The 144,179-nt window shown below is 42.5% G+C and overlaps 1 protein-coding gene and 2 long non-coding RNA genes across 13 annotated transcripts; 1 reads left to right on the plus strand and 2 right to left on the minus strand.

Moving 5' to 3' along the window:
* Window positions 1-1,574: 1,574 nt before the first annotated feature.
* LOC122465012 lies at window positions 1,575-9,271 on the minus strand. The gene is made up of 2 exons (XR_006289522.1): window positions 8,827-9,271; window positions 1,575-1,878 (listed from the first exon to the last, which is right to left on the minus strand). It is a non-coding gene; the product is annotated as an uncharacterized LOC122465012 (long non-coding RNA).
* Window positions 9,272-14,034: 4,763 nt separating this feature from the next.
* On the minus strand, window positions 14,035-103,293 carry HACE1 (HECT domain and ankyrin repeat containing E3 ubiquitin protein ligase 1). Of its 11 annotated transcripts, XR_005224654.2 has the most exons (25): window positions 102,982-103,223; window positions 98,522-98,576; window positions 96,722-96,811; window positions 87,344-87,448; window positions 84,338-84,413; window positions 83,307-83,438; window positions 82,174-82,256; window positions 79,331-79,427; window positions 75,705-75,806; window positions 72,728-72,834; window positions 65,558-65,804; window positions 57,559-57,896; window positions 55,094-55,162; window positions 54,286-54,373; window positions 51,254-51,365; window positions 51,057-51,154; window positions 50,770-50,857; window positions 48,839-48,988; window positions 42,507-42,703; window positions 30,000-30,131; window positions 27,015-27,113; window positions 26,671-26,741; window positions 15,459-15,572; window positions 15,281-15,375; window positions 14,822-14,959 (listed from the first exon to the last, which is right to left on the minus strand). XR_005224654.2 is itself a non-coding variant. In XM_007067001.4 (24 exons), exons 1-24 carry the CDS (start codon window positions 103,055-103,057, stop codon window positions 14,857-14,859), a joined length of 2,733 nt encoding a protein of 910 aa, XP_007067063.1. In that variant the 5' UTR covers window positions 103,058-103,293; the 3' UTR covers window positions 14,035-14,856. The 11 variants fall into 11 exon arrangements, 10 of the variants coding, with proteins under 10 accessions (XP_007067063.1, XP_007067062.1, XP_037750461.1 ...); XM_007067001.4 differs by lacking the exon at window positions 15,281-15,375 and having other exon boundaries at window positions 14,035-14,959; window positions 65,654-65,804; window positions 102,982-103,293; XM_007067000.4 differs by lacking the exon at window positions 15,281-15,375 and having other exon boundaries at window positions 14,035-14,959; window positions 102,982-103,257.
* Window positions 103,294-110,442: 7,149 nt separating this feature from the next.
* Window positions 110,443-113,564, plus strand: LOC122464834. The gene is made up of 3 exons (XR_006289228.1): window positions 110,443-111,075; window positions 112,251-112,420; window positions 113,484-113,564. It is a non-coding gene; the product is annotated as an uncharacterized LOC122464834 (long non-coding RNA).
* Window positions 113,565-144,179: the final 30,615 nt, after the last annotated feature.

The raw sequence follows: 144,179 nt of genomic DNA on the forward strand, positions 1-144,179 counted from the left end.
CTAAAGTAATCCTACCCAGAATAACTCCAAGATGAGTGACCATATTTTGGAAAAAAAACAGTTGTCATGTATTGGATTGAGAATCACAGCCTGTAAGAAGGAAGGAAAGATCCCAGATTTTCTTAGGCAGAGACTGTGTAAGTAACAGACTGGATCTAAAAAGATCAGCTCTAGTTCAGCTACGAGGTGTTGGGCTCGATAGAGTTAAGGACTGGGTAAAATTCTATGGTCTGAGTTATTTATCCAGGTGGCCAGTCAAGATGATCACAATGGTCTCTTTTGGCCTTAAATTCTATGGCCGAGGACTTGGTTTATATAAGACATTGGACATAAAAATAGATTTAAAGGAAGGGTTGGATCAAAAAGTCGCCAGAAAGGAAAAGGGATTACAGAGTTAGCACTGATGCACTAGCCAAGTAATCAGTGTCCTTTTCTTTTGGATGGAAACTTCATGATTGCTATCGATCTTTCACCTCGACGTTGGATTAGTGCAGTATACTCCACATGGCACTAAGCCTTTCAGCCCTCTGAAGACTACAGACAGTAGAAATGCAGTTGCCCACCTATCAAGCAGTATTTCTGAAAGGAAACACACTACCCCATAATCTGAAGGTTAGGAACTCTGTTTTAACCTACAAAGTCCTAGATAGTTTGTGATCTACCTGCCTTATAAACTGCCTCTCACCTCCCGATTCCATGGCAGGTGTGTTTTTCTGATGTGCTGAAGGTAAAAAAACCCCAACTGCAAATGATGGGGTCTGCTGAGAGGATGGTCTTCTTAGGGCAATTTCTGAACTTGAATGTATTTCTTTCTTACCTTTCCCCATTGGCTCACCAGATCCAAAGGTGACTGTCTCCAAAGCAGACTGCAAGAACATCTGCTCTTCAGTGAAATGGGATGATTCATTAGCTACTGTGTTTTGCCACTAAAGGCATTGGGTTGTGGGAGGGAGAGGGTCAGCAACTGATGTCTGGGAAAATATTTTGTTGGCAGGGTGCCATTTTCTAGTGTTGATCAATGTATTAAACTATAGCTAGATTAATAAAATTCCTGGTTAATTTTTTTTTTGTATTACAGTAGCACATAGAGGCCCCATGGGCCCATTGAGATCCTTATTGTACAAACATAATAAGATAACCCCCTGCCTCAAAGAACTTGCAATATCGAAAGACCAAAACACACACACCCAAAAAACACTGTGGAAGAAAAACATGCACGAAGAGACAAAAGTGACTTGACCAGATCAGTAGCAAAGCCAGGAATAGAACTGCAGTGTCCTGAGGCCCAATGCACTACCTGCAATCACTGGACCATGCTGCTTCTCAAGCATAAAGACAGCTGAAAGAGGCTAAAAGCCCTTACTGCCTCTGTGGAGCAAGGCAGTCAAAACTTGTATAACTGGAGGCAAGTTAGTCACTTTCCTGACTGGGCTGATTTGAAGCAGAAGCAAGATCTGCAGCCTAACACTTCAAGGAAAGGCCAGGGATGTTTTCTGTGGAATGGGGTCTGCAATGAGAACAGGGTTACTTATTTTTATGCTACTGAAAAAAGTACACATAGCTAAGAGCTGTAATTCAATTAACGTAATGATCTCTTCAATAGTCTAAATCAAATCAAAATATTAATACAAATTATTGCAACGTATTGGAAAAGGATGACTTTTTACATTAAAGGGTTATCATAGTTTTTAATGCACTTTTTCATTACCTCAGCTCACTTTGCATTTGATAACACTATTATTAGAGTCACAGCAGATCATCATCAAATAGAAAAGAAACCTTAATGAATTTTAAAAAGGCTGTAAGTAGGCTTGTCCAGTCTTTTGAATATCATTCTTAAACCACCAGGACCTGTTCAAAGCAACACAGATTCCAGCTCTGTTCAAAAAAGTCATTTCCATCAAGAATGATAAACTTAATGCAAGAAAGAACCGTCTGTTTGAATTTCAACTAGCTTGAGTTTCAATCTTTGTATGGAAATTGCTTTAGAGTAAGGTCAGGAGAGATTCTCTCTTCTTAAAGGGAAGACAGACTACCACTGTTCTAAGTAGTTTTTAAACCACACACACACACAATTAATATTTCAAAGGCCTTTTCTAGACTAGGAAGGTAGGGTTGAAAATGTTTGAGCTAGGTAAGGCTCAAAGGTGTAGATGTGGTAATGAACCATTAAGTTCTCTGCCCGCAGAATTTATGTTCACAGGAGTTACCATAAATAACCTAGTCATTTTTAATTATAAAGGCTCCTAATAGTCAAAGAATGATGCACTCTAAGAAGGGGAGTTCTTTCATATTGGCAACCTGTGCCCCATCACTAGAAGCCCAATAGGCTACAGCAAACACTGTAGAAAAAAATGCATCTCACAGCAGGGTAGGAAAAACTCACGCTAAGCAAAAAACTCTCTGCTGAATTAGCAAAAGGCCCACTATAGACTGGAGTCAATTGTAAAGAAACAAACCCTGCCAAACCCCATTTATTGGTCTTTCCTTTCTCTCCAGGTGGCTCTCCCAGTCTCTGTGGTTGTGAACTTTTACACTCCAAACAGGGGGTGGGGAGAAGGGGAAAATCTCCAGACTCAAGAATTTCTTTACCTCAGGGAGACCTGGCCAGTCCTCCCACTCACCAGCTAGACCAGGGGTGACCAACCTGAGCCTGAGAAGGAGCCAGAATTTACCAATCTACATTGCCAAAGAGCCACAGTAATACGTCAGCAGTTCCCCATCAGCCCCCCCGGCCCGTGCCTTCCTTGCATTGGCAGCTCCACCAATCAGCGCCTCCCCCTCCCTCCCTGCACCTCCTGATCAGCTGTTTCGTGGTGTGCGGGAAGCTTGGAGGGGAAGGAGAGAGGGCAGAAAAGGGTGGAGTGGGGCAGGGCCTGTGGCAGAGCAGCGAGCACCCCTTGGCACATTGGAAAGTTGGCGCCTGTAGCTCCAGCCCCGGAGTCGGTGCCTATACAAGGAGCCGTACATTGACTTCTGAAGAGCCGCATGTGGCTCTGGACCACAGGTTGGCCACCCCTGAGCTAGAAGTATCTATGGCCGAAGTGTCCCCATCATGTCAGACAGTAATTCTCAGAGCCCTGAGACCTAATTTCTCACAGGCATCATTCTACCAGGGCAAACAACCCTTTGTAGTCTGCTTCCTGCCTTTAATTTCCTGTTTCTCCCCTGCTCATGCCATCCAGCTGGAGTGTTTCTGGCAGATTTTGCAAGGCAAAGCTCATTGCAGTGCCTATCTGTAGGTCAGATCATTAACCCAGTCCTGCGTGGGGTTTGTATATCCTATCATATATTGCCATTCTGCACTGCAATAGCACACAAATATTCAGAACAAGTCCAAATCCTAACAAAACCTGCATCTATTTACATTCCTAGCAGTATGGGGTATGCTTGGAAGCATTAGTCTTTAAATATTTGTATAGTAGACTCACAATATATAGTATATTTCTAGCATTAAATGCACAGACAAAGCACATTAGCCACTTGTGTATTTGTTGAAATCTTTGCACATCCACCCTACCCCCCCATATCACTCTTCAAATATGCAGAGTTTTCTTTCCACTTCACATAATTTGTAGACCAAGATGTTTTTTTATATTGGACAATGCTAGGGTTCAGTTTCCTGTCACCAAAGTGTTTAAATTTGACTTGACAGTAGCAATTGCTTTTTAATCTAAGCAAACTGATCTGTCAAAGGCAATCAGTACAGTGAAGTTATCCCTGGAGAATCCTAATAATCCAACAGTTGAACTCTTGGCATAGAATGTCACAAGCACTTAATGCAGTACGTATATACAGCTGCACAACATTCCTACACACAAACTACAGGCTCAGTTGTGCACCACTGAATAGTTCCGGCACTTCCTATGAAACAATATACCTGGTTTTGGCCTTTGTCTATTTCTAATTATATTAGTATGAAATTCTCAGGCAAAAATAAGGACACATTCAATGCCATGAAGATATTTATTACTAAGCTTCTAAATCAGTTAATATTCAAAAAGTGTTTGAGAGAGCTCTCCCTCGGGGCAGAGGGGTATTTTTGTTAGGAGTAAGAAGGTACAGTGTTTGGCAACTAATCTGATGGGAAGGAAGTCAAGGTGGCTAGAAAACTGGCCTTAGAGGAAACATCTCTTGATGGCTCATTACAGCCCCCCGACATTTAGGTCCCAATCCTGCAGACACTAAGGTATGCGTTGCACTCTAAATGCGTGAGAAGGTCATTGAAAAGGAATGTGTTCTACCCACATGACATGGCACAAAGGGAAAGATTAGAAATAATGGGCATCTATAACTTTCTTTGCAATCAAAATAGAATGGAAAATTTTTGACCTTCAAATCAAAGCTGTCATGGTCTCAAAATTACAAATTAAACATTTTACTCACTCGAGCCATCATCTTAACTCAGTGGTTTATGTCGAAGTTTTTATCTTACTTAAAATAGCTGAGCTATCTTTAAGTAAACTAAAAGAACTGCAAAATAAACGGCCGCATTATTTCCTAGCTTCCCCCCACCCCTCATTCTGTGGTCCCCCTTGTCTGTACACGATGCTTAGTCAGTAGAGAAGTTAGTTCCTGGATTTAAATTTTGCTGATCTTAGACAAACTGGAGTGGGTTTCTTGAATTGGTTTGTGTACTGTATACCTATAAAACAGATCACGGTCTCTACCCTATCGCTGTGTATTACCTCTGGTCATAAACCGATGTGTTGAACTGAAGAGAATACTTGTATTCTTACAGCCCAAGGACCCCTAAGGAACTTGAATTATTTTAATTTGAAGTTTAATTTTAACTTGACTCCTAATATCAATTTACAGCTGCAAGTGGCTAATTTTATGTTTTAACTGGACAAATAACTCTGTTGTGTGGCATGCTCAGAAGTTCATTGTACCATCTCATGTGTAAAAAAGTTACTCTGGGGTTTACTAAAGTGCCGGTGATTTCAAAAGGTTCACTGAAAAGTTATCCAGTTTCAAAACACTGTACAAGCTAATAAAGACATAAATTCAGTACAAAAATCTCTCGGTCCATGCTGAAAACAAAGCTTCCTTTTCTCTGCGCAAAAGTAGCTCAGTTACAAGTAATTAAAAAAAAAAAAACCAAGAAAGTTAGATTCCTCACAGCCTGGAAGAAATAATCAAATTTACAGTACTTTGCATTCTCTTTAATGTGTTTATTTCATTTTATAAACATAATTAAGAAAATAGTACAAGCTTGCTTGAAAAACACAAAGCAGATTTTTCCCTTGTGCAACTGTCTCCCCAATTCCCCATTCTCTGTCCCAAGGGCCTCAGATTAATTCAAAAAATACTTAGAAATGGGCCACAGGCCACCACACCTGTATAGCTTGGCACTGAGACAAAGCACATAGCTCCTTCTCCCTCAGTTCTTGTTTAGCAGCCTGTTGACTGACCTTGCAATCAGCCACACAGCTGGGTTTTTCAAACATTTTTCTGAAGCGGGAGGAAAGTTTTCTCTAAGACTGTGTCATCTCAGGAATAAGAAAAGGAAAACACAGAGGGAACTGAGCACTTAACAGTGGGAAACAGGAGATTCCAAAAACAACAGCCAGTTGCTAAATGACCACTTTAGGGCTGCCGATGCTTGGCTCTGTTAAATGTAAAGGGTCTGCCCCAGAAAGGTTCCCTGGGGAAAAGGTTCCTATTGGAGGACAACCCTGAAAACCTTGTGTAACTTGTCTACTGACAGCAGCCAGTGCCAGATTCTTCAGAGGGAATTAACAGAACAGAGAAGTTATCAAGTGATCCATCCCTGGCTGTCTAGTGCCAGCTTCTGGCAGTCAGTTGTTTAGGGACACCCAGATCATGGGGTTGTATCCCTGCCCATCCTGGCTAATAGCCATTGGTGGACCTAGCCTCCATGAGCTTATCTAATTCTTTTTTGAACCCAGTTATAGTTTTGGCCTTCACAACATCCCCAGGCAATGAGTTCCACAGATTGGTTCTGTGAAGAAATACTTCCTCGTGTTTATTTTAAACCTGCTGCCTATTAATTTCATTGTGTGACCCCTAATTCTTGTGTTATGTGAAAGGGTAAATAGCACTTCCCTATTCACTTTCTCCACATCATTCATAATTTTATAGACCTCTATCATAACCCCCTTTAATCATCTCTTTTCTAAGATGAATGGGCCTAGTTTTTTTAATATCACCTTGTATGGAAGCTGTTCTATATCACTAATTATTGTTGTTGCTCATCTCTGTACTTTTCCCAATTTCTAATATATCTTTCCTGAGATGGGACGATGCAGTATTCATTAATACATAGATTTCTATAGTGGCATTATGATTTTTTTTGTCATATTATCTATCCCTTTCCTTATAGTTCCTAACATTCTGTTAGCTTTTTTTTAAATGCCGCTGCACATTGAACAGATATTTTCAGAGAACTATCCCCAAAACTTCAAGATCTCTTTCTCGAGTGCTAATTTAGAACCCATCATTTTGTATGTATAATTGGGATTATGTTTTGCAATGTGCATTACTTTGCATTTATCATCATTGAATTCATCTGTCATTCTGTTGTCCAATCAGAGTTTTGAGAGATCCCTTTGTAACTCATCACAGTCAGCTTTGGACTTATCTTGAGAAATTTTGTATCCTCTGCAAATTTTTCCACCTCACACCCTTTCCCAGATCATTTATGAATATGTTGAACAATCCAGGTCCTACTACAGGTCCTTGAGGTGCCCACAATTTAGCTTCTTTCCATTTTGAAAGCTAACCATTTATGCCTACCCTTTGTTTCCCATCTTTTAACCAGTTACTGATCATGAGAAGACCTTCTCTTTTATTCCATGACTGCGTAGTTTGCTAAAGAGCCTTTGGGGAGGGATCTTGTCAAAGGCTTTCTGAAAGTCCAAGTACAATATATCCACTAGATTGCCCTTGTTCTCATGTTGACACCCTCAGAAATTCTAATAGATTGGTGAGGCATGATTTCCCTTTCTAAAAGCCATGTTGACTCTTCCCTAACATACTGTATAGGAAGCTGTAGCAAAGTGCAGCAGGGCCCCTCTGGCTCCTGCCTCTGCTAGGTCCACAAAGTCACTCTGAGACCTTGGGGTAGTCACCACTGATGCAGTTTGTTCACAGACTTCTTCCCACCACCGTTTCACCATGTACAGTTGGCCCTTCAGGCTAGAGGGAGGGAAGAGCTACTTCCCCACTTCCACTCCCTGCCTTTTCCCTTTCTTTCTGCTTCCCTTCCCTTTCTTTTCCCCTTGACTTCCTTCCCCTGAGGCTTTTATATAGCCCCAGGCTAATTAGGCAACAGCTGTCTCTGCTTCCCCAATTAGGGCCAGGTCATCTCCAGCCCGCTCTAATTTAGTTCCCTAAAAAGAAGCTGGCACAACAGAGGGCTGAATCAGCAACGTTTTGCCCAGCACCCTGTCACACACCTCCCCACCTTCTCCAACTGCCTGGTTCGCCCCTCCATGTCCTCCCCTTCCTCTACCGAGGGGGAGAGGGCTTTATGGGGGAGTCTCTTTCCCTCTTTCAGGTCAATTCCAGGGTTTGCAAACTACACTATGTGGGGTGGACGGCCCCACAGCTCTGCTGAAACCCACAGGTCCTTGTGCCATTCACAGAACCTGAGTGTTCCCCATTTTTCCCCCCTTCCCTTCTGTCATGGGTTTGTGGTTGGTCCCAGCCCTCTCTCAGACACTCAGGGCCTCCTGTCTCCAAAGCTTGTCCACTGCGGCCTGGGTCTCTTCCTTTAGGAGTCTGCTAATAAGGGCCTCTGCTGGGCCTTGCTCTCCAGTCAAAGACCCTGGGATGGACATTTCGTCCATACCTTTCCTCTCCCTTTTCAGGCTCTGTTGGCTTTTTTGCTTGGGGGTCTCTACCCCCATCCTCAGGGAATCTCCTCTTTTTCTTATCTTGGGCTCGAGGGGCACCTGGGGCATACGGTATTGCCTCCTATCCCCAGGGATGCATTCTATGTCCATCTTCTCACCAGGAATCCATCAGTGTGGCCTCACCAGCTTCCTTTGTACCAGAGAGCAGGCCAAGGCAGAGTCCACCAAGCATTGCTGGGGTTTCCTCCCCACCATTATTGTAATGGTGGACAGCTTCCGCCCCTTCCCCTGCCCTCCAACATTTGCCCAGCCATAATCCATGTCCGGGCAATCCCCCTTCTTGTGTCCCGGTCATCTGCACTGCCAGAGACAGCCAGTCTGAACCCCATGGGGGCCTCTTGGGAATCCTCCTGTTTCTTCTTTGGGCCCTTCCCGGGTGGGGGTTCTCTGGACCGTCTCCCAGTCTCCACTTCCCTGCTCGGCCATCCCTCCTTCCTGGTGATGTCGGCCTCCACATGCTCCTCCGTAAGCTTTACAGCAACCTCGACCATATTCGGCTGGTGCCTCCTTACCCACACCTGTATGTTCTCGGGGAGGCCCCATAAAAACTGCTCTAGGATGAGCTTATCCATGATCTCCCCCACTGTCTGGGCATCCGGCCTCAGCAGCAGATGGTCCAGTCCATTAACTTTTGGGCAAATGACCGAGGCCGCAACCCCCCCCCCCCCCCCACCTACCTACCTCACCAACCAGAACTTCTGGTGGTACTTCTCTGCGGACACAATCTAGGATGGCTGCCTTTACCGCTTCACAATTCCATGTAGGCTGCTTGGCCTTCGCCGGCTAGGTAGAGAACCAGTCGCAGGGCTCAGGTTGCCCTGTCCCATCCAGCCCCCATAGCTACTAGTTCAGATACGCCTAGGAAAGCATCGGGGTCATCGGTCAGGCCCATTTTACACAGTCCTAAGCCCAGTACCCGAACACCATCCCCTCCCATGAGACTCACCACTTTCTGCAAGAGCTGCTGTTGGATGCCGGCCTGCTCCCAAATGAAGTCCTGCAGGCTCTTCTGCTGTTCTGCCTTCCAGGTGAGCAAGGCCTGTCTCTCCAGCTGCTAGGCTTGCTGAAAACTCTGCATTGCCTTCTTCACCTCCTCTTGCTGCTTGACCAGCCATTGCAGGGTCTCCTCCATCTCCGGGCTACCAAACACTTGCTCTAGCATGGAATCCTGGACAAGCCCCCATTTGTAGCCGAGCATGGGAAGGCCCCTCAGGCTCCTGCTTCTGCTAAGTCCACAAAGTCACTCTGAGACTCTCGAGTTAGTCACCACTAGTGCAGTTTATTCATAAGCTTGTTCCCACCATGTAAAGTTGGCCCTTCACCATCTACAGATGGGAGGGAAGCGCTACCTCCCCTCTTCCACTCCCTGCCTTTTCTTTCTGCTCCCCCCCTTGGCTTCCTTCCCCTGAGGCTTTTATACAGCCCCAAGCTAATTAGGCAACAGCTGTCTCTGCTTCCCCAATTAGGGCCAGGTCATCTCCAGCCAGCTCTAATTTATTCCCCTAAATGACAGCTAGCATGACAGAGGGCTGAATCAGCAACCCTTTGCCCAGCACCCTCTAACAGAAGCCTCTATGCCTAACTCAGGCTTTGTAGGTTCCATTGGTGTTCTAGTGGTTTTATAAATCAGGCACTGCAAAGCTCAGCATCACAATGCCTAAGTCCCTTTGTGGATTCAGGCCTCAGTTAAAGCTGTAGTGACCTATGCTTTTAGCTTTGGAGATGACGGCTTCAACCCCCAGTCATGGCCAAGATGGCAGTCACCACCAAAGCAGGGACTGGTCCGGGAGGAGTTTCAAAATCTGTAATGTTTTGGCAACAGGCAAGATTTCCTAGCTGACCGCAAAAACTGAGAACAAGTCAACTATTAACAGAGGACTGCTGCTAGCCAGAAAGAGGCTAAATTTTCTGTTTGCTCATTAGGTAAATTAAACTGGTGGTCTCTGAGGCTCAAAAGGGGAGAGGGTGTAGAGAGAGAGAGTGTAGCTAGATGTGAGAAAACAGAAGTGTAAATGTTATTCTGAAATCCTACCTCATGATACAAATGCTACAAACGAAATTTTCATTCCATGAACATGCATTGCTATAGCAGCAGAAAGAGTTTGGAGAAGTCTATATTGGAAGAACATAGTGGTGGGCTTTACATTTTTTAAACAGACATTGTTATGTTTTTCAAATTGCTTACAATGATTTTATTAAATGTAAATATTTGTACAGTAAGCAATTGTTTGGTACTCTCTCTTTAATACGACCTGCAGTCAGGATTTTGACTACAATTGCCCTGGGATTTGACTAATCTTTCTGAGACAGAACTTTGGCCTGTGCTACATCAAAGAGAGTTAACCAGAGGTTCAGAAAGGGGAGTGTAAAAGTTTGCTCCTGCGGGAATCTGTGCCATTGCACACAGGCAGAATTCATGTCCCTTGCAGAATTTTTTTTCTCTGCAGAAAATGCATTCTGCCAGAGAGGCACTGCAGTCATGCCTTTCGCTCACCAGGGGCTGCTATGGTGCCAGAACAGAGAGCAGCTCCCACATGGGAGCAGCCCAGCTTTGGATAGGGAGAAGAGGCTACTTTCCTCCAGTGCCCTACCCCTGGGGCCAGGTGAGGAGGGATGGGTTATGGAGGGAAGGGACTACTTAGGGTACATGGGACTGCTACATGGTCCCACACTCGAGAAAGGCTCTGAAAACTGCCCAACATAAATACAACCACAAAGGATTTTTTTAAACATGAATTGCCAGATTTCTTAAGTGGAATTGGCATTAAATATTTTTAATAGTACAATCTTGGAATCCTCAGAAATTAGCCTACAGAAGATTTAGCTCAAAGAAGTTATTTCCCTCCTTCTTCCACTTTTAGCCCGTTTACTGTATATTCCATGTGAATTACAACAGTCGTAGTCATTAGGTTACTTCTCACAGTTTATGGTTTTAATGGTTTTTGCAACATTAGACGCACAACATTTTCAAGCATCAAAAACCAGCCTTTCCTATCTAACATTTTTATAAAGATAATAAAAGCTAATGAGCACTCGTGATCTATGATCTGACAAGACATCTGTTCTTTTCTTTCTGAGATGATAAAACACCTACTGTGTCTTGTTCTGGCACAGTGGGAGAGAACAAATATGATCCAATTAATCATTTTAAACTATAAGCTATATTAAGTTATAGTTTCTCAACAGGCTTGTCATACTTTGTTAATAGCTTGCAGGTGTTCTAAAATAGCCTTTGCAATATGATTATTAAATCTTGCTTTCATCATGTGGTCAGCTCCACCTAGTAATCCTGTTTATGTATATTAAATACAAAAAAAAATGGTTAATGCACATTTAAGGCTGAGCTTCAAAACCTGCAGAAGGATAGGGAATTCTACATATCATGGCAACAAAAGCTCTACTTCCTAACATGTATTTTGATAGAGTTTTTCATTACATACTCATAAAAAACTTGGCACCGATACACTAGCAGGCAAATATTCTATAAATATGTATGTAACAGAATAGAGCCCTTTACCCACACCCTATTGTAATAATTTTGTACAAGCATGTCTTGTGTCATTTGAAAACTCAGTTTGCTGGAATCATCCTGATAAAATATGTATGGCAACATATAATTTTACATACAAAGATTTCCCTGTATGATAACACATGTTCCCAATCCCACAGCTCTGACTAAACAGAAGTTGGTAAACAGGTCTGTCAAAAACAAAGGAACGTGTGTTCCGCTTAATTTGCATTTAAGCAATAAACAGCAAGTAGGGAGGGAAGACAACAAAAGTTCAAACAGGTGAGAAAAAAGCAACAGGGACCATCCTTTCACATAGACTTTTTGTCTCCAGGTGCCCAGCTAGAAATGTTTCTCAAGACAGGGACTGCAACTACAAAAAAGGAGGGACAAACACCCCCAGGCACTCCACTCTTCCCGCCCATTGCACTTACTGCACCTGAAGGGACAAAGGAAGCAGTCAGACTCTAGGGGAGGGGTCCAGACCTACAAGGTTTGGTCAGTAAGACTGCTGTGAAAGCATGTGGTGAGAAACTTTGCTTCAATCTGATATAGTTTGTTAAGTTAGGTAGTAGTAGGTGTCTTCTTTATTTTTCTTGTAACCATTTCTGTCTTTTATACCTCATTACTTGTAGTCACTTTAAAATCTCTTTTAATAAATAGTTAATAAACCTGTTTTACCTAATCCAGTGCGTTTAAACTGAAGTGTCTGAATAACTATTTGAGATAATCAACTGGCATATTATTCCCTTTAAGGAATAACAGACTTAAAATATTTTGTTCTGTCCAGGAGAGGGCTGGGCAGTACAGGACATACATTTTGGGAGGGAAATCGGAGACCGGGGTGTGTTGGGATCATCCTGCAGTATAACCAAGGCTGATGAGAGCCAGAGTGCAACCCAAGTGTGGCCGGAAGGCTGCATTACACACAGACATTCAGGGTGTAGCTTGCATGCTGGAAGGCTGTTTGTGAGCAGCCCCGGTGGGAACTACTTCAGCAAAGCATTGCAAGGCACTCAGGGTTGCAGGGCAGCTGCTCATTAGTCTGGATTGTACCCTGGTATGTCACAACAGGTTAATTAAGTGGAAGTACAGACATGTGAACAGTGAAATATTTTGTTTCTCACCATTTATCTGTGTCAGAAATGGTGTGATTGGTGACACTGTAGAAAATAACAGAAAACAGTTGCTCTTTGCAATTTATCATACATGTACACCACCCTCCAAATACTTTAGGAATATTTTTCTGAGAATAGCATTTATTTAGCTCAACTAGTATTTACACTGTTTCTGTTTAGTGTATTGTATGTAAACATCTGTGACCTTTTAAGAGAGAAGGGGCAGGGATGTCACCTTTGGAATTAGAATATAATAATTAGCTCCGATCTTTTTAAAGAAAGATATTTAAAAGGTAGTATCTCTCAACATAGGAGAAATATGGTAAAATATGCAAGCCTCTATCTTTCTGTAGAATAAAACTGCAACACGTTTGCTCGGCCACCTATAATTATACAAGAATCCATGTATAAATCAAGTTATTTTAAAACAATGTTTACTATTTGTTTGACAACACTATTATGCCAATAGTTAAAATCTCTTTAATACATTAACCTTGTATGTTTTGGTACAAAGTGGTTAGATTGTCCTATGGATCAAAGTATTTACTTCTTTGTAAGAAATTACTTTTAAAAATAGTGGATTACTTGTGTGAGCTTTGTCCTCCTTTTCCTATGTCAATTACTGTCCTTTTAACATCACTGCTTGCTGTCCAGGATCATTAAGAATATGTAGGGATTTAAAGACTCATTTGAAGATTTTTCAGACCTCCCTCCATATACATGATAATACTTCTGCATCAATGGACTGTTGCAAATCCATTAACAGAAAAGTACAAGACAAATATAAATACAACTTTGAAAATTGTGCATTCAGACTTATGCCATTTGATGTTTAGTGTTTTAGATATTTCTTTTTAGCAGGCAGAGTTTTATGCTCTTTGCAAACAGCTGTATTCCACAATGAAACAGAAAATGTGAGAAGTAAATGTTTGACAGAAATTGCTTAGTCATTACAAACCAAAAGCACTTGCAAGTTAAACCCCTGACATAAGCAAAAAAATCCCAGGTTAGCTAGAAAAGGCAAAAAGTACAATTTTGTAGGGAGTAATGCTTATTTTACAGAAGGAAAAGAAGATGGCAGTAACACTATTCAAAGTCTTATGGCGTAGGACTTCATGTACAACCAGGGAAAAAACTTTTATCAAGATGAATGAACTGAGCTTGTGTGTAGGTGGGTTGCCCTCTATACAAGCATCTCAGGGGAAAAAATCTCAAGACAGGAGAGTCCTCCAATAGTTTAAAGAAGCTTTTTTCAATGTAATGTGAAGTATTACTCAGGAGTGGCATATTTTCTTTGCTAATTCTCTATGAGATGTGGCATAGGATTCTTAATTATTACAGTCTCCTTGGTATCTCCACACATTCAAGCTTGTTCCTTTGTGTAATGTGAAAGCCTACTCAAAGCAATAGTCTTTGTCAACACAATGAAAGGTATATACTCATGCAAATGATGGTGCAATATGATTGTTCAGACCATTAATATATGAATTTGGTCCAGACAAAAAAACAAACACTGGACAGTCACAGATTCTGCTAAAATATTAAAATTTAATTATACCTTTTCCACAGAGGACGGGCATGAGTAAAGGTATTCTTCGAATAAAGAACAGATATACATCTAAAACAATATATATAAGTTCTAAACTGCAAATTGACAACGAAGTCACAAATACTTTAATATTTAGTACAATATAGTGTACATATTCATATAGAATATAAATTAGATCTTAATTCCATCCGCCGTTTACTTTTTCAGTGACAATGGTCTAAATTTTTACATTATATACATTAAAATACTAAAATGTTAAAAACCTTTTAATATAGGTACAATTAAATAACTGGGAAAATACATTAGATCTGTCATTTTGTACACTATCTAAATCAAACTTTCTATACAGTGTTCTCTGCAAAAATAAATGGCACTTTTACATGCAACAAGACACACAATACACGTGTGTGTGTTAATAGCATATTATGTGAGTAGGAGGGAAATTATAAAACTCATTCACTCACACAGTTGAGAATCAGAAATAAAATTGGTGGGAAACATTTTGACAAACCCTCTCTTCTTCATGTTATGTTAATGCTAATGAAAGTATACTGCTTTCAATACTAATCTAACATTAAAAAACAAAGATACAGTGTACTATGAAATTTAAGTCATGTAACAGTATCACAGACTTACTTAGACAACATAATGGACAGCAAACAGATCCTTTATTAATTTAAAAAAAAGTCAGCCTTGTCTCTGGGTCGCAGCATCTAGGCTGCTTTTGTGTTGACAGTTTCCAAAATTACTTCTGCCACTCTGAATTGTGCATCAGTAGTCAGATGAGTTTTCCAGACTTCATTATGCCATTGTGTAACCATAGCTTCCACAGTGTAATGCAACAAGAAGCCTGTTCTTAAGGGTTTCTTTGCTTGGGTATTCAGGTAACTTGAGCATGTTGATACTAAAATAAAAGCATCACCATTAAATAGGAGAAGTAGAAGTAAAAATTTGATTGTTTTGTACTAGGTAATTAACATGAAACTGTCGTCTCAAATATGTATTCAAATCAGAAAACCCTGAAGTTGTCATATTTATGAAAAAATGCACTGCTGCATTGCAGTACCCGTCAGCATTCAAATGTACTGCAAGAACATAAGTTCCTTGTGGTTTAAAGTAAAAAGCAATACAGTAATTTAGCTTGAAGCGTCCCTCAGTGATATTGTACTGCCTTCCATTAACTACATGGGAGTAGTTAAGGTTTCTCCTTCAAAAATATACCTACTTATGGCTTAACAACCAGTTTTATGTTGGATCGTGGGTATGCTCCAAACTGACCAAAGGTTTTCCTTTTAATTAGGTTGTACAAGAGGGTTGTACCTGAAGTGTAAAACAAATAATGAAAACAATGAAAGGATTCTGCTCAGTTTCTTAATGCATTTAAATGAAGCTATTTAACATACCATGTACTTGATGTTGGTAACAAATTTGGAGTGTATGGCACAGCTGCAATTGTGAAATTCTGCAATCCACTGCCACCCATTATATGGGCAAAGCCACCATGAGGAACCCTGGAACTGAAAGCATCCACCAATTATTAAAACATTAAAAGGGTACTTGGGATCTGAAAAACCAACACACTGTAGAAATCTTATATTGCCACGGCTAATGACCACCTGCTAAAAAATGGTTACCAAACTTTCCGCAACTATTGTTCTTCGAGATGTGTTGCACGTGTCCATTCCATTAGAGGTGCATGTACAACTCATATACAGTTCTCAGATAATGTTTTCCCCCTCAGCAGTACTCACTGGGGCAGCTCAAGCACCCTCTACAGCCAAGCGCCACTGCATGCCAGTAGAAGAGGACAGTCGCCCTCAATCCTCCTCAGCTCCTTCTTACTGGATAGATTCTGATAGAGAGAGGAAGGAGGGTGGGTTGTAGAATGGACTGGGCAACACATCTGAAGAACGACAGTTACAGAAAGGTAGGTAACAGCTTTTTCTTCAAGTGATTGCACATGTTCATTCCATTATAGGTGATTCACAAGCAGATTAACATGGAGGTGGACTTGGAGTCTACCCGATCCCTGTAAAACTGGCATTGTTCCTGGACTGATGGGAAACTGCATAATGCGCAGTAAAAATGAGTACTGATGACCAGGCTGCTGCTTTGCAAATATCTAAATAGGTACTTGCGCTAGAAAAGCTCCTGAAGTTGTATGTTCTCTACTCAAATGAGCCAACAATCTTGGCATGACATTAGCTAACTGGCAGCACAAACAAATACAAGAGAAAATCCTCTGAGTGGAAACTAGCATGCCTTTCACCCTGTCCACAAATCACAACAAATGACTGCATTGAAGTTCTAAAGGGTCTGGTGCTATCCAAGAACGCGGCTTTCCTCGCACCCAACAAATAAAGCTTCTCCTCATCTGTATGTATGGTGAGGCTTCAGGAAAAACATCAGGCAGTGTATTTGCTAATGTAGAAACTGGAAGCCACCTTGGTCAAGAATTTTCGGTGAGGGTAGAGGTAAATTTTATCCTCATGGAAAATTGTACAAGGATGTTCTGAAACCACGGCTCAAAATTCACCCATTCTCCTTGTTGATGTTATAGGAACCAGAGAAAACACTTTCACAGAGAGGTAGAGTAGGGAGAGCATGTCGCAAGAGGTGCAAAGGGAGGTCCCACTGATTTTGTTAGTACAGTTGAGATCCCATGGGGGAACAAGTCTTATACTCAAGGGTATAATCTGTTCAACTCTTAGAAATCTGGGCACTGCCTTGAGAGGTGGGCGGCTGGAGAGCAGTGGCTGTTGGCCGGGCATCAAGCTCTGAAGGCAGCGTCCTGCCAGCAGCAGTGCAGAAGTAAGGGTAGCAGTACTGCAACCCCGACTTCAATAAACTTGCAACTCCCCCCTCCCCTCCCCACAACTCCTTTTTGGGTTAGGACCTCTACAATTACAACAATGTGAAATTTCAGATTTAAATAGCTGAAATAATAAAATTTACAATTTTTAAAATCCTATGACTGTGAAATTGACCAAAATAGACTGCAAATTTGTCCAGACGTGGTGACCATTCATGGTGAGGGGAGAGAGACCTGTGTCGGTGATCTGCCAACTTGTTCTACTCTCCTGGAAGGCAAACAACTTTGAGGTGAATGGAGTTAGTTATGCAGACTTCCCGAAGTAGAACTGCCTCTGGCACAGTTGGGCGGAACATGATCCTTCTTGTCTGTTAAACACTGCTTTATGTAAATAGACAAGATATCAACTAACAGATTTTTTTTCCCAGAATACGTGGATTAAAGACAGAGAAGGCTAGACAACATGTAGTTTCCTGATGTTTATTCGAGTCCTCAGATTCCCAGTCTTCTCAGATAAGCAGCTACCCAGTGCCATTCACTTTGTAAAAAAAGCAAGGGGCTGCTGATATGGCAAATGGATGCTGTCAAGGTTCCTTCCCCACTCTGAACTCTAGGGTACAGATGTGGGGACCTGCATGAAAACCCCCCAAGCTTACTTTTACCAGCTTAGGTTAAAACTTCCCCAAGCTACAAACTATTTTACCTTTTGCCCTTGGACTTATCGCTGCCACCACCAAACGTCTAACAGGGATATAATTTGGAAAGAGTCCGTTTGGAAACGTCTTTCCCCCCCAAATCCTCCCAAACGTTACACCCCCTTTCCTGGGGAAGGTTTGATAAAAATCCTCACCAATTTGCATAGGTGACCACAGACCCAAACCCTTGGATCTTAAGAACAATGAAAAAAAATTCAGTTTCTTAAAAGAAGAATTTTAATAGAAGAAAAAGTAAAAAGAATCACCTCTGTAAAATCAGGATGGTAAATATCTTACAGGGTAACCAGATTCAAAACAGAGAATCCCTCTAGGCAAAACCTTAAGTTACAAAAAGACACAAAAACAGAAATATCCATTCCATTCAGCACAGCTTATTTTCTCAGCCATTTAAAGAAACCAGAATCTAACACATATCCAGCTAGATTACTTACTAAGTTCTAAGACTCCATTCCTGTTCTGTCCCTGGCAAAAACATCACACAGACAGAGAGAGAGCGAGCGCTTTGTTTCTCCCTCCCCCCAGCTTTTGAAAGTATCTTGTCTCCTCATTGGTCATTTTGGTCAGGTGCCAGCGAGGTTATCCTAGTTTCTTAACCCTTTACAGGTGAAAGGGTTTTTCCTTTGGCCAGGAGGGATTTTAAAGGTGTTTACCCTTCCCTTTATATTTATGACAGATGTACTGTGAATTGGTAATATGTTCCATTTGCTATGAACCCGAGGAACTTGTGGTTGTCTGGACAGATTGCTATATGAAAGTAAGCATCCTTTAAGATGAGAGCAGTGTAGCAATCACCCTTTTCCAGAGAAGGAAAAATGTAAATTGGGTGACCGTGCACAACTTTATTTTCTTCAAGTACTTGTTTAACTCTCAAATCTAAAATAGATCTGAGACAACCTTTTGCTTCAGGAATAAGAAAAGAGCAGGAATTAAAAATCCTGCCCTCTGAGGAATAGAGGAACTTCCGTTATTGCTCCCACTAGAAAGAGATTGGTCCTCCTGCTGAAGAACGATCTCATGAGAGTGGTCCGTGAAAAGAGGTGGGGATGTGGAGACAGGAATAAATTGAAGGAAATATCCCACATCCACCATGCGCAGGACCACTGACCCGATGTGAGTCCTAGCACACAGGAAGTGGGACAGAAGACTGGCAAAGGTATGGGTAGGAACAGATTCATCTGCAAGTACTGGTATGCTGCCCTCAACAAGCCCATCACAATGCATGTTTAGACTGGGCCACTGGTTGAGAGGAACCTGCTGTTGCAGATAACAAGAGGGGTGATGGTAGCTTCCTACAATTCCTGCCCCTTCTCTTGGCAGGTCTGGGGGACAAAGTATAAAGAGCTGATATCTGCAAGCTTGCTGGAGCCAGAATTGCATCCTGTGTTACCTCTGTGTGTAAATTCCAAGGGATTTTAGTGCTACCCTGCAATCTTTTAGTAATGCAGCCCAACATCCTGTCTTTTCAGAAAAGAGGGATAAACCCTCAAATGGCAAATCCTGGATGGCCTGCTGTACTTCAGGAGCAAGACTAGAACAGAGGTGGGCAAACTACAGCCCGCAGGACTCTCCTGCCCTGAGCTCCTGGCCCAGGAGACTACCCCTGGCTCCTCCCCCGCTGTTCCCCTCCCCCACAGCCTCAGCCCACTGCGCCACCAGTGCAATGCTCTGGGCAGCGGGACTGTGAGCTCCTGGGGCAGCGCAGCTGCAGAGCCCGGCCAGACCCGGTGCTCTGTGCTGCACAGCTGCCTGTCCTGGTGCAGCCGCGCCGCCAGCCACTGGTGCTCCAGGCAGCACAGTAAGGGGCGGGGAGGGGACTGGATAGAGGGCAAGGGAGTTCGGGGGGTGATCAGGGGCCGGACAGGGGTCGAGGCGGTCAGAGGGCGGGGAACAGGGGGGTTGAATGCAGTCAGGGGTCAGGGAGAAGGGGTGGTTGGATGGGGTAGGGGTGTTAGGGGGGCAGTCCCAGGTGGGCCCTCCATACAATTTCAAAAACCCGATGGGGCCCTCAGGCCAAAAAGTTTGCCCGTCCCTGGACTACAAAATTACAGCCACGAACACCTCTTCATAGAAATAGCAAATGCCATGAAATGAGTCTGGTGCATCCGAACTGTCACAAGCTTACCTTTCGCTACCATGAGAGTGAACTCCTGCCTGGAGTCCTCTGGTAGCCTGTTCTTAAACTTCATGATATTTTCCCACAGGGTGAAGTCATAGCACAGTGATAGACCTCAGTGGTACAACAGCCAAATTAGCATTCAACATTACCCAAAAGAGCCACAGGTAGCGTGAATTCATTTTTTCATTTACTACAGAACTACATATTCATATTTAAACAGTATAGCAGGGGAAATATTTAGTTTCTATTGGGGTGTCGAATAATCAGTTAACTCATGTGATTCACTCGTAAAAAGTAATCACGATTAAAAAAAGTAATAGCAATTAATCAGTTTTAATAGCACTGTTAAACAATACAATAGCAATTTAAATGTATTAAATATTTTGGATGTTTTTTCTACATTTTCAAATATATTAATTTCAATTACAACACAGTATACAAAGTAGAGAGAGTGCTCACTATATAGTATTTTTATTACAAATATCTGCACTGTAAAAACAAGAAATAGTATTTTTCAATTCACATCATACAAGTACCATAGTACAATCTCTTTATAGTGAAAGTGCAACTTACAAATGTAGATTTTTTTTTTGTTACATTCCTGCAGTCAAAAACAAAACAATGTAAAACTTTAGAGCCTACAAATCCGCTCAGTCCTACTTCTTGTTCAGCCAATCGCTAAGACAAACAAGTTTGCTCACATTTACGGGAGATAATGCTGCCCACTTCTTATTTACAATGTCACCTGAAAGTGAGAACAGGAGTTCTCATGGCACTTTTGTAGCTGGCACTGCAAGGTATTTACGTGCCAGATATGCTAAACATTTGTATGTCCCTTCATGCTTCAGCCACCACTCCAGAAGACATGCTTCCATGCAGATGATGTTCATTAAAAAAATAATGCATTAATTAAATTTGTGGCTGAACTCCTTGGGGGAGAACTGCATGTCTCCTCCTCTGTTTTACCCGCATTCTGCCATTTATTTCATGTTACAGCAGTCTTGCACGATGAGCCAGCACATGTTGTTTGCTTTAAAAACACTTTCACTGCAGATCTGACAAAACGCAAAGAAGATATCAATGTGAGGTTTCTAAAGATAGCTACAGCACTCAAACCAAGGTTTAAGAATCTGAAGGACCTTCCAAAATCCAAGTGGGACAAGATGTAGAGCATGCTTTCAGAAGTCTTAAAACAGCAACATTCCAATACAGAAACTACAAAACCTGAACCACCAAAAAAGAATATCAACCTTCTGCTGGTGGCATCTGATTCAGATGAAAATGAATATTGTCGGACCACACTGCTTTGGATTGTTATCGAGCAGATTATCATCATCAGCACGGACACGTCCTCTGGAATGGTTGTTGAAGCATGAAGGGACATATGAAACTTTAAGGCATCTAGCACACAAATATCTTGTGATGCCAGCTACAAAAATGCCATATGAATGCCTGTTCTCACTTTCAGGTGATATTGTAAACAAGAAGCAGGCGGCATTATCTCCGCAAAGGTAAACAAACTTGTTTGTCTAAGTCATTGGCTGAACAAGAAATAGAACTGAGTGGACTTATAGGCTCTAAAGTTTTATTTTTGAATGCAGTTATTTTTTGTACATAATTCTACATTTGTAAGTTCAACTTGCATGATAGAGATTGCACTACAGTACTTGTTTTAGGTGAATTGAAAAATATTACTACTTTTGTTTTTTACAGTGCAAATATTTGTAATAAAAAATATAAACTGAGCACTATACACTTTGTATTGGTGTTGTAATTGAATATTTTTGAAAATGTAGAAAATATCCCAAACTATTTAAATAAATAGTATTCTATTATTAACAGTATGATTAATCGCAATTATTTTTTTAATCGCTTGACAGACTAAGTTTTTATATATATTATTCTCACAACAAAATGATGAATCAAGTATTATTTTATCAAATACAACTGGCTAACAACACAGTAAAAGCTTCCTGATTGGTTAATAAGTTAGAATGGTTAATAATTAAATCACAGTGTTTTAATATGTGCTGCAAAGAGCCAAAGGAGAGACATTAAAGAGCCACAGTCGGAGCGTCACTGTCATAGCATCTTAGGAGAGCTTGCTGGTAAGCAATTCTTAGTTGTAGACCTCCTGTTGAATAAAGTTATTACTCATTCCTTGGCACTGATGCTTGGTGACCCTGCCTCTTGTGCTCATTAGCTGCTGTCACCACCAAAACCTAGTGGCAAGTGAGGGTTGAAGCCCTTAGAAGGGGTGGAATATCTCCCTTCTGCCCATTTTATCATAGGTGAGAGGAAAGAAGGGAATCTGCCAAAGCATTTTATCCAGTTCCAGAAGGGCTTCATTAAATCAGAAGTGCAACTCTGGAGGGTCCAGCAAACGGTAAAATGTCCAGTTTGCGGAATTTCTCATGGACCTCTTCCACGTGAAGGTCTAAAACAGAGGGCACCTTTTTAAGCAGTTCTTGGTGAGCCTTGTGATACTCTGGTGGCAGCGAATCACTCACCCATCTCTACAGCCTCATTTGGTGATGAGGAAGATGATGCACCAGGATGCAGACACAATGGCTGGTCTGCCTCTTGCAGGGGAGGAGCTCTCAGACTTTCTGTTGTTCAGTACCTGTACAGGTACTAGGCCTCCAAGACTGTTGCCTGTGCTGCCAATTATCTCAGTGCATCCTTGAGGAAGTCAACTCAGATAAGTGAGGAAAGGTCCTAGCAGAGGGAGGGACACCCCACGGTGTCCAGAGCGATCACTGGTATAGGGTGAGGGGGTGGATCCCATGGTTGACAGACCATTGTCACTTGCAACGTGCCTATTATTGAGACTGCCTTGACTTCCATGGATCCCAGGGCTCTGGTATGGGACACAAAAGATCCCACTTCCAAATCTGACAAAGATGACTCAGTCCTGCGATAAACGGTGGAGCAGAATCATTGTGCACTGGAGACAGTTAAGCTGAACCCAGAGATGGTGATACCGGGGATATTAATGGTGGCATGCCCCTGGAGTGTACCGGCCTCCTAGGTATCAGGAGCGGCACTGGCATCACAGACTCTTGCAGAGGTGGCACAGAGACCAGACATCAGGAGCAGCTGGAACACTTCCTACACTGCCAGGGACACCGGTACCAGAGGGTTAAGTAATTCTTTTGCAGCAACGTACACTTCCAGCATCCTCAGTACCGGGACTGGGTCTGAAACAAACTTCAGGGGTTGGCCTCGACAGACCTGACACTGGCTCTGGAGTTGATTAGCCTCGCTTTGCAGCAGTGGAGCACTCAGGGGAATGTTTGCCTTCAAAGTCCGTCCCACAAATCTTTCTTTTACCTGACCTCAGTACCAAGATCTTACTGGATAAGGTACCATGTCATTGACAGATGTGTCTCTCTCTTCTTCGGTACTGTCGATACAGAACATGGTGCCAAAGATGGCTTGGGAGGCACACACTGCACTGATGGTCTAAGAATGTTCTGAACCCAATGGCTCTGATGAAGGGTGAAGTGCCATCCTCATAAAGAGACAATTAAGTCTCGCTGCTCTGTCTTTTTGAGTAAGGCTTAAATTCTGAGCAAATGTGTTACTTGTCACTGACATGGGACTCCCCCAGACACTTTTGGCAGCTGGGGTGTGGGTCACTGACTGGCATCAGTCTGACACATGACCGGCAAGACTTGAACCCTGGAGAGCAAGGCATGACTTCAGTACCGAAAATCAAATTTGGTCCAAAAGGGACCTAACAACTGAAACCTAACTATGTATTATAGCTCACTAAGTACTAAATGGAAAAGACTATATTCAGAGAGTGAGGGAACTAAACTTGCGATAGTGAGACTGGAAGTGCTCCAACCACTGTCACTGGCTGTAAGGAGGAACTGAGGGTGGATGAGGGGCAGTTCCAGCCTCTTATATTGGCACGCAGCAGTAGAGGGTGCTCGAGCCACCCTAACAGGTACCTCTAAGGAGAAAAGTTCTCTGACAACGGTGCACAAGGCACACACATACCTACAGTGGAACGGACATGTGCAATCACTCAAGGAAGAATGGTAAAAAGAAAAGGAGTACTTGTGGCACCTTAGAGACTAACCAATTTATTTGAGCATAAGCTTTCGTGAGCTACAGCTCACTTCATCAGATGCATACTGTGGAAAGTATAGAAGATCTTATTATATACACACAAAAAGCATGAAAAAATACCTCCTCCCACCCCACTCTCCTGCTGGTAATAGCTTATCTCAAGTGACCACTCTCCTTACAATGTGTATGATAATCAAGGTGGGCCATTTCCAGCACAAATCCAGGTTCTCTCACCCCCGCCCCCCCCCCCCCCCCCCCCAACTCACTCTCCTGCTGGTAATAGCTTATCCAAAGTGACCACTCTCCTTACATTGTGTATGATAATCAAGGTGGGCCATTTCCAGCACAAATCCAGGGTTTAACAAGAACGTCGGGGGGGGAAACAAGGGGAAATAGGCTACCTTGCATAATGACTAGGCCACTCCCAGTCTCTATAGAAGCCTAAGTTAATTGTATCCAATTTGCAAATGAATTCCAATTCAGCAGTTTCTCGCTGGAGTCTGGATTTGAAGTTTTTTTGTTGTAAAATAGCGACTTTCATGTCTGTAATCGTGTGACCAGAGAGATCGAATGGTTGTTAGCAATAGGTCCCACTCTTCACCAATAGTGAAAATCTCTGCCTCATTCATGTTTTCTGTAATGCTGTTGAAAATGGGAGTGTCCCATTTATGATAGCTGTTAAATTGTTTAAACGCTAGATAAGAGGGGCAAGCATGTGTTTGAGGAACTCACCCATTGTTAGCACTTGATGATTTTCCTTTATATATTTTATATATATATATATATATATATATATATATATAAACCTGTTGTCTTTATAGTTGAAGAAACATCAGTTAAACTACCCTTCCATTATAAAAAGCAAGTTAATCTATCAAATATTCTTGACATGTCTTTTCCAGAGCTTTGGCTTTTTTTAAGAGACAAGACTTAACAGTGTGGTATTTCTCACAGTAAAGCCAGTATACTAAAGAAAAGTGACTTAATAGAGTAATTATCAATTGTAATATTGTGGAACACTAAGGAAAATATTAACCGAAGAAATACTGTAAGCTTGACTATAAATCCATTCTCACCCCGATAATGTGACTCACACTAACCTACAGTATGAGACTCAGCATAGTACCTATACCATTAGAGGCCATCTTTAAAATAGTGGTATAAAAACCTCTTCAATGGTGGGAGTGGGAGGGGTGTTTTGTTTTTTTGTTTTGTATAGTAGTGGTGTTTTCTCTCAGGAGACATGATCCCCCCTCCCATGGTATTCAAAAACAATTTAAAAAAAAAAAAAAAGACAACCAGATAGAGACATAACTCCAAAGGATCCCTCAACCCAAATTCTCAGTAATGAAAAGTCACAATAGTTTCGTAAAAGTGCAACCATTATTTGATATCAACTTAAATTCTTATGTATAAAGTGCACATAAATGTTAAAATATAAATGACATTACTGTGAGACCCTCACTTGGAATATTAAAATACTGTTCAGTAAGAGTTGTAGCTAGAATAAAATAATCTGATAAACACAAGGACATTCTTCTAAAGAATCTGAATATGACTTAAAATTCTGGATTTCAGGTACAGTTTTAAAAATATACTTGCAAAATAATGAAAAAACACTGAGTCTTTGCAAGGATTGAATGCAGAAGGAGAATGAAATACCTTCTCAATTCTAGGTGTCAATCTCTCTTTCAAACAGGGTTAAAGCTTACTGGGTGAAGTAGTGGAAATGGGGAGGGCTTGCATTGCCATGTACATTTTGTGACTAAATAAAGGATTTTATAGTCTAACAGTAATCCAATTAATGGTACTTCAAAAATATTTAGATGCTAAATATCAGTACTAGCTATCCATATCCAACAGATAACCAATATAAACTATTACCACAATGAGATTTAACAGACAACTTTCTTCTTCCAGTATTTATGGTCACCCATGGATGTATAGACTTGGGCTTACACCTTCTCAAACAGAACTGTGCTTAGAGCTACAATTCAGAATGGTTACAAGTAAAGATTATAAAAGTATCCACTTGTAATGTGCTTATGGTTGTATCTCTCTAACATGATTTTTCCTCCTGAGAATGATGATCTTTTGCTCTACGAACAGTTAGAGTTCCACATTCAAATACAAAATAAAACTCAGGCCTTCTCATTCATCCAGCTATTAGCTACTGATTCTATGGCTTAGCATCTCATGTCAGTAAGTCAAAATGATACAAAATAGCTAGCTAAGGATATTCTGAAAGACTAATTTGCTGCAGAATTGTGCTTCACAGTATAAACTTTCATTCTGAAAAAAGTTTTAGTCATTTTTATGAAAAAAACCTTTCAGATGTAAACCAAATATAAAGTGGTATTATGATATTAACCTCCTGAGTCTGCAGACTGTCTTCAGCAATAGCTCTCAGGGCATAAACTGTTTCCATTTATCTCAATGGAATCCAAACTTGAAGTTTAACAACAACTAAAATATAAACATTAAATATGTCCATCCTCATGATTAAGAGCAAACATATCCATCACTACTGGATGACCCTGAAGCATATTGGGGAAATTGTTGAGCTAAAGAACTACAAGCTAAAGTTCCTTCAAAAATTTCTACTCACCAGAAATCACAAGCCTGCTCCCACAAATGGAAGGAAAATGCATATCCTCCTCAGTGATAAAACATTAACTGACTCCTGGTGCAAAATCACTTTTCCTCCTATGACTTCCTCCATGCCAAAAGCCCCAAGTTACCTCCCACCCACAGCAAACAGTAGACTCCTAAGCGAGTATTCAGTTAAGAAAAAGCACAGTTCTTGGTCAGGAAATGTGTCTTTCCATTTGCAATCCAGTTGATTCAAGAGTACGAGTAACATATGAAATATAAACAGAAATATTTCTCACCTGCCAGTAACAAATTGTAATAGTAACACTCGCTCTTCCTGAGTTAGTTCTTCTACAACATCCCAGAACCACTAAATGAAAAATAAGTTTGTTTAATGGAAAATGAAAACTTTTTTTAATTTGGGAAAAAAAGATATAAACAAATAAGGGCACATTTATAAATTTATGGTTTAAATTATGGAAATTAGCTCCGAGCCAGATTCATACCTCATTTTATTATGTGACATTCCCATCTTAAGTGATTTATAGGAATACTTTGGTTAATGTAAGTTTTCATCCCAAAATAGCAAAAACTTTGAAGGATTAAAATACAATATTCTCCATCCATTCAGCTGGGACTTTACCTGAACAACAGGGTCTTCTCTTTCATAGCCACTTGTGTAGTCTGTATTTTTTATCCAATCACTCACATCAATTTCTGGCATACCAGACAGCAACAGCTCCTTCAGGGGAAAAAAAAAACAAATCTTGATTAGTCTTCTCGACAAACAATTAATTTTGAAGAGTGCAGTTGCCTTAATTAAAGAATAATCCTGAATGAAGCCAAGACGCCTTTTCTGTTCCAATTTGCTTTTAATACTTTATTCCTAATAATAAATAAGATATCAAATCTTATAATACAGGATCCTTGAGTCTCCTACATTTTAAAAAAGACAGGCAAACCTTTGTGTATTATTTAATTCCACCTGCAAGTCAACAGAAGTAGAAATTTAATTACAAGCAAGTGCAGTGTAAGCAAGGGAGCTAGTACAGTCCTGGTACCGGAGTTCCACTAGAGCCAAGCTATCCACCCGTCCTGCAGGCAAGGTGGATCTTTGCAGACTACTAGCCCTCCAATGAACAGAAATGGATTGGCTGAAAAACCTCTCTCCTTGGCTGGAAAAGTCTAGTGCCACAGCTGGAGGTAGTTTTTTCTTTGGCCTTCTCTCCTGGCAAGGGGAAAGCAACTTTCATCCTTTTTGGCAGAGATAATCCAAATCCATATCTGATCTACTGTGAGACAGAAGGAAGACTAACTTCTTTCTAAACAGGCTGTTCTCAGTAGAGGGATGCCAAAAATCCATTAGAGTTGGAGGATCAACCTACGCTGAGACAATGAGGAGGGGCACCATACTAATTCATTACTTCCAGACTAAGACAACTTAATATTTTAGATATGAAAGCAGAAGTCAAAGATACAGTGTCAAAGTAGGTAAAAGCATTCTCAGACACCAGGACCCCTTTTAATAAAACAGATTCTAAGGGGAATAGTTAAGTGTATGAGGGCTGCAAAGTTTGTCTGCACTGAACTACATATTCAACCTTACTATAAAATGCATCAGATCCCTTATATCAGAATGAGAAATCCTTTGTGTTTTATGGTTGCACAGACCTCTGATAATGGAAGAAATCCTCTTAAAAAGCATACTTGAATATTAAAAACCAAAACACTTGCATAACTGGAAGACTGTGTTGTTAATTTCATTTTGAAAGGTCTGAATCAGTTGCTATCTCTACAATAAAACCTGCTAAAGATTTTACAGGTTAAGAAATTTTAAGTCTGTAAGTGATCATCTGATATGACAGGTTTTTCTTTTTAATAATAATAAAACATTCTTTAAATTTTTAATATAATATTTTTGAATGCTATATTAAAATATCAATGTTGGTTTTAAGTTTAGAGAAGTACAGGTTAGTGGTTGTACCACAAACTACTATTCAGAAGGCCAAATTTGGAGCTTAAAGCTGTGTTTTGTTCCTTGCCCAGCAGGAGCTGAATGCATTGTGGAGAAGAAGAAAAGGGAGCAAAAGAGGCACAGTGTTCTTAACACTTGTCTGACACACCTTGCTGATATGAGGATTGAAGATCAGGTTCTAGACTGACACCCCCCCCCCACCTTAATCGAGGTGACAGTGACAGAACAGACATGAGGGGAGGAGATACCCAATGATCAAAAAAGCATCCCTGAGAGGGGACAGAAGAAAAAAAAATGCTTAATGAACAGCAGCAAAACTTTTGTGAAGGCCTCCAGTTAGAACTCAGTGGACTGGCAGAACAGCATAATCTACAATAGGGGGGGTGGGGCTGTAATTTCAACATTCTACAAAAAATAGCACACATGACGAATCACAGGGCAATATTTCAACTCCTTCAGATAGTGTGTCTAATGAACTGGTGTCCCTAACATGACAACTTGGAATTGTATTTGAGCTTGCATGTGTGTGCACATGTGTACTACGTACACCAGGATCTTAGATGTACATAGATAGGGGGCAGCAAGACAAAGGACAAAATGCTGAAGAAATTAAAGTCTGCATTTCTTTAAGAACAAGGGAAGCAAATTAATTTTCAGTGGCTTCTCTGTTCCCCCTCCAATGACACCCCAAATGTGTGTACAAATACACATACACTTTGCAGGAGAAAACATGAGAGCATTTTAGAAATTTGTAACATCAGCACATGCAAGTGTTGGTTTCACAAGTACAAATATTAGAACACATGCTGAACTTTTAAATATGTACACGTAGTGGAGGCTAGAACTCTAATTTACCCTTCGGAATAAAATAAATGGGGCAAGACTGCATAAGAAGGATTTTTTGTGGAATTTCTGCTCTGAATTTTCTGGTTTTAGTAAAAGATTTGGGTGTTAGTTTAACTACAAAACTCCAGTAGAAGTAAAATTTCCAATCTTAACTATTTTACATTAAATAATATTTAATGCTTGTAGTTTGATCTATATTTTTACATTCAGTGAGACTTGGGCTCCTAAATCATTATGAAAATTTTACACCAAGTGACTTTGTGGCTTAGGAAGAAGGAAAGAAGAGAAACATCCAGATAGGGAAACAAATCATGGAATATCATGGAAAACAGGCAGAAAAGGCCCAGACTGGTCATTTTCTCCAAGGTATTAAGTAGGTATATATGTAGTCAGAGATGAAAAATGCAGCAACTCCAAGAAGATTTTTTAGGAAAGTAAATTTGAATTTGATTCAGAGAGTAGGAAATAGGTGAAGATGATAAATAAACTAGGCAATAGGAGCGTTTCCTGAAGTTTACTGAAGGGAATTATGGACACCACAAGACACATGCACTTTCTATCTTGGGTATTACAAAGCAAGACTTTACTCTTATGAGTGATCAATACTACCATCTTTCAGGAGAATGCTCACCTAAGGTAATCAGAGTGAACACGGACAGACATTTCAGAGCAGGTGTACAGAAGTGAAAACCAAAGCATGGATATCAAATTATCATCTTTCAAAACACTGAGCTTTACTTCTACCTCATTACATTAGCGATGAAGTGCTGAATGCTGTCAGTTACAAATATAGGCACTGCTGCTTACCAGTTCATATTCATCAAAAAGCTGTATAAGAGAAGGTGGTATGAACATATGAAATCCTTGCAAAAAAGCATTTATCTGAGGTTGAATGGCTCTTGTCATTCGAAGTTCAGTAACAAGTTGGACATACTCAGCCTGCAAAGAAAGATACTGAACATTAAAACGAGATATTTTATGGTAAAAATACATGAACATACATATGCAGAAACAAAGTCCTGCCTACATTAAGATCATCATTAAAAGTAAATTCTAGCTGCGACTTTGAATGCATCCTTCACTCACCTAACTGAGACTGGCAACTGCAACACACATGGCCACATTTTCAAAAGGCCTCTTAAAAAGAGAGAGAGAGAGAGAGAGAGACCTACGAAGTTTAAGCAAGCACCCTTCTATTTCCTTTTTGCCCATACAAATGTATGTAGCACAGCCATATTTTGTGGGGCATGTTTTTGGAGACTACCTCTGGAATGACAGTGCAGCACAGTCCCAGCAGGGGTTTGGGTCTAGTCCAGGGGTTTGGATCTATACCAGGGGTGGCCTATCTGAGCCTGAGAAGGAGCCAGAATTTACAATGTACGTTGCCATAGAGCCATAGTAATTTGTCAGCAGCCCCCTACTGGCTCCCCCCTCACTCCCTGCGGCAGCCCCACCAATCAGCGCCTCCCCCTCCCTCCCCACACCTCCCAATCAGCTGTTTCATGGCATGCAGGAGGCGGGGGGGACGGGCAGGAAGAGGAGGAGCGAGGGCATGGCAGGCTTAGGGGAGGGGGTGGAGTCGGGGCAGGGCCTGTGAAAGAGCCAGGGGTTGAGCAGTGAGTACCCCCAGCACATTGGAAAGTTGGCGCCTGTAGCTTCAGCCCCGGAGTTGGTGCCTATACAAGGAGCTGTACATTAACTTCTGAAGAGCAACATGTGGCTCCAGAGCCACAGGTTGGCCACTCCAATCTAGACCAAGAATGTTAATGGAATTTTACCTTGTCATTTTCTGACTGAATGAACAATACAACCTCAACGTTCTTAAAATCAGTTTGGATGGAATTTCCTTTTCTTGTTTTTTAAAAAATAGGAGAAAAACAGAAGACTCACAATATGAAAATATTCAGTTGGACACCACTGAAATACTGTATCCCATACATTTTAAGCAATCTCAAGTGGAAACCTCTCACTCGCCACCTTCCAAGATACACACTAAATGAAACAAGGCCTTGGCTCACTCCCATTTTATCATTCAAAACTGCTAGTACTATGGAGCAGACAAAAAGGAAAAGGGACTTTCAGATGGGGGCAGAAAGACAGCCCCTTCAGCTTTACACTGCCTGGACCATGTACACAGCACCATGTGCTTGTGCACAGCTTGCCAGTCTATTCCAGCTCATCTTGATGCACAATATATAAGTCTTTAACACATTCTCTTTACTCAATGCAGACATCTTTCTACTTGGGAACCGAAAACTTATGCCAAGACTTCTCAAAACTAAGTTAAATCAACTTTGACTCCAAGTGATGTATGATTTCTAATTATTGGAAAAAAAACGGTATTTCCAGGCTTACCCACCAAACAGATTAACTGAGTTAGTGTCTGTGATGATTTGGGGAATCTATGTACAGTTTATAAATTCTGCTTGGATGCTATAAAGTTGCTATAAAAATTTAATCAGGGAATTCTTCTATGTGGACATGGAATCCATCATGTGCTAACATGGACTGTAGCACATTCCTACCAGACCAGGGTCAATGGAAAGTCATTAACTTTAACGTGTACTGGACTGAAAAACTGCTTTGCTAAAGAGGCTGACTGGAACTGGAAGATGCTCCTTCCTCCAACTTGTCTGAAAGGATGGAAAAAGTAGAGAGAAACTGGAAAATTCCCCAAACAGAACAAAGGGAGAGAGGTGACAGAGCAGGATTTAAAAAGGACTCCCAGGGAGAAGTCTTTTAGAGGGACAGAAAGCGTGGGACAGGCATAGAAGAGAGAAGTATGCTTTTGTAGCAGCGGTCTGTTTGAACTGTGGGACCAACCAAGGTCAGAGAAAGCAAGCTGAGCTGGAAAGATTCCACGTTTCTCAAGAAAAGTCATGAGTTGCAGGAAAAGGATCCTGGGCACCCCAAGAGACTCCGCCCAAGGGCAAAGAACTCTCAGAATGGTGAAGAACCCAAGACAGGGAAATTAATATAGGTTTATTTTGTACACATCTGTATATTTCTTGTGCTAAGTGGAGAGCAATGGTGTTTTTGGATCCTGTACAAAGTCTGTCTGTTGGCTTTCATTGTCACACACCTCTTAAGAGGTGAACTGTAAACCAGAAGGTTCACAGCTTTGGTAGGATTCTGGGGACTGTTCAAGAGCTGCTGGGGATGTTTGGGGGAGACTGCACTAATTTAAGGGCTTAGACAATGGAGTACCCACTCCCATGAGGGGCATCACACACTAAGTCTGCATCTTGAGTGTGTGCTTAGAGGCCCAAAGCCACAAACAGTGCCTAAACTCTGCCCAGTCCCATCAAGTGAAGGGCACAGAGGATTCAGCATTGAATCCCCTCACAGCTGCCTAGTGAAAGTCCAACAGCAGGAGCTCAGCCAGATCTGAGACACTGTCTTGTTCCAAAACAACAAGTTTGGACACAGTTTCTACTTAAGTTTTTATACCATACCCATCACCACAGCATCTAAGCATCTGGTTTCTTGAAGAATCAATTAACCTCTCTGCCTCCAGTTCCCTATTTACACAATGGAGATACAATAGAAACTCAGAGTTACGAACACCAGAGTTACAAACTGACCAGTCAACCACACACCTCATTTGGAACTGGAAGTACGCAATCAGGCAGCAGCAGAGAAAAAAAGCAATACAGTACAGTACTGTATTAAACAAAGTATTAAAAAATAAAGGGAACGTGTAAAAAAAGATTTGTCAAGGTAAGGAAACTGTTTTCGTGCTGGTTTCATTTAAATTAACATGGTTAAAAGCGGCATTTTTTTTTTTCTGCACAGTAAAGTTTCAAAGCTGAATTAAGTCAATGGTCAGCTGTAAACTTCTGAAAGAACCACCATAATGTTTTGTTCAGCGTTACAAACATTTCAGAGTTACAAACAACCTCCATTCCCGAGGTGTTTGTAACTCCGAGGTTCTACTGTAAGTTGATATCTAAAGTGACATTTTAAAAATATCCCTATTTTGAAAGACTGCCCAATTTCAGAGAAATCCCTTATACACCTCTGCCCCAATATAACACGGGTTCGCATACAACACAGTAAAGCAGGCCTCCCCCCCCCGCATCCCAGGATCTGGGAGGTGGGGGCACTTTTGGGGGCCCCGCAGGCCCAGGTGATTAGCAGGGGGCCAGGAGCAGCCCGCTCCACTTCCCTCACCTCGGCCCCAGCTGTGTCGCTCGGGGGAGGGGGCTTGTGGGAAGAGATCTCCCTCCCCCCCCCCCCCCCCGCACTCACCGGCAGCAGCAGAAGCGGAGCAGCCCTACCCCAGCCCTCTCCACTCTGCCAGCTCCCAGCCACGACGCTTCGCTCCCAGCCACCAGTGAGTGCGGTGGGCGTCCTTTCCCCAACCTCCCTGCACTCACCGGCGGCGGGAAGTGAAGCGCTGTGGCTGGGAGCTGGCGGAGTGCAGCGGGCTGGGGCCACATTTTCCGCTTTCCACCGCTGCCGGTGAGTGACTGTCAGGGGACAGGGATGTGGATAGGGGTCGTGGCAGTCAGGGGACAGGGAGGTTGGGTAGGGGGTGGGGTCCTGGGGTGATTTGGGACGGGGGTCTCTGGAGGGGGCGGTCAGGGGACAAGGAGCAGAGGGGCCAAAGCAAGTTCGATATAACGCGGTTTCACATATAACACGGTAAGATTTTTTTGGCTCCCGCGGACCGCGTTATATCGGGATAGAGGTGTACTTTATTCTAACAAGAACTGGTAGCCTCTTCAAAATTGGAAGAAATTCTTTTTTCAGTGTAAATGTGAGATGAATGATTAGTTAAATGTTTGTGAAGTGCTTGCAAGAGGAGAAGGGTTACTTAAGTACATCTTCAACCAAGATTCCGGTCTCTTCCAAGGTCACCACTGAATGGCAGGCTAAACCAGGCTGAGGGAAGCCAAGGGGGGAGAGACACCTCTGGTGAGAAAAAATGCTTATCTCCAACATGCCTGGGACTGGGAATGGTTTAAGAACACTTTTCTAGATGCCCAAAAAGCCACAATCCCACAGTCGAGGAAGGCGGCCATAATGGTTTAAAAAACCAAAACTGATTTAACAGGGAAGTGAAGACGGCTATAAAAAAATTCATTTGTATATCAGGAGGATGTTACATAGTGGCTACTAAAGTTAAGCATTTTAAAATCAGCAGTTCCAGACAATCTGCATCCAAGGGTCTTAAAAGCTGGCTGAAGAGTTCACTGGATTGGTAATGATGATTTTCAGTTAAGTTAACATACCACGGAAGTTCCAGTACACTGGAAGAAAGCTCATTATGTGCCAATATATAAAAAGAAACAGGATGACCCTGGTAATTATAGGCCTGTCTGTCTGACATTGACCCTGGGCAAGATAGTGGAACAGTTGGTACGGGAAAGAATTCAAGAAGGGTAATATGGGTTTATGGAAACATGGGTTTATGGAAAATAAACATGGGTTTATGGAAAATAGTCTATCAAACTAACTTGATATCTTTTTCTTATGAGATTACAGGTTTGCTTGACTAAGGCAATAGTGTCGATGTAGTATACTTTGACTTAGTCCCAACATGACATTTTGATAAAAAACTAGAAAGATATAAAATGTACCTGTCACTCGTTAAATGAATTAAAAGCTGGCTAACTGATAGGTCTCAAAATGTATCTGTACATAGGACAATCAACTGGGTGTGGTTTTAGTGGGGTACCGCAGGGATCAGTTCATGACCCTTACTATAACGTTCTTATTGAATGACATGGAATAAAACAAAGGTCAATCACTAATAAAGTTTTCAGATGACAAAAATTGGGGAGTGGTAAATAATGAAGAGGATAGGTTACTGATACAGAGCAATCTACATCGCTTAGTAAACTGGGCACAAGCAAACAATATGCACTTTAACAGGGCTAAATGTAAACATTTCCTTACATAGTGGAAGACTCTCTCTTGGGAAAAGGATTTGGGGGTTGTGGTGGATAATCAGCTGAACATGAGCTCCCAGTGTGCCGCTGTGGCCAAAAGGACTAATGTAGTCCTTGGATGCATAATAAACAGGGGAATCTCATGTAGGACCAGAGAGGTTATTTTACCTCAGCTGCTGGAATACCATGTCCAGTTCTGGTATCCACCATTCAAGGTGGTTGATAAATTGGAGAGGCTTCAGAGAAAAGCCACAAGAATCACTGAAGGATCAAAAACCCTTCCTCATAGTGACTGAGCTCCTTGAGTCTATTAGCTTAACAAAGAGAAGTTTAAACATTGACTTGATTACAGACTAAGTACCTACATGGGGAACATATTTAAGAATGGACTCTTCAATCTAACAGAGAAAGGTATACCATGATCCAATGGCTGGAAGTGAAGCTAAACAAATTCAGACTGAAAATAAGGTGTAAAGTACAATGAGAGTAATTAACCACTGAAGAAACTTAACAAGGTCATGGTGTCTTGTCCATCACTGAAAATTTTTAAATCAAAACCATATGATCTAGTTCTACAGCCTGTGTTATATAGGAGGTCAGACTACATGATCACAATGATCCCTTCTGGACTTGGACTATGAATCTGTACTAAGTCTGCTTTGGTGGTCAGGGAGGAGGAATCCTTTTGGTCCAACAGAGGGAAAGGTACTGCAGCAACATTCCATGATATATGCACCGCTTGACAAGGCACAAAAGACATCAGTGGCTATTCACTGTAGCTAATGAAGTTCCTAGTCTTTATGACCCTTCAAGCCACTGGTCTTTGATTTCAGCACCCCAGAGACCAAGATTGCCTTTTACACATCATAGAAAGGAAGTCCTCCAGCAATGCCAAGAGGTGAAATGTCAGGTGTAGGTGCATACTGGAAGTCAGTCACAAACCTTCATCCTTGGCACCAAGGATGTTAGGCAACATCCCAGGTGACTGAATAGCCCCTTTTAAGACAGCACTGCTCACCCCCATAAAGGAAGAGGCCAGCAAAAGTGCCATAATATTGCCTGCCCAACTCTAATCTGGACAGTTTACCATATCTGGTGAATCCTCCACACACTTGGTCATTCTATAAGCAAAAGAAGAGCTCTCACCATGAGGATATGGAACATATGGACTTTAATGGATAATAACAAATCAAGACCTGAAAGGTGTATATTATTAATTGCAAGGGAACTTGCAAGATGCAGCATCAACATAGCTGCCCTCAGCAAAAGAAGACTTGCAGAAGGAGGCTCCAGAAAGGAACTAGGACAGAGGTCCCCAAAGTGTGGGGTGTCCCCCCCCCAGGGGGGCATGGAGGAAAATCCAGGGCCCAGGCCAGCCCGCACAGAGGCAGGGAGGGAGCGCCACCCAGCCCCGTCCTGTCCCTGGCTCCCGGCCCTGTGCCTTGGCCCCATCACCAGCCTCAGTGTGGCTCTGCTCCTGCCCACCCTCCCCCTGCCAACCCCCAGCCTCAGTCACAGCTCCATTCCTGGCCCAGGGCAAAGCTGGGAGCAGAGCAGCACCAGGCCAGGGGCTGGCTTCTGGCCCCCAGAACAACCCAGTTGCTGCTCCACTTCCGTCCCCAGCCTCGCCACTGCTCCTGGCCCCAGACCCACCCACCAGCTGCGGCCCCACCCTCGGCCCCCTTACCCAATCTGCGTCTTCCCCCTCCCTGCCCCATGAGCCACGTCCCCGTTCCCAGCTCCGGGGAGACGGGGGGGATGCGCACAGCAGGGGGCTGGGGGGGGCGGAAAGAGGACTGTCAAAAGTTTGGGGATCTCTGAACTAGTAGGTGGCTAATCTTTTGGAAAAAGGGAAAAACAGCAGAGGAAGAAAGGATTTATGGCATTTATTTTGCCATTAGAAACAGCTTCTGAAGTCACTGAAAGATTTACCTGTGGGAGACTAATACCAGAGTAGGAAAAGATAGGAAGACTTGGAACGGTGTAATAAAGACCAATGGAGTTGGAAAAATGAACAGCAATGGTCTCCTACTTCAGCAAGTGTGCTGAGCATGAGCTCTATCATCAACACAGTATTTAAACAAGCAGACAAATATCAAACATCTTGGATGCATATCTGAGATCAAAGCACTGGCACCTGAATGACTCATTATATGGCAAAAGGACACTAATATCACCAGAGCAATGCAAGGGGCGAACAGCTGGAATCACCGCACAATGATCAGAGCCATTTTTAAATTACATGCGGCTGAAGATATTAAATCTAAAATTGAACATAGCAAAGCTGAGACATCCATTTCTTCAAGAAAAACTAAGGGAAGACTTAATGGAAAAGTCTGATAACCTTACATCATCAACCAATAATGTACTGTAAAAGTGGAATATATTCAAAATCGGCCATTCTTCAAGGCTCAGAAGATATTCTAGCTATACATCAAAGATGGCACCAGGATTGTTTCAATGAAAAAATCCTCAAGCAAAAGAATGGTGTGTGTCTTGGCAAAATGACAAAAACAACATTAAAGAAAGATAAATTCAAGTACCTGCAAGCCAAGGGTTAAAGACTGCATTCATTCCTATAGGAGAACTGGTGGGAAAAGAAAGCAGAAGAAACACTGCATTATGTCAATACTAACATAACATTGTTTTAGGATTTCCTGAAAGCTATTTATGACCATCAAAATCTGGACCCGCTCCACTAAAGAATTCAGGTGGATCTATCTTAATCAAGGACAAATGAGGCATCTCTGAAAGATGAGTACAACACTTCACTGAGCCACTGAATCACCCTTTACTATCAACCCACAGGTGCTAGAGGAATTGACCCCATATATGAAGAAATCACCCAAACCTACCATTGAGGAGTGCAAAGAGCTATCAAACAAATGAAGTCAGGTAAATCATCTGGCAAAGATGACATATCAGATGAAATCTTTAAAACCTGCAGGCCTAAATGCTGTCAACTATCCACATGAAACCATCAAAGATGGGAAGCCAAGCAAATTCCTCAGGGCTTCAAAGATGCAATCAGTTACACTATACAAAAATATAGGCATCAAATCTGACTGTGGTAACTACTGGGGTATTACCCTGCTATCTGTTAGTAGAAAAATTCTCACCACCCATATTTTGCTCAATCAGCTCGTCACAACAGTATCAGAGAAGTTTCTACCAGAGACCCACTGTGGATTTAGGTCAGGTCAGGGCACCAAAGACATGGTTTTTGTTGAGACAGAGATTCAGGAAAAAAAAAAAATCTGAACACAGAACTGTATGCTGTCTTCATTTATCTAAAAATAGCACTCGATACTGTGAGCAGAAATGGCCTCTGGAAAATTCTAGAAAAGTTTGGCTGCTCCACCAAATCTGCCAACATCATATCAATTTCACAAAGGCGTAACTGGTCGAGTCCTCTCAGATAGTGACCTTTTAAACAATTTCCCATACATAATGGAGTGAAGCAAACCTGTGTGCTGGCACTGGCCCTTTTTGGTCTCTTTGCAGCTGTTCTGAATTACGCAACGACCAGCCTTCCAAAGGGCATCTATGTAAGGTACAGAACTGATGGAAAACTATTCAATTTCCAAAGGCTTACTGCAAAGACAAAAATTCCTGAAGAACTCATATGTGAAGCCCTTTTTGTGGATGACTGTGCGCCACTTCGCCATAGTGAAAGTGATCTACAGTTTATCCTTGGCAGGTTCTCTGAGGCAACTAAACAGTTTCAACTCACCATCAGCCTGGAAAAAAAAAAAAGTTTTCTTCCAACCAACCACCAGGCAAATATCACCACTTATTGTTTAAGCCAAAGACTGTGAATAACTTTACATACCTGGGCAGTACTATCTTAAGAGATGGTTTGCTGGATCAAGAAATAGCAAGTCGAATATAAAAGGCAAGCCAGGCCTTCAGAAGACACTGCCATAGGATACTCAACCAGCACACCATCCAACACTTAGAACTGATAATTCCCAATGCAGCACTGTTAGCATCCCTTTTAGACAGGTGTGAAACATCAGTTTACTGCAGACATATTAAGCAACTTGAAAAATTTCACACATGCCACCTCCACTCTATTCTGAAAGTCAACTGGCAAGACAGTCTCAAACATTAATGTCCTTGAAAGAACAAAAACAGTAATTGAGGCCAGTTAAATGATCAAAGCTCAGCTTAGACTGACAGATCATGTTATCAGAGTGGGCAACAACAGACTCCAGCAAAAAAAAGTTTTCTATGAGCTGGTACTCTTGAAAGCACAGGCATTTTTCAAATCTGCCAGAACCATTAAGGTATACAGTACAAATCCAGGTCATTAAGAAAATATTGAATGAATAGGTATGTCCAAGAACTGGCATAGGATACAGAGTCCTTGACTTTTAAATCATTAGCCTGTATCTAGCCCAGATCAGTAGAAAGCTCATAAAATAGTTTGATAGTCTCCATATTCCTAAGGGACTAACATCCATATTTCAAAAGTCACCATAACAATTAGCAACGTCAAAAGGTGCTACGGACAAAAAGGGAATAGAGATATCACCTCTAGGGGTGATCTCTGCATGTCAGCGTTGAGCATGTAGTTGAAGTAGTATGAGAATATTTATAAAGCAAATATACTTAAAACTATCAAACTAAAATATGTAAAATTCTTGTAGGGTAAGTCAAACAGAAGAATTTAAATATTAGATTAGGGATAACATCATGTTAGCAAATTTCTAACTTCATTCATATTGAAAAGAGCATTGTAAACAGACGATAGACTTTATAATGGCAACACTGAAACCACCAATTATTGTAGGATATATTATATTATACTAAAATATTATAATATATACAAGGAGAATTTAAAAGACTGGAAACAAGCAACAGTGTATTTGTTCCCTGACTCCATCCATGTAGAATATTGATAAAGGGGCCAAATCTCCACTGACTTGCATTGTGTAGTCATTTATACCTGTGCAAAGGGGGTGGAAAACCAATTCTGAATGGTATAAGACAGTGGAGAATCAGTCTCATAATATGCATGTTAGTGATCTGAATGACATTTCTGCCCTGATAGAAAGGAAGAGTATGCATGTAAGCACTCACTGTCAAAGTCCCAGAAACAAGAAAATGTTAAAATAAATGATGACACCAAGTGGTCATTTGCCAATATAATAGCCTAGTATCGTACCAACAAAAACCTAGACAAATACTATATAATCAGGTTTCAGAGTAACAGCCGTGTTAGTCTGTATTCGCAAAAAGAAAAGGAGTACTTGTGGCACCTTACAGACTAACCAATTTATTTGAGCATGAGCTTTCGTGAACTACAGCCCACTTCATCGGATGCATACTGTGGAAACTGCATCAGTATGCATCCGATGAAGTGAGCTGTAGCTCACGAAAGCTCATGCTCAAATAAATTGGTTAGTCTCTAAGGTGCCACAAGTACTCCTTTTCTTTTTACTATATATCAGGGATATCTTTGGCATGCAGCCAGTCAGGGAAATCTGCTGGCGGGCCGGAATGGTTTGTTTACCTGCAGCGTCCGCAGGTTTGGCCGATCGTGGCTCCCAGTGGCCACAGTTCGCCGTTCCAGGCCAATGGGGGCTGTGGGAAGTGGCGTGGGCCGAGGGATGTGCTGGCCACTGCTTCCCGTAGCCCCCATTGGCCTGGAACAGCGAACCGCGGTCAGTGGGAGCTGCAATCGGAAGAACCTGCAGACGCTGCAGGTAAACAAACTGTCCCACCAGCAGATTTCCCTGATGGGACCACGTGCCAAAGGTTGCCGATCCCTGCTATGCATACATTGTATGCTGAAGTCAGAACCAGTGCAAAGAAAGCACAGAATTTGATTGGAACAATGTCTGCTTTACTCTTCTACAAAGTGTTAAAGTTATAACACCAACTATATTGATGCTCATTTGCTTAACAATGAAAAGGATTATATGACTCTACGATGCTGGACTCCCAGACTGTCAATGTCACAAATAAAACTGTGATTAAAACTATTTTCATATATACTAAACAATTTATATATGGTTGGAAATGCTTCTCCTGGGAACTTTCACATCACTACATTGAATAAACTGAGCACAGTTTTCCTTTTAAATCTATTCATACACAGTGTGCTTGTACTGGTAACAGAACTACCACCAAACAACCATTTAATACATATGGAAAGATTAATAAAGAAAACACAAATGGTAAATTTCTGAAGTGTCAGTAACATGAAGACATATTACCAAATACTGAACATGAAGTGTATTCTTCATGCAGTCTTTAGCTATTGAATAAAGGACAAAATTCGATAAAAAGGAAAGTTACATCATAATTTAGAACTAATTTTTTTTAAGAAGAGCTGGGCAAAGGCTACTATTTTAACCCATGTTATGATAATTACACACCAGACTAATGACTTTCTTGGTGTAGGCAGTGCAGGAAACAAATCTTAGTACTAAATTTTAGAAGTCTACATTACTTTATATCTTTTCCAAAAAAATTCTCTTTAGATTTCACTATTCCATTACATTTTCAAGGGTTTATAGCCACAGGGTATACTGTACATATTTAATTTAGGTTTAGTTTTTATGTAGCACAACCAGCAGCAAGTTGCTTACAAAATATTTAACACATAGAACAGAAACAGACTTTGCTTTAGTACTGTATTTAAGTATTAGGCCCGCCTGCGCTAGCACACAGATTTTAACCCAGTTATAATTCTGTTTGTCAGCTTCCGCTTTACATAGATCAAAATGTTCTATGGTTAAACTCTGTTTTTGGCTCATAAAATATGCCTGGAATTGTTGAAAGATGAAAGGCCTAATAAGTTTATTTCAAAATCCTATTCCTTTCCATTAAGTGAATGAATTCACATCATGTTTTGTTCAATGATAACATAAGGCCAAACCGTCTGGGTAGCTGAGCAGCACAATTCCTACCGACTTCAAATGGAGTTTTGGGTGCTCTGCACTTCTCTGTCCCAACATACCTTAAATACGCCACTGCTCAGTGAACAGGCCATGTTTAACAGTGAATTTTGCAACACTTAAGCAACATTACCTACAGCTGTATTTTTGAAAGGCACCACAGGTGTTCCTTGTTAATATTCCCCTTCCTCCCCCCCGCCAAGAGCTTGACCATGTGCAATACAGGTATGATGTCACTTCTAAAAAGTCCCTCATTTGAGTTCTACCTTGTTTTTCTTCATAAAAACTCCAACAAAAGAGACAGACAGAGAATTTCGGAGAGCTGTTTAAAGAACTTTCTTCAGAAGAGTGGCCCAATTTACTGACATATACGAACGCGGACCATTTTGCCAGCTACTTTTTAATATTGTGGGTATGATTACTTTAAGTACATAATTTATGCTTCTACTCACTCATAAGTCAGTTCAATTGTTCTTATCAGTAACTTCTGGATAAACCTGAACACTCACTTTATTGTCTTGTGTAACAAGAATACTTGCACCCCCTGGTTTCAAAGGCACTTCTTCCATTGCTCCAAACACATCAGTCTCGACAGAGAAGGTCAGTTCCAGCCCAAGATCACCGATATCATTATCTAAAATCCACTGCAAGTTCTTTGCATACTCTGGATCAATAGATGCCACATCCTGATAATTTACAGGAATACCTGAGAAAATAAAATCAAAATCCACATATTCAGTTTGCCTTAGCCTGCTTGTTCTATGGTAGAAGATTGCCCTCTAGAGAGAGACTGGAATAATGCAAGGATAAAAAAACATTTATAGTCATGATACACCGCAGAATTTAAACTTGCCATATCTTCTGTATTTTACAGAAAGTAAAACATGTCCTTTGATATAGACTCTCCTGGTGAACCAAAAAGTCACACATCATTTACTCAAACTACAACAAGCGTACATTCCTGGGACACTGACTCAAGCCTCACTGTGAAGCCCAAGGCTTTCAACCATACACCTTCAGCCTCATGAAAATACACCAGTCCAACAGGTGTTTACAACCAGTAAGTTTTACAAAACCAGTTGCTTTAGTATATTTAAAAAATGTCTCTTTTCACTAAAAAGCAGTTTGTAGTCGGAAGAAAAATACTAAGGAAGTAGTTATGGAGGTCTTTTATATACTCAGAATAAATTAATTTCCTTGGCTCTTTAGATTTCTTTTTTCTACAATTTCCTATGAGACTTGCTGCTCTTTCAGCAATAACTGTGGTCCAGCTACAAATCATTTTTAGTACAAAAACTAAGTTGTGAAACTCTAAACCAACTTCCAGATTTGCTTTTATAATGTAAAGAGACTGAAAAGCAAAAGTTGTTTGAGGCTCAGCTGAGTACAGAAAGAAGTTTTAGAATTTCCTATTTTTATCCCCCTTCCCAAATACACATCTAAATTACAGCTTACATTTTGCAAGCACCACTGCTAACCTGATCCTTCCCCATCTTCCCACCCCCCGTGAATCCTTGGAGAAAGAGGGAAGATCAACAGCTCCTCCAATCTCAGCCCTGGTCACTCCTTGCCTATCACACAGTCATAGCCAGAGCCAAAGAAATTTCTTTAATTTTTAGTTCCAGCTTTCTTCTCTGCCAGCACAGTAATGTGAACGAGATTACTTACCAGTAACTATTAAAGAGCTACCTCTGTGCAGTTCACTGCAAATGTGTCACCCCTGGTGTCAAGCTACTTTGCAAAACCACATCCACTGGCAGGTGCACAAGAGTTCTTGTGTATGAGTGACATCACCACCTTACTCTACATAAGGAATTACCCCAGTTCCTTCTTCCAAACTACAGTGTCTTGATGTTACTCCACAGCAAAGAGGAAGGGGGGCCGGTACCATGAATACAGAGAGCTAACTCTGTAACCACAGTAGTTACCAGCCTATATGCTTCTCACCTATGGGAGTTTAGCAAGCATGGCTCAATCAGATAGATAGTGGGTGAGAAGTTCTTAGCTAAATATGGACCATTTAACTGCTACACGAAACCAGGCACTGGAGCATGATGCTAAGTCTAAGGAGAAGCATCTGGTGAAAGTGTACACTGAATTCTCAAATGGCTTCTCTGCAAGTCTCCACCAGCGGAAGCCAGCCTAAGATGGGCCACTGACACTGAGGCGGTGATTGTGGAGTGAGTCTTCGAACGAGGTACATTTTCCTAGCGAAGGTAATATATGGAACATAGCAACATGTAATCTTGTGGCGAGTGTCTGGTAATAGGTTCTCCCACATGCTACAAATAACCAGTTTGATTATTGAAAGGGCTTAATTTTTTTCAAGTAAAGCACACTTATATCTAGTGTATCTGCTTCCCCTGGGTGGGAATGAGGTGTTAGAAAGGAAACAGACTAAGATAGATGGAAATCTGAGACTAACTTAGGCATGAAGTTGGGATGCGGCCTCAGGATGATTTTGTCCTTTATGAGCACAGCATAGAGTGGAGTGGTGATCCAAGCACTAAGCTCACTTGCTCATCTTCCTACCAATTACCTCTGCTATCAAGAAGGCCATTTTGATTGATATATGCTTGAGAGAAGCCTGAGCGAGAGGCTCATAAGGAGGGTCCCAATAGCTTTACTAGGACAAGATTTAGATCCCGTGTTAACAGGGACTCTCTAATTGGCGAGGGGGTGGAACATTTAATATGCCCTTGAGGAACCTGCGAAGTGAAAGAAGGGTTTGTCCTTAACAAAACATTCTGATAAGCAGATATTGCTGCTACATGGACCTTCAGGGAGAGGCGAAGACTACTAAATCCTGAGACTAAGTTTAGAAGGTACTCAAAGATTGAAGTAACTTCAGCTTCAGATATAGCAAAGTCCTTTGTCAGCCACCCAGACAACAGTTGCCATTTTTATTTATAACATTTCAAAGTAAAAGCTGTAAGAGAATGGCTTGAGGTCACTGAGATCAGGAACTGTTCACATTAGTCCCAGGGTAGCTTAGAGGTTAGATAACAAGTGGAGTGTCTCTATGCTAGGATGAAGAATCCTTCCTTGCTGTTGAGACAAGAAGTCTGGGGACAGAGGCCAATGAAAAAGCAGCACCATGGCCAGCAGCAGGAGATCTGGATACAAGTGCTGACAAGACCATGTTGCAGCTATTACTATGATGTTTGCTCTGTCCAACCTGATCTTTCTTATGTGACCCTGGGAATCGGGGAAATGGAAGAGATGTTCTTATGTATCTGTTGAGGTTTATGAGATCCAGAATGGACCTCAGACATTCACTCTTCTTGGGAATCAGGAAACCATGGTGTTAAAATCCTTTCCCTCAGTATTCCTCTGGAAACTCCTTTATGGTTCCCTTCTTGAGGAGGGAATCCACCTCTTCCATAGGACTCTCTCATGAGATGGGAGAGAATGGTGAAGTGGCCTGGTGCAGAACTGGATGGAGCATCCATCAGTGCTGTCCACTATCCACTGATCCAAAGTAATCGTGCACCAGAAGCTGTAGCAGAAACTAAGCCATTGTTCTTGTACTCAAGTCTGAGGCACCATATGCTGGTCTTAAGAGTGTCTTGTGAGCATACAACTATCTGTGACCAAGGACTTAGCCACTTCCTTCTGTTCCTCCAGTCAAGATTCCAAGATGGGGCTCATGACATCCCAGAGTGTAACTGCAGAAGGACAAGATGGTTTAGTCATCAGCCATTTGGGAGGTCTAGACATGTAGGCTCTCCTGCCAAAAGCATCCAGCTTACATCCCTCAGTCAGGAGTGGAAAGAGAGGCTTTGTTGCCTTTAACTTTCTCTAATGCTGCAGACACCACCAGGGAATTGGCTGGAAAAAGTTGTTTGATGTCCATTGTTTGCTGGAGTGTACATCCTATCTGCTCACCTGGTCGCAGACAAGGAAGAAAAAGGAGACAGTCAAATAGTTCTGTCATCCTCAACCCAACAAAGAATAAGAGGCAGAGACTACTCCTCACTAGTCTGTACCTGTAATATGTCAAACGGGATTGGATATCTCTGGTGCCATGACCCATTTGCAGCGGATGTGTATCTGACATTCTTCCCAGGAGCCCCTGAAACAGTCTGATTGTTTGGAGCGTAAACAGATGAGGAACCAATTTGGTCTTCAGGAAAGGTACCATCTGTATGTTCCTCTGAAGGGGACTCAGATGGTTACTCTGAAGGAGTCTCATTCCATTCCTTAGATATAGGCAGGTCCTCCTGCACATCTACTGGATTCGGTGGCAGCATCAGTGCTGATGAGGAAGGTTATTTTGGCACTGGATGAATGATAGGTACTATGAGGGCATCAATGCCAAGTGGGGCCCTGGTGCCAGATAGGGCATTGGAACCAGTGCCACAGTCAGTGCCGGGTCTTCAGAGTCCTGTATGTATGGCCACATGAGCAGCTGAAGAAAGCCTATGGTAGATTTCCATGACTTCTGGACCTAAGACAAGAGCAGAGGTCCAGTGCCCTGAGATCAATTCTGGGGACCCTGTAAAGTTCATCTCCAAAGGGGTCAGAGATATTCAGAGGCACCTGTTGATTGGGACTGGAGGATTAAATTTCAGTTTAGAGTCAAGCTGTGGAAAAGCATGCTGTAGGGTGGCTATTAGATTCAGACACAGAAAGATCCAAAGTATTATTGGGATCTGAACTGGTTAGAAGTCCAAGTTAACTGGTGCTGAGATGTCCGACTCCAAAGGAGCATTGAAAAGAGATGAGAGTGGTGCCATTTGAGAATTTCTGAGGCACTTGTGTGTCAGAGAATATAGGAGAGACACAACAAATCCTCTTTTCTTTTTTGTGTCTCATGAGGAGGTGATGCTTCTCCCTCCTTTTACCTGAATGGACCTCTGAATGCCCTTGTAGAGCTGAGACAGTAGATGAATAGAAGGAGTGCCAAATCATCATATGAGGAGCGAGTGGCAAGATGGGCACTTCCTGTGTTAGGACTGGCGCTAAAGAAACTTTTAAGGTGGTGCCAACTTGGTCTTTGGTGCTAGGTGAAGGATTCATTCCCAGCATGCAACCAAGGAGATTCTGGTCTCAAGCCCATGGTAAAAAGCTGGCACTGACGCCGGAGCAGTAAAACCCATCTTGGGTCCTGCATAAGACAACCTCTGCACTGAGGCTGGGGTCTCTGCACCATCAATTAGCCCAGGCTGTAGACACACTGAGACACTAGATGAGCCTAGTAGGAAATGAAGTCACCCTCATGCAAGACTTCTCGTGCACTCCCCAAAGGACACTGCTTTTCATGGCTGTTCTGCAGCTCAATGCCAGAGACAACATATCCCATAAGGGTACTGCACAGAGGTCCTCAAAGAAGAACAGATGCGTGCTTTTTCCTCAGGGAGGAGTCAAAGACACCAGCAGTTCTTAGTTTCCCCATTCCTAAAGAAGAAAGAGCAGAACTCCAGCACCTTTCTGGGGACTGGAACAGTGCTGTTGCATCTGGAGCAATCTTTGAGACACCAGCGTTCTCCCTCAGGAGAAAGACTTGAGGTTTTGGTGGACATGGTTATGCTGAGGCAGCTATGGCAGCCATGAGACTCTTATGGAAAAATCCCATAGAATTTAAGGTGGGTGAAACCAAAAGGGTACTACAGAAATTGGAATGAAATTCTTTGGAAACTTGAGCAAGAATAATCTCCTTTCTATTACGAGTTGTTAGATCCCAAGAGGATAGTTTATAGAAAGGACACAAAACTTACATTCTAAATGAGGACTCAAAAATAGTTCCATTGAAAAGAAAAAGAGGGTGAGAAGGCTACTGCAGCAGCAGCAACGAGCCACTACTGAGAAGTAATAAATTTGTCAGGGGAAGGAATGGTTAGTATTGGTGGTGGTAAAAATACAGATTTACTTTGGTGCAATGGGATGAGAACCTGAGTGTGTATGTGGGTGTTTATGGTAAGAGTGGAGTAGTAGATTTTTTCCCTAGATCTGGCAAGTTTCTTTGATAAATTTGCAACGTTGTCTTAACTAAGTGGGGGGGGGGGTAGGGGGGGGCAAGAGGGGAACTATTTTCATTCACTGGAAAAACTTCTTAGTCAATCTTTTTCATAAGTTATCAAACCAAGCATCCTTCACTGAGGGATAGAGTTTTAAGTTAAAACCCCGAATGTTTGAATTAGAGTTCACGGACCCACTATGAAGAGATTTTTGTCAGAATTCCTGAAAGGTCTCATACTTCTAGGCTAAGGAACATAAGTAATTTCAGACCAGAACATATCTAAGAAATTACAAACCTTGGAAAACAAGGTTTAGAATGAACATGCTATTTAAATATCAACAGGGTGTTATTACATGATAAAACTAATAAACCTGCTGGCTATAATGCCTGTACTTCTGGTCTCTGAACTAAGAATGTTTTTAAAAAGGCAATCGAATACAAAGTGGCAGTGGCCACTAATTTATATATTTACACTTGAAAGGGGTTATAGCAGTGGCACTGTAATTTTTTCTTAAGAAAAATCCACAAGTGAGCTTCATATATTGGTTAATAAGAGTGAAGGACTAGCTATTTGCTCCAGTTGATATAGTGCAAAAGTTGCTCTACTAAGATTCCCCATTCAGAAGTACCCAGTATACTTCCATTTTCAACAACTTTAGTATTCCAATCTAAGCCTTTCTTCAGAGAATGCCAGTCATGACATATTGTGCTGTAACTCTGATGCACGCAAAAAGAGACTTACTTTCACATCCACCATTTTTTACCATAGGTCACCAAAGATGAAAGCCTAGTACATAAGTAACTGTACCACCAAGCCACATCATTTATATCATTTACTGCAATGAATTTGTCTAAAACAGGATTTTAATAGAACCATACCAAGAATATGCTTGTAGAATGACCTTGTGAAGTAAATGTTGACCAGCTGCCTGTGATTCAGAGCTAAACCCAAGATCTGTCCAGCAAATCGAAAGTAGTTCAAGTGATCAGGATTTACAGAAGAGTTGCTGTTTGGCTGGAAGGTTGTTCCTATGAAACAAAAGGGTGCTATTATATTTAGTCATAGTTTTAGTCTGTATCTTACAACTGCAGCCTATATAATTCTACTGTAATTTGAATCTCTCAAATATATTCAACAGTTGCAATTTGTTCGTAGGACAACAAAAACAAAAACAAAGCCATACTACCCCCTTTTCTGAGCAATCTATTTTCTTGGTGTGACCAAAAGCAAAAAAGCAAAAAAACAGGATAAAACTTGTAATTACTAATTAAAACTGAAACTTTGATATTTCTTACTGCACACACACATTCTTAACATTTCAAACAAAAACAACATTTCCCAGGGCCAAAGTGTGTGTATCTTCTTCACCTCAATCTACTGAATTTACAAAAATTTGAATATTTTTCAGAAATATTTACATTCTTGCTGGTTTGGAGTTAAAGTATAAAGGCCATCTAGAGCGAATATAAAACACGCATAGCCAAAACTTGGGCACAACTTACAATAGGCAAGGTCTGACACGATGAAAAAGGAGGAGGAAATGTTCCTCTGTATAATTAAAATTTAATTATGTAATTTCAAGTTCTCGGTATCTTTCTACGTAATAAAAAGTTGAAGCAAGTTCTCCAGATTTTTAGAATTAGCGTGCATTGTTCAATAGACTATAATTAGAGCCAAACAACTTGCTTAAAGTGTAGCTGTACTTACCTGTGGTCTATTTCAAAGCTATTTTTCTTCTACCTAAGTAATCAACTCATTTGATTATCTGAAACACTGAAGTAAAAATTTGTTCTGGTTTTTGTGTGTTTGTTTTTAGCATATTCGAATTCAGATTGTAATTTCTGTACTACATTCAGCAGGACTAAAGTGATATAGGAAAGAAATGGGTTAAAATGGAATTTTAATAGACAATCAGGGATGACTCTGAATTATGCCCTCATCATAAGGGTAATAATGAGCTACTACATATAGGCCTCAATACCGACAATCCTTACGCACAGGCATCATTTTACTCATATAAGCAGTTCCATAGCTATTCACATGGCTAAAGTTCTGAACATACTTTAAGTGTTTGCAGGATTAAAGCCTAACAGCTCCTCTTCATCTATTAAAGCATGGTGACAGAAAGTTCAGTCTCTCACACACCTTCCTAAATCCTTTTTCCCAGCTTTCAGGATGCAACATTTGCTGGCTGAGTTCTCTTTGCAGTTTCCTAAGAAACTGGTAGAAGGAGTGAGTGAGACAATCCCTACTGCTGAAGAAAGCTTTACGGCTAGAAGATCTGTTGGGTACCCAAGAGACAAGACGCTAGGCACTGAAGAGCAATTCTGGGGAGATGAACAGCTGTTTTTACTGCAGAAATCAGTTGTGGGGCTGATGTCAAGACGTGATGAAAAACTCCCCATATCCTGCCTGCACCAGCCCAGGCATGCAAGTAACTGCAAGGGGAAAGACTGCACCCTTTTGCTGCTGATGCATGAGGTACGTCTTCTTACTACCCGGAAAAAGACAGGAAGATTAAACTGGAAAGTCAAAAAGACCTAAAATAGAATTTCTCCACCCATGCCAAAGAAAGAGCAATACTGGCAAGTCAGTCAGCAACACTTCAACTTATAAAAGTTGCTTAGTTCTCAGTTGTAGTTAATGGACAGTGCACACTATTTCTTTAATAGCAAAGGACTTTTTCTGTTCTTTATACCTTAATTGATAATGGTTTGCATTATGAATAATTTATCTGACCTTTTCCTTAGATTATGAACATTTGCTGAAGCAAAATGTAAAGTTAGAAGAACAAGAGATACCAACATACCATCAGCTGACTGGGTGAACAGTGCATAATCTGGGTTAACTATCTCATTGGATAAGATATCAAACCATTCACGTACCACACCTTGACCCTACATGTCAAAAGGATAACAATACAGCACAAAGAAATTTAATTTTACAAATAGTTTAACAAAATGAGTAACCAAATATATTTCTTAAGCAAAAGTATAAGAGTATTGTTAAAATTTCATTTAGATTAAAATTTTAGTTAGAATTAGTATAAATGATTTATATATAAATCAAAAAATTGTTTATGAAGGTTTTACCCACCATGCCTTCTTCGCCGTGGAATCGCACCGCAATCCCCTGCTTTAGCTTTGCACAATTTGCTTTAAACACAACTTCACAGCTACTCCTAAAAATAGAATCTAAATATGAAACACTAGTTAATTTTATATCTTAAAAGAAAGAATCACAAAAATATTACGCACTTTATACATGCACTCTTTCTCCTTGTAGTGTAATACCTCTGTGAACCAACAGGATGTCATTTTCATTGACTGGTCTGTGCACCATGTCTGAATCTGGCTGTCCAGAGTGCAAATGTTCATAAAACCACTCACAACGATCTTTAAAGGGCTACAAAACAAAACAGGTGAAAAACGCCCAATGTATTAGTCAATCATTCTCAAGGCTAGTAATCAAAGCATTCTGTTAAATTTACTTTAAATATTAAGCTCCAGTGAGGGACTTCATTAAAGAGTAATTAGACATTTCAACAAGATTTCACAAAGGAACTAAAAGCAAAATCAAGCACTAATCCTGAGAAAAGAACATACAAACATTCTGTATAGCTCATTTTTGTATTTGGAAAAGACAACACTTAACAATTCAAGTGCTTATGTCCAGGCACTTTGAACATTAGATCTGTAATTGAATACATTTGCAACCAATTAGCTCACTTTTAAGTTCAACAATGAATTCTCACAAATAATGTTTTCTTTGAAACTATCCTCCACATGGTCTATTTAGCATATTAACACAAGCATATGCTTCCGTTCTTATTCCTCATTGATCCCCTATGCTAAAGAGGCCATAATCAATAGTACCAGACAATAATAGGACTTCACTGAATAGGATGATGGAAGAGGTCTTCGGTAAAAGTGAGCAAATTCAGAATGGTTTTTGATTTTTTTGGTTGGTTGGTTGGTTAACTCAGTTATTTTCTTCAGCTTTGAGAGAAATTCAGTATGTCTGATTTGGTTTTGACCGAAGTTAGGCCCTGACCATACAAGTACAGCCATGTTTTTGTAACCAGTTCATGACACCCATGTGACCCAGTTATGTGTTTGTCTTTCAGTACATCACTTCTATCTCACAACCATAGTTAAAATACAATCATGCATGTGCACTTACTATGCTATCTGCATCAGTGCATTCTGGGAAATGTGGGCAGCTACTTAACACATCTCAGCAGACAGAACGCTTAGAGAAAATGCCAGAAGCAGCATTGCGGGTTACGTGTTCAGGCAAGGAGGACTGGCCTCACCAGTTACACCATCAAGCTTTGAAGTCCTTTCCACACAGGACCGGGTGGAGCGGGGGGGGAGATATGTACTGAAGAAGTGGGGTTTTTACCCACAAAAGCTTATGCTCAAATAAATCTGTTAGTCTTTAAGGTGCCACCAGACTCCTTGTTGTTTTTGTGGATATAGACTAACACAGCTACCCCCTGATACTTGACAGGTTATCAACTGTGGCAGATGACAGTGAACAGAGAGTTGTGGAGACAAATCATGTTTATGGCCAACCATGCTGCTAAGTGGTTACAAACTTATTTAAATTATGTAGCACAGACAGGGCCTTAATCTGAAACTGCTCTGGTTTTTAAGAAGCTGTTTGATGAAAGAGGTTTTCCTCATTTAGGGTACTGATTCTCTGTTTCCTCAATTTAATAAAGGAAAAAGTCTCATAGACCCACCTCCCCTCACAACACCCAAAACCCCCACTGTTGGATTCTTAGAATATTTTATTGTAGAGTCCCCTGATACTCCAGAGACTATAATGAGAATTACGGACTCAGAAATTCAATATTTTAAATCCTTATTCATATGGTGTTTTGTCCACCATTGCAGGTTTATCTTAAAACTAAAAGTAGAAGCTGTTCTAAGATACAAACAAAAAACCAAGTATAACTCTCTTGATAGAAAAGTCAACACTGTCATTAAAATGACAGCAACAATGAAAGGTATGATTTACAGTAATTCAAAGTACTTTTGAGACCTCTAATTCAATAGCAAATAAGAGCCATGGAAATGGAAACAGCCAGGATTCCCTAGAAATCTATACAAAATGACATTTTTCAGCAGATCTCACCAGAAAGGTAGTTCCATCTTGTTTGACTCATAAGATTCAAACAATTGTGGCGACTGTTAGGGGATTTTGCTTAGAACAAGGCCTGACACAAGGTGTGTTCTCTCCCATCATCACTTGGGGGAAGCAGAACGTGCCTTTACTTGCTTTAGTGGATACGATACCAGAATACGGGGCTTGGCTGGGTACAATATGGAACAGAACTGAAAATCATCTAGGGCACTGATAGCTAGCACACACCTCTCACATCCTACCCTGAAACGTTAGTCACATGGTAATGGACGTGGGTTCATAAACTCTAAGTTCTTAAAATAATTTTTTTCCTTTGTGGACTATGGAGGAGAGGGGAATCCTCTCCAGACCCTTATAACTCTCAAAATACAGAATTTCTTTAAAGAGATTTTTGCTACTCAGGCAGCATGGCCCAGAGCTGGCCTACATGCCTTCTTAGGATTTGAGCAAATCTTTAGAGAAATTTGTCTAAAGGACCAACAAAAATGGTTTCTTATCATAGGTCTTTCTAATGAGCAGGACTACAGAGAATATTAGGAAATCACCAGACTATCCCCAGGAGTAAAGGTGCTCTCTTGTGCAATTTGTTGAAGACTGAAAGAAACACAAAGTGCTGCCCACAAGCCACCCACCAGCAGTCCTAATGCAGACTTGGATAATGATCACATTGCAGCCGATGCTAACATGTGTGGCCTTGTGTGCAGCAGTAATACACTGACAGTACTGGGTTTTGTTTCCTGCCCTTTTACTTAACTCACAGGAACACAAAAAAGAAAGAAAGCAATTGCAATAATACCCAAGTTTTTTAACCTCAGATGGCACGTGACAGGTGGTAGGAGGTATACTACAGAGAGCAAGAGAGTGTCCTGGCAACATATCTGACTGAAGTGAGCAGCCACAGCAGAATTATAAATTGAAGACTCAGACTAATCATTGCGCAGCTGCAGGCCAGAAACAGTTGGTCACAATTGTCCTCAAAGTACTTCAGTTATATTTTAAGTGGAAAAGATAGCAGTTAAAAAGTTCACCCTGGCAACTATCACAATCTATTTGTTTAAGCTCAAATACTAGAGGTAGTTAACCTTCACTCTTTAGAGTTAATCAGTACCTTATGGCTGTGCAAATGAAAAAAGAGTTGTATTGAAGATGTAAATAAGCAGTGCTTAACATTTACCTGTGCTTTTATGATGTGCATGAATCTTGACATCAGTTCAGGGCACTCAAGGAGAAAATGAAAGTGGTCAAAAATTATTTTGGGGTTTCTGAAAAAAAAAAGTTTTAGGTTGGAAGCTTACTAGTTGCAGGTGCACAGATCTAACCAAAGTCTCATGACAGAACTGAGCATACCTAAAAAGGTATTTTAAAAAGTCTAACAAAAAAAATGATTACAGGATATTTTCAAGAAACGCGGTCATTGCATAAAGTGTGTTTTCCTGACTCATTTCGCAGGAGGCTTGCATTACCTCACCTCACCTCAAGAGGCTCTTTAGAGAGAGGACAAGGGAGTAGACTAAGCAATCCTCAGAGGAACTATGGGAGCAGCCAAGCATAAGGAGAAGACAAACTAGGCTGTATGTTTCATTCAACATTCCTTTGTGAGTAAACCAAACTCTTGGGAGATGGACGGTAATTTTGACCGGTCATGTGGACTGTGTTTGGAGCAGCGTAGGAAATGGCACCTACTCACAGACCAATAGTTCTAGTTCTTTCTTGACAAGTTTTGGGATACGAAACATACAGAACAGTTGCTTACGTACATATTCATTCAAGCCTCATTCCTACAAACGCTTGTGGACATACATCATTTATGCACAGGAGTACTTCCACAGAGTGCAATGGGCCTACTAATGTGCTTAGTTAGATGTGTATGAATACATGCTGGATCAGGATTGTACCCAGCAAAGAACACCTCTGAATCACAATTAAATATGAATTTGTAACTAACATTTTAGTCAAGTAAAAATAAACTTTTGAAGGCCTACCGGTTAACAAAGCACTTAAGAACATTGTCATGTTTGCAGACAAATTCTATAAAACGAGGTGATGTCATCCTGTAATACAAACAAAATGTACTTAGTTGTAAATAATTTTTGTTCAATGAAAATAAAACAAATGGAGAATTTAAGATTATACAACAAACCTTGTAATTTTAAGTAAAAAAATCCTATGCAATCCCTGTATCATGTTGAGGTAAAGGATTTTTCAAGTATATAACTAACTAGATATACTATAAGATTAAACATCACCACTGTGGATGCAATGTAAAGCAATCAAGAAGGCAAGAAGAGTCAAAGCCTGGCCATGCAGCCTGACTGGTAACTGCTCTCCTGGGCGTATGATTTATGTTACAGCCTAACTGATCACATGCTTTTTCTGCAGGATTTTTGCTTCTTTCACTATGCAGGTGGGAATACATGCTAAATTGTATCATCCAGTGCATACATCCTTTCTACTATAACGTTAAGAGCACCTAACATCTGGAGTTTATATTTAAATATACAGAGCATGTTAACATTACTGTGTTTTTAGTGGAGCTTTTAACTGTTTAAGACAGATCTCAAAAGGTATTAACATCTGAAGGTGAACTAAAACATTTAATACAAACAGATACCAAAGGCTTGTCTACACATACAGAGCTGCAGCTGCACCACTGTGGCACTTAGTGGAGATGCTACCTACATCCCTGGTAGGTACTCCGCCTCCCTGAGAGGCGGTAGCTATGCTGACAGGAGAAGCCCTCCTGTTGACATAGCACTGTCTGCACTGGGAGTTAAGTCAGCATAACTGCGTCGCTCAGGGATGTGGATTTTCCAAACCCGTGAGCAATGTAGTTATATCGACATAAGTCTGTAGTATCGACCAAGCCAAAAGACATTAACACGATCATGACCTTTCACCTGTCCACACCTGAACTTCAAAACCTGTATTTCTCCAGCAAGAGGTGATGACATGAAAGACCTCAAACGTTTTAGGGAACTGCATCCTTTACACTGCTTTAGGCTTCTGATTTATCAGTTCTTGCAGGAGAATAGTTCTGGAACTTCCTCTTAACTGCCAAGACCTGAAGTTATTTTAAAATATATTAAATGCTTTTAAAAGTTTTTATGGTTTTAAGCCTACCCTATATCTACATCCAGTATTGTGCTAACCATTGAGTGGCTAAGAGTTTTGTGCAATCACTATAATCCTCACTTAGAGGGGGAACCCTATTTTTAACCTATTTTTCTAGTTTTCTTTAATCTATTTTCCAAAGTATACTCAATATTTAGAAAGAGTTGGAGACTGTAAAAGTTTGACTCCCTTCTCAACTTAAAAAAGAGGACATGTTGCCCGTGTCAAAAAACTTCCATCTACAACTGATCAGCCTTCAATTAATTTTGCTCTATTGGGAATATCCTCTGGATTCTAATCTAATCTTGCAGAGTTAGACAAGAAGTTTTTTTTTTTTATTACTCCTACTGCTAAATATATTTATGAAAGCAGAAACATTTTCTTTTAGATTTGAATTTGTGAAAGAAGTGTTGCATGGACAATAGTATTCAATGAAATTCTAGCCTTAGTAAAACTGAGGGAGCAGCAATACAAGCTCTCTTACACTATCCCACTAATACCAACAGTGTTATGCTTCTAGGGCAAGTAGCATATTATCAAGCCAATTTCAATCCTTTATGTCCAATAGATTAACAAGAAGAGTTCAGTTATAATGGAGACACTTGTCTACTAACTAGGTATTGGACTGCATCCGACGAAGTGGGTATTCACCCACAAAAGCTTATGTTCCAATACGCCTGTTAGTCTATAAGGTGCCACAGGACTCTTTGCTACTTTTATAGGTATTGGACTGAGACCACCAATCTATTTCACATGGGCCATTAGAACAGATGTCATAGGGTAACAGCTTTTTAGTGTCTGCTAACCTGGGACTGAATTCATAATGGGCGTGACCTAGAGATAAGGCTTTGTACACCATTACAATTCTCTGCAACATCAATTCAGATGAGTTCTGCCACTGGTGCTTATTTTTGCATGAATGACAGTTCTGATTTTTCTGACATCACAATTATAGTAGCAGTTATGAACATAATTATGTGAAACTAGGGAGGACTTCACATGTGGAATATAAAGTGGAAGTAGTTGAACCCCAGGAGATCACGTTTTCCCACAACTATCACATGTAATAAGACAAAAAAGGCAAAAACTACTCAAGATACTCAATGTGAGCAGAATTGCACTGAGAATTTTCATGAGACAGCAGCAACACTAAGAAAAGGAAGGTAAGCTACATTGTTTAGAAGCGTTAGGAAAATAAAATACTTGAACAAATGAAAGAAGCACAGAGCAATCCCTTCATTGTCGTTAGTTTAATATGTCAGCATTCATATTTTCACAAGAAATCAGACTAATTTTAAAAAATAAAATTTTAGATAATGAGCAGAATCCTCCTTACCCTTGAGGCATCTGACAGGAGCAGCACATATAAAAGGCTTGAATGACAGCACTCAGTCTGTTTGCTGTCACTGAGATAACATCCTGGCAATCCGCACAAGCTTCCTGCTTGCTTGGAACATCATATGCTTTAGAATCCCCTGTGTCAGTAGATAGCTTTTCTCTGCTCTCAGTTCCTGCAGCATCAAAGGCAGGCTTAAGAGTATCATCCTGCTGATTTGGCCCTTTCTGCTTTAGTAAAATGGATGTAATGTTGGCAGAGTCTCTTTTGTTTTTCATCAATTCTGTAGCTATTAGAACTAGCCATTCATCTAATGAGTGCCAGAGTAATTCCAGCGGCTGCAATGCACAAGGAAATGACAAAAATGTAATTGGACATATTTGGGAATATTAGAAATAAGATCACACCATAAATAAAGACAAGTACAGCATGACTTCCATGCAAATGGTGAAGCTGCTAAATTAAATTCTAATAAAGCTTATCTCATAGATGAGTCAAGTACTTGTTCAAGTAAAATCTTTTCACATATCCATACAATAATCTAAAAAACCTATCTACAACCGCGGAGAAAGGAGCAGGGGAGCTGAATCAAGTAGTAGATAAAGAAGAGATATATGATCACCTGGTGTTTTATACCAACTTTAATTTATAACTCTCTCACACATGCGTGCTGGTCCAGCAGTTGCTATGTACTCACTACTGACCAGAAGTAGCACTATCCTAACTGCTAGGGTCAGGCAGTGAGACAGATGAAATTCAAGTCTTAACAATCCTGAGTATACTATTTGAAATGTTGGAAGTCTGAACAAGTCTGTTCTTTTTTTATATCTAGATCAAGCAAGCTGCTCCAATCAGGTGGACCCTTGCACCTATACAGAGCCCCAGTTAAGTCAACAGGGCTCTATGCAAGCGCACACTAACCATCAACATAGAGTTTGCCAGAGCAGGACCAAAATTAATATTTTTATGAGTAGTTCTGCTAGTATCATCAACATCTCAGTTCATATGGCTAATATGATCATTTCACCGGCTAGAAATAAGTTTATTGGTATAATTATGGAAGTTTCCCCACTGCCCTTTAAAAACCAATCTCATTCACTATTTTGCAAACTGATTCATAGAGCAGTTTAATTTTTGTTGGTTTGTTTGTTTTTGTTTTTTTACAGGACAAGATATTTAGTATCTATTTTGTTTAAGACCATAGTTCACTAGAGGTGTAACTGAAGAGTATGGATTAAGTAAGGCAGCTTTTGTATGCACACACATTATCAGTTCATCCCCCATCTTAAAAGCATTATTGCAGAGGTACAATAGAACCTCGTTTATCTGGTCAAATTGGAATCGGGACCAGATCAGATAATCCAAATTCTGGAAAAACCGGAAAATGTGATGCTGCAGCACCATCTAGTGGCCACAGGAGAGATTGCCCACTTCTGGTCCTGGAGTCCTGGTTCATCTGGTAAATGTGTAGAGCCTGTTAAGGGAGAGTCAGTAAACAGGGTTCTGCTGTACTTGAGAAGTGGGATCTGGACCTCTCTCCTTATAACTTCAGTACTCTGTTCCTGCCACTGACTGATATCTGTTTTCTTTGCACCCATGCTGACAAAACAGTATACGGATGACACTTCTTAGGGGTCACCTCAACTGAGTGCTTCAACATAGGAGTCATTTTTACCTCAATTATTTCTCACAAGAGATCAGAAGGTTAGCTTCCCTTCAAGGATGCATGACTGACTTTACCACAAAACAATGTAAGACTTAAATGTTTTAATTAAAAACAAGATTTACTGAATTATAGAAAAATCAGATTAAAAAGTAGCTGTATACATAACATATATACTCAGAAAGACAAAGCTAGCCTTGCATTTCTAAAGCATGCTTTCTCCTAAGTATTTCAGATGCTTGTCAGACACCCTTCTTGATTTCTTAGGACTCCCGTTTTTAATTCTCTGTTCCATTATGCCTTGAAGGCATCAAATTGGTATTCCTGGAGGTTTGACCCCAAATTCATTCAGACTGTATTCAGAGCTGTGGTCTAGACGGTTTCAGTTCCTGTTTTCCTATTTCAACATTGTAACTTACCAAATGTGAATCCGCACCCCCCCCCCCCAAACACATACTTCCAAAGTGGTCTACGTTTTATACCAGCATTAATGACCATGCCTAAGCAGGATGACTTAGCTGAAGTGGTCACCAAGAAACCAACTTCATTTGCTTTTAAAAATGCAGACCTTACACTTCATTCTATAATGGTAAGAATTAATTTAATTCTATTCTATATCCAATATGAATAAGGAAAAAGTAACTGATCTCCATTTTCTCTTTGCGCAAGGGGCTGTACTTGACCTCTCAAGGCCCCTTCCAGTCTTATATTTCTAGCACACATGTCAAACATCCTTTGAGTCATATCATTTTTATTTTTTGTGTCCAGAAAGCCTACTGTTCAGTAACACACGGCACTACCCCTTCCCTTAAACCTATTCATGTTGCTTGTGCAGCACTTTCATTCTCTACTAGAATGGTTCTCAACCAGGGGTACGTGTACAATATTTCAATAATAGTGTACTGTGACACTTTTGTATTTCTATGTCAGATTTGTAAGCAAGTAGTTTAAGTGAGGTGAAACTTGCAGGTACGAAAGACAAAGACTCTTGAAAGGGGTACAGTAATCCAGAACGGTTGAGAACCACTTCTCTACTGACCTGAAATGCCAGAAATCAAACCCAGCTCTCATGCTGCAGTATACAGCAATACCTTCCAGTCAACTGACAAATGTTTTAGTTTTAACAAGTTTTAGAGCAGGGAACCACTAGTCCATAAAAGCAATAGCCATATGACAACAAAAAACCATAATTTGATTCTAGAAATGAGAGAATCAAATGTTACAGGCTTCTCTGATTAGGACAGGGCGATTATGCAAAGAGGTTCATTAGTACACTGTCATATTTAACAAAACTATCAGAAAAAAATCAAAAAGACTTCTTAAAAAAATCAGCAGAACAAGATGATTAAAAACTTAATACAGGCACTGAAGCCTACAGAATACTAAGCCACAATTCAGGCATAGCATGTCTAACATTTATTTGTCCCAGTGATCTCTTAAAGGATATTGCTTTGGATGCACAGGGAAATTGGTCAACACCAACATCAACTTTGGGCTATTTAATGCTTAATCAATAACAAGACCATCATAATCTTTAATTCACCCATGGATGAGGCATCTGACCTTGCATATACTACCACCACTTAATTGGATTGCATTGTGTTAGTACCTGGCTGGAATAAGATGAACTAAGTCCAATGTGAACTGAATTTGGACCAGGAAAGAGGTATTACTACGTTTTTTGTATTTGATCTCAGGTTTAGAAGATGCCCACTCTCAAGGACATGACTATCAAGTTCAAGTGTCCTGGAATACAATTAATTTGTAAATCTGGAAGTGTGCAGATCACATCAGTATCTATTGGAATTACTAGCCAAGTTTATTGAACTCTACAGTCTTAAAATAGTCCCAGTTTTAGACCCAGATAAAAGCAAACTGGCTATGACTTAAGCAATGTAAGACAGAAGCATGCTTGCAGGGAGAAACATTTAGAATAAGCAGAAGTAGCACCTGCATGATTTTTTCAAAGATAGTTTGCTCTTTTAGGGTCCTATTGGACAAATTGTTGCCTCCAGTTTACAAGGTAGCAAAGGTAATCTATAGTGAGTTTGAACACACAATGCAGAACAAGAAGTTCTGATCCTTTTCTAATGACTACCTCAAAGCAGCCATCCATGCCTGTCACTGACAAACTAAAGCTGCAATTTGATGTGGGACCATTACTTCAGTCTTGAATCTGAAATAATTTGAGGTATTCAATGAAATATAATGGAGAGGAGACTAGAGCCTAGTCAAAGTAAACAGAAAAGACAGACTTTTCTCACAGGCAGACTTTTAATTTGAGTTAAAAGGGATTTTCCTTCAAACTTGGGTTTCTAAACAAAATGTATATTAACCAAAGGACTTCTTTGCACAGCCAAAGTTGAGTATAATCAAGCAGTGAGTTTTAATTAGCTAGTGATTCCTTCACCCACGAAGAGGGGCTGACTCCTAGTGCACTCTATCATCTGCATGACACAGGTAATACACCCACTTTTAGTACCTTTGGAATAGCTTAAATGAAGCTTGGCTGGGTCTGTTGTAGTGAGTTAAGGATGGAATCTTAACTATGCCTCCAGTAAGATCACAGCTATTCTCTTCCCTCAAAGTGTGAGCTTTTTCCATGTCAGCCCATGCTCAGGGTCTATCCAAACCCTTTTCACCTCTCCATGCCAGATTACTGTGGCCATTTCTTCTTTTTTTTTTACTTAAGTGTATAAGCAGGGATGGGCAAACTGCAGCCTGTGGGTAAGGTCTGGCCCGTCGGACCTTTTAATCTGGCCCTTGAGCTCCCGCCGGGGAGCAGGGTCGAGGGCTTGCCCCGCTCCGGCGCTCCAGTTGGGGAGTGGGGCCAGGGATTTTCATGTAGGGGCAGCCAGGGAGCTCCACATGCTGCCCCGCCCCAAGCGCCCGCCCCCTCCTCCACCTGTAGTTCCCATTGGCTGGGAACTATGGCAAATGGGACCTGCAGGGATGGCGCCTGCAGACGGGACGGCCATGGCGCTGCTTCCGGGAGCAGCTTGAAGTAAGCGACACCCAGAGCCTGCACCCCTGACCCTCCCAGTGCCCCAATCCCCTGCCCCAGCCCTGATCCCCCTCCTGGCCTCCGAATCCCTTGGTCCGAGCCTGGAACACCCTCCTGCACCCCAAACCACTCATCCCCAGCCCCACCCCAGAGCCCACATCCCTAGCTGGAGCCCTCACCCACTCCCGCACTCCAACCCCCTGACCCAGACTGGAGCCCCCTCCCACAGCCTGAATGCCTCATTTCTGGCCCCACCCCAGAGCCTGCACCCCCAGCCGGAGCTCTCACCCCCTCCCGCACTCCAACCCCCATTTCGGGGGCATTCATGGCCCAAGACTTTAGGCACTTCTGAAAATTTTAAAATATAATAAATCAGTATATTAAGAGGAGTAACCAGATTGCATATGATCATATTTATTAAACCACACATTTCCCTACACAACAACATGGGTAACATTTGCTCCATCTACAGCCTTTTTAAACAGTCTTGCAGCATGTCCAAAAGGTCAGCAGATTCAGGGTCTTTTGAACCCTGATGATTACATTCCAAAGGAAAGGGCTCCTTCACAGAGGACACCCTGCTACTCTTTTATACTTAGGGGTAGGAGGGGGAAGAGAGGACCAGTTCCCATGCCTGTACTGATCTTCACAGCACAACATGACACAGGAAGGTGGTTTCTCAAAAAGGAAGTTTCTAGAGTTGGTCTTTCCTTGAAGAGCACCCTGCGGCTTCACCTAGTGAAGAATACATACACCTGCCTACAAGAGGGAACACTTGCATACAATATCTGTTCTCAGAGCTCTGCGGTAGGTCAAATGAATGCATAGCATTCATCCTTTGCACTAGTTCTTCTCACTGCTTGGTGCAATTCAAAGCAAAGCCCTAATGGTTTGAAAGCCAACTACATAAGACTACTACTTTCGTAACAGCAGTCATGAAAGTTAAGATCAACTGGAATCCTAGATCAACTCCGTAGCGTACTCAGGGGAGGAGCGGGGCAGCGGCTGCTCCCCCACCGAGCACAAGTGGCGCCTTTTTAATTTTTACTCACCCAGCGGTGCGCCGGGTCTTCAGCGGGTTCTTCACTTGCTCCGGTCTTCGGCAGCGGGGGGTGTCCTTCGGTGCCGCCGAAGACTGGAGTGAATGAAGGACCCAATGCTGAAGTGCCGCTGAAGACCCGGAGCGCCGCCAGGTGAGTACAAGCGGGTGGCGCCTTTTTTTTTTTTTTTTTTTATCTCCGCTCCCCGTTTTCTCCACCTGGCTACGCCACTGGATAAACTGTAAAGCCAGTGGCAGAACTCTAAGTTAAGGACCTTTGCCTTTAAGTATCTTACAATCTAAAGCCTAAATTTAGCAATGTTGAGGGTACTATGGAAGATATTTTAATATGATTTGACATTGTGCTTATTTCACCTTTGCATGGATTTATATTTTGACTTGTGGCAGTAACTTTTGCTACTCACTGTAGTTATTTCAGAAGCTTGTACTTGATATGTATCAACCAATCGATTTTGGCCCCACTGAAGTTAACAGCAGCAGTCAGTTTTATCATTGACTTCAGTAGGGCCAGAATGTCACCCGAGACACACATTTTAAAATGTATTAAATATGTACACATTGTTTGGTACCATTGAGAGATCTTAAGCAGCCTCCACTTGAAAAAGTATCCACTGCTAACAGGCAGACACAGTATGACGTCTTCCTTCCCAAAGGATTAAAGTGATCAGGGCCACTACATACCTAAGGAAGGATTAAAGAGGAAAACATGCCTTCTGGGAGCCAAATACTGTCTGGCCCTCACCACCTAAGCTATCTGAATACTGTGAGTCCAAAAGAAGCATACTCCTTGCAACATGCCACTGAAGATTTTTAAACTAGCCCTCCCCATTGCTAGTAAAGTAAAATATAAAACTGGAGATGAGGGCTAACACCTCAAAGTGAAAATGAATCTGTCCTAAAAATACCCAGACAGAAAAGCCATCAGAAGCCAAGGCAGAATCCTCTCTTCAAAATTTAAGGTTTCTAAATATAGACAAACTTCGCTAAAAACAAACAAAACAAACTGAGACCCATCATGCAATTCTCACTTTTGCTAATTAGCAAGTTAAGATTTAAAGCCATGTTAGTACAGAACATCGTTAAATATACTCAGTTCATGTATTTGAAAATATAAGTTTTGCTTTATATAGTGTAAAAAGGCTATTACCAGTATATTTTGAGAAAGCAATGTGATCTTAGTAACACAAACCTTCCTCATAGCATTCTGCCATTAAATCTTTGCTGACAATAAGGGAGGGCACTGTTTGAGTAGAGTTTAGTGATGTTCACCTGCATATCAAGTTATTCAACTGTAATATTTCAGTTTTAGGAAAAAGCTTGAGTTATATTAGCAATATTTCTTCTGCAGTAGACTTCATATTTCCCAGTAGAGTCCACTGAGAAAAAGGACAGACTATTTTACCAACAAGAATCAGACATCATCTGAAACAGAGAGGCTTTTTAATTTATATATTTTCTCCCCTCCTTCCAGTAGGTAACACTATTCAACAAAATGAAGAATTACAAGGTTCAAATTTTGAGTATTCTCTTTTGGGGCTGCTTTGTTTCTACCAACATATTCATCTCTCAACATACATACATACCTATCTCAATGCTAACGTGATTTTCACGTCATTAAGAAAATGTAACAACTCTGTCTTTTGAAAAGAAGAAATTTAGCGGATAGCAAAAACGGAATGCTTTACAAAATAGCAAGTTACGCAATTTCCTACAGAAGTATCATATACATGAAAAATATACATTCAGAGGTGAGACTTCATTAACCAGAGCTTTGTACAGATGTGTAAAGATAGTAGAAAGCCAATAAGCTTTAAAGTATTCAGTAATAAAGTTATTGGTTGAAAGTTCTTAAACAAGATTACATCAGAAAAGACTTGGTGATGAAAGCGAAGAAAGAAACAGATTAAATTTAATCTATTTTGAGAAATATAAAAGAAGTGATAAAAACTTGATAAACCTCTAATCATCATATTTTGGGTTTACATTTATGCATTCTAGTATATTTCTTAATATTACAGCATTGAGATTACAAGCTATACTATTAAACCTAAAACAGAAATTAAAAACTAAGATCTACCATTACAAACACAGATTGATAATAAGACATTTTAAATGTTTTAAAATGACATGAGATTATTAGTAGGAGAAATTAAGAAAAGAAAAAGAAAAGGTAAGTTGTAGGTCAATAAAAAAAATGTAAAAAAACTGATTACACAAAAAGTAAAGAGGTGGGCCTAGCTTAAAAACAGATATGGGTAACAACCAAACTTACTTCCTGTTCATGAGATGTCTGATTAATGAATGCATGCTTTGTGAAATTCATCTCTTTAACGTCTATCTTCCTAACAACGTCATATACTTTTCTGACCTTGAACACCTGACTTCTTGGAGTTTTATTTCCATTGTAGCCCATGTCATTTCCATTATTGGGAGAGGACGGGCCTATGCGAAAGACATGACAAAATATCCTCACGATCCTTAAGAGACTCTTCATTTGAGCTTCGTAGTTACTTGACAAGCTGGGGGGAAAAAAAATTGAAGTATTTTTCCGTAAATTAAATGATTCAGTATATAGAGGGGTAAACACAGCCCAACACTTGGGGATTTAACAGTTCTCCAACACACATGGCTAACAAATGATGGACCTATTCCCCATCCCAAAAGGACAAGGAACACATGCTGTAATTTTTACTGATTTCTAACCATATTTAAATTCCAGATATTTTGCAATAATAGCTAAATAAAAATAGCAAATACAAACTTTTAGGGTATATTTTTTAGTGTTTGTATATACCTACACCATTTCTGAAGCATGGGTAAGAGATGCCATCTACAACAGTAAGGTCTTAACACACCACTAATCATAAACCAAGTTGACTCAGAAGAAAATGTTTTCTCCAAGTGAAATTATCTTTCAGCCTACTACTAGAACTGTGCCAGCCAAAGAGACTGTGCTAAAGTCCAGTATTAGCAAAATACTGTGCTGAATACATCAAATTAGACCAATCTGCTAATGGGCCAGGATGATAGAAATCACACTGCTTCCACAAAAAAAAAGTTGTGATGAACAGCATGCTAGCTAGTGTTTTGCCCCATGTAATAATGTAATATATGTAATAATATTCAAAAAAGTCACTAAATAAATAAAAAGTTTAATACCTGTGTGACTACATTGACCAGAACTTCAACTATAGACCAGTATCCCTGCACCATCAGTGTAATTATTAACATATAATCTAGATATCAGTGAATTCATTCAACACCACAGACTCAACCATGTTCAGATTGCTTTCTGTTAACAAGCTGTACAACCAAGCTTCAAGAATTTTTCAAGCCTAGTAAAAAGGATGCTTGTCCTCTGTGAAAAATCTGAAGACACCATAACACAGTTTTAAACAACTTCAAGGAGCAGCAGGGGGAGGAGGGACAGGACATCCTGCTCTGAAAGTGCCCCTCTCAGCAAGGCGCCGGGGTCAGTGACCCACCCCACCCCGAAGTCGGGTCCTGAGAATAAAGTAGCTGTGATGGGGTATACAAACCCCATATGGGTTAGGAAGGGGTTGTTAAGTTCAGTGACCCCAGTCAGCCTGGGTGTCAGGCTGGAAGGAGGAGTTGGAAGGAAGAAGCACAGCTCAGCTGGATGCTGACCTGGCATGAGAGTAAGCTGGCAGTTACCACATCATGCAAGAAACCTGGCTAGGACTGGAAACTGACTGGAGACTGTAGTGTGCCAAAGACTCCCTGTGGGAGGGTAGGCCTGACACACTGTTCATTTGAATGGTTACCAGAAATTCCCTGGTGTGCATTAAGGCAAGAAGCTGCAGCTGGGGTGTGTATGAAAAGAAGGGGGTTGAAAGCTGAGCTCAGCAGGGCTGAAGGTTTTTTTAGTTTGTCTGAGGAACAGGTTTTTGTTGTTTTTTTTTTTTGGGGGGGGGGGGGGGGGATGGATGCAAAAATATGCATGAAGAGAAGGGAATAGGAAAAGTAACAAGGGATGACAGCAGGCATGAAAGGATGTAGTGAAGAGCACAGATAGAAGAGTTAGAGAATTTTTGTGACTGGGAAAACTTTCAAGGTCCTGGACAGTGAAGGGTGCAGATGAGGGGTGAAAGGAGGAACTGAAGGTAGAGAAGAGAGGCCTGAGCAACTTAGCTTCATGGGGCCCCCTGTGGCACAGGGGCCCAAGCAACTGCCCTGCTTGCTACCCAACACTGGCCCTGGCTTTTATATGCAGAAAAACAGTTGTGGCACAAGTGGGCAAGGAATTTTTTTCACATGTTGGGGAGGGCCTCAGAAAGAAAAATGTTGACAACCCCTGCAATAAATTATACCCTCTAATTTTTGAGATGTGTGTGGTGACATAGCTATAAAAAGCCATATACCTACTCACCTACTATCTTGAAGGGTGTTGTAATAGTGCCCTGACTAAGTTACTGAACCAGTGAATATTAATGTTATAGCATAGGTTGTTCCAATCTATGCAGCATACCAAATAACAATCATGCCCCAACAGTATTATAATATTCCTTAAAGAAGATTCGTCAGTGAGGAAGCAACCTAGATCTGCTGCAATAGCCTATACATAGTATATAAACACTGGGTATTAAAATGTCGTATTAGCCAGTTTTCAGTATTTCTTAAAACATGGTTTGCCTGTCCGTCGCAGAAGGTAGCATAACTATTTTTAAATAACCACCTAAACCAGACCAAACTACATGTAAAATTGGTTCAAGCAACATTAGAGTGCCAACAGCATATGAAGCACTGTACTAAACAAAGCACTTCTTCTGATTGGGTCTGAAAGAGTTCATCCTCTAAAAAAGGAAACAAAGAAGGGGGAAAACTACATTTTTTTTTTTTAAAAGACTGTCTTTTTTAAATAAAAGGTACTATTAAAATATTTGAGTATTTAAATTAACACCTTTTTGGAAAAGTGATATGTCGAGTTCACATCTTTCCTGCTGGTATTTGATCTTTGACCAGGGAGCTTTTTTGTAAGCCAGGATTAACAAAAAATATTACAATGTGACAGAAAAGGCTGCATTTTCCCTGGTTAAATTTTAAAAAAGGAAAAAAAAACAATTGTACAGGTTCAAAATCGTGGTCACCTAAGTCCTTGGTCATAGCCACACATTTATCATTTTGGAGATTCTTATCTAGCCACCACCAAAGTTTCTGAACACAAGACATTTTAATTTAGATATGAGACAAACTTAATTCATCCATGTGGATCAGCCTAATGGCAATGCTTTCCACATTAGAATTTGGTTCCAATCTTTTACTTCCCAGGCTGAAAATGCTTCATAAGTATATCACCAGCCCAAAAGAAGAAATAAGCTAACATTTTCCCTAAACTAGTATTAATGAATCCTGGATTGAGTTCCATCCAGTCCTCTTCTGCAAATAGTATCCCACCACATCTGCTATATATGTTTCAGAAAAGCTATACTAGACATGCTGAGTATTAAAAAGATACTACTTGCATTGCTCCACCTGCAAAACTAGCTTCCCTTAGTTACAAAGGTTAACTATACAAGCATCAGCACGCATTGTCTAGGTACTCATGACCCCCAACACTAATACCTGACTTCCTCATAATTTATTTGAAACAACTCCATGTGTGGAGAAGTATTATGCCTATTTTACATATGGGGAACTGAGGCACAGAGATTCAACTGTGACTTTGGGCAAATCACCTAAAGCTTGTGGCAGGGAACTAAACCCAGGATCTCTCAAGTATCATTTCTTCACCTGCACGATGCTGGTAACAAAATAACCACTATAAAACCTTGCTGAAGTACAGAGATGGCTTGCAATGTAGGAAGGGGGAATAACCAACAAAGGTTTTTTTGAAAATCTGAAAGTATTTTGCCAAATTTTTTTAATTATACCCCTTGAGATATAAAATACTAAGATTTTTTTTTGAAACTACTCCACATTGCATATACAAAAATGTCACTCCATTTCTGTTAGCTGACTCCTATAGGTTGCTTTCATGCTTCAGCAGGATTATGTGCCATTTGTGACACCATCATCTTACACGGTGGTACATTTGTTGTGACTCCATGAATTTAGAGACCTAAAACAATGCATTGCAAAAATGTATACATATAATCTGGTGTTCAACTCAAAAGTCTACAGGTCTTTTAAAACAAGAACAAAAAAAACAAAAAAACAAAAAGTGAGCTTATCTTTGTATGCAATACATAAAATTAAAATGGCATTAAACCAATGCACTTTAATGTTGTTTAACTTGCGATGAACTAATATATTTTTTTAAATATACCTTTAATGTTTTTCTAGTGAAGTAGATCCATGTCAAAAGGAGAAGGCAACAAATGAGTTTGTGGAAGAATCTGAAGTTCTAGACATAGTAGGAAGCTCTGACCTGCTACCTACAAATTGGATCCATACTCAAAAATGCTGGTAAAACAAATTTAGTTGGGAGTGGAAGGGGACCTATTTGATCCCCTGCTGACTGAAAGGACAAGCTGCCAACTTCCCTCAAACTGTTCATGAGCATTGCCCAAACAAGTCCTTTCCTTTCCTTGATGCACAGAATCTACCCAATTAATACCCTCTCTCTAAATCACTCCTTTTCCAGAAAGGTTTCAAGAAGGTTTTAATGAGGCAATTCCACTCTGGAGTTATCTTATTTCAGTTAGCCCTTTCAGAGAAAGTCTGACTCACTTCTCTAGCAAGGGACAAGAGAGTCTGTGCCAATCCATTACTACTGAAAGCAATGAAATCTGGTAAACTTTCCTGTAAAAAGTAAGAGGTGTTTTATGCCAACAACAAGATTGCGTGAAGTAACAAAGAAGGTCAGTGCACGACAGAGTTAGCAAGTAGCCTACAAGGTCTGAGGTAAAACCTATATACCACCACACACTGTACAGCAATGAAAGTTGTAGAACACCAGAGGAAGAATGGACTGAGGTGGAGAAAGGTGCAGAAAAGATATTGCTAATGGCAGAAGCTGCTTCTCAGAAGTGCTCCTAATAGCAAATTCAAAGAAAGAACCAGCTTCTTCTGGGTGTCAGCAGACATATCCAGAGGCAAGATCCTACCAGGACATTTTAGTAGGCTTACAAAGACAAAAATCTTCTTTAAATGGAGTTCTTTAACGTACAGGGAGCCAGCGTAATAATTTGGCACTAGAGAAGTGAGTACACTTGTATGCAAGACTACTGACATCCACTTTCTGCACATCAGTCTGAAGAATGGGGACATAAGATACTTATACAGGTGTTATTAAAGAAGTGTGAACAGGTGTGGGAATGGATGAGGATGGCAACAAACGAAGTTGAGGCAGTGGCATACATAGCCATACAGGATCAGACATGAAGCCCATGTAGACCAAGATCCAGCCTGCAATAGCAACATGATTCAGATGCTTAAGACAATGCTGTCAAACAGCAGAAGCCTGATTTGTGGAGTAGCTAGATGTGAGAAGAGAATTCAACTTAAGGAAAATGCTAGTGTTAGACAGCAGAAGCAAAATGAAGCATGGGAGATAGGAGTACCTTGTATGTGAGGATACTCTTGCCTTGCAGAAGCACCTGTGTTAGTGCAACGTTTAGCTGAAGGAACATGAAGCAACAAGTTATAGGTAAACTGTATCAAAATGGTAGATATGGCCTGTAACGTTACACCCAATATTCTTCATAGAAATATTGTTATGATATGAATATAGCATAACAAAGATATGTTTTATGCAAGATGAGTCATGTGAGATTAATGGATAGGTTATGATTTACTGAATGTGATTATCCAGTGCATATGCAGGTATCATTTCTGTATCTAAAGTTAGGAATATGGACTATGTAACTATTACAACTGGGTGTGTTTTTGGAAGACACCCACCATACAACAGGCCATCACATTTGATGGTCCATTAGGCAGAAACAACAAGACTGAAGATACTAATCTCTCTCCTTCCTGAGAGGCGTCCTGGGACATAGTTGTGACACTACCAGGCCAGGTGGCCTTGTCACTTGATACTAAACATTATCTTGGACTTCTTGTAACTTTCCATGAAAAGAAGGGGGCAGAGGGGGTCTGTCAAGTTGGAAAACAAAAAGAGTCCAGCCTTATGTAAATATTATTGAAGGGTGGGGAGGAGGGCAAATGGGACTCTGCTCCATTGCCTGCCTGCCCAAGAAGAAAGACAGCTAAAAGACACCTGAAGGGATGGCAAGGGGGGAGTCCAGACTGAGACAGTGGTCCAGTCTGAAAAGAGGTATAACTGGAACTCTAAGCTACAGAAACTTTGCAACCTGCCTAAAATAACATTTAGAGTAAGAAACTACATTGTTACCCGTTTCTTGAGTGTATTAAGCTTAGCTTACGTATTTTGTTTTATTTGCTTTGTTCTGTTTATCTCTTATACTCACTTAAAATCCGCCTTTTAGGGTTAATAAATTCGTTTTGTTTATTATTAAACTCAGCTTGTGCAATTTCCAACTGGGAGGGACAGGGGGACAAGAAGTTGTGCATCTCTCTCTTCACATTGAGGTAGAGGGTGAATTTTTATGAGTTTGCATTGTACAGATCCTTGTATACAATGCAAGACAGTATTATTTTGGGGTTATTTCTGAAAAGGGGTGTACACGTGAGTGCTGGGTGAATCCTCTCACAGAGAGCTGACTTCGGTCTGTGTCTGCAGTTGGGTGTGGCCCTACATGTGTGTGTGGAGCCCAGAGAGCTGAATTCAGCAAAACAGAGAGAGGGAATCCAGGCTAGTGGAACAGGAGGTGGGGCTTAATACATCAGATGGCATCCCAAAGAGGGTCTAACCCATCACACAGTCATTAAGGATTCTAAAGACACATGGTTGAGTATTATCAACATAGGTACACAAAAATCTTAAAATTAAAAAGGTATAAATCAGATGACTAGGGAATAGGCAGCAGGAAAGGGCTAGGAGATGATATGTGTCTTTCACAGCTCGGCAGACAGCTTGTTGAATTTGGATGATCTTGACACACCAAACAAAATGCATTAGCCCATAATAAACCCATCCTAAAGATCTACTTACCTTAAATCTCAAAGAATGACTATGGACCCCATGCTTTGCAGCTTACTACCTGACCCTAATCTGCCCTTTCAAGTGAAAAGAGGTGGCAGAAAACTCCACTAGATCCTAGATCCGGCACTAAAGAGCCCCCAAAATCATAATGCCTACCTGATCTCCACTAAAAAAAACTGCACCGTTTCTTTTAAAGAGCCTTTTAAAGAGATTCGTTTAAAATGCAAAATGAAAGCCCCACTAGGATGGTCTTTCTTCAAATGTTTCTACCAAGTATGACTGATATTTGTCTTCATGCCAGCCGGGCAAGAAATCAAATGAAAATAAATATTCTGTTCTTGATATAACAAGTGGAACTAAGTATCTTTAAGCATATTTTTCATTACTGACCTACTTGCATATTTTGACACTTACCTAAGTAGTTTGTGACCATTTGTTGTAGCAACTTCAGCAAGGCTTGTTAGGATCTTAAGGTACTGGCTTTCACTCTGCTGGGATAAGTGTTCTAGAACTTGCCGTAACTGGATATGGTAAAATAAAGTAGATAACATGTTCTATTACAGATTAATCCAAAACATAACATATAGCTAGGTGAGGCAGGAACCCCACAGAAACGGTAATATGTATGTGCCCAACCATTTCATAATTAGCACCTAATACTCAAAAAGATCTTTTAAACTGAAAATCTATTGAAAAATTCATTTTAGAAGTTGGTTTTTGTATTATAGGACTTGAGAATATAGCATGAATAAATGCTCTGAAAGTACTAATAAAAAAATTATGCAAAGTGTCATTTTTTTTTGGTATGAAAATCCATCAAGTAGATTTTAGAATTTATGAACATATAAGGCGGCAAATTCAAGATTAGCACAAGCTTCATCACTCTGCCGATATGACTAAGTTTCTTGATTTGTTCCTTTGCTGCCCTATAATGTTACATCAATAGCCTGGCTGATCCCTAACTTTCACTACTTCCATTCTTATTCAAATAGTGATGAGCTCCAAAGTCCAAATTGTGCTAACCATCAGTTCTTTAAATTCATTCTCTCCTCGTCCTTGCTAAACAACTTTACTTCTCCCAAGCAGACTTATCTTGCCAACAACCAGAGTCTCTTCTCTACCTTCAGTTCCTCCTTTCACCCCTCATCTGCACCCTTCACTGTCCAGGACCTTGAAAGTTTTCCCAGTCACAAAAATTCTCTAACTCTTCTATCTGTGCTCTTCACTACATCCTTTCATGCCTGCTGTCATCCCTTGTTACTTTTCCTATTCCCTTCTCTTCATGCATATTTTTGCATCCATCCCCCCCCCCAAAAAAAACCTGTTCCTCAGACAAACTAAAAAAACCGTCAGCCCTGCTGAGCTCAGCTTTCAACCCCCTTCTTTTCATACACACCCCAGCTGCAGCTTCTTGCCTTAATGCACACCAGGGAATTTCTGGTAACCATTCAAATGAACAGTGTGTCAGGCCTACCCTCCCACAGGGAGTCTTTGGCACACTACAGTCTCCAGTCAGTTTCCAGTCCTAGCCAGGTTTCTTGCATGATGTGGTAACTGCCAGCCTACTCTCATGCGAGGTCAGCATCCAGCTGAGCTGTGCTTCTTCCTTCCAACTCCTCCTTCCAGCCTGACACCCAGGCTGACTGGGGTCACTGAACTTAAAAACCCCTTCCTAACCCATATGGGGTTTGTATACCCCATCACAGCTACTTTATTCTCAGGGCCCGACTTCGGGGTGGGGTAGGTCACTGACCCCGGTGCCTTGCTGAGAGGGGCACTTTCAGAGCAGGATGTCCTGTCCCTCCTCCCCCTGATGCTCTGTGGCCATCTGCAGCTGCTGCTTCTCCTGCCTCCACCTCAGCTTGGAGCTGCCCCGGCCAACCTGCTCCTGAGAACCTCCTGTCTGCTGTGCAGAGCACAGGTGGACGGCTGATGTTGGGGTGTTCCCATCTTCCCGCCGTGTACCCACTCTCCATTGAGCTGGGGGGGGGGGGGGGGGGCAGGAGTCTGTGCTGCTACCAATTTCACAACCTGAAGAACATGTCAGTGACTGTGAAATAAGCCCTTCCCAGTGAAATCTGATCTCCCTGAAATTAGCCGGACTGCAGAGGGACAGGACTTGTCTTTCCCCTGCACAGCTGTTATCAGAGGGAGATCAGTCCCACCTCCACAGCACCCTCACTTCTGCACTACAGCAGCCCCAGAGCTGGGCTGGGGGCTGCCTCCCCCCAGCAGCCCCTGTCCAAGCTTAGGGTGCCCTGCCCAGACTTGGGGCTGCCACCCCCCAGAGCTGCTCCTGCCAGGGCTGCAGGCAGACAGGCTCCAGCCGGGACTCGGGGCTCCCGACCCCTGCAGCTCTTGCCCAGGCTCAGGGTTGCCGACCCCCCCACCCATCCCTCTCAGCTCCTGCCCGGGCTCAGGGACTTGGGCTGGGGGCTGCCACCTCTTGCTGCTCCAACTAGAACTAAGGGTTTTCACCCCCCATAGCTCCTGCCTGAGCTCCAGGCTTCTTCCCCCTCTGCCAGTGAAATTGACCAAAGTGAACTGTGAATTTGGTAGGGCCCTAGTCATGAGTGGGAGCTGCCCGCTGCTACTGCACTTCAGACTTGTGAGTTCTGTGCTTAAAGAGATAGCTCACTGTCTCTCTCTCATACACGCACTCTCCCCCCCAACACATACTTGTATTACTGTTGTTGTTACTTCTTGGTACTTCCTCTCAAAATGCACAATGCACATATATTCTCTGTAACTTTATTCTTTCAAAGTTAGTTAAGGATTACAGTACTGTTATTTTACTTTATTGGGCTGCACATTTCATAATTTTATTTCTCTTCTATGTTTAAAATTCTTTGAGTAATGAGTTCTAAAATGCCTGGCTGGAGTAATTATCATTACTACTTTTATTACCATATTGTGCTTTGTAATTCATTATTTAAAGTGGTATAACCAAATAATAGTATCCTTCTAGAATGTAAATTAGGTTTGTATTCACTTTAGCAGAGCCAGTTTAAAAAATATTAGCTAAACACATAACTTTAGACACTGTGCACATGGAGGTCACTTATTTTAGTTATATCTGTAAAATAACAAAATTTGTATGAAAATAAATGCAGTTCCAAGTATGGTACTCAAAGCAAGGATGGAGTCAAATGCTAGTGAGTCACGTACATGATTGTGATCAGTAAACAAATTCCAAAATAAATTAGGAGAATTTCCATTCTTAATAAAAGAGAAGAATCCTTAATCACATACGTTAAAATTAAATAAATACATTTTTAATGGAGTGAAAAAACAATGGACTAAAATACAGTAGACAATGGCACTAAGAGTGTGTTAGAGAAAGTAAGGAGAGAGAGACTGACGTAGACACAGCATAGAAAATATGTATTACCATGTTTTCCCGTAGCTCTTCATTCTGTGTCATTTGAATAATTGCCTGGAAGAGTCTAGGATGATGCTGTATTAAAACTTCACAAGTCTCTCCATACCCACCCTGTAAGACAGCATTTTTAAAGCAAGAAACTATTATAAAACAATTTTAAGAACAAGTGCTATATGCATACTTACAGACAGGCAGTCCATCCTCAGGGACCTATACTAAAGAGCAAATGCAAAAGACCCAAAGTCCTCATCTCAAAGTAAAGACTTGAAAGTTAAATAAAAAGTGAGCTTCAGGTGTTGAGTGGATTTTTTGTTAATACAGATAAATGAACATTCATGTGTCAAGCATTAGTAGTCTCAGTTTCTCTTCTCAAGGTAATCAATTTCATCTTTGAAAAACTACAATAACTTTACATTCCAGCAGCCATTTTAACTGATAATTAAGAAGAATGCTGAAAACAATAGAGTTATACATAAATCATATTAGCTCCTGCTTTCACATTTGGTGGGTATTGCTATTCTAGCTTGTTGCACCCAGAAAACTAATTCCCCAAAACAGGATTAAGATGCCTTAGCTAAAGATTCCCAAATCACAAGCTCATGGGACACATTTTTTTTTAATCTTATAGATCCTGGCAATAGGATAATCCCATAAACAATGTATAACTTTTTAAATTAAAATGAACAAGACAAGAAAATCAAAGTATTATGACTAGATATGCGCCCAAGACACCAGGTTTAAAAATGAACTTCCCAAAATCTGGAGTTCTGAATTGTATCACATCTCTGATTTTGTTTCAGGAAATCTACCCTAGATGACTTTTTGGATTTCCCTACCAGTCAACAGCACTTATGCTTCAGTTATATTTAAAAGTATTAGAATATTAATATAGGTCTTTATAACACTCAGTTTCCTCAACAGTATCACACCAGCACAATCTTCAAGGTCCTGTGTCACAAACATCTTTACAGACAAAGCTCACTAGCCAGGACTCCTTTAAGCACCAGTAAATGACACTTTAGAAGTCAGCCAAGTATAATCCTCTAGAACCAAGCACTTGCACAAACACACCCCAAGTTCCTGTAAGCCCACAGAGGACAGTACTTCAGGTATCCAACTAGAGTCATCCCAGAATATGCTGACTGATGAAGAAAATATACAAAAGTAAGCGGCTACACATATTAGAGGAATCCCCAGCTTGCGTTTCTTTCACAGCTCACTCAGCACAGAACTGAATCCAGGCAGAGTTTAGCTGGCTGACTGTTAGAGTCTAAAAACTAATCTCAGTTCTGCAATCTGATTTCTCAGATGGGGGGGAGAAGGGGGTGGGAAGAGAAGAGAGAAGAAGAATATATTCAAAATTAAATGCATCAAAGGAGCAGTAACCACTCCCTTCTCATCACAAATGAGTTGAGCTACCAACGCAGAACTATTAGGAGTGAGCAATAAAAATCAGTAGTGATTAGGAAATATAGTTTTGATAACTATATAAGAAAGCCACATGCTAAGGATGGCCTAGTGTGCTATTTAAAAGGATATCAAGTACGAGTGAGTTAAAAAAGAATTGGATAAGTTCATGGAGGATAGGTGGCTATTAGCCAAGATGGTCAGGGATGCAACCCCAGACTCTGGGTGTCCCTAAGCCTCTGACTGCCAGATGCTGGGACTGGATGGCAGGGGACGGATCATTCAATAATTGTTCTGTTCATTCCTTCTGAAGTGTCTGGCATTTACCACTGTTAGAAGACAGGATACCAGACTAGATGGGCCATCGCCATTTTTTAAAGCCTCTAACTATTCTATTCAGTACTGTCCTAGAGGCAGCAACATCCTTAATACTCTTTCCTATCTCTAGGATACCAATGTATCATTTACCCACTTTCTAACTTACACCGTGTAGATTCCACCTACTGTTCTGGCAGCTATTTGTTTAATTTTTTTAATTAATGTCAAAATTTTCCACTTACAGAGAATCTTGCATATGCTAAATGGTGTCACATGAGTTCTTCCAGTCTGATCTCATGTTTGATAAACTAAAAGACACTTTACAGGTTAAACCTGATTTGGAATTATACTAAGGTATGTTACTCCCTAAGATTTTTGTAGAACCAAAAGAAATGCTAGCAAAAATGTAGACCAGGGATTGGCAACCTTTGGCACGCGGCCCGCCAGGGAAAGCCGCTGGTGGGCCGGGACGGTTTGTTTACCTGCAGCGTCTGCAGGTTCGGCCGATCGCAGCTCCCACTGGTTCACCGTGGTTCACCATCCCAGGCCAATGGGGGCTGCGGGAAGGGCGGCCAGCATATCCCTTGGCCCACGCCGCTTCCCACAACCCCCATTGGCCTGGGACAGCGAACCGCTGCCAGTGGAAGCTGCGATCGGCCAAACCTGTAGATGCTGTAGGTAAACAAGCCATCCCTGCCCACCAGCGGCTTTCCCTGGCAGGCCACATGCCAAAGGTTGCCAACCCCTGATGTAGACTGAGGGAAAGCAGCGTACTGGAGCTGAGGGAACTGTGCCCAAAGTGATAGTAATTAAAGCCCTAGACTTATCAGATACAAAGGTGATTCTAAAAGTGCTATGAATTGAGCAAGACATTTTACAGATTAATCTATTAAACAACTCGTTCAGAATCATCCTTCTTTAAAAAATACCAGAAGCATGAATAGCAGAATTGCTGCCAAACACATGTAGATATTCTTTAACTGTAAGTGACCAGGCATGAATCTGTGTGTGCAGTCTTCAGAAGGTAGAAGGCAATAAGAGAGCTTGCCTAACTTTTAAAGATGACTTGGAAATAGTGTATTTAATATCCTGAATCTTGACCCTTTGTCTTGCCAGACAAAAAGAAACAGGTCACTGGAGTTACAAGATACTCACTAACGTACATTCTATAAAGCCTCGCAGACTTCTGACAAAACTAGATTTTGTTTTGCATGGCAGCTGAAAATGTGTAGGAACAGGAAGTCATAACATCCTCATCCTTTTTAAAATAGAGGCCTGGATGTAGAGATTGCAATACCTTTGAAAAACTGAAGGCTCAGCAGCAAAATCTTCATCTCCTTGAAAAGTTAACATCTGAAGTAATAAGTTACTCTTACGTAGAGGCCTTCGGCTCTTAGCTGTTATAGCAGTTTACACATGAACACCTAAAAGAGAATGTATTACCCCAAGATGATATAATTATGGTCTGAATAAATGTGGCCTTTAAGAAGAGACTAACTGAATGGCTGTCGGTTTACTTCTTTTAAGACCCTAACCTTGTGAGCAGCTATTTTGTGACAGAGGCATCAATCTTCTATATACCTACCCTAATAAGAAGGTAATCTTGGTTGATCTAGATTATAGCAAGAATATACATTCTTCCTAATTACTCAGGAGAAGAAAAATAAAACATTTTCTAATGGAATTAATAGACAAAAAACAGCATATGTTGTGCTATTCTGAACTAATCCAAGAAGTCGAACCAAAAGAGTCAGGTGGAGCTGCTTCCCTGTAACTCCTCAAAAGAGGTCTCTGACCTCCAGGGATGAAGTCCGTGTTTTCAGATAGCAGAAACAAAGGAGGAGAAAAAAAAAAAATCATTCCATATCAATTGTACACAAAACACTGGTTAATGTAAAGCACATGTATACCTGTACACAGAGATCCAGTGGTGTAACTCCATTTTTGTCTGGTAAGTATTTGGCTCCTCTCATCAAAAGGATTTGTGCAGTGTCTCTTTGACCATGGCTACATGAAACACAGAAGGTTTACCAAAAAGTATTTAGCCCCTGAGTGGTACATGTGTCTACATTAAATAGCTAATTAACAGTGCAATAGGTGTTCCTCCCAAACTTTGATTCCCAGCCCAATACAAACTAGAGACCAAATGCATAAAGTTACATTACAGAAATCCATAAGCAGAAGCACAGCATGGAAGATGACACCTTTCTGGTCCCTCTGACATACTGCTAAGTGGCTGTTCTCCAGCCTGCTTCAAAGGTATATTACAAGCACTGGCCTGGGTTGGAATTTTTTGCATATTCATGCAGGAACACTCTGACCACAAGTAACCTCTAGGCCCATTTGATGGTTCCTGAGTTTAATACAGTGCACAAGGAAAAATATAGGCATTTTTAATGATACTTTTACATTGGAAAAGTGTACTTAGAGAAGATGAGATATTATGATTCTTTCCAGATGCCTAGTAAGCTTTCATCCAATAAAAGAATCACTTACATAATTTGTCTCTAACTAACCATGTTCTTACAATAGACTTCAGGGTAGGAAAACAGAAGTTATCCGTTATTAAAAAACTCTTGCCAAATACAGCAAATATAGTTAAATATACTATATTTGCATTAGTGGTGTTTGAAAGATAGAACAGACCTATTCTGTCATCTAGTGCATCATCCTGACAGTGCAACAACATGGTGTATGCGTGTGGTTTTTTTACAATAAGTTTTTAATGTCTAATCTAGATAAAAGTATTCAGAGTGATGGGCTTTACTACTTCCCTTGGGAGACTATTTCACAGTCTAATACCTCTCATTGTCAAAGCTCTGGGTCAAGGAAACAATATAACTACTTTATGTAACATATAATCAGCTATTTTCTTGCAGCCAGTGGTGGTGCATTAAAGACCAAAAAGTGGTAAGTATGCCACACATCCCATACAGTTGCACTTAAGAAAATTAATTTTCCAAGTAAATTTTAAAGGAGAAAGGAAAAATTAGATATAAGTGCTTCTATAGTCACCAGACTACTATAATAGGATGTTATATTATATTGGTGTTAGCCTTTATAACTGCTCACTTTTTAGGCATATATCATCTATTACAGTAGTTTTTAATTTAGAATGGGTGAAATTCAGCCCTCCAGGAAGACCTGGCACAAAGACCTCTACACCAATCAAGGACTGTCTTTACTCTCTGCAAATGAAGCAGTTGCACAGAAGAGGATTATGAGGTTGACTACTACTCAAAACCAATTGGCCTAAAACCATGCATGAGAGCTTCCATTACTACTCCAGCTACAGAGTCTCTATGCTGCATTCCAATGCCCTAACCCTAGATTTGTTCAGCCCTTAAACATCTCCTACAAAGCCCAAGTAATGTGGCTTTAAGCGTATTACATGAATTTCATTCTGCAAATAATTAGTCTTAACCCCTGTATGCCCTTAAACATAGAAAATATTTAGCAGTCTTATTGGGGATATACACAATATTACAATGCAAATGGAATACAGAATTAGCATTTCAGGGTTTTCCCCTTAACTTTACCTGAACCAGGCAGAATAAACCAGGTTTATTCTCAACCAAGGATTTTTCATTGTTAGAAGTCACCATTGTACCCACCACACACTCCTTTCTTTTCTGAAAGGTTTAAATGCCTCTAATCTGGAGCAACTCAGCTGCTTCTTCTAATATCAGTACCAGTCCCTAAATTGAGTGCCAGAAGACATTCAATTAGCTAGCCACTATTTATTCTCTCCTTCCCCTCTCCCCAACTGTCAGCATATGTCTGACCTCCAGCAGACCAGTCTCCCACAATCTAGCTCTTAGCAGGCCAATGGGTCAGCCCATTTCTCACTTTGTTTACATTTATAATTTCACCACAGGTGAACTATTTAACCTGTAATCAAAGCACCAGGATTACAGACTTGTAGATGTCCTAACAAATAGCTGAAAGGATCCAATTAAAATCAGAAGCTATTGGAAATTGAATTAATCAATGTAGAAAACAAAATTTCACTCCAGTACAAAGTCTTTAGGACATGGTGTGTATTTTATGACAGATTAGTTTAGACAGCTGATTCACTTTATGTTGGTTAGTTTATAACGGCATGATTTATAAAGGCGTATTTGACCATATTATAGGTTAGCATCCATTACAGCAATGATTCCAAACCATTTCCATTATAATCCACCTTTTTCACATGTTCAATTTGCAACCCCCTGAAAATTTTTTTTTTAAATGTACAACTGGAACACAATTACTCTTCCAATGAAGTCTTAAACTTGCCACAGATATAACCTTCCCGGAAGTGTAGTACCTTTGATTGTCTGAATTTTTTTTCCATAGTGTTGTTTGAGAATTGTATACAAAGAATAAATTGTATACCTGGAATATTGACCCAGCATGCAAAGCTGGTTAAATACTGGTTATTTTAACAGCTTTCTTATTTTAAATCTAAAATTATGATTCATTAGTTTACTAGGGTATACCCTGGCACAGGTGTAGAAAGGTGCTTAGCCTGCAACATTAACAGACATGTATCTTATATACGTGTGCATGTCTGAAAATGTTGACAAAATATTCAAATACTATACCATACAGCATTCCAGCAAGAGGGAGAGCTTAGACGAAATACATTCTTAGTTTTTGTATTTCCTGATTTGAGTTCTTTGCTATGGATTGAATTAGTGTAGTTTTGTGTATTTAAAAATTAAAATTTTACATTTTGTACAGTATTAGGAAGTCAAACATACCATACCTGCAAGCAAAATAGAGTGGAGTTGCTCCTGACACATTTGGCCTGTTAATATCTGCACCACTGTCTAATAAACACTGCACTGTCTTTTGGGTAAAGGAGAAAAAGTAGTGTCAGAACTAGAAATTAACAAAGATATCACTTGGCTTGAAACTTAGTTTTATGCATCTCTCTTCAGTTATACGAGTACATTTAATTTCCAGTAATACATCTCAAAAGCAAGATACCTAAAAATTAGCAAAAGGATTATGACAGTTACACCCTGAAAAGCTTTCACATTCTCTAGTCTCTATTTCCAGGACTTGGCTTTTTAATTAAAATGCCTTTTATAGGACTTGGCCATTCTGTAAGACCTCTGAAATCAGATTCCCCCCAAAAAAGCTTATACTGAAGTTTAAATATTTATCAGTAAATTGAGGTTAAAAAAAATATTGCCTTTTTGAAAAATATATTAAGAGGAAATTCTAAGTAAAAAACACACTGTAAAGTATGAAAATGCTGAGCTAAGGTACCTAAACAACCTCAACTCTATCCCATCCATATGAGGTAGATGTGTCTATAATTATCAGTCTGATTGCTAGCTGATGTCTTGAACCTTGTAACCCTTGACAGCGTGCCTTCAGGAGCCCTTTCTGGTGGTTCACAGAGTAACTTTTTGACCGCAGCAGAATGGAGAATTGGGTTGGGAAATAGTCCAGAGACCATTTCTTACTCAAAGTGGTCTATATCATTGGATAACAGGATCACTGTTCCATATGATCTTAAAAAAAATTTTTTTTTTGAAGGTCCAAATCTGCAAACATCTATTCTGCATGTATATGCTTAATCCTAATGCAAAATCAATCCCCAAAAGTACAAACACTTAACTGTATCTGATTAAAAGTTGTCATATATGCTTTTCTGTATGTAGTCATTCTGACAAACATGGCTCAAAATACTACACATTGTAGTGAGTAATGCATGAACAAATATTCAAGAACATTTAACACTACACCAATATCTGCAATCAACTATGTAATAATACATTAATCAACTGTATGAACAGCTGTGGGATGTGCATTAAATTATTTAAACTCTCAAAGGAGACCGCAGGTTTTAACAATTACAGTCAGTTCAAATGAGTTTCATGAACTTACTGTCTTGTGACCATTCTGGCAAGCCACGTGTAGTGCTGTCTGTCCCATTGCATCTTCAACATCTACGTTATTGACATGCTGTACAAGATCATGAAGTAGTTCTGTTCGCCCATTGACAGCAAGCCAGTGAATCTAAGTAAAAAAATCAAATTACTAATATTCTTAGTAGTCAATACATACATCTATTTCATAAACACCAGTGTACAAAACCTAAGGCTATGGGGCCAAGATTTTCATAAAAAGGATCCTAGAATTACCTGCCTAAATATGCATCTAGAAGTCTAAATCTGTGCTTGAATTCACAGCAGCTCCCTTTGAACATGAGTAGATTGCAAGAATGTGTTTAAGAAAGGATCCTCAAACACCATACCTGCTGAGGAACGTAACCAGTAGACTGCCTGAACACCCTATTGATAGGAGGTACAACCAGAGGACAGAGTTAAATTTAGATTCTTGGCACTCATGAGGTGCACGAGAGGGATTGGTGCCAGCTAAGACAATCAAGAACGTTTGAGGGAGGAGCCTCTGCTTTGATATCAGAAGTCCACATTCATTGTTCAGGTCAGCAAAACTAGTAGTTACAAATATAGTACCATGTGGTGCCACAACTTTACCCTCCTTAATTTCAAGTCAAAGCAGTTTGCTACAATACCAGCTATACAAAGGAAAAAAGTTAAAATCCTGTATAAAACTGAAATTTTGTTATGTTGCCTGGTCACTGAGGAAGGAGGTAGAAAAATAAAAAAGAACCTTGAGCATATAAAGTTGCATTTCTGAAAGTGTTTTATTTGAATCAAAGATTTTTCTGTTTTAGAAATATTTTGATCAATTTTAATCACTGGTAAATTAACAGTTCCACAATACTTTACAATTATATATTAACGGGGACCCTTCCAGTTTTAATGATTGCCGAGCTCGTCAAACACTTATCAGGCACAAGGTACAGGTGTTTTCAGTAAAGTTAGCATATCACTGGTTTATTAATTTCAAGAGAAGACTTCAGTAACTTAACTAAAATGGATAGCACTTACTGCAGTCAGACCTTCATTATTACAAATATTGACATCTGCACTATATTCTAAGAGCTTGCTCATACATTTCTTCTGCCTGTAAAGGAAAGAACATATTCAGTTCCAGTCATGAAAGAAAAAGGGTCTGCAGAAAACAAATATCTTACCCATGCCCCTTTCAGACTAATTCATCACATGCATCAACTGCAGTATGTAAGTTTTCTTCATAACAGCGCACCATTAACTGATCTTTAAAGAAAAGCAAATGGTCACCAATGCCATAGCAGACTCACACAGCCAAGAGTTTTAGCTTACAGGAGGTAGAGGGAGAATGGTGGGTTGATTAGACAGGTTTCTATTTTACAAATATCAGAATACTTAAGTGTCCTGTTCTAACACATCATTTCAAAATACAGTAAAAGCATGTTGGGAGAATGGAGGCTGCCAGTGAACGAAAAATGACAGTTAACAAAGAGGGAGGGAGTTTGGGTGCATGAGGCGGTGCAGGGCACAGGCTCTGGGAGGGAGTTTAGGTGCAGGAGGGAGCTTGGGGCACAGGAAGAGGTGCAGGGTGCTCAACTCAGGTGACTCCCTGCAAGCGGCGACCTATCTCGGCTGCTACTAGGCAGAGGCACAGCACGTGGCTCTGCGCAGTGCCCCCGCTCTGCCCTGAGTGCTGCCTTGGCAGCTCCCATTGGCTACGAACAGCAGTCAATGGAAGCTGTGGGGGCCGTGCCCGTGGCCAGATGCAGCACGCAGAGCCTCCTGCCGCGCCTCTGCCTAGGACCCGCCCGAGGTGAGCAGCCCCCAGTCCAGCACCCCAGACCTCCTCCTATGCCCAAACTCCCTCCCAGAGCCCACGCTCCACACCCCCTCCCATACCCCAACCCCCTGCCGCCCCTGTGCCAACCAGACTATAAACCGGACTTTCAATGAAGATCAGAAATGCCGGTTTATAGAGCTTTCCAGTTGGTGAAGTGCCGGATAAAACAGCTTTTACTCTATATGGAAGGAAGGATGATCCACTGACATGTCACGCTCAGAAGACCTCAGATAAGTTCCCTGCTCCATGACACTTTACCTGTGTTACCTTAGGCAAGCTACTTCGGCCCTTTGGATATGTCAACACAGCATGCAGCAGCACGTGCCCAAGCTCAGGTCAACCACTTCAGGCTCGCACTTCAAATAGCTGCAGGGACAGTACTTTCAAGTTGCAGCTCTGGCTGCAGCTTGGGCTATGGAGTTTATCCCCCGCCCCAGGCTTCAACGAGCAAAGCGGTCAAGGTGATAGGCACATGTCTTCTTAATTTCATGTGGATTTTTGCTTTAGTGCAAGCAAGTGTGATTGTTGACAGCAATAACCTGTTCATTTAACAAAATAACCCAGCCCTAGAATCACTGCTAATATTGCACCTACCTTTAAAGGGACAACTTGAAGAGTCAGATTTCCTTCTGAAAATTCTGTAACTATTACCTTTACAACCACCACTTAAGATAACTGAAAAGTATTTTCTTCATTTTGTTTCATTTCACTTTGTTTACTTGACATAGCATATTTTCAGTTCCACTTCTTCACTGATGGTTAATTGCATTTCCCATCATCTTCACTATCATAACATAACTCACATGTGCTGCCCTAGAGAACTTATAAGTATATTCTTTCCCAGGCCTTTGAAGATGCTGTCTGCCAGTCACACGATAAGAAAAGCAGAAAGTGAAGAGGCATCAGGCATGCATGTACACAGAGAAAAGGGTCGGATGGGAGGCAGCGAGTCAGAGCTTTTAAGTGGGGTTATTCTCAAGATGCCCAAAAAAACCCACACTTAACCAGCCATCAGCAGGATGGCTAGAGAAATCCACTACCAGATAAGAGGGAGCCCAGGTAGGCCAAGCCCTCTTGTCCTATTAATACCATACATGTAATACTAGGCTATGTCTACACTACTAAGATAAGTTGACCTATGTTAGGTCGACTTATAGACACAGCATTAGTTACTGTGGTGGCTAATGTTCACACTACCCCACTTCTGTCAGTGGTGCACATCCTCACCAGGAGCATTTCCACCAACTGAAGAGGGGCAGTGTGGGAGGACTGAGAGCCAGGCCAAACGCGTCAGGGGGGTGGGGGAGAGAAGAGAAGAGATTCAACCCTGGAGTCGTCATCTGCTGTGTGCCAGAGTTCCCAGTGTGGAGCCCAGGTGACAGCCCGGTTTGGAGGGGAGACCAGGCAGCAACAGGGCTCAGGAGCCAGGAATCTGCTTCTTATCCATTTCACGCCTCCAGCAGCCAAGAGTGACAGCCAACAGCCAACATAAGGACTGCAGTGTCAGCACATACACTGCATCTCCCTAACTATGTCAACGTAAGCCCTAAGCCTCTTGTTGAAGTGGTTATTTTATGTCAGCAAAGCAGGGGAGTTACATCGGTGGGAGGAGCATTTCAGGGTGTACACCTACACTGTTTATTCAACAAAAGCTCACTTTTGTCAACAAAACTGTACAGTGTAGACAAGGCCTGAGTCTTTTTGTCTTGCAGAAGATGTTCCTTCAGGGAACACAGTTAATTTCTTGATATCTAAATACCAATCCAAACAGTGAAACCCCTTCAACTTCGTCTTCCAGATCCTGAATAATCCAATCCATGCTTTACTCCTTTAATGTATTTACCTTGTTCATTCTCAAGTGTTGTATTACATACAATTACAATATTGCAATAAGAGTTTTATTATTATTAGTCACTAAATAAAATCTCTCCAACTATCAAACTGATGATTAGCAAAAATGCTTAAATGGTCATAGAAGTTTATGTTTCTTGCTTGGTTGTATTTAGCTAGATCAATATTCTAAAATTAAAAAATTAAATATCCTACAAATTCATGGTTCACATTCTGGTTTTACTTATACTTTTGAAAGTGCAAAACATATAATTTAACCAGTATGCAAACCAAAATTATAAAACATTCTTAAAACAGGTCTATAATCTGTGTTAAGCAAAATCAGCCTGCTTTGAGAAGATAAGTTTTCTTACCCATTTCTAGCTGCCAAATGAAGGGGTGTACATCCCGAAATATCCTGGTAGTTAGGATTTGCTCCCTTTTTTAACAGCAGAACTAGACATTCAACTGATCCACAGCTTGGATGGAGGTATGGAAAGAAAGAAAGGAAATGGCAAAATCAGTAAAATGAAAATTTAATGGTAAACCATAGCAAGAATCTTTGAGAGTCAAATTCTACACTGATGTACACTATCATGCAACTTCATTAGCTTCCATAGGTTGAAGCCAACACAAAATTTGGCTTTAATGTCACTAGGTTTTTTACAACTTGAAAGCTTAGGTTACTTAAAAAAAGGACACTCCACTGGAGTGAGAACTGATAATACAACATTTGGTTAACATTACAGGGAAAGAGTTACTAATCTTAGTTTAATTGACTCAAGACGAAATCGCAGAAGCATGTGCAAAGAAACTTCAAAGATATCGGATTTGCACACCCTTGGCATTATGTTTATGTTTCCCCTCAACTAATGTCCTTTCGCAGCATTGGACTGGCCATCAAAGCTCTAACTCACTTTAATTACAACACTACTTGTTAAAAAATATATGCTAAAAAAGTTTAGTTTTCAGAAGAAAGGTAGATACTCAAATGTAAGCATAGCAAAAAGAAAAAAACAAAGACTGAGGGTTACATGATACATCCAAATCTGAGTCTGCCATTAGTTTTGTTACATAACTGCATTCTCTTTATTTTCTGTTTGCAACTTAATTGGTCATTATTCATAGAATATCAGGGTTGGAAGGGACCTCACGAGGTCATCTAGTCCAACCCCCTGCTCAAAGCAGGACCAATTCCCGACTAAATCATCCCAGCCAGGGCTTTGTCAATCCTGACCTTAAAAACCTCTAAGGAAGGAGATTCCACCACCTCCCTAGGTAACCCATTCCAGTGCTTCACCACCCTCCTAGTGAAACAGTGTTTCCTAATATCCAACTTAAACCTTCCCCACTGCGACTTGAGACCATTGCTTCTTGTTCTGTCATCTGCTACCACTGAGAACAGTCTAGAGCCATTCTCCTTGGAACACCCTTTCAGATAGTTGAAAGCAGCTATCAAATCCCCCCTCTTTCTTCTCTTCTGCAGACTACATAATCCCAGTTCCCTCAGCCTCTCCTCATAATTCATGTGCTCCAGTCCCCTAATCATTTTTGTTGCCCTCAGCTGGACTCTTCCCAGTTTGTCCACATCCTTCTTGTAGTGTGGGGCCCAAAACTGGACACAGTACTCCAGATGAAGCCTCACCAATGTCGAATAGAGGGGAACGATCACGTCCCTCGATCTGCTGGCAATGCTCCTACCTATACAGCCCAAAATGCCGTTAGCCTTCTTGGCAATAAGGGCACACTGTTGACTCACATCCAGCTTCTCATCCCACTGTAACCCCTAGGTCCTTTTCTGCAGAACTGCTGCCTAGCCACTCAGTCCCTAGTCTGTAGCAGTGCATGGGATTCCTCTGTCTTAAGTACAGGACTCTGCATTTGTCCTTGTTGAACCTATTCACATTTCTTTTGGCCCAATCCTCTAATTTGTCTAGGGCCCTCTGTATCCCTATCCCTACCCTCCAGTGTATCTACCACTCCTCCCAGTTTAGTGTTATCTGCAAATTTGCTGAGGGTGCAATCCACACCATCCTCCAGATCATTAATGAAGATTTTGAACAAAACCGGCTGCAGGACCGACCCTTGGGGCACTCCACTTGATACCATCTGCCAACTAGACATGGAGCCACTGTTCACTACCCATTGAGCCTGATGATCTAGCCAGCTTTCTATCCACCTTATAGTCCATTCATCCAGCCCATACTACTCTAACTTGTTGGCAAGAATACTGTGGGAGACCAGATCAAAAGCTTTGCTAAAGTCAAGGAATAACATGTCCTCGGCTTTCTTCTCATCCACAGAGCCAGTTATTTCATCATAGAAGGCAATTAGCTTAGTTAGGGATAACCTGTCCTTGGTGAATCCATGCTGACTGTTCCTGATCACTTTCCTCTCCTTGCAAGTTGGGGCTGTCAAGCGATTAAAAAAAATTAATCGCACTATTAAACAGCAGAATACCATTTAAATATTTTTGATGTTTTCTACATTTTCAAATATATTGATTTCAGTTACAACACAGAATACAAAGTGTACAGTGCTCACTAAGTTTATTTTTGATTACAAATATTTGAACTGTAAAAAATAGTACATTTCAAGTATATTTCACCTAATACAAGTACTGTAGTGCAATCTCTATATAATGAAAGTTGAACTTACAAATGTAGAATTATGTACAAAAAATAACTGCATTCAAAAATAGAACAATGTAAAACTTTAGAGCCTTCAAGTCCACTCAGTCCTACTTCAGCCAATAATTCAGTCAAACAAGTTTGGTTACAATTTGCAGGAGATAAATGCTGCCCACATCTTGTTTACAAATGTCACCTGAAAGTGAGAACAGGCGTTTGCATGGCACTGTTATAGCTGGCATCACAAGATATTTACGTGCCAGATGCGCTAAAGATTCAAAATGTCCCTTCATGCTTCAACCACCATTCCAGAATATGAGTCCATGCTGATGACTGGTTCTGCTCGATAATGATCCAAAGCAGAGCGGACTGATGCATGTCCATTTTCATCATCTGAGTCCGATGCCACCAGAAGATAGATTTTCCTTTCTTGCTGGTTCGGGTTCTGTAGTTTCCACATCGGAGTGTTGCTCTTTTAAGACATCTGAAAGCATTCTTCACACCTCATCCCACTCAGATTTTGGGTGGCACTTCAGATTCTTAAAACCTTGGGCTGAGTGTGTGACAGGTTCGGTCACAGAGACCCCCCTGGGACTGTCACCTGACGTGCTGGAATTACCTCTGAGCCCGTTTTCCACTGCCAGCTTGGAACTCCAGAACCCTGCCTTGTTAAGCCAGACACGCTAGTCTGCTGCAACACAGGCCCAGGTCTGGTCCTCTCCCCCAAAGCTGAAGACAAAAACTGCTCAGCAAGTCACCTACCTCCACCGCCAAGCTCCCAATGCGATCAAAACCCCAAATAAATCAGTTTTATTTTGTACAAAGCTTATACAGTGTAAACTCAAATTGTCCGCCCTCTATAACACTCAGAGATGCACAGCTGTTTGCTCCCCCAGGTATTAATCACTTACTCTGGGTTAATTAATAAACAAAAGTGATATTAAGTATAAAAAGTAGGATTTAAGTGGTTCAAGTAATAACACAGAACAAAGTAAGCAGGCAAAATAAAACAAAACATGCAAGTCTAAGCCTAATACATTTAGGAAACTGAATACAGGTAAATCTCACCCTCAGAGATGTTTCAATAAGCTTCTTTCACAGACTAGACTTCTTCTTAATCTGGGCCCAATCCTTTCCCCGGTACAGTTCTTGTTAGTTCCAGCTCAGGTGACAACTTAAGATTTTCTCATGACTGCAGCCTCCTTTGTTCTGTTCCACCCCCTTTTATAGCTCTGGCACAAGGCTGGAATCTTTTGTCTCTCTGGGCCCCCACCCCTCCTTCTAAATGGAAAATCACCAGGTTAAAGATGGATTCCAGTATCATGTGACATGTTCACATTCCTGTGAGACTTCATTACTCACTGGCTGTCACCCACGGATACAAGAAGGCTTACAAGTAAACAGAGCCATTTACAACCAATTGTCCTAGTTAATGGGATCCATCAAGATCTTAACCCACCATTAATGGCCCACACTTTGCATAATTACAACAGGACCTCACAGTAATACTTCATATTTCTAGTTTTAGATAGAAGAATGATACATACATACAAATAGGATGAACACGCTCGGCAGATTATAAGCTTTGTAATGATTTATGCAAAAGGTCTCTTGTAAGGTAGCATATTCCAGCTACATTATATTCACACTTATAAAACATATTTCCATAAAACACCTGCAGTGCAATGTCACAGAGTGCTGTATCTATCCTTAGAAATCTCACATTGGTACTTTCTTTGCGTTTTGTCAAATCTGCTGTGAAAGTGTTCTTAAAATGAACATGTGCTGAGTCATCATCATAGATTGCTATAACATGAAATATATTGCAGAATGCGGGTAAAACACAGACATACAATTCTCCCCTGAGTTCAGTCACAAATTTAATTAACACATTTTTTTAAATGAGCATCATCAGCGTGGAAGCATGTCCTCTGGAATGGTGGCTGAAGCATGAAGGGGCGTATGAATGTTTAGCATATCTGGCACATAAATACCTTGTAACGCCGGCTACAAAAGTACCATGCGAACATCTGTTCTCACTTTCTGGTGACATTGTAAATAAGAAGCAGTCAGCAGTATCTCCGATAAATGTACACAAACTTGTTTGTCATAGCAATTGGCTGAACAAGAAGTAGAACTGAGTGGATTTGTAGGCTCTAAAGTTTTACAGTGTTTTGTTTTTGAGTGCAGTTAAGTAACAACAAAAAATATCTACATTTGTAAGTTACATTTTCACAATAAAGAGATTGCATTACAGTATTTGTATGAGATGAATTAAAAAACACGTTCTTTATCATTTTTACAATGAAAATATTTGTAATCAAAAATAATGTAAAGTGAGCTCTGTACACTTTGTATTCTGTGTTGTAACAAATCAATATATTCGAAAATGTAGAAAAAAAAACAAAAATATTTAATAAATTTCCATTGGTATTCCATTGTTTAACAGTGTGATTAATCGCAGTTAATTTTTTTTTTAGTTAATTGCGTGAGTTAACTATGATTAATCGACAGCCTTAATCATCAGATCAAGAATATCCAGCATTACTTGCCATCAAGAAAGTTTTAAATGGGCATGAGGAGGAGTAGTTGATTAGCTTTCTGATTTTCATTATATCTTGGTCATAAGGAACATTATTAAAAAGTTGGATACATATTTTATGTTTATTGCTATGGCCAGGTTCGGAGCTTAGGCCTGGTCTACAGTACGCAGTTATTTCAGAATTAGCCGAGTTATCTTGAAATAAAACTGATTCCGTCCACACGACCAAACCAGTTTTTTCAATTTAAAGGGCTCATTAATCCAATTTCTTTACTCCACCTTGGCAAGTGGAGTAGCGCTAAAATCGAGATCGCAGTTCCGGGTTACAGGTACTGTGGACGCAATTCAACCATATTGAACTCCGGGAGCTATCCCAGAACGCTCCTTTGTGACCGCTCTGGTCAACACTCTGAACTCCGATTCACTAGCCAGGTAGGCAGTAAAAGCCCCGGGAACTTTTGCATTTCCTGTTTGGTCACCATCAGCACAGGTGACCATCAGCAGAGTCCACCATCATAGGCGACCACGCAGAGTCCACCATCACAGGCGACCACGCAGTCCCAGATTCGCAGACGAACTCCAGCATGGTCCGAACGGGAGGTACTGGATCTCATTGCATGCTGGGGAAATGAATCTGTTATGGCAAAACTACATTCCAAAAAAAAAGAAACGCAAATACGTACACTAAAGTCTCCAGGGCCATGACGGAAAGAGGCTACTCCAGGGACACAGAGCAGTGTCATACAAAAAATGAAGGAGCTCAGGCAAGCACACCAAAAAGCCAGGGAGGCGAACGGGCACTCTGGATCACAGCCCCATACATGCCGCTTCTACCGTGAGCTGCATGCAATTATGGGTGGGTGACGCCACCACTACCCCACCACTGTCCGTGGCCACCTACAAGGGAAGAGTAGCACGGAGCGAGGAAGATGAGTTTTTAGAGGACGAAGAGGAGGAGGACAGTGCACAGGCAGCAAGTGGGGAATCTGTTTCCCTCCCTAGCCAGGAACTATTCTTAACGCTGAAGCCAATAGCCTCCCCCCACTCCCAAAGCATTCTCCCGGACCATGACCCTGGAGAAGGCACTTCCGGGGAGTGAAAGCTTGATCGGAACCATGGAATGGGGGGAAACTCAGCCGCGCTGGGCTGTTCGCGTTTAGTTTGAAGGGCTCATCCCTGCTCAGAGCCTCATCGGAGCCCCGCGGTGGGCGGCTGTGTGTGAAGCGATCATCCCAGAGAGCCCCCAGGCCCTCCTTTTATATGGCAAATCCACCATGCATTGCTTGCTATAGGAAAGGGGGCCCGGCAGTTTGAAAGCATTGAAATGAATGCGGAAGAAGCAGAACTCCGCGTGCCCCTTGGGCTTACCATGGTTGCCTGCAAGCTGCATTCTGTTGCCTAGCGGCATGTGATGGCTTACTCACACCAAAGTGGCAGGCACTTCAGTATAAGAGGCAAAATGAGACCTTGTACAGAAAGAAACGTGTACTATGAATTGCCAGTTTCACTGAGAAAGTGTGTCCCCTTTGTTCTCTAAAATGTATCTTTTAAAATACTACCCTCCCTTTTTCTCCTCCCGCAGCAGGTGCAAATGTTTCAACGCGGCCCCTATCTACTCCATCCCAGAGGCTGGTCCAGATTAGAAGGCGGAAAAAACGAACTTGGGATGACATGTTTGCGGAGCTCATGCAGTCCTCCTATACTGATAAGGCCGAGTTGAATGCGTGGAGGCAAACAATTGTGGAGTCGCGTAAAGCATTACATGAATACAAAGAGAGGAGGGACGTGCGCAATGAGAGCAGGCAGGATGCTATGGTCAAGCTCATGGGGGAGCAAACTGACATGCTCTGCTGGATGGTGGATCTAATGCGGGAAAGGCAGCTAGACCACAGACTGCCGCTGCACCCCTGTATAACCGCCCTCCCTCCTCCCCAAGTTCCATAGCCTGCTCACCCAGACGCCCAAGAACATGGCGGGGGAGGCTACGGGGACCCACACAGTCCACCCCAGAAGATTGCACAAGCAGCAGAAAGCTGGCATATCCTAAATTTTGATTTGGTTTCTGGACTTGTCCTTCTCTCCTCCTCCACCCCCCATCCCAATATCCCCCCTCCCCCATCTAGCTTCTGATTTCTCTCAATGTTTTGTGCAACAAATAATAAAGAACGGTTTTTAAACAATTTGACTTTATTTCCTATATCTATATCTATCTATCTGGGGTGGGCAACTTTAAGAGAAACAAACACAACTGTCATACCGTACCCTGGCCAGTCATGAAAGCGGCTTTCAAAGCTTCTCTGATGTGCAGCGCGCCCTGCTGCGCTCTTCTAATGGCCCTGTTGTCTATCTGTGCGAAACTGTCCACCAGGCAAGTTGCCTCAACCTCCCACCCCGCCATAAATATCTCCCCCTTACTCTCACAGATATTGTGGAGCACACAACAAGCAGCAACTACAATTGGAATACTGGTTGTGCTGAGATCTAACCAAGTCAGTAAACTGCACCAGCGCACTTTCAAACGTCCAAACGCACATTCTACCACCATTCTGCACTTGCTCAGCCTAGAGTTGAACTGCTCCTTACTATTGTCCAGGGTGCTTGTGTACGGCTTCATAAGCCATGGCATTAAGTGGTAGGCTGGGTCCCCGAGGATAACTATAGGCATTTCAACATCCCCAACAGTAATTTTCTGGTCTGGGAAGCAAGTTCCTTCCTGCAGCTGTTCAAACAGACCAGAGTTCCTGTAGATGGGAGCATCATGCACATTTACCAGCCATCCACGCTGATGTCGATGAAACGTCCCTTGTGATCCACCACTGCTTGCAGCACCATGGAAAAGTACCCCTTGCGGTTTATGTACTGGCTGCTCCAGTGTTCCGGGGCCAAGATAGGTGATAGACTGAAAACACATCCGCCGCTGCAGTTTGGGAACCCCAGCGCATTAAAGCCATCCACAATGGTCTGCACATTTCCCAAAATCACTACCCTTGATAGCAGCTGGTCAATGATTGCGTTGGCTACTTGCAGCACAGCAGCCCCCACAGCAGATTTGCCCACTTCAAACTGATTCCCAACTGACCGGTAGCTGTCAGGCGTTGCAAGCTTCCACAGGGTTATGGCCACTCGCTTCTCAACTGTGAGGGCTGCTCTCATTTTGGTGTCGTTGCGCTTCAGGGCAGGGGACAGCAAGTCACAAAGTTCCATGAAAGTGGCCCTACACACATGAAAGTTTCTCAGCCACTGGTAATCATCCCATACCTGCAACACTATGCGGTCCCACCAGTCCATATTTGTTTCCCAGGCCCAGAATGGGCATTCCACGGCATGAACCTGGCTCAACACCACCATGATCTCCCAATCGCCACATGCCGTGCTTCTAGGAACGTCTGTGTCCATGTTCTCATCAGTATAGTAATCGCGCTATCGTCACTTCCTCGCCTGGTTCTGCAGGTACTGCACATACTGCTGGATAATGCGCGAGGTATTTACAATGGTCAAAACTGCAGCGGACATCTGATCGGGCTCCATGGCTATGGCACCTGCATGGGTAATCCTGGAAAAGGGCGCGAAACTTAGGAGAGCAGAATGGCAGAGGAAGCTGTGCTGTTCGGTTCATGGTAGCCGAAAAAAGGCGGAAAATGGTTGTCTTCTGTAGTTTCTGTAGTGGGAGCCCAGGACAGACAACATGGAGAAGCTCAGAAGCACGGCAACAGCGGGAGAGCAGAGTTGGCGGCGGAAGTGTTCGATGAGGAAGAGAAAGAGTAGATAGTAGAGATTACATAGGAAGATGAGAGGTGGATTCATAGTAGCAGGAGAGCAGCGGTGCACCGTCTGCTGAAAGCAGTATGGCGTCTGCACGCCAAAAAGGCGCGAAACGATTGTCTGCCGTAGCTTTCACGATGGGAGGAGCGACTGACAACACACACCCAGAAATACCCACGAGAATATTTTTGTCATCATGCGTTTCATATTTACAGGCAAGGACTTCATCCTGGATAGAAATGTTCAGTACACAGCCTCAAATTCTTCCCTGTCTGCTCATAACTGAGCAAAGTACCAACCCACCATATTATGACAGCAAAGCACCTAATGAATAGTGGAGCACTTCCCACTTCCTTGATGTCATTATCATGAGACAGAATGACTGAATGCTTCCAAAAAAAAACCCAACTGTCTACTACAGAGGGAAAAAGCAAGTCTGGAATAGCAAAGCTCAGGCAGCTAGCAACTGCAGAGGTAACTCTTTAACCAACATACACTGTAAACAGGCTTTATTCCTCCCACAGCAGTCCTATTTCAAAAAGGATGAAAAAGCAACCATCAGTAGTTAATATTGCCTATCCACAAGCTTGTCAGGATATGGAAGTCCACTTGAAATCCTGAGTGTAAGCTGCCTGGTTTTGTGTTAAAAGTTATTCTTGAAGGGGTAAGTGTGCACACTGGTAATTCAAGAAAGGTTAGGGAAAAAAATATAGCAACAAATATGCACTGAAGGGTTTTCCCGTTTAATGGTCTAGATTTCTGTGGTAATGTAATCCTTTAAGTGATCTCCCAGACAACTCAAAAGTGCTAAATCTTACTTTGCTGCAATATGAAGCAAGCTCCTCTTCACACGTCCAAATGCATAATTCACATCAAATTTTGAATTTGACAGCAGCTCTGAAACAGACCTTAAGCAGATAAAACTGTGTGTTAGGGAAAAAAGTCTAAAGAGAGTTTTACCCATTTTCAGATATGCATCACAAAACATTTGCATGACTGAATATTTTATGTGTTTTACCATCATCTCAGTGTACCATTTTTCTCCCTTACAGCCTATAAGCAAGGCAGGGCTCCACAGCTCAGTTAAAATACCTGAATACTAACCTGCAATGCCCTTGCTCTTCCACTTCCTAGTTCAAACTGACATCAACAAATGTGCCATATTGTGTGGTTATTTTGGATGTACATTAATGTGGACTAGGACAAGATGTTCAAGACATTTCTTTACTCTGGTAAGCACTATACTGACTTTGCTTTGGGCAATTATAAATAAATGTATACCAATCCTTCTCCCCACTCCTCCACATGTTCCCTGTCCACATTTCTGGCAAGTTCCCTATGCATACACCAAGTTTAGAAGGAAAAAGTGCCAATATAATAAAATTTAAGGAAGACTGTTAGACTGAATTTCCATGATTATGCAAGAAGTCTGACACGTAAGACACATGGCCTTATAAACCTGGATGGATCACAGCATTAACAACTAGACACACACATTTCAAATTAGGCTCAGGTTGAAACAACCTGGTGACTTGCAATTCTGTATGTGGTGTCCAGGAGGCTGCATAACTGAAACTCTAGTATATGTGTCAGCATAAACATATTGTGGAGAAGGAACAACATATACGCTGATATCAGATCAACAAATTTCAGTGCTTCTTACTTGCCTACAAAACTCAACAGGGGCAGGGAACTAGCAGCAAACTCATTTGACACATCCCTCAGCTTCCAACAGCTTCCCCACTTCCCAAACAACTGCCATTTAAGAAGGCCCCCAGCTATCAGTCTTGTCTGATCAACACATGTTGGACAATCTCCTCTAGAGATAAGATACTATGAGTTTCAATACCAACAGTACATCAACTCCTAGTGCTACATCTCATTCACAAAGAAACTACCGTTGTTCTGTTCTCCCAGCATTCATTACATACTGGCTCCTTCTCCATCACTGGACCCACTTCAAACGCCTGGTCTTAAGCACACACACAGGCATTTCCAGGATTGAGACAACCGGATTTCTCAGGTACATAAAGTATACACATAGTCATTTGCAGGTTTGGGCATTGAGTGGGCTGGGCCCCAGCTATGCAAGAATCTTCTCTTTGGAGAGGTCTACACTATAAACTTGCATCAGCACAGCTATACCAATGCAGATGTGTCGCTGTAGCGCTTCTGGAGAAGACGCTCTAGGCAGAAAACACCTCTGCAAAAGGTAGAAGCTATGTCGGGAGGAAAAACTCTCCCACCGACATTCTGCTGTCTACACAGGGGGTTAAGGTCAATATAACCATGTTGATAGGGGTGTGAAAAATCCACACCAGTAAGCAACGTAGTTATATCAAAGAAAGTATGTAGTACAGACCTGGCCTCTGTGACCCTGGATGGCAGCTCAGCAACAGAAACCCTGGAGCCAACACTACTTTAATAAATAAAGCTCTACTAAACATGTTGCTTTCTATGCCCTTAAAAATATTTAGTTGCAGACTACTACTATGGAGGATGTTTATAGTTATTACCATTTAGACTCATGTTACAGACAGGCTAATGGTTGTATCTTACAAGTAAGATAATTTAAAAAGTAGTAATTTACGCACAAACCTGTAGGAAGAAACACTCACCTGTGCTGGTCAGCCATAACCATTGGCATTAGTGTGTAGACAGCAGTTTCATTATCTGTGCAGAAATTAGATTATTCAGTTACCATAAAATCTTGTGTGTAAATTTATCCAGTAATTATTGTCTGTTTTTAGAAGTTACTGTATATGAATAGAATTTTACTCTGTATGATAGACCTAGATATAGATATGACAAATTACTGAATTCTAAAAGAAAAGCTACTGCTGTTTATATGGAAAAATATATGATGAAGTAGTGATATTACTGTAGGTGAAAAACTATTCTTCCTAAGTAAGAAAAATGTACGTTACTAATTTTATTTTTAATTTTTTTGTCTATCCTTTTATCCTTCAGATTGCTCCTAAGTTCTCATTACTGAATTGTCTCAGTATCATGCAAGTTAATTTAAAAGTGAAGATATTTTAGATTTCCTGTATTTACATATTATTTCCATAGTTGTGTTACTGATGTTACTAAAATGATTTTTGTTTTAAATCTAATCTACTTAATACTATTAATGCTGTTGACTTTTTTGTTTCAACTTATACACTGAAAAATAGTCAATTTCCCCCTTTTGTTTCTAGACCTTTTCACCTTTTTGGTTCTGACAAAACCTGGTTCTGACTAGCACAAATCTACAGTGTTTGGGTTCAAACACTGTAGTAGAATTACTCCTGAGGGAATTCTGCACAAAAAAATAAAAATTCAGCACACTATTTTAAAATTCTATAAAATTCTGCATATTTTATTTGTCAATAAATAAATGTGGAGGCACCTACATGGCCGTGGGAAGCACATGTCAATGGGAGGGAGATCACCCAGCAGCCCTCCCGCTCAGGGACACAGACTCAACGGTGAGACAGTACCCGACCCTGGCAGTACAAGGCCCAGGCCTGGCCCAGAAACACCCTAGGGCCCTGCACCTCTACACCAGGTGCACCAAGACAGGGAGCAAGAGGGACAGAGTTTCACATGCATGCCCAGTCCTGGCCTCTGATCCAGGTGTGTGGCAAGCAGGCTCAGCCTGGCAGGATCCAACTGGGGAGGGACTTAGTATGGGGGAGGATCCAGGTGAGGGGCAATCTGGATGCATAGGAACTCCCTGGGGGGTTCTGGGTGCAGGTGAAGGGGGTGGGGGATTCAGCGAAGAGGTATGGGGGGAATGAGCTCAGAAAGTGGGGGGATGCTGGGGAAGTAGGGCTTGGCGTCCAGGTGCAGCTGTTTGGGACTTAATGGGGTGGGGGTCTAGGTGCAGCTGCTTGGGGCTCAGTGGGGTGGGGGTCCAGGTGCAGGGAGTTCATCAGGGTAGTTCAGGTGCAGAGGAGGTGGGCTCGTCAGGGGGAATGGAGGTAGGGGTCCGGATGCAGGCGGAGATGCTCTGTGGGAGGGTTCTGGGTGCAGGCGACTCGGGTGGGGGGTTCTGGGTGGACTGGGAAGCAACTCCCCATAAAGAGTGGCCCCTCCCCCAGCAGCTGAAGAACGATAGTGGGAGGAGAGGCACACCTTGTGAGGTTTCTAGGGGTGGGTCTGAACCAGCCCTAGCCCCGCCTTGCAGGGGAAGAGGAAGTCCTGTCCTCCCCTGCCCCCAGCCCAGCCAGGACTAGCAGCTGAGCCTGGCAAAGGATAGGAGCCACTTACCAGTGCATCTCCAACCCTCCCTCCCCAAGATTTACCTCTCAATCAGCTGCTCCAGGTGCCCAAAATGACACACCAGTGCTGTTGGGGCGGGGCATATGACTGCTCTTGCAGCTTCCCTTTGCTTCCCAGTCAGAAGTCATTTTTCTGCAGGGAAACAAAGAAATCTGCAGGGGACATTAATTCCACGTGCGTGCAGTGGTGCAGAATTCCCCCAGGAGTACCGGAATGTTATTCTTTTAAAAAGATAATGCTTTCAAAAAATGTAAAAAAACCAAAACCCAACACCTTTACTGCAATACCTAAACTGATTTTTGATATGCTATAAGATATGAAGGAATCAAAATATTCAGCATTAACAAAAGAATATAAAGTAGAAACAGGTGAATTTGTATGAAATATACTTTGTAAATACTTTCTCTCTCGTAATTTTAAACTTGGCTCGGAAACTTAAGGCTGGTCTTACTCCATATACAGTTTGTGCCAATTTAACTATACCAATTTAGAAACAGACATATAGCAGTTAAATCTGCACAACCGCTCATAAGCACCTTTATATCATCCATACTAGATGGTTGTGCAAATTTAACTATGTCAATTAACACACACAGTTAAATCACTAAAAAAAACTGCACAGACAAGCTCTTAGAAAGGGTGATTTAGGGTTGGTTTTGTGAAGTTTTTGGTAAATCTAGCCCTTAAGAGGAAGTAGTAAACAAAATCCTATTAATTCAAAGAACAGGTACAGCACAAAGAAGAGAGAAATCTGTTCTTTACTTAGCTAAATAATGAAACTTAGAATGCGACTCTCCCTTGTCCATGAAACTAACCTTTTTATTCAACCTTTGTGCACAGTGATATACACTTGAAGACAAAGAGCATATATATTTTAAACTTCATTTAGTCCTGCACAGCTAACACATCTAAGAGTGAATGAGCTGGATTCTCCTCCATTTTGCATATCAGCAACAGAACTTGTTTACTATTAAAGATTTGGGGGATGTTCTAGTATCACTAAGGGCATAATTTTCCCTGAAGAACCATTATTACTAGTGATGATACTGGAGATGAAAACACAATTTGACTCAAAGCCCTGGTTGAGTTTGCAGGGCTGTCAGTTACAAAAAAAACAAAACACTGATTTACTTGTAAAGTTTGAATATTTTGTAACAAAATTAAGCAATGAACAAAGCCCTACAATGAGTTTTGTTTTTAATTAAGGAGTGACAAGTCAGAGTAGACACATAAAGCCTTGCATTAAAACAGTTTAAAGAGATATTTGCCTACCCATTACTGGTGAATGGAAGTCTTTTTCCTGCCAAGTTGAGGGGGCCTAAGCCATTAGCTTCTGAGAATTAAAGCTTTCATTTAAAAATGAAGTTTCTAGCCATTACAGATTACAACAATGTTCTAAACATGAACAGATACTATCTTCCTGAGTCTGCATATATACACTCATACCTCTGCACAGATTTCTCAAACAGCTGCAGAATGAAAATAAGGGCTTAACTGCACACAGACATTGCATTAGTTTAATATAACCTCGTTTAAATCAGTGCAACTTTTGCACCTGAACTCTTTAGTATCCATTTAAAACTGACCCGGAAGAGCTCTTTGTAACCTTGAAAGTTTGTCTCTCTCATCACCAGAAGTTGGTTCAAGAAAAAAATATTACCTCACCCACCTTGTCTCTCTAATGCCTGGGACCAACCCAACTATGACAACATTGCATAGAACTGTTTATGTCAATTCAGAGAGCACCTGTGTATTGTCCACACAAAGTTGCACCAGTTTAAGTCAGTCAGTATAACTGAAGGCGTGATTTTATGTCAGTACAACTTCCTGTTTAGACCAAGTCTAAAAGGATTATTCAGTTTTTACTGCTGCTCTTCAGAAGCCAGAGGTTAACTCCTTTCCCCTCAGTACTATTTGTTTGTATTATCATAGTAACTAAAAGCATGAGGGAAGACCCCCCCAGAGTAGCAAGGATGCTTGAGACAGGGCAAGGGGGAGAAGAAGAAAAGAAATTCTTCCTCCCTTCCAGTAGGAAAAGAGGGGAATGGAGAGCCACTAGCCAGAGAACAGTCTAAAACCAGCCCTGGAGTAGGGTCCAGGGACAGTACATCAGTAAGGTTGTCCACACTACAAGCGCTACTATCCTGCTTGTAGCACTGACACCTGCTACAGCAAGGGAAGGGTTTTTTCCACTGCTGTAGTAAATCCATCCCCTCAAGAGGTGCTAGCTAGGTCGACGGAAGAATTGTTCTGTCCACGTAGCGGTGCCTACCCTGGGTCAGCCGAACTACATCTTTTTTCACACCCCTGAGCAACGTAGCTAAATTAACCTACATTTTAGGTACAGACCAGGTTTCAGAATCCCAGCCACCTCCCCACGCCCAAAAGCAGCCTGGTGGGGCCCGGACTTCTCACTGGAGCTCTGCCCTATCGCCCGTCGGGGCATCGAGTCCTAGACTGACGCCCGAGGTGGCAGGACACGTCCCAAGTTTTTACAAGAAGTTGGCACCGGCGTCATGGCCGGCCGGCCCCTCCTGGCTGATAGCGACGGCCCAGGAGAAGCCAGTCCCCGGGGCAAGCTGAGCTGCGTGAGGGGCGCTGCAGGGAAACGCCCGCCGGCGTCTCCCCGCCCCGCGGGGCTGCGGAGTTTTAAATCCCTGTGCTCGTAAGCGGGGCAGGCTCCCGCAGCCCCTAGGGCCAGTTACTGCCGCGAGGCGCTGGGGAAGCCGGGGGGAGCGAAGGGCAGCGGGCTCCCCTCGCCGGGGGATGGCGCTGGACCGAGGAACCGCCCCCGGCTCCGCTCCCCTCTTACCTTCGGGCAGCTCCACGGTGCGGGCGCGGCGCAGGGACCTGGTGAGACGGTTGAGCTGCTCCATGGCTCTCTCCATCCTCGGGGGGAGGGCCCCCGCTCCACCCAGCCCCGCGGACCCGCCTCAGCCCATCGCGGCGCCCCTTGCGTGCGGCCAGAGCGGGGCCCGCGGCCCTCTTCGCAGGCTCGCACCCACACGGTCCCAGAGCCACGGCGCATGCGCGCTCCTACGCGCGTGCCCACCGGCGGAAGGGCACCTCATTGAAGTGGCTGCCCTTACCCGCAACAGCGCCCCGCCCACCCAGCGTTGCCAACGGTACTACGGGGGGCCGAAGGGGGAGGGACGAGGAGCGGGGGCGTGGCTAGGAGCTGTGGGCGGGGCAGGAGCCGAGGGGCTGAGCTCGGTAGGAGCTGGCTCAGCAGCGTGGGAGGGGGGCGGGAGTGAGTGAGGACGGTGCAAGCGCAGGCGCTCCTCTCTCCCTTCGCTTTGGAGACTGGGGCTCGAGGAAGCAAACTCTCTGCCTAGGGGCTTATACTGAGCCACCACTGTAGCTCCTGCACCCCTCAAAATATTAGTGCCACCTCCCGCACACCCTTCGGTTTCCTTCCCATGTCCTCAAGGACGGGAGGGTGCTTGTGTCGCTGTGTGCTGTTGCGAGAAGACTGCGTCCCCCGGTGATTGTGCGTTGTGAAATAGAAAATGACTGTGGCTATCTGCTTTCAGAATAGCAGCCGTGTTAGTCTGTATTCGCAAAAAGAAAAGGAGGACTTGTGGCACCTTAGAGACTAACCAATTTATTTGAGCATAAGCTGAATAAAGATCATAGTAGACACTAGAAGACTGGGTGAGGCACATGCATATTTGCAGGATTCAGGTCTACACCCAGAAATTGCACTGAATTATGCAATTTCTGGGTGTAGAGCTGAACCCTGCAAATATGCATGAGCTACGCCTTACTGCCAGGAGTAGTCCCAACTGAAATCAGTATACTACTCCCAGTAAAAGTCAGACTTATGTAAGTGTAAACAGTATGAGGCCCCCAAGATACTGCTAAAATTCTTTGAGTAGGTCCCTTCTTTTAGTTAGACAAGTCGTTGGTGGTGTGATGAGTAGATTATTTTCACAAAAGGACATTGGAAAACTTGAATGATATTAGCATCAAGAATACTGAAAAGAAAGAGGCTGCAGTAGTTAGGTATGAAGATGACGTTGATCACTGGCTTGAAAAGGACTTCTAGAGTGAAAAAGGAGAATTAAGGGCAGATTTGGGAGCTATTACAGAGATTAAACCCTCAGGATTTGATAACAGTAACCATAATGCAATGGAGAATAGAGTGCCATGAGAAGTAAAGAACATGAACATATGAAAATACATACTTTCAAAATATATTGTTTGTTGCTTGTATTGCAGTAGAAAATAGAGGTCCCAATTAAGGATCATTGAGCTAGGTACTGTATATACATAAAAGTCTGAAAGACTGAGGGGAAGAAATCATGTTAAAAAAAGAAAATATAGAACTGATGTGGAGGCACACAAACATATACATAAACTGATGTAGTAAGTTTTAATATTGAAAAATGACATTAAATGTAATTTACCAGAGGATAAAATGTACTGGCAATACTGAAAAATCCACTCCATTTTTGTATAAATAAATGCAATTTTAAAAAATATTCACAGCATTATAAAAAATTGTGTAATTCATTTTTAAATAAATGTATGTAGCATGTAAGTTTTTTGAAAGTCCTAACACAGTTGGAGCCTGATGATTACACATAGAAATATAAATGAAAGGCTACATATAAACACAATAAATGAATGGCTGTTAACAAAGAACATATTTTGTTGACTCAAAAGAATTAGTTAAAAGTATGCACAAGTAGCTGGTCTGTTGCACACAGTCAATTGTGTACTTGTGTACTTGCATATAACTGATTAGCATGCTTACACTGATTTTAAGAAGTTAAGAATGATCAACTATAAGTGCATAGTGTTGTGTGCCCAACTTCAAATATTTGACTATATGATGTTTACATTTTTGATCAGTCTAAAAAAGGAAAAATTATGGTATCTGGTGCCAATCCAATCCTGACTCAAACAAAACTCTAGATGTTTATGGCCAGACTGCAGTCAACTCTTAGCCCTGGTCTACACTACAGAGTTAGGTCGACGTAAAGCAGCTTTTGTCGACTTAACTCTGTAAACATCTACACTAAATTGTTGTTCCCACTGATGTAATTTGCCCAGTACACTGATTAATAACTCCTCAGGAGGTGTAGAGTCAATGTTAATGTAGTTAGGTCAACTCAGTGTCAGCGTAGACGCTGCATTACTTACATCAACGGTTGCTACCTCTCAGAAATCATCCCACAGTGCCCCAAACTGACAGTTAAATCAACGCAAGCACTCCCATGAGGACGTGCACCGCCAACACAAGGAGCATAGTGTGGACATGCAAAAGCAATTTAATTACTGCGGTGGCTGTATGTTGATGTAACTTAGGTCAACATAATTGTCATGTAGACATACTCTTAGAAGTTATCAGATGGCTTCTAGTTTTTGTATCATATTTATTCACAACATTTTTAAAAGGCAATTGAGATGCTGATTGTGCAGACAAGACTATAAAGTAAACACCCAACTGGTGATGAATAAGGGAAATTCACTCTTTCTAAGGCTCAGTTTTCCTTTACATATAACTGATAAAAATAAAGCAGATGTTTAAATTCTGAAGGCTGCCTTCAACAAGAGAGAAAAAGTTAGAAATGAAACGAAGGATCAGACTAAGGCATGGTCTACACTACAGAGTTAGGTCGACATAAGCTGTCTTATGTCGATCTAACTATGTCAGTGTCTACACTACAGCCTTGCTCCCACCAATGTAAGTGCCGTACTACCAGCGGTGCTGGAACAGTTTTTATAATGGGGGTGGTGAGAGCCATTTAACCGTACTGCAAACCTTGTATATAATGGAAACCATTTCAAGCCAGGGGTTGCAGCAGCACCCCCCAGCTCCTGCACCTATGCTTACTACACCGACATAATAACTCCACCTCCACAAGAGGCATAGGGCTTATGTTGGTGTAGTTAGGGCAACACCATGTCTGTGTAGACACTGCAATACTTACATAGGCTGCTGGCTGTCTTGTCAATTTCATGGCTCCCCTGGAGGAGCATGGAAATAATAGAAATAATAGAAAGGGGCGGCAGTCCATGCGTCATTGGGGTTGCACGTCCGGGTCTTCGGCGGCAATTCAGCAGTGGTCCATGCAGTCCCTCTCTTCCTCTTCGGCGGCAGGTCAACCAGGCTGGGTTTGTTTGTTTTTTTCTTTTGCTGCTTGGGGCAGCAAAAAAGCTGGAGCAGGCCCTGGGTGAGGGGCAGAGTGGGGGGAGTCTGCGCCTATGGCAGGCTGCAGGAAATAGCTCCGCAGGCTGCATGGGGCCTGTGGGCCGCGTGTTTGAGACCCCTGACTTAGAGAGAGAGAGAGAGAGATTAATGAGTCTGCTCTGTGGCCTTAGTTAAGAACCACATGGCTTTTGGCTCATGCACTAAGCTCCAGAGGTCGCAGGTTCGATCCCACCCACCGACAACTGGGGTCTGTCAGTGTTACAATAGGTCTACTTAAGATTGTAGTGAAGGCATGCCCTTAGAAAAAAGGGAAGCACTGACCATTTCAACAGACCTGTAGCAGGGAGAGGAAGGATGGTCTAGTGGTTAAGGTTCCAAGCCATAACATAGGAGATGTGGGGTCAGTTCCTTGTTTCACCAAAGACTTCTTGTGTGGCTTGGCCAAGCCGCACTTCCCTATGGGGACAATAGTACTTCTTCCTTACCTCACGGGTGCTGTGAGGATGAATAAATTCAAGACTATAAGGTGCTCAGAGACTCAGATAATGGGGGTCAGATACCTCACCTTAGATAGACATGGATGAATGTGGATCTATGACTTTAAGGATTTATTTGAAAATAAAATAAAAATACTTCCTGACATTATTCAAACCCTAAGTATTTAAATGTATGCTATTATTGTGTTCCAAATATTTGCCCAAAAATATAATAATATCTAAAATATGATGAAACAGTGGTTAATCAGAGAAAGATAAAGTCTCTCCACTCGAAGTACTTCAGCTCTTATTTTAAAATTTATGGGCTGAACATGGAGTTTAAATTGACAATTTTTTCTATAGTTATCCCAAATCACATGCATCCAGAAAGGAGGATTAAATACCTTGAAAAGTATCAATTCTAGCTGTTAAGTGAATTGAGCACTTCTTAAAAGCCTGAATATTTGAAATAGGAAAGAAAACAAAGTTTCTTATTAAAATTGCACCAAATACAGTTATTTTACTTTTACATGAATTCAATTAACGAATAAGGGTCACAGCATTGAAAGAACACTAATGCAGTGGAAAGCAGCAAGATGTATTAGCAGGAGTATTGTAAGCAAGACACGAGAAGTAATTCTTCTGCTCTACTTCACTCTGATTAGGCCTCAACTGGAGTATTGTGTCCACTTCTGGGCGCCACATTTCAGGAAAGATGTGGACAAATTGGAGAAAGTCCAGAGAAGAGCAACAAAAGTGATTAAAGGTCTAGAAAACGTGACCTATGAGGGAAGATTGAAAAAAATGGGTTTGTTTAGTCGGGAGAAGAGAAGACAGAGAGGGGACAGGATAACAGTTTTCAAGTACATAACAGGTTATTACAAGGAGGAGGGAGAAAAATTGTTTTTCTTAACCTCTGAGGATAGACAAGAAGCAATGGGCTTAAATTGCAGCAAGGGTGGTTTAGGTTGGACGTTAGGAAAAACTTCCTAACTGTCAGAGTGGTTAAGCACTGGAATAAATTGCCTTGGGAGGTCATGGAATCTCCATCATTGGGGATTTTTAAGAGCAGGTTGGACAAACACCTGTCAGGGATGCTCTAGATCAGTGGTTCTCAAAGCCAGTCCACCGCTTGTTCAGGGACAGCCCCTGGCGGGCCGGGCCGGTTTGTTTACCTGCTGCGTCCACAGGTTTGGCCGATCGCGGTTCCCACTGGCTGCGGTTCGCCGCTCCAGGCCAATGGGGGCTTCAAGAAGGGCAGCCAGCATATCCCTCAGCCCGCACAACTTCCTGCAGCCCCCATTGAGACTTTAAGATTCAGGAGTGACAGAAACTATTAAGCCCCTTTTGGAAAAGCTGAGCGTCTTTAGGAATAATACTGTTTTCCTTATGCTTATTAAGTTTCTCATTCTGTGTTAGAAGAAAATAATGCTTTATAACATTCTTTATCATTTTCATGACAACCTCAGCTCCTATTAGCATATTTATCTTTATGTTCCTCTTTTTTGGCTTTAACTTTAATTCCTTTAAGACAAAAGATGTAATTTTGAAATAATATGTCAGGTTACTTAAATAGTAAGTTATAGGGATTTAGGAATTGCCATACTGAAGGTCTATCTACTCCAGTATACTGTCTCCCAACAATGACCAGCACTAGATGCTTCAGAGGAAGATGCAAGAAAAACCCCACAGTAGGCAGATGTAAAATAATCTGCCTGACACGAAAGTCATGTCCCAATCCCTGGTAGTTAGCGATTGGTTTAAGTCCTGAAACCTGCTTCTTAAGGATAGATAAGTGTTGTAGCTGCATAAGGAATATGATTGTCTGAAGGATACCCTTTGTGTGAAGAAGTGTTATCTCTCTCTTCCCTTCCTCTCCCAGCTACATAAACGAGCTCGGGGTCATGGCCCCTTCCTCCCTCCCTCCCCTGAGAACTTCTGATTAAGGGAATTTGTGTCTACAATTACTTCAAAGAAATGTATCTTCAAGGTAAAAATGTCTGTGTAATATGTTTAATGCTGTAAACAGGGGCAGGTATAATTATATTCAGTATATAGCTATTAATATTAATTATATGGGCATTCATATAGTTAAAGAAGGGTTTTGGGGGCATTGTAGTAAATGTGAGTATTTACATATTTAATTAGATAAAAGAGAGTGATGTGATTAATTTGGGGCTTACTCAACAACTGGGTCGAAGGGAACAAGTACCACAATAAAGAAATCTGTTTACTCAATCCATCTCTGGGTCCTTCTGCTCCTTCTTTCTATCTCTAACACTGAACTCCATGTTAATGTAGGTTTTTGCCACTGAATATCTATATAGTACTTCTCATGTAAAAAAGTTAGTCATTAACTTAGCCAGCCCTTTCCTGCCATTGTAATGAGCAAAACTGCAGTCAAAATATCATTAAGGGGTTACGCAGAATTGTTCTAGTTGTTTTAGGCTTTGCATCACAAGACTAGTGACATGGAGAAGGTACCAGAAAACCTGTGGATGGAAGTAATGGAGTTGTAGTGTGACATGGTTCAGAAGCCAGCATGTGACTAATTAAAAGTGCCTCTGATCTAGCCATATCTTATAATTACCTCTTGGAAGATTTCTGTGCTGCCAGAATAAGGACCGTGTTTTGGATCACATCCAAAGGACTATTTTCCCTCTGTGATGGGATTCCCACACATCATGAAAAGGGTAAAAATAGGCTTGAGAGGCAAATTAACCTGCCTGCTTGCACGAGGATGGTGGGCCTGGCCTAATTAGTGGTAAAGCACAGCTGGAGAAAGGGTTGGAAGGAGGTTGTCATAAATATAAAGGGAAGGGTAAACCCCTGTAAAATCCCTCCTGGCCAGAGGAAATCTCCTCTCACCTGTAAAGGGTTAAGAAGCTAAAGGTAACCTCGCTGGCACCTGACCAAAATGACCAATGAGGAGACAAGATACTTTCAAAAGCTGGGAGGAGGGAGAGAAACAAAGGGTATGTGTGTCTGTCTATATTTTGTCTTTGCTGGGGATAGACTAGGAATGAAGCCTTAGAACTTTTAGTAAGTAATCTAGCTAGGTATGCGTTAGATTATGATTTCTTTAAATGGCTGAGAAAAGAATTGTGCTGAATAGAATAACTATTTCTGTCTGTGTATCTTTTTTGTAACTTAAGGTTTTTTGCCTAGAGGGATTCTCTATGTTTTGAATCTAATTACCCTGTAAGGTATCTACTATCCTGACTTTACAGGGGGGATCTTTTTTTTTTATTTCTATTTATTTCTATTTCTATTAAAAGTCTTTTTGTAAGAAAACTGAATGCTTTTTCATTGTTCTCAGATCCAAGGGTTTGGGTCTGTGGTCACCTATGCAAATTGGTGAGGCTTTTTACCAAACCTTGTCCAGGAAGTGGGGTGCAAGGTTTTAGGAAGTATTTTGGGGGGAAAGATGTGTCCAAACAGCTCTTCCCCAGTAACCAGTATTTGTTTGGTGGTGGTAGCGGCCAATCCAAGGACAAAAGGGTGGAATATTTTGTACCTTGGGGAAGTTTTGACCTAAGCTGGTAAAGATAAGCTTAGGAGGTTTTTCATGCAGGTCCCCACATCTGTACCCTAGAGTTCAGAGTGGGGGAGGAACCTTGACAGAGGTTCTGTGACCCTGAGGCTCCTTGGCAAAGAATCCCTTGCTCTTTACAACCAACTCTCATCTCAGGCCTCACAAACTCGCTACACCAAGCACATCCTGCAGGGTATTCATCCATCAAGAACAGCAAGTGAGGTATCTACAGAAAGCTGATAACTGATCAAGACTCAATCATGGTGAAATGCATTTCTAATACATTTATTTTTAATATTTAAGGAATAATGTAACTATATTGAAAATATGCTTAGAGTAAAAGTTAGTCACCAGTGGATAACATGTCTCGGTGATGGCCCATTCACGCAGGAGGGAGTTGCTACCCCAACTTGGTTAGCCAGAGATGTAATGCAAGGCTCAATTATCTAGCTTTGCTCCACCCCAAGACTATTAATGGAAAACCATCAGACACCACTGCAAACAATTGACACCACTTGGAGGTAAAAATGGAACATAACAACAGACAGAGGTTTGTCCTGTCTATGAATAAAAACAGTATAATAGAGGAGAAGGAAAGATCCTCTGCATCTTTTCCCTGAGGAGACATGTTGGAGAGCTCTCATGAAAAATTAGATCCTTGTTCCTGAAGTCAGCCAGCTCTGCAACAGACTGAACTTTGCAGGAGGGGGAAACCTACTTTATTAAATAGGAAAGGTAACTACTGATAAGTGTAGACCCAAGGTCATGTTTTATGATTCTCTTTTATATTGTAACCATTTGTTTCCACCACTCTCCTGGTTCTAGTTAACTCTCCATTTTTTCTTCTATAGCCTACTGTTGTTTTAATGTAAGTGCTCACAAATGCTGTAGGGATTACAGAAGTGGTGGTTTAAGGTAAAACCAGAAAACTGAGATGCATTGCAATTTTGGTGCAGAGGTTTTGGGATTTCTGAGAGTAACCCATGTCAGTGTCTGGATATCACAGGGGAATGACTCAAAGGGACTTGAGGACTGTGATGCACCTATAATTAACCTGTAAGGCGAAGATGGGGCTGGCATAGCCCAAAGGAGAGTACTTGAGTAGCTAATAGGCTGGTGGTGTTAGGTAGCTAACACCCAGCCACCACAGGCAAAACTACCTCTGTCTGGAGGCAGAGGATGACAAGGTGATTCACAGTCCTTGGTACCCCAAGAACCATCACAGGTTCCCATAAAAGGAATGAGCAAGCTCAATTAGGGAGAGAAGGTAGAAAGCTCCTTCTCTCTCCCCGGAAGTATGACTGAAAATGGCTACACAGATGGGATCAATCCCTGAGGTAGATCTGCAAGCCCATCAGCACAGGAAGTGGCCCAGAGAAACCACAGTGCATCTGAAGGAGCAGACCTAACAGCTCAATACAGGGTCCCTGGGCTGGATTCCCCTACCAGGGGAGGGGCATACAAGCCCATCTTAAGTATTGTTGAGTCCGGTGTGGGGCTGTGCTTCAAGGACGGGCTGAGGAATTGCCCAAAGTTGGGAAAGAAAAATGTTTTGGGGAACTTCCTGTTGTTACCCTGGAAGGGGTGGATGGAAAAAGTGACTTGGCTGGAGGGCCAAGTCAAGGGAAGAGAGATCACTGTAGGGCTGGAACTGCAGTTAACATGGGGTGCTAAATAACAAACAAGCTGCTGTGCCAATCCCAGCCACGGGATGTGAGTGCATTCTTTACATCGCTGCTTGTGAACATTTAACAAGGCAAATTTCAGGTCACAGCTGAAATCAATAATGAAATTAGCTTCTCCAGAAAAGCTGAAACCCAGACATTGATGCACTTGTTCATAACAGGTGATGCCACATGTGAGAGTGGTCCAACTCACATAAATAATTGAAACCTGCTCTGTTTTAACAGATTTTTCTCATTGGTATATTTGTACAACAGCAGGACTTTACAACACCTTTGAATAGACCTAGAATTTTGTCCACAGGCACACCAAAAGAGAGCCAGCTATTTTGTTACTTGTGCTTGACCACATGGTAAAACCACCTGAGAGACTGAATCTGTAAACACTTGTTACGAAGGTAATATTTGAATAATATTATTTCACCTTAAATAGCAATGTTCTGAAAAATCTGGTCAGAACTAATGTCAAGTCTGTATTAAATTGTGAACTTAATTAGTTTTGTGAGGATGATGTTGAGTCCCTGTTACATATAGCCTTGCATGTTCTGTTTATGCAAATGTACAGACAGTTCTGGTGCAATTTTTATTTTATTTGCAGCTGAGCTCATCGTGGTTATTCCTTGCCTTAGTCTCTGTCTGTCTCATTCTTAGGGGCAGAGCTTTTGCTCTCAGTTTATAACCCCACAAGCAAACAAAAACATTACTTTAGTGGCAGAACTTAATACCTTACTCCAGTGATCCCCAAACTGTGGGGCACACACACCCCTAGGAGGGGTGTGGAGGAACATTCAGGGGGTGCAGAGCAGGGTCCAGGCCAGACCCCATAGGGGGCAGGGAGGGAGTGCCCCCCCCCACTCTCCCTCCAACCATAGCTGTCCCTTGCTCGGCTCCACCTCCAACCCAGCTCTGCCCTCATTCCTTCTTGCCCCTAGGCCAGCTCCGCCTCTAGCCCCAGTTCCTTCCCCCGTCCCCTGTTCTGCCCCCAGCTCCACCTTCAGCCCAAGCTGTGCTGAGGAAGCCTTGGCTGTGCAGTAATGGGGGGAGGGGTGCAGACAGATTCCATTACTGGTAAGGGGTGGCATTACAGGAAAAGTTTGGACACCATTTCCTTACTTGTACAGGGGGCTTTCAAAGAGAATAAGATGGCCCCAAATTTAGTGTGAAGTAACTGGCATGGTGGCTTTACAGTTCTGCACATCTTAAGTGATCAATTTCACCTTGAACTAGGACAACCATAAAAAGTCTGTTGTTGTCTATATAAGTTTTTAGACCATGCTCAGTATTGTAGTATCTGATTGTCACCTAGAAGGACATTAAGCAATTTGCCTACACATCTGTCACATGTTGTTCTCTCAGCCTCTTCCCAGAAGGAGAAGCATGTGCAGGGAAGTATTTTGTTTTGATTAGAAGTTTCTCTTTTAAATAATAATAATTTGTAGCTGTTAGGTGTTTATATTAGAGATGGCAAGGTCAAGGTCGTGTGCCTAACCCTTGACGCAGAAAGTGGTGATGTTTGTGATGGGCCATAGTTCTTGAGGCAAGTCATTCCACAGTCCTGAAATCAGTCTGTTGGCCAGTTGTTTCCTGGTCAGTGCCCTAAGTCCTCTGTTGCCATACCAAATTGTTGGGGCGGGGAGGGGGCGTTGAATGTTTGCTTGTTTCAGTTTAGCAGCTTTAGATGTTTAAGCTACTTGGGGTTTTTTTTTAGTTTAAAAAAAGGGGGGGGGGGGGCTTAAAGCAACTTAAAACCTAACCCTCCACCAGTCCTCCACCTCCTGAAAAATCCACACCCTTCTGGGAACAAGAAGGGGGCTGGAGAAATGTACTTGCACTGCCTTAAAAATGTTCTGAAGTGCATGCTTACAAGGGCATATAACATGCAGAGGGAAAGAAATGCATATCTAGCCTGGAGAACTAAGAGAAACAAGTTGACCTTTGGCCAACTGGTGCCTGTTAAATCTAAAGGGTACAGTTTACTAATGTTGTTAAAAACCTAGGGAATTAAATACATAAATAACTGTTAAGGTTAGACAGTTAAGCTACCAAAAGTAAGAAAATGTGAAACTTTTAAGACCAAATGCAAACTTTCATTCTACCCATTTAAATATAAACAGTGACAGGAGGAGAGCTAGAAGTTGTCAGGTCATCATAGCTCCCACCTGTGTCCACCATCAGCCAGGACTTCTGCATGATGACAGATGACCCCTCTGAGACGCAACCACCCCTCTTGCCACAGCTTGGTACCAGAGGCAGCAGTGGTGCTAGAAGTTATTGGACTATCATGGCTCCATTCCTTCCATACCTAAACCTAACCCACACCAGCTGGGGCTCTTCCTGGGGGCAGGGGGTGACCTCCATTAAGAGGGACATGCACACTGCCCCAACCATATGACAGCAGTGAAACAGAAAGGTTGGGAGCTGCCAAGTTGTCATGGCTCCAAACCATTCTGCCTCCTCACCAGCCATGACTCTTGCAGAGTGAAAGATGAACCTCTTTAAATCCATTCAGTCCCATTTAGGTCAACTCCATTTTGTTCACTGGGGGCTGTGATGGTCTTTGCTCATGGCAATTGTTGCCTACTGGTCAAGGATTAGGTCCTTCAACATGCAGGAGCGGGGTGGTAAGGGAGCCCTGGGCCTAGTGAGGGTCTGACACCTAGGAGCACCTTCAGGCTGCCCTCTGAGGACCACTTCCTACCACCTTGCTATTGTCCAAAGTTTAGTCTATCACAGGAGGCCGTGTAGAGGGTCAGCTCACCACATGGCACGGCTTTGCAGCCAGGCATGGCATGAAAGCTCTCTCCCTCTTAAGACAGCAGTTGTCTCCTCTCCTCTAGCCAGGTCAGTTCCAAGTCTTTCCCTTTCAGGGGTGGGCCATAAACACATCACAAGGACTTAACACAAACTGCGTGAGAGGGGAAGCTCTTCCTTCTCCAGGTATAACAAAAACCAGCCCTTCCTTCCCTCGGAGAGGGACCTTCAGGCAATTGGTGAGGGAGATAGGCTGCCTTCCCTCAGCCCTTTTCTCAGGAGCTGTAAGGCAGAGTCCTTTTTCTTTCCTGGCCTGCACACATGTGAGCTGTTCTGCTCCCTTTTAATTCCTCCTCCAGTCTGTCCATCTCTTGCCCATATAGCTGGGCAGGGCTGGCTGATCCCAGAGCAGGGCCCTAACCCCTTGTTGCCCAGTGTGGGGTTTGTCTATTCCAGGGGTTGGCAACCTGCGGCACACAAGCTGATTTTTAGTGGCACTCTGCTGCCAGCCAGGGTCCCGGCCGACAGTCCCGCTCAGCCCGCTGCTGGCCTGGATGGACGGAACCCCGGGCTGGCAGCAGGTTGAGCGGGGCCGGCGGCCGGGACCCTGACTGGCAGGGGCCGGTGGACGGAACCCCAGACTGGCAGCAGGCTGAGCGGCTCAGCCCACTGCTGGTCTGGGGTTCTGTCTGCAACCCGCGCTGCCGGTCTGGGGTTCTGTCCGTCGGCCCCTGCCAGCCAGGATCTCAGCCACCAGCCCCCCTCATCCCGCTGCCGGCCAAGGGTTCTATCCATCCAGGCCGGCAGCAGGATGAGTGGGGCTAGCAGCTGGGACCTCAGAGCAGCAGCGCGGGTGGCAGATGGAACCCCAGACTGGCAGTGGGCTGAGCGGCTTAGCCCGCTGCTGGTCTGGGGTTCCGTCTGCCGCCCGTGCTGCTGGTCTGGGGTTCTGGCCGCCGGCCCCTGCCAGCACCGCTCAGCCCGTTGGCTGGGGGGGCCCTGTAAATGTAAAACTTGTTACTGGCATGCGAAACCTTAAATCAATGAAGACTTGGCACACCACTTCTCAAAGGTTGCCGACCCCCGGCCTATTTCATCACAGGGGCTAAGCACAATAAGATTTTGTCTGGGTGTTTTTTTGCATTGGTTGAATATAGTACCCAATATAACGTGAGCAAGCCTTTTGGCCAGAAGCCTACTCTGCTTCGTGTTCAATGGGTCTTATAGGCTAGATTCTCATACCCTTATTCACAGAGAGTACCACCTTAATTTTCAAATAGACCCACTGAAACCAGTGGGATTACGTTTGGAGAAAGGTACTATCCATCAGGGTGGATTGACTTAAATCACCAATTTTAATCACGATTTAAATCAGCAAGCAGGAAACCTTGATTTAAATAATCAATTTTAATTTTATTTTTCATTTGTTCTTTTTAGGACTTGCCAATACAAGGCATGTCTACACTACAAACTAAAGTGGACCTATGTTAGGTCGACTTACAGCCACCACAGTAATTACTGCGGTGGTTCATGTCCACATTGCCCTCCTTCTGTCAGTGGTGCATATCCTAACTTCTTCCCTCCCCCAGGCTCTTGGCTCCCTGCTCCCCACCAGAAGCAGGGCATCCACCCAGGCTCCTAGTGAGAAGCTCCACACCCCAAGCCTGGGCAGCTCCCAGTGGGGAGCTGGGCAAACATAACCTAGCTGGGAGCTTGGGCAGCAGCCCGGCTGGGAGCTGGGAGCCCCACACCTGCCCCAGGGTGACAGCCTAAGCTGTAAGCAGCTTTCTTGTCAATTTCAGGGCTCCATGGGTGGTGGGTATGGTATGCTGGTGGAGGCTGTGCCTCCCCAAACAGCCTAGCATGGCCCCACCCACGCTCTTCCCCCCAGGCAGGCCCCCTTCTCCAGTCCCAGCCCTCTGTCCTGGCCCAGGCTGGCTGGCCTGCCTCCCGCAGGGACTTGGGGTGGCTGGCACTGGGGCAGCGCTGCCTGCCTGGCGCTTGGACCTATCCACCTGGCTGCCCGGAGCACCAGGGCTGCCGAGGCTGTGGCTGCACTGCCTGGGGCTGGGGGTGCTCTGGACTCCTGAGGGGGTAGGGAGCACATGGAGGAGGAGGAGGGGAGGGGCCTCGGGCACAAGGGGAGGGGCTGGGGACTAGCCTCCCCCAATGGCCGGGTCACCAGCCACACGTCCATGGAGCCCTGAAATTGACAAGAATTACCACCAATTGCCAATGTAAGTAACCCACAGTGTCTACACAGACACTGCATCGCCCTAACTACATTGACATAAACCCTACGCCCCTCATGGAGGTGGAATTATTATGTTAGTGTAGTGGGACACTTACATGAGTGGAATCAAGGCTCTGGTGTAGACACTGATGTAATTAGGTCAACATAAGCTGCTTTACATTGACCAAACTCTGTAGTATAGACCAAGCTTTAGTGCACAGAAAGCTGGGGTGAAAATCTATCTTGTACTAGATTGCTGTGTACTAATTGTCCATGTGGACCCTGCTCCTGTGCATTAGAAGTTCTCTATTGCACTCTTATTTATCCTGCTTTTGAAATTTTCCTTAAAAATAAAATTTAAAAAAAGGTTGATTCTCATTGACTGGTAACCCTTAAAACATGTTGAATTGCAACTAAATATAGCCTTTATATAAACATGATGCTGGTTTTGTTAACTAGGAGAGTGTGTGTGTGTATATATACATATAGTATAATGTACATTTATTTATATTCTTAATTTTTACATTTTTATTACATTAGACAATGGTGAATGATGCATTTCTTATTTACTATGATTATTATATGTTTACCTGGGATTTGTCAAGCTGTTTTTGGATGGAAATTCAAATTCAGTTAAAAATGCACAAAAACTGCATTTCAAATTATTTGTTAACTAAAACTGTCTTACATTTGCTGTGTAAAGAAGGGGAAAGTTCATATTTTATAGTAAAAGTGATGAATTAATTCTTGTTTATCAGTAGTTAGTGAATTAAGCTGATTTTTTTTTTTTTCTGGTCTCCATGTCCTTCAAGATTTTAGAACTAGTAGATCTTATCCTCTCACGCTTAGTTCTTATACTTTAAATTGGAAGAGGAAAACAAACTTCCCTGCTTTGTTTTCAACTCCCATTGGTTTCTTAACTTTGAATGAACTGGTCATTGAACTGAACTAGTTGAATAAAATGAAGTGAAGAAAACATTCTCTGCACCTGCAGAAGAGGCTACTGCTGTAAAAAGCTGTTCCAACAAACTCTAATTCCAGGTGCTTAACCAGTAAGTACCATTTTAGTGGTTTAACTGTCTTTAAAACTTGGCAGCAAAGGTAAACTGCTTAACTTTTTTTTTTATTTTAAATCTAGGTCTTAACATAGGTTGTTATAATTTCAAATGGGTTTATTTTTAAATTTTGGTTTTTTTTAATTCAGATTTTTATCCATCCCGCTACCCAGCATGAATAAGGGTATCTGAATCTAACCTTACTGAGTGAACAGGGTTCACCTCCTTATGTCTGTTTCGGAACTATTTGAAATCTTTGTATTACTATGTCTAGGGGTAATGGGGAAGGCATAATACCTATAGACACTTTTTAGCAGAACATAATGCAAATAAGTCATTGAATTAAAAAATTAACTACATTGTAAGAAAAGTTGTCTCACTGAAAAAAGTTTAAAATGGAAAAAAAAATCTCATAATTTAAATCCATTTAGTCACAAACTTCAATGATGTTAGAATATTTTTTGAAAAAACAGAATAGATTAGACAGTAGACATTCCTGTCTGAGAGCAGTATGGTTCAGAAATCCTGGCTAGGCATAAAGGAGTTATTTATGTTCTGAAACAGAGCAGACAGAAATGTTAGCATTGGCTTATATAAACCTGCTATATATATATTTTATTTACATTTCATTACATTTACATTTCAACTCCAGCCTTCAGTTGGATGATGAGAAATCTAGTTCTGCTGCATTTCTCCCCCTATTCCACCTCAAGGGGAAAAGAAGTCCATAGTAATAGTTTTTAAATGAAATTAGGGACAATCAGCATGTAAAATATGACAAAACAGTGTAGTGTTTTCAATTCGTATGATGACATAATTTCAGGTCATTAACAAAAGGGGACAATTCAGCTATTTTTAAACTAAAACTGATTTCCACAGTGCACACTTACATAATTGTTTTGTGTGTTTATTAATTATGTGTATTAATTAGCAAAGGTATATGCACAGGTTCTGTCACTTTACTCAGGTTGAATAGTACCTTACTTTATAAGCCCCACTGAAATTAATGGGACCACTTGTGGAGTAAAGTACTAATCAGCATGATTAAAGGAATCAGAATCTCTTCCTTACTGGATAATACATATCTATTAATATAAGCATTATCTAGTGCCTTATTAAGCATATTATCTAATGTCCTACTAGGCACAAATGCAGAGTCTAACCCTTCAGGAATTGTGGACTTCTACAGGATAGTGTCTTCATCTAATCGTGATTACCCCAATCTTAAATCTGAAGAGAAAATTCCCTCCATCTCTCATTGATACCTTACTCCTGGCTTCCTATAATATGTACCCCACTAGTTATATAAAAAAAAAATTGAAGGCATCCTCCTCTATAAACATATACAAAAGATAGCTCATATAGATGAGGCATACATTTCAGATTCTCTTAACCTATTATGCTGTCCAATACTATACACAGAAAGATTCCAAGATGTTTTTTTACTAATTACTAGACGTGTTTTTTTTCTACTCCCTTTGGCCAAATTCAGAGCTAATAGAACTGCACCAGCTTGGTTTTATGCCCTTGATAATATTACAGAACAATTATATGGACTCTGCACTGTTCATCTCTAGGTGATCCAAGAGGTCCCTTCCCAACCATACCATCTATGATTCCATCAATATCACATGATCCTTCTCTTCTAGGACCAAAGTAGGGAAGTCAAAACAGGCCAATGGATAGGGATCTTCCAAATAAAAGGGGCTTCTTACCAGAACTAGTGCAAGATCTTCTATATGTCCTTTTACACTACTGTGCATTAGAATCAACATGGTTAATTAACCAGTCTTAAAATACAGCTAAAAATTCAAGCGTTGCCTTACCCTAAATAAGTCTTTGGTTTGTACCTTAACAAATTTTAAACCAATATGTTGCCCCGAGTGAGAACAATTGCAGACACAGACATGCCAAAGATACAACATGTGCCTCAAATAGAGTATTGGGGCCATGTTATAAGAAGAATCTAAAGCTTCAGTGCCTGGTGTTAGAAGATATACCATCATATTCTAGCTGAGAGATGGATTAACTTTGACTATCCAAAAATAGCTTCTGTGGCTGTGTAAAGTGAGTTTTGACTTTGGAGAATCTGGATTAGTGTTTCACAGGAGGGAGACATAGTCTACACTAGGACTTTAGGTCGAATTTAGCAGCATTAAATCGATGTAAACCTGCACCCGTCCACACGATGAAGCCCTTTATTTCGACTTCAAGGGCTCTTAAAATCGATTTCCTTACTCCACCCCTGACAAGTGGATTAGCGCTTAAATCGGCCTTGCCGGCTCGAATTTGGGGTACTGTGGACACAATTCGATGGTATTGGTCTCCGGGAGCTATCCCAGAGTGCTCCATTGTGACCGCTCTGGACAGCACTCTCAACTCAGATGCACTGGCCAGGTAGACAGGAAAAGAACCGCGAACTTTTGAATCTCATTTCCTGTTTGGCCAGCGTGGCAAGCTGCAGGTGACCATGCAGAGCTCATCAGCAGAGGTGACCATGATGGAGTCCCAGAATCGCAAAAGAGCTCCAGCATGGACCGAACGGGAGGTACGGGATCTGATCGCTGTATGGGGAGAGGAATCCGTGCTATCAGAACTCCGTTCCAGTTTTCGAAATGCCAAAACCTTTGTCAAAATCTCCCAGGGCATGAAGGACAGAGGCCATAACAGGGACCCGAAGCAGTGCCGCATGAAACTGAAGGAGCTGAGGCAAGCCTACCAGAAAACCAGAGAGGCGAACGGCCGCTCCGGGTCAGAGCCCCAAACATGCCGCTTCTATGATGAGCTGCATGCCATTTTAGGGGGTTCAGCCACCACTACCCCAGCCATGTTGTTTGACTCCTTCAATGGAGATGGAGGCAATACGGAAGCAGGTTTTGGGGACGAAGAAGATAGCTCACAGCAAGCAAGCGGAGAAACCGGTTTTCCCGACAGCCAGGAACTGTTTCTCACCCTGGACCTGGAGCCAGTACCCCCCGAACCCACCCAAGGCTGCCTCCTGGATCCAGCAGGCAGAGAAGGGACCTCCGGTGAGTGTACCTTTGAAAATACTATACATGGTTTAAAAGCAAGCATGTGAAAGGATTACTTTGCCCTGGCATTCGCGGCTCTCCTGGATATACTCCCAAAGCCTTTGCAAAAGGTTTCTGGGGAGGGCAGACTTATTGCGTCCTTCATGGTAGGACACTTTACCACTCCAGGCCAGTAACACGTACTCGGGAATCATTGTACAACAAAGCATTGCAGTGTATGTTTGCTGGCGTTCAAACAACATCCGTTCTTTATCTCTCTGTGTTATCCTCAGGAGAGTGAGATATAATCCATGGTCACCTGGTTGAAATAGGGTGCTTTTCTTCAGGGGACACTCAGAGGAGCCCATTCCTGCTGGGCTGTTTGCCTGCGGCTGAACAGAAATGTTCCCCGCTGTTAGCCACAGGGAGGGGGGAGGGTTGAGGGGGTAGCCACGCGGTGGGGGGGGGGCAAAATGCGACCTTGTAACGAAAGCACATGTGCTATGTATGTAATGTTAACAGCAAGGTTTACCCTGAAAGAGTGTAGCCAGTGTTTTATAAAATGTGTCTTTTTAAATACCGCTGTCCCTTTTTTTCTTTCTAATCTTCACTAGCCTCTGGGAAGGAGAAGATCCTGTGATCATTGAAACACATGCAGCTGGTGGAGGAAAAAAAAAAACGCACTCGAGATGAAATGTTCTCCGAGCTCATGCTGTCCTCCCACACTGACAGAGCACAGACGAATGCGTGGAGGCAAATAATGTCAGAGTGCAGGAAAGCACAAAATGACCGGGAGGAGAGGTGGCGGGCTGAAGAGAGGGCTGAAGCTCGAATGTGGCGGCAGCGTGATGAGAGGAGGCAGGATTCAATGCTGAGGCTGCTGGAGGACCAAACCAGTATGCTCCAGTGTATGGCTGAGCTGCAGCAAAGGCAGTTGGAGCACAGACTACCACTACAGCCCCTGTGTAACCAACCGCCCTCCTCCCCAAGTTCCATAGCCTCCACACCCAGACGCCCAAGAACGCGGTGGGGGGGCCACCGGCCAACCAGCCACTCCGCCACAGAGGATTGCTCAAAAAAAAGAAGGCGGTCATTCAATAAATTTTAAAGTTGTAAACTTTTAAAGTGCTGTGTGGCATTTTCCTTCCCTCCTCCACCACCCCTCCTGGGCTACCTTGGTAGTCATCCCCCTATTTGGGTGATGAATGAATAAAGAATGCATGAATGTGAAGCAACAATGACTTTATTGCCTCTGCAAGCGGTGATCGAAGGGAGGAGGAGAGGGTGGTTAGCTTACAGGGAAGTAGAGTGAACCAAGGGGCAGGGGGTTTCATCAAGGAGAAACAAACAGAACTTTCACACCGTAGCCTGGCCAGTCATGAAACTGGTTTTCAAAGCTTCTCTGATGCGTACCGCGCCCTCCTGTGCTCTTCTAACCGCCCTGGTGTCTGGCTGCGCGTAACCAGCAGCCAGGCGATTTGCCTCAACCTCCCACCCCGCCATAAACGTCTCCCCCTTACTCTCACAGATATTGTGGAGCACACAGCAAGCAGTAATAACAGTGGGAATATTGGTTTCGCTGAGGTCTAAGCGAGTCAGTAAACTGCGCCAGCACGCCTTTAAACGTCCAAATGCACATTCTACCACCATTCTGCACTTGCTCAGCCTGTAGTTGAACAGCTCCTGACTACTGTCCAGGCTGCCTGTGTACGGCTTCATGAGCCATGGCATTAAGGGGTAGGCTGGGTCCCCAAGGATACATATAGGCATTTCAACATCCCCAACAGTTATTTTCTGGTCTGGGAATAAAGTCCCTTCTTGCAGCTTTTGAAACAGACCAGAGTTCCTGAAGATGCGAGCGTCATGTACCTTTCCCGGCCATCCCACGTTGATGTTGGTGAAACGTCCCTTGTGATCCACCAGAGCTTGCAGCACTATTGAAAAGTACGCCTTGCGGTTTATGTACTCGCCGGCTTGGTGCTCCGGTGCCAAGATAGGGATATGGGTTCCGTCTATGGCCCCACCACAGTTAGGGAATCCCATTGCAGCAAGGCCATCCACTATGACCTGCACATTTCCCAGGGTCACTACCCTTGATATCAGCAGATCTTTGATTGCGTGGGCTACTTGCATCACAGCAGCCCCAACAGTAGATTTGCCCACTCCAAATTGATTCCCAGCTGACCGGTAGCTGTCTGGTGTTGCAAGCTTCCACAGGGCTATCGCCACTCGCTTCTCAACTGTGAGGGCTGCTCTCATCTTGGTATTCATGCGCTTCAGGGCAGGGGAAAGCAAGTCACAAAGTTCCATGAAAGTGCCCTTACGCATGCGAAAGTTTCGCAGCCACTGGGAATCGTCCCAGACCCGCAACACTATGCGGTCCCACCAGTCTGTGCTTGTTTCCCGAGCCCAGAATCGGCGTTCCACAGCATGAACCTGCCCCATTAGCACCATGATGCATACATTGCCAGGGCCCATGCTTTCAGAGAAATCTGTGTCCATGTCCTGATCACTCACGTGACCGCGCTGACGTCGCCTCCTCGCCCGGTATCGCTTTGCCAGGTTCTGGTGCTGCATATACTGCTGGATAATGCATGTGGTGTTTAATGTGCTCCTAATTGCCGAAGTGAACTGAGCGGACTCCATGCTTGCCTTGGTATGGCGTCCGCACAGAAAAAAGGCGCGGAATGATTGTCTGCCGTTGCTCTGACGGAGGGAGGGGTGACTGACGACACGGCTTACAGGGTTGGCTTCAGGGAGCTAAAATCAACAAAGGGGGTGGCTTTACATCAAGGAGTATTTCAGGCAGGACTTCACGGAGGGTTCCAATAAGAAATGGTGCACCTAAGTTATTGTTCTTATTGGAACAAGGAGGTTAGCTTGGCCTCTGATTGATACATGGCTAGATTTACCTCGCTGCACCTTCTCTGTGAGTGACTGCAGTGTGACCTAGAGGAATGAGTCCCCTAGACAGGGGAGGAGGCAAATGAGTACAAAAGAAATCTGGTCTATTTCTTGTTTTGATCCACTCCATCTATCTTTTACATCTTTGGCTGGCAGCAGACAGTGCAGAAGGACTGCATGCCATCCACATCTCATGGCTGCTCGGCAGAAGACGGTACAATAGGACTGCTAGCAATCCATATTGCCTGCCTGCCTGTTCACCATAAGACGGTTCAATAGGACTGACTGCCGGACTTAAGAGAATGACCTGGTCAAGTCACTAAAAATTTAGTCCCTGCGCCTATGTCTGCCCAGGCGCTCCTGATCGACCTCACACAGGCGACCAGGAGCACCTCGGACATGACGAGGACAGCTACCAGTCGTACTGTACCGTCTGCTGCCACAAGGCAATGGGTTGCTGCTACTGTGTAGCAATGCCGTACCGCGTCTGCCAGCACTCAGGAGACATATGGTGTCAGTGAGCTGAGGGGGCTCCAGGCTTGCGGTGGTATGGCGTCTGCACAGGTAACTCAGGAAAAAAGGCGCGAAACGATTGTCTGCCCTTGCCTTCACGGAGGGAGGGAGGGAACGGGGGCCTGACAAAATGTACCCAGAACCACCCGCGACAATGTTTTAGCCCCATCAGGCAATGGGATCTCAACCCAGAATTCCAATGGGCAGTGGAGACTGCGGGAACTGTGGGATAGCTACCCACAGTGCAACGCTCCGGAAGTCGACTCTAGCCTCGGTACTGTGGAAGCACTCCGCCGAGTTAATGCACTTCTGTGGGGACACACACTCGAATATATAAAACCGATTTCTAAAAAACCGACTTCTATAAATTCGACCTTATTCCGTAGTGTAGACATACCCTTGGATGACCACAATTACTTTTTATACGTTTGATAGTGCCTTCAAGTTGTATCTGCCAACTAATTAGCAAGTAACTATGGGAGGAAGGGGGTTAGTCATTTTCACATGCATTAGTACATGCAGAAGGAGAGTATAGATGCTTAGCTCTATCTGTTGAGAAAAGCCTCCTCACTTCCCTTGGGTATCCAAGGGCAGACCTAGCTGAAGACTTAAAGGCGCTATTGTCTTATTTAGTTCATGGAGGCAATAGTTACCCTTGAGGACCCAGCCTACCCCTTGCTCCCATGGCTCATGAAGCCATACACAGGCAGCCTGGACAGTAGTAAGGAGCAGTTCAGCTATAGGCTGGGCAAGTGCAGAATGGTGGTAGAATGTGCCTTTGAACGTTTAAAAGCTTGCTGGCACTGTTTGACTAGGTCAGACCTCAGCACAACCAACATTCCCATTGTTGTTGCTGCTTGCTGTGTGCTCCATAATATCTGTGAGAGTAAGGGGGAGATGTTTATGACGGGGTGGGAGGTTGAGGCAAATCACCTGGTATCCAATTTTGAGCAGCTAGACACCAGGGTGATTAGAAGAGCACAGCAAGGTGCACTGTGCATCAGAGAGGCTTTGAAAACCAGTTTCGTGACTGGCCAGGCTTCGGTGTGACAGTTGTGTGTGTTTCTCCTTGATGCAAACTCGCCCCCTTTGTTGATTTTAATTCCCTGTAAGCCAACCACCTTCTCCCCTTCTAAATAAAGTAACTATTGTTTTGAAACCATGCATTCTTTCTCCCAATTAAAAAAAAAAAAAAGATAGCGGACAAGGTAGCCCGGATGGGGTGGGGGAGAAGGGAAGGACAAGGCCCCATTGTTTATTGTAGCCACACTAAAAATCAAACTGTTTGAATGACAGCCTTCTGTTGCTTAGGCCATCCTCTGGAGTGGTTGGGTGCCCGGAGCGTCCCCCGCCCCCGCATTCTTGGGCGTCTGGGTGAGTAGGCGGTTATACAGTGGATGCAGCGGGGGGGGTCTGTGCTCTTGTTGGCTTTCCTGCAGCTCCAACAGATGCTTCATCATGTCCGTTTGCTCCCCCATTAGCTTCAGCATCATGTCCTGCCTCCACTCTTCGCGCTCACTTAATTCTTTCCTGGCATCTGCCACTGAATGCCTCCATGCATTTAAGCTGTGCCCTATCAGTGCAGGAGGACTGCATGAGCTCGGAAAACATATTATCGTGAGTGCATTTTTTTTTTTTTTGCCTTCTAATCTGCGATAACCTCAGGGACGGAGATGATAGGGGTAGCGTAGAAACATTTGCACCTGGGGGGAGATAAAAAGGGAGAGTAAAACTGGGTTGGCTTCTTATGCCTTCATAACATGTGGGAACGTTTTCAGACTGCAGCACCCCACTTTCCCCGAACAAGCAATGGGTTGGGTTTCACATTTAAAAGGAGGGGCTACAGTACTGGGGTAGATGTGCAGCACACACCTACCCCCAGGGCTGGCTCCAGGCACCAGCTTTCCAAGCAGTGCTTGGGGCGGCAATCAGAATGGGGCAGCAGTCCATGTCCCGCAGCGGCAATTCGGTGGCAGCTCCACCGCTCTTCCCACTGCAGCGGCTTTTGTGTGGCAGCTCCGCTGCTCTTCTGGGGGCGGTGGCAATTTGGCGGCAGCTCTGCCGCTATTGTGGTGGTGGCAATTTGGCGCCGACTGCTTGGGGTGGCAAAATTGGTAGAGCTGCCCCTACCTACCCCCACCCCACCACGTGGCTATTCTCTGAGATGATCCTTTCACCCCTCCCCTCCGCCACATGGCTATTCTCTGGGATGATCCCTTTTAGCCAAGCACAAACAGACCAGCATGAACGGGGTCCTTTTACTGTTCCCTTACAAAAATTCCCCTATTTCAACCAGGTGACCATGAACACTACTGTTTTTAAACCCTGTACTGTAGTTCCAAATGTGCACTCAACAGAGGTGCCTTCTCCGGCTTCAGAGTCGGGGATCCCACCTTGGGAGGGTATTGGCTCCAGGCTGATAAAAAGGTCCTGGCTGCCAGGGAGAACGGATTCACCACTTGCCTGCTGCGCATTCTCCTCCTCTTCCTCTTCCTCATTCACAAAATCTTCCTCCATGCGGCATGAGACTCCCCCTCGCAGGTGTCTGCAGACAGTGGTGGGATAGTGGTAGGGTTCCCCCGCCCCCCTCCCCGAATGGCATGCAGCTGATCATAGAAGCGACACGTATGGGGCTTTGACCCGGAGCGACCATTTGCCTCCTTTGTCTTTTGGTAGGCTTGCCTGAGCTCCTTCACTTTCACGCAGCACTGCTGTGTGTCCCTGTTGTAGCCTCTCTCCACCATGCCCTGTGAGATTTTGGCAAATATATTTGCATTTCTTCCTTTGGATCGGAGTTCTGCCTGCATGGATTCTTCTCCCCATACAGCAATCAGATCCAGTGTCTCCCTTCTGGTCCATGCTGGAGCTCGTTTGCGATTCTGGGACTGCATGGTCACCTGTGCTGCTGAGCTCGTCACGCTGACCAAACAGGAAATGAAATTCAAAAGTTCCTGAGGCTTTTCCTGTGTACCTGGCTAGTGCATCGGAGTCGAAAGTGCTGTCCAGAGCGGTCACAATGGAACACTCTGGGATAGCTCCCGGAGGCCAATACCGTCGATTTGCGTCCACACTATCCCAAATTTGACCCAGCAAGGTCGATTTTAGCACTACTCTCCTTGTTAGGGAGAAGTACAGAAGATGATTTGAAGAGCCGTTTTGGTCGACAAAACGGGGTTGGTTGTGTGGACGTGGTCATTTTGAATTCAACCTAACCCCGTAGTGTAGACCAGGCCTTAGAGGCAATTAAGGCAACTTCGTAGATGATCTCATTCAATAATGAGATGTTGACTCCCACCTCTAATCAGCTAATGATGGTCGCCTCCATCGACCACTTGTTAAATTTTCAAACAAGTATCTTTGTGTTTTTTCCCATGCTTGAGAAGAGCTCCATAAACAAAACTAATGCATTTTCTTCCTTCAAATCGCTCATTAAAAAAAACTCCTTCTCCATTATGCCTACAAAAAATTTGATAATAGTTATTCTGCTGGTGTGCAGAGATCTCAGACTACCATGCTGACCAAGATTGTCTCATTGCTCCTTCCCTCATCTGCCTGTGTCCATCTGTTTTCTTTTGTCTTATACTTGGATTGTAAGCTCTTTATTGTCTTATTGACCAGTGTTTCGTACAGGGGCTAGCGCAATGAGGATCTGGTACATGACAGGGCACTGTGGTAATACAAGCATAACTAATAATAATAATTATTAATAATCAGTTTCTTCCAGGTGTCCTAACTCACCCATTGTCTGCCAGTCCTGCTCACTTTGTGGACTCTGACTGCAGGCTCTAGGCCTCCTAGAGAAACAAGGTTTGTGGAAGATTTGTGTGGCTACAGCTTGGGTCTCCCCAAGAAGAACTCAAAGAGTGAATGATGACAAATAGACCTGAAAAGAGAATGGTCAGCTCAGACCTCAAATGGATGTCTCTTCTGTCTTCAACAGACTGTGTCTTGACCCTGGAGATAATGAAAGAAGGGATAAAGGATTTATCCCCTCTTCTTTTTTTTTTTTTTTTTGGTTGTCCTTTCCCACTTCACAGTTTAATGACTAGTTAGTTAAAGAAGGGGAGAGAGAGAGAGGCCTCTTTTCACTAGACTGCTAGCAGTGTTTAAAAAAAGAAAAGGAGTACTTGTGGCACCTTAGAGACTAACAAAAATTTGAGCATAAGCATCCAATGAAGTGAACTGTAGCTCACGAAAGCTTATGCTCAAATAAATTTGTTAGTCTCTAAGGTGCCACAAGTACTCCTTTTCTTTTTGCGAATACAGACCAACACGGCTGCTACTCTGAAACCTAGCAGTGTTTAAGTATCTTATTTAGATGTTCCCAGCTCTCACATAGTACAAGAGGATGGCTCTGCAGAATTCTATGAGACTTGCCTCCTCTTATTAAGATCCAGTTCATGGTTGAATGGCAAAGGGATTTAAGTCAAATTAGATATAAGGTACTGGAAAGGATTATGATGAAGGGTAGGAAATGTCTATTTATCTAATAAGGATTTATGCAAAGCTCATCACTGTGGTATCTCACTATCTCGTTTCCATTTCATTGTCCTTTGAGAAACCTCACTACAAAACAGTTAATGGGAACATCTGACATGCACTCAGGCTGAAGCATGCAAATCCCAGTATTTCTCATTCAGAGCGGAGAAAGTGCACGCAGAGGGTGGACTCTCCTCCATTCCTTCTGGACTTGTCCCCAAATTGTTGACTATATTGTTTGTTTATTGGAATTGTACTGGGTGCTGAGATGCTAATGAACTTTGCAAAGGGTTCCTTGTTCTAAACTCTCTTGTCAGATGAGCATACCTTCATTCTGAGGAGATAAGGTGGCAGGGCCCACTGCCTAGGGGTGTTCCCTTCTTCTGCAGCCCAGCTTTTCTTCCTAGCCTTCTAGTCCGGCTAAGATCCCAGAGTTTATTCTCCCCCCACCCCAGGCTCACTTCTCACTTCCTTTCTATTCCCAGAGAGTCACTATAGACACTCTTTCTGCTACAAACTTCTTCTCCCCATACTAATCAGCCTGCTCCTGCCAGAGCTGGGCTTTATGGTCAGTTAAGCCTGACTCCCTTTCCAGGTGCAGCATGGTACCTTTAAATGGCCTCTCAGGTCCACATTAGCACATTGGGTACACACGCCATCATGGGTGATAAGTGAAAAGTAGCATTAGCAATTGGTTAGTGTGTAGCTAGGGGACTGCATCTCTCGTCTGGCTGGCACTTTGTAACAACAATCAACATAATAAATAGAAGAGCTTTAGAGGTGGTCAGAAAGATCATAGTCATCCTTGCCCTTTTGAACTGAGCTCATGCATACCTCCACCCCGGGCTGTAGCGTGAGGCCAGAGCATCTCCAGTCTTGGGGCCACAGTGGAGGGCGGGGCAGAAAGGAGCCAAAGGGGTTGCAGTGCTGCAGTGTGGGGAATAGGGGCAGGCCCCAGGGAAGGGGCAGAAAGGGGTGGGTCTGAGTGGGGCTGCAGGTGGAAGGGGTGGAGCCTCAGGCAAAAGGGCCCCTCTGCCCCTACTTGCTCTGGTCTAGGACACGAGGAAACCTTAATCTGCCTCTGGCAGAGAACTAGAGACAGGTTCTAAATTGAAGAATTGAGATGGTTTCATTTGCTCAATTTTTAACTAAAGATTTAATTTACTTTTGCTACCCCATAATAAATATGCACCACAAAGGAGTGCTAGTAAGAAAATACTTTATTTCTGTCCCAGTAACATGACATGACACAGGATAAAAAAAGGCTAGCATCCCTGTGCATCAAAGGGAACACTGAGGCAGACTCATGACATGTCACAATCTTGTTCAAATAGCAAGGCATTCTGAGACTGTGTTTTAGAAGGACTCAAGAGATGTATAGGCTGGAGAGTAATGCTTGCTGGGAAAGTGGACAGCTATAAAAGAGCTCTTCCATTTTTTCAGTATAAGAGAGAAGCTAGACCTGGTGTGGGTTTCTACACAGAAAAAGAAAGATGTGAGTACAGCAGTGGTAGTTGGGGCATCTCTCCAGGATGGGCCCTAGAAGGAGTCTGAGCTGTGACTAAAAAGTGTTGAAGCACATAGGAAAGAGAAATCCCAAGCAGGGGAGTTTGTTCATTTTTGGTGTGTTTAAGGGGTTTCGTTTGAAAATTTATTCCCCCCCCCCCCGGTTGAAGAAGTGGCCCTATGCATTGAAACAGAGATTACATACCCTAGAGTGAAGAACTGCTACCTTCCAGGGCCCCAGCAGGGTTAGCACTTCCAGTAGACCAATGGAGGAAGTTCCCACTGTAGCCAGCAGGGGAGCTTGTCATAAACTGGCAGAGAGCCTAGGACCAGGTAGCTGAGGATCTGGACCGGTATTATTTGGTGGGAACCCTATATGTTTGTCACTTACTTTCTATACAGCAGCTACTGAGTTGAATTGAATCCTCGGAAGAAATTCAAGGTAAAGAAGGAACATGACCAAGAAGTGGCTTGTTTCCCTGGGCTCTGTGCCAGGGTGGCTGTTTGTTTTGGACCTTTGTTACTCTGGAATGGGTATAATTCAGTTTGGCCAGAGGTCTAAACTACCGTTACCAGAAAGGCAACTGAGGGGCAGCACCACCATCACTGGATGAGGCAGAAGATCTGAGACACTTGGCAGGGGTCAGCATCCATTACCCAAGAGGTTATTGTTCCAACTGAGAGCCTTTGAATTTTCCACAGCAACCTAGTAGTACTTCTAGTTGCTGAGATGGATGAAGCTGGCGTGGGGCAGTGTAGTTACTCCTAGGCTCAAGTCCACTATTCACCAAGTGTTTTGAAATCTTTCTATCAACTATTATGAAAAATCTAGTCCAGAAAGGTAGTTATGTCAAATTCTTATCCTGCCTGCTTACATGAGATCCCTATATGAAATAATGACAGGTTTCAGAGTAGCAACCGTGTTAGTCTGTATTCGCAAAAAGAACAGGAGTACCTGTGGCACCTTAGAGACTAACAAATTTATAAGAGCATAAGCTTTCGTGGGCTATGCTGTAATAAATTTGTTAGTCTCTAAGGTGCCACAAGTACTCCTGTTCTTTTTTATATGAAATAAGTTAGTGATCTCTACCTTGTTCCTAATGGGCACACATCAAGAGATGACACACATCCCTGTCACAACTGGTACTAATTTGGCAATATCTGTAGACAGGACAAATATGGAAACCTCTTACACACCACCATTATTATTTGTATTACAGTAGTGCCTACATTGTACTAGGCACTGTAAACACAGTGAAAGAGTCCCGGTCAGGAAGAGCTTACAATCTAAATTGACAAGATGGACAAAAAGAGGGAGAGAAACAAAGGCACAGAGGTGAAGAGACTTGCCCAAGGTCACACCGCTGGTCAGTGGTAGAGCTGGAAATAGAACCACAGTCTCTTGAGTCCCAGTACAAAGCTTGAGAAGCACTGGTCTAGGGCAATCTGATGTGGGGGACTGGCAATTTTTTTTTCCAATGTGCACGCAGACTGGCAGCCAATGGCTCGCGGACTGGCACCAGTCCGCGGACCACCACTTTGAGTAGCTCTGTTCTAGACCACACTTTCTCTCATACTACACTCTGAGGCCTAGATGGTTCCTTCAGGTCAAAACTGATGCATATTGTCTCAGTAAAGGTGTCAAGGTTCCTTCCCCACTCTGAACGCTAGGTCTAGATGTGGGGACCTGCATGAAAACCTCCTAAGCTTACTTTTACCAGCTTAGGTTAAAACTTCCCCAAGGTACAAATTATTTTACCCTTTGCCCTTGGATTTCCACTGCCACCACCAAACTTTATCTGGGTTCCTGAAAAAACGGAGTTTGGACATGTCTTTCCCCCACAAAATCCTCCCAACCCTTGCACCCCACTTCCTGGGGAAGGTTTGGTAAAAATCCTCACCAATTTGCATAGGTGACCACAGACCCAAACCCTTGGATATTAGAAAATGAAAAAGCATTGTTTCCTTACAAGAAGACTTTTAATAGAAGTAAAAAAAAAAAAAAAAAAAATCACCTCTGTAAAATCAGGATGGTGAATACCTTACAGGGTAATTAGATTCAAAACATAGAGAATCCCTCTAGGCAAAACCTTAAGTTACAAAAAAGACACACAGACAGGAATATTCATTCTATTCAGCACTGCTGTTTTCTCAGCCATTTAAAGAAATCAGAATCTAACACATACCTAGCTAGTTTACTTACTAAGTTCTAAGACTCCATTCCTTTTCTGTCTCTGGCAAAAGCATCACACAGACAGACCCTTTGTTTTTCTCCCTCCTCCCAGCTTTTGAAAGTATCTTGTCTCCTCATTGGTCATTTTGGTCAGGTGCTAGCGAGGTTACCTTTAGCTTCTTAACCCTTTACAGGTGAGAAGATTTTTTCTCTGGCCAGGAGGGATTTTAAAGGGGTTTACCCTTCCCTTTATATTTATGACAAAGGGGAACCTGGCACAGCTATGATCCATGTTGCAATTGTTCTAATCTACAGTAGATTCTGTTTTCAGTGGCTGTCAGTCTGGGTCCTTTCAACACCACCACATTCACTTACTAAAAAAAGAAAAGCAAATACAAACTATATATACATTAGTGCATATCTTTCACTTCGTAGTATATTGTTTCTTGTTCTAACCATTATTTGCTTGGTAACTCTCTTTTCTTTAGCATCTCAGGTTGTATGTTGGCTAATTTTAGTCTCCTTTTTTCACTGTTACATATCTTTACTTCTTTCCAGGATTTTTTTGGTTTAACGATTCTCCATCCCATGTAGTAATTCCATTTCTTCATAAGTAGAAAGCAGACTAGATGGGCTTCAACAGCAATCAAATTATCCTCTTCTAAACTAACTGCAATGCACCTATAATTTACAATAGAAACGAAAGGTTTAGTATACCAAAGGTCATGGTAATTGAAGCTGATTCCATTAGACAGTGTGGGTATGTAATTGTTCCCAGTGTAAAAATCCATGTGTAAATCATAGGGCTAGAAAAGACCACAAGGGTCATCTAGCCTAACCTGACGATAATGCATTTATAAAACTGGGCCACAGGAAATAATCACTTTTCCATTAATTGTGGGTCACCTGCTAATGTTAGCTTAATTGGGGTCATAAACTGACACTGCCAATAAATAAATGTCATGTGCTTTTATTAAAACAACTCATTAAGGGACAGACTTAGTGCCCCTTACTCACTTAGTAGAAACTTTATACCATGGGTGTCCTGCAAGGAAGGGTGGAGAAATCTGGTTCCATTTGGCTTGCATCTTTTTTCCCCCTATGAGTAAAATACTTTGGAATTAAGAAATTTAGGGTCATGTGCTCATTGAAGGTTCAGATGAATGAAAATAAAGCTACTGTTATGATGACATATTATAGTTATATGAATTCAGATGGGTATGCTTGTTTATCTTTGGGGGAGCTGGGGGTTGCAAATGCACCTCCATATTGACACCCTGCACACTAATGTAATTATCTTTGTACAAAATATGCCTTGTGAGGTATCATTTGAAAACTAAACTCACTGGTCAATAATATCATGGTGAAATCTGTGCAGCATGAACATAAGCTGAAATGACTGAAGTACGTTTACCAAACAAGTCTGGGGAGAGGGTAAACCTGTTTCTCAAAGTCAAAGAAAAAGCTAACACCTCTAGCCAGGTGTCAAAGTTGATTGGCAATTGACTGGTCAAGTGGCTGAACTTTGAAATGTACCTGCTTCCTTCCATTGCCAATCTCCATTTTAGCAAACAACAACATGGAACCTCTTTCACCATGGGACTCCATGTCTCCATCCTCACAGCTGGAAGGAACTTTATCTAAGGGGAACCCTCAGGAAAATGCATTTTAAAGGATGACTGGACCTTAAAAGTGATGGGCAAAACACACCCCAGATATTCTCTCTCTCTCTTACCTAAGACAATGGAAGCAGCCATTTTACTTTGGGAGAGAGCCTGACCTGAGAAGCTGGTCAACCATGTTGCTGAGAACATATGGTAAGAATTTTACCTTGAACCAAGTCTAGTTTAAGTCAAGTCTTAAAACACTTTTTAATACTTATCTTCATTTCTCTTGTGTCCGTTCTGACTTTAATAACTTGTACTCACTTAAAATCTTTTAAATTTAATAAACTTGTTTTTATCCGTTAATCAAAACCAATCCAGTGCTGTGTTTAAACTGAATTGTTTGGTAACTCCAATTAAAGAATAAGCCTGGGGAAATTCTGCAGGACTGCGTGCCCATGGAGAAAACACCCCTCCCCCACAGAACGCCTGTGGTTCCCTGCAGAAAATGGCAGGGAAGCCATGCAGGGGTGGTGATGGGGGGGAGGGGATGACTATGTGTGCTGTTTTGGGGGGATTGGCCCCCCAATCAGAAGGAAGGCATGGGGGGGCATAGAGGGTTACCTGCCACTACCCCTCCTCATTTCTGCAAGTGCAGAGCTGCTCCACTGTAGGAGGCTGCATCTGGGCTCCAGCTGACTCTGCAGCTGAACGCCACCTCCTAGGTCGTAGTGCTAGTCGGGCTCCCCTTCTGCGTGCTGGAATCTGGGATGAAAGTAATAATAATTTCTTACTGGTCCACGGGGGCAGGGCTTTGGCCCCCAGAAGGGGTGGGGCCTTGAGCAGAAGGGGTGGGGCTGAAGGATCCGCCTCCTGCAGCCAGCCCATCCACGCTGCCTGGCTCCCACCACCTGAGGCTCCGGTGGTGATTTAAAAGGGCCCAGGGCTCTGGCCCCTGCCGTGGTAATGGCAGCGGTAGCCAAGAACCCTGGGCCCTTTTAAATCGCCGGCCCAGGGGCAGCTTCACTTTTGCCGCCCCCCCTCCCTCGCCGTCAGCAGCCCAGGGGGACTAAAGGGGCAATGACTTTAAAGTGCCATGGCAGCACTTTAATGTTGCTGCCCCTTCCCTCCGCCTCCGTGCCCCCCTGCATCGGTGGCCCTGCCGGTACAGACTCTACCGGCAGGGCCGCCGGCAGGGGAGGCAAAAGGGGCAGGGACATTAAGGCGCTGCCGCAGCAATGCTTTAATGTGGGCTGCTTGCGGGCCACTACTGGCTTCTCAGCGGTACGCCATACCGGCTCACTTTCACCCCTGGCTGGAATCCTCCCTGTTTTCTGTGCAACAGTGAGTGCCCGTGGTGGGGCTGAGTAAGGAGGGGGGAGAAGAGGCAGTGGGGGGGAGGGAACAGGGGATGGAATAGGACAGGGGAAGGGGGATGGTGCTTGGGGAAGAAAAGGGGATAGGGCAGTCGGGGGGGAAACAGGAGCCCAACATGGGGCATCCCCTGGGCAGCAGCTGGGGCTTTCTTCACTCTGTCAAGCCCCTATACCTGGACCCCCTGATGAGCCACACACACCCCACTTAGCTCCAACCAGCTGTACTTAGTCTCCCCACCCCATCAAGCCCCAATCCCCCAGCACCCAGATTCTCCTCCCCCCCCACACACACACCCTGCCAAGCTCCATCACCCTACACCTGGATCTCCCACACCCAATCTCCACCCCCCCGCTGAGCCCTATTGCCCCACAACTGTATCCCCCACTGAGGCCCCCCTCACCCAGATTGCCCCCTGCTGAGCCCCAGCTTCCTACACCCAGACCCCCACCAGCTGAGCCCCAACTACCTCAATACCCTGCAGAGTCCCATTGCCCTTGCACCCAGAACCCCTCTGTGCATCCAGATCTCCCACTGAGCCGCCTGTAACCAAATTGCCTCGCACAGAAACCTCTCACCCCACACCAAGCCCCTCCACACTTGGATCCTGCTGGGCTGAGCCTGCCCACCCACACCTCGTGCGCCTGGCCTGGCACAGAGGAGCAGGGCCCCAGGGTGCTTCTGGGGCAGGCCTGGCCCTTGCACTGTATAAGGGCTGGGTGCAGTCTCACTGCCATGTCCCTGTACCAGGGGAGGTGGGTGTTTCAGGGTGTACCTCAGTGCAGCCAGGGGCCTGTGCTCCCCACTGCCATTCTGAAGCCACATTTAATATTTTGCAAATTTTATTTGTCAAATAAAATATTGTGTGAATAATTTTTTTTGGTGTATAAGTTTTAATTTTTTGGCACAGAATTCCCTCTGGAATAAAAGTAGCAAATTTTTGTACATGGACCCCTTTGAAGGGCAAAGGACCTATAAATGCTGAACTGTCCAGGAGAGCTCTCGACAGAACAGAACACATATTTTGGGGGGAAATCCAGGACTGGGAGTGTGTTGGGGTCACCCTGCAAGTGGTAACCAGGGATGGTGGAAGCCAGAGTGTGACTGGAGTGTTGGTGGCAGGCTGCAGCCATACACAGACACTTAGGGTCTGACCTGCTTGCTGTTTGTGAGCGGCGCAGGTTGGGAGCCGCAGCAGCAAAGCATTGTGAGGCACACAAGATTTCAGGCCAGGTGATTCTTGAACAAGATTGTTACCAATGATAAAAGCCAGTCTCAAAGGTCCTTTGTTGCACTGGAGTACTAAAAGCAGCCATGCCAAGGCTGAGGCATAAAGAAAACATTCTAAAGGAAAGACTATTTAGTTTCTTCATGCATAAAATGAAGTTTTCGATCTGTGTTCCAAAAACTCTGAATCCCCTGTAGCAAAATGAATTTTTCACTGTTTGAAAAATAAGAGATTGTTATAGGAAACGAGAGTGGAGTTGGGGGGTGCCAGAAAATGCTAGAATACACATTGTAGTTCCCCCTCAGATGAAAGGCGAACTGTCGAAGTACAAAGTGCTGTATGAAGATGAGCAAGTATTTCTCTCTCCTCGTGGCAGAAGGAGGAGGGAGGCAGAGAGTTTAAGGACAAAAGCTTCAAACTTCAGTGCCTAATATGATATACGTTGATATTTAGATGTCTAAGTACTTATATAGCTCCCATCACTGTTGTATCCGAGGGCTGCATTAATATCTGGGATGGCGTTACAGCAGGGATTAATTTGGCTGCGAGCTTAAATAGCATGATATCAGAGGTGGTGCTCTCACCAAGAAACTGTCAGTGCTCAGCCCCTCAGAAAACCAAGCCACTTATTTAGCTATTTACATTTCAATACCCAGCTTGCCATCTGCCTTCTGAGCCACCTGACCCCAGTGGCTCCATTTTTCCTCTCCCTTTCTCCTGGCTCTGCACTGACTCTCTCACTTGCTGTGTTTGTCACCTTTCACCGGCATTCTCAGATCTCTCCATTTCAGTTTCCCCTTTCTGATTGTCACACTTTCTCCTCTTTCCCTATCACTCATCCCTTCAGTGACTGTCAGTCTTGGAACCCTGGACTTCTTTGCCACTCTCTCTACCCTTTTTTTTTTCTTCTTTTTTTAAATCTTCAGGCCCTCTACCCTGTCTAATAGTTACTACTCTCAGCTCTACCTATTTCTTCTACACTTACCTACTTTGTTCTCTATCATTCTGCCGGCTCTATATGTGCAGACTTGGTTCCCCCCTTATCTATTTATGTCCACTCCTGCTCTCACTCTGCTACTTGGGGAGGAAGTCCCATGACCTTGCCATTTCCACCAAGTCCTTTTTCTCTTCCTTCAGTTCTGCTCTTATTATGGCTAACCAGTCTCATTTCTTCTCCTTCCATCCCACACCTTTAATCCTTGGCTACTGTCTGTTGCCTTTGACTTTCTAGGCAAATTCATAAGAGGTGACATTGTCAGGATCAGAGGAGCTCTCTCACCCCCCTTCCCCGCTCCTTGAATTTTTTTTTTTATTTCCCCTAACACTTATATTGAACTCTGTTCATCAGGTTTCTATCTGTCTTCAGCTCCTTGACTTGGCCCCGTTTTCTACTGCTTCCTTACCTCTGTTCTCCATTAATCCTCTTTTCTCTTAAGAATCACACTCCTCTAACTGCTTTCCTTCTGCCTTCAGACAATGTTTCCCCTAGCCTAAAGAAGTCCTTCCCTGACCTCTGTTCCCTCTCTATCACCACCTCTGTCTTCTTCCTGTATACTCTGCCCTTTCTAGTCCACTGGAACTGCCCTCTGAATCATCAGTTAGTTCTTCCTTACCACCACATCTAAGGGTCACTTCCTCATACCTCCTTCTTGCCTTTGACATAGTTGAAGAGCCACTATTAATCTTCCATCAGTGTGCCCTTTCGTGGCTCATTCTGCCTTGCTAGTTGCTCTCAGGGCTACCTTCCACTGATCCCTTTCTTCTTCTCTGATCCATAGGGCTCTTATCCTTCTGCCAACTCATTGTCTCCCATGACCTTAACCAGCCCCATAATTTCTTACTACCTTTTCATTATTATTTTATTTAATATTTGTTAAAGATACTTGTCTAACTTAGCACCTAAAGGACCAATATTTAAGAGTCAAGCCAACACCTTGAATTCTAAACCTCTTACACTTTATTTCCTTCTGTACTCCACCTGCCATGGTCTTCTATTATTATGTGTTGTGTTCTGTCTGATTTACATGATAACCACATTGGAAAAGGGACCCTGTAAGTCTCCATGCACACACGTGGTGCTATACAAATAACTAACCCTCTAAAACATAACAAGGTAAATGAAAAAAGAAGATGATCAATTCAGAGTCAGCAGATTCTAAAAAGAGGGCAAAAATCAATATAGTATAGAATCTACAGTAGGACTCATTAAAATGACTTAAATACTTGGAAAAAAAATTCAGACAAGGCAAGATAAAAGACTATGCTTTAGCTACCATTATTTTGGATTTCTTTTTTTAATTAATAGTTTATGGGAAAATATTTAGCAAGACCATCCTCTAAGATAACACTCTCCATTACCAGCATTTCAAGTGGCTCAGAGTGGAGTTTGTCCGCTGTCTTGTAGCATAGTGTATCTCGGTCTTTAAGAGTGAATTCTAGTTAACTAGAAATGAAGAGGTTCAGGAAGGGCTGGGGGAAAACAGAGTTTGTCCAGGATCCCAAGGGGGTCATGCTGAGATTTCTCAATTAGGTCAAATTGCAGAGAATGGGGCAGACAATCCCCCAAAACTGGTGGTTATTCTAATACTTAGATCCACCAAGCTAGGAACAAAACAGTTTCTATAATACCTTATTGGTTACCCAGAAGCCAAAAAACACAGTTACCTTAAAGCAACCAAGCCTTTGGCCTTCCACCCAGACAGCCAAGTCAAATATGATGAGGATTACTGAAAATCTTATACATCAGATGAAAAGTTCTACTAATCCCAAAGGATTGGGCACATTACCTCCCGGGTCTATGAATATTTCAGATCTTACTCAAATACGTACTTCCAGCCAGTTCTTATTAACTACACTAAAATTTATTAAATAAGAGTATTGGTTAAAAGATTATGCATACAGGTATAAATAGAGTTCTTAGGTCAGTTTCATAGTAGAGATGGTGAGCTGTAGATTTGCGAAGAGTTCTTTCAGAATCAGGCTATAACTTCAGTCCAATGTTCCATATCCAGGTGATCCAAAAATGGGACTGGAGACCTCAGTCTTTCAACTTACACTTTGCCTGATGAAGCTTAAGGAGTTCTGAGATGAAAGGATCAGGTCCCAGGAGTGTTTAAGTTTTCTGGCAGGCTATGAGAGTCTCTCCACAGCAGGTGTTCTTTGGGTGAAGTGTAGTTGCTTTGAAATGGAATTACCGATTTCCTATGTATACACAGGTTAGTTGCATTCATCAGCATGAGATAATTATCCATTAAGCAATTCATAGACTATATACTACAAACTTCTAAGAGAAATATAGACAATGACATTATTACACCCAAGTTTCATCTAAATGTTAATATTCCCTTTTGATCTCTGAATTAATAGATATAGAAACAGACAGGAACCATCCGTTTACATGGTTAATAACAAGATATAAGTAAACACATACAATTAGTATTACCTCTAACTCTCTAACAATACAGGTTTGCATTTCAAAGCTCTAGTCCATTTAACATGGCTATGTTAACTATTGATAAGGAATAGTCCTAATTACCATGTATATACTTTTCTAACATGTCTTTAAAGGTTGAATGTGGGTGAATTAGCCTGCTAGTTGTGTAACCCTTTCTGACCCTGCCACACAGAGTTTTCTTTGAGGGTGTATTTTTGCAGCGCTGTAACGGTCCACTCAGTCGGTTCCTGTTAAACTCATCATTAGCAATAAAAGGTGATACTGCTTTATAATGCTTTAGAAGTGACTACTCTAATTGTGTCACATTTCAGTTCAGTGAGGAGGGCACAGGGAAGCCCTCTAAATATTGTTGGTTTCTGTCATGCTTTTCCCTAGACGAGAAATGCTGATCTAAATGACTAATTACTTCTCATGACTGTGCAGGGGACTATAAGGCAGGTCTTCACTACCAATGTTAAAGCGCTGCCATGCCAGCACTGCGCCAGCAGCACTTTAACTTGGCTGTGTAGTCACAGCATCAGTGCTGGGAGAGCTCTCCCAGTGCTGTTAAAAAAAAAAAAAAAAAAACCACCCCAGGAGGGGAGTAGCTACCAGCACTGGTGCACTGTCTACACGGTCACTTTACAGCACCGAAACTTGCGTTGTTCAGGGGTGTGTTTTTTCACACCCCTGAGCGAGAAAGTTTCAGCGCTGTAAAGTGGCACTGTAGACAAGGCCTTAGATAAAAAACAACGCAAAGGTATAGATCAGCGATGGCATATCAACTCTTAAAGAAGGTACTTCCTTTCCTACTCAACCCACCCTTGCAGCCCCAAGTAATCATTACCCATTTTCCCCACTGTATACTCTGAAACATGTTTTATATGATTTCTCTTGCCTACCATCCAGACATTTTTGAGCCTGCAGTTCCCCAAAGGAACTAGTTCAAACTCATTTCATCAGGCTTCAGTAAGGAGATAAAGAATTTTGTGTTGATGAAGACTGCATACTACATAATGCAATAAAAGTCACAACCAGTCTAAATCATAACCAGATAAAACGTATTCCCAATGTGAGGCTAGCATCTTCTTATGGTGACCATAATTAAAGGTAGATTTTAAATGTGTTCGTTTTCAAATGTAACCAAATATGCCATTGAATTTCAAAAAGTATTTGAAGACTACTGGATTTCCAGTTGTACCTTGTGAAATAATTATTTAAGGGTGTGAGACCCAAGAACCTCTTAATGCCAACTGACAAGGAGCCCAAAGGGGCCCTCTAGGGATTACTGGGATATCGTGGGTCTGGTATTTGTTGGTGAACTAAAATGTAGAGTGTCATGTGAGCTAGTAATGGGGTTCACTACTGACCATGAGGATACCTCCTCATGAGTCATCTGGGATTAGCTGGCTACTGGTTGGATACCTCTTTCTGGAGTCACTTATCCTGTTGTTTCAATCTCACCTTCTAGGACTCTGGATAGTCATCTTTTGTGACTTGGCTACTCCCTCTTTTTGATTTGGCCCTCCAGCCAGGTCACTATAGTCCTCCCCTTCTGGGGGTCTGTCAGAGTCCCTCTGAACAAGCTGTCCCTCTTCCACTCCAGGCAGTCCTCCAATCTATGTCCAAGGCTGTACCACTGTTCCAGTGGCTGGTAGGGGAATCCAGTCCCACCCTCTACACCGGGTTCCACTGCAGGAACCCTATGCTCTGCAGCTATGGTCTACTTATTCCCTACTCCTGAGAGAATGCTGTACCCAAAAACAAAAACCTGCGTACAGTTTTAAAATTCTGCATATTTTATTTGTCAATAAATGTGGAGGCTCCAGCATAACAGTGGGAAGCACAGGTCACTGGGTGCGCAGAGATGGGAGATCACCCTGCAGACCTTCCCCATCCCCAAATACAGTGCAAGGGCCGGGCCTGCCCCAGAAACACCCCAAGGCCCTGCCCCTTCACACCAGGTGCACCAAGACGAGAGAGAGAGAGAGAGAGAGAGGGACAGAGTTTCACATGCACACGCAGACCTGGTCCCCAAGGCCAGGTGTGGGACAAATAGGCTCAGGCCAACAGGATCCAAGTGTGGAGAGAGAGGGTTCTGTGTGGGGTGCCAGGGGAATGGGACTCTGCAGAGGGGACCACGTGAAGGTGGTCAGGGCTCAGTGGGGTGGAGGGTCCCAGTGCAGGGGGGATGGGTCTTATCAGGGTGGGGGTTCAAATGTAGGTGGTCTGGATACAGGGATGGGGCTTTGGATTCAGGGGGTGAGGCTTTTGAGGTGGGGGTTCAGGTGCAGGGGGTGGTCTAGGTATGGGGGCATCCAGATGCATGGGGCGTGGCCAGATGGGGCAGCAGCTCCACGTACAGTGACTTCGCACAGCTAGGGAGTGATGAGGGCTGGAAGCAGGGGAGATGCACAGTCATGGGGGTGGGTCTGACATGGCCCCAACCACTCTTCGTGGGGGAAGAGGAAGTCCTGTTCTCCCGCATTCCCAGCCCAGCCAGGACTGGCAGCTGAGCCCCACACAGCATAGGAGCCACTGCCTGAGGCAACTCCAGTTCCACCCCGTCATGATTTACCCCTTTGTCAGCTGCTCTGGGTGCCCAAAAGGACACACCCACACCGCTGGGGAGGGAGCACACAACTGCTGTTGCAGCTTCCCTTTGCTTACCCATCAGAAGTCATTTTTCTTCAGGGAAACAAAGAAATCTGTAGGGGATATGAGTTCTGCACACCCCCAGTGGCGCAGAATTCCCCCAAGAGTAATTCCCAGACTGTTTGCTACTTCCCTGGAGTCATACTACTCCCTCTTTCTAGTCTCTGGCGCCTCTGAAATTAACACCCATCTGAGTTTCCTCCACTCCCTGTGGCTTCTTCTCCTACTAGCTTCTCTCCAGACCTTGTAACCTCCAGCACACCTCCCTCTGGTCAGGAAGTAACTGCAGATAACTTCCTCTTTCAGCCTTCTTTTGTTCTTAGCTTCTTAGCCTTATCAAAGCCCTTACTGTTCCTGTCCAGGTGAACCTCATCCTTAATTAAGCATTATTGAGCCCCGGCTCCCCTCCAGGTGCAGCCTGTGCAGTTAATTGGCTCATGTAATCTCCCTCAGCCCCTTCAAGACTGGTGTAGGGTGAACACCCCATCACAGAGGTCTCTAATAAAAAGCCTGTCACACTGGTCATTAATATCATTGGGAAACACATGTATGGATGTTGTGTAAGGAATTATGGATATACATTGAAAATTATGTTGTTAAGGTCTGCGTCTAGGGACTAGTAATCAGGAAAGGTGAAAAAACAGGTTATTTCAGGCAAGAAATCTTTATCTGTTTGTTTACATGTAAATTAAGTACTGCATGATCAGGCCTCCAGTCACCAGTATGAACTGAATGCTAAAGAAGAATTGTGAAAATTTCAAAGAGAGGAAAGTACCAGGAAGAATTAAAGATGGGTTGGAAGGGACATATACAATATCTCGTGGTGCACATCAAAGGTTTGTTTTGGTATATTTGGTGGGCAAAGAGGACACCCTGGCATCCTTCTCCTATGAAGTAAAGGGACAGTGAGTTTGCTTCATGAAAGAGAAGTCTCAACCAGACATGGCTGAAAACACTGGAGAGAAATTTGGGTGAGATAAGTTTATTTAGACAGGAGGATAACTTGCTAGTTTTATATGTAACTGTGACTATATGAGGCCCTCAGTGCCAACGGACAAAGGAGTCCCTGTCACATAAAAGCAACTCTCATCAGGCCTGACAAACTCACTACACCTAACACTTTGCTGTCATAGTATTTAGCTATAAAGAATGTTGTGTAAGGTATCAGAAAAAAGCTTATATCATACTGGGATCATAAGCATTGCAAGATGCATGTGCAGGTGTCATACATACAACTT

Source organism: Chelonia mydas, chromosome 3 (genome assembly GCF_015237465.2).
Source record: "Chelonia mydas isolate rCheMyd1 chromosome 3, rCheMyd1.pri.v2, whole genome shotgun sequence".
NCBI lineage: Eukaryota > Metazoa > Chordata > Testudines > Cheloniidae > Chelonia > Chelonia mydas.

Bases quoted from the DNA above. Each gene is read 5' to 3' on its own strand.
- HACE1 (XM_007067000.4), bottom strand. From the start codon at position 103,057: ATGGAGAGAGCCATGGAGCAGCTCAACCGTCTCACCAGGTCCCTGCGC. The intron at 87,449-96,721 runs GTAAGATTTAGC...CCTCCATCCAAG, and splicing joins TTGCTTCATATTGCAGCAAA to CTGTGGATCAGTTGAATGTC. The intron at 65,805-72,727 runs GTAAGTGTCAAA...TTTTCCCCCCAG, and splicing joins AATGGTCACAAACTACTTAG to CTTGTCAAGTAACTACGAAG.